General features: G+C 39.8%; 2 protein-coding genes and 1 pseudogene across 13 annotated transcripts; 1 reads left to right on the plus strand and 2 right to left on the minus strand.

Moving 5' to 3' along the window:
• Positions 1-3,939: 3,939 nt before the first annotated feature.
• MAK (male germ cell associated kinase) lies at positions 3,940-69,086 on the minus strand. Of its 12 annotated transcripts, none has more exons than XM_066268488.1 (15): positions 69,030-69,086; positions 65,186-65,286; positions 63,706-63,760; positions 62,495-62,616; positions 57,977-58,056; positions 53,545-53,677; positions 35,042-35,213; positions 33,700-33,867; positions 29,377-29,688; positions 23,870-24,042; positions 19,755-19,903; positions 15,402-15,533; positions 9,532-9,651; positions 8,228-8,257; positions 5,630-5,916 (listed from the first exon to the last, which is right to left on the minus strand). In XM_066268488.1, the coding sequence occupies exons 2-15, from the start codon at positions 65,284-65,286 to the stop codon at positions 5,762-5,764; spliced, it is 1,902 nt and encodes a 633-aa protein (XP_066124585.1). In that variant the 5' UTR covers positions 69,030-69,086; the 3' UTR covers positions 5,630-5,761. The 12 variants fall into 12 exon arrangements, 10 of the variants coding, with proteins under 10 accessions (XP_066124583.1, XP_066124589.1, XP_066124585.1 ...); XM_066268487.1 differs by having other exon boundaries at positions 65,186-65,330; positions 69,030-69,082; XM_066268490.1 differs by lacking the exon at positions 69,030-69,086 and adding an exon at positions 68,991-69,013.
• Positions 69,087-107,339: 38,253 nt separating this feature from the next.
• On the minus strand, positions 107,340-114,790 carry GCM2 (glial cells missing transcription factor 2). The gene is made up of 5 exons (XM_066264927.1): positions 114,701-114,790; positions 109,983-110,235; positions 109,737-109,849; positions 109,200-109,325; positions 107,340-108,275 (listed from the first exon to the last, which is right to left on the minus strand). Exons 1-5 carry the CDS (start codon positions 114,788-114,790, stop codon positions 107,340-107,342), a joined length of 1,518 nt encoding a protein of 505 aa, XP_066121024.1.
• LOC136328694 (large ribosomal subunit protein P1 pseudogene) lies at positions 110,369-111,250 on the plus strand (annotated as a pseudogene).
• Positions 114,791-144,179: the final 29,389 nt, after the last annotated feature.

Consider the following 144,179-nt stretch of genomic DNA (forward strand, 5'->3'; position numbering starts at 1 on the left):
ATTTCATGCCCTGCTGAATTGCATTATGATCTTCTAAATATTAGTCCTGTATAGTCTAAGGGAAAATGGACAAAGCAAATTGGCCAAACATTTTGTTATCTTCTTGATATTTTAAACATTGATTTTTAGGGAAATGTATTTGGGAAGAAAACAAATGGTGTAGTCAGAGTATTACAAATGTCACAGCGCACAGGTCACCTAGGTGTCCTCATGAGTAATGAGCTGAATATAGTGTATATTACAGAGCTAACCGTCACTATGCTGTTGTGGGAGGCCCACGTAGAAGTTAACATAATTTATAACTTGTTATTCCCCAAATGCTTGAATCAAATGAATTGTAAGGGCTGAGGCACAGCAAAAGATTGTTCTAAATAAAGCAATGCTCATTCTATATTAATTCATCAGAAATACTTATTTTTGGTTCTCAAGTAACCCTTCAGTGATTGTCATGGTAGCTACTTAAAATATAGTTAAATGTATTTAATAATCCTTGTCAATATTTTATATCCTCCACACCCACACATGCATGTGACATGTGCGTGCACATATGCACACAATAATACAGTACCTGGTTGTTTACTTATGTTGTGCTAGTGTAAGCATCACTTGGCCGTGGACCATCTAAGCTACCATTTTCCAGGCTCCCATAGATATTTTGATGTTGGCTTTGGTTTTTAATCTGTCGAGTGTTTCCAAAGGGCATCAGTTTTGGCCTTCGAGGGACTCTAACATTAGAGTGACAAGGTTCCCTGCAGGTGGGAATTAGTTTAAAGTAGATCACTAGTGGTCAGACAGTTCTAAGGCTGCCCACAGCTGTGGGGCAGCCCTGACAGTGCTGTTGCCAAGTTCCTCGTCCCCAGTGAAGTTTCCAGAGTACTTACTGTCGTAAGGTTGTGCTGGTTCCTAGAAGGAAATGAACAAACCATAGCTTGCCCTCATGGAAATCTAGTGGAGAGACATCTAAACAAAGGCAATATAGAAATAAGATGCAGTCTGACAAAAGTAGCTAAAATTTTGGTCCATTCACATTGGATAGCTATTGTGTTGGCTATCTTTTTTTAAAATTTGACAATCTAAGGGAAAATACATCAGTGCCCCCTGATTAAATAGTCAAGTACTGCATGCTTTAAAAATTCTTGCAGCACACCAGTGTGCCTGCAACAGGTTACTGGTTGAAAATCTCTGGTTTATCAAAATAACCTAGAGATGTTTGCTCTGAACATATGTACCCCAATTTATCAATGTCACCCCATTAAAATTAATTAAAATCTCTGGTTTAGGGAGTCTAGAAGGGCTTCACAGAGGAAGCAATGATTGAGGTAAGCTTTGAAGAGTGAAGAATTCATAGACAAGGATGGACAAATGTTGCAGGTAGAGAAGGAACAGTATGCCTAGTGCCTCAGAGGCATAGCATCTGGCACAACTGGGTAACTACAAGTTGTTTGGTGTAACTGGCTATGATGTTGGCCACAGGAGATGAGGTTGAAAGGCAAGGTCAAGTCAGGGTGGCTTTGGTATCCTAGCCTAAAGACTTTGAACTTAATCCATTTTTTTTTTCTTTTTTTGTTTCTTGTTGATTTGTGGAAGCACTCTGTGTATTTTGGGTACAAATCCTTTGTTACATATTGCATTTTCTCACAGTCTATGTCACGTCTTTTAACTTTGTTTACAGGTCTGTACATTTTTGCATAGTGATACCTATTACTTTGCTTTATATAGTCTTTTCTCACTACAAAATTATAAAAAATACCTGGTTAACAAGGTTGTTTAAAATTGAGACAAAATATACTAGGGATAAAGAATGCACACAAGGCTGTGGCCAGTGGCTCAGTGGATAGAGCATCAGCCTGGTGTATGGACATCCTGAGTTTGCTTCCTGGTCAGGGCACACAGGAGAAGTGACCATCTGCCCCCCACCCCCACCCCTCCTTCTCTCTCTCCTTCCACAGCCTTGGCTCAACTGGTTCGAGCATGGCCCCGGATGCTGAGGATAGCTCAGCTGGTCCAAGTGTGTTAGCCTCATGCACTAAAAATAGCTCAGTACTCAAGCATCAGCCCCAGATGGGTTGCTGGGTGGATCCCAGTTGGGGCGCATGTGGGAATCTATCTCCACTCTCACTTAAAGAAGATAGTCCATGTACATGATAGGAAGATTTAATATTGTCAAGATGTCAGTCTTCCCAATGATCTAGATTCAGCACAACCCCAATCAAAATCCCAGTAAGTTATTTTGTGGATACTGACAAACTGATTCTAGAGTTTATATGGAGGAGTCTAGTGAAGGAGAGAAACAGAGTTAGAGGGCTGACATTACCTGACTTCAATACTTTTATAAAGCTATAGTAATCAAGATAGTGTGGTACTGGCGAAAGGTAAACACATAAATCAATGGGACAGAATGGAGAGCCCAGAAATAGACCCATGCAAATACAGTCAACTGATCTTTAACAAAGTAGCAAAGGCATATCAACAATCTTTTCAACAAATGATGCTGGAACATCAACACACACAAAACGTATCTAGACATAGACCTTAAATCTTTTATAGAATTTAACTCAAAATGGATCATATATACAAATGCAAAATACAAAACTATAAAACTCCTAGAAGATAATAGAGGAAGTCACAGATGTCCTTGGGTTTGGTGATGACTTTCTATAATACTGAAAGCATGATTCATGAAATAAATTGTTAAGACTTCATTAAATTAAAACTTTCTGCTCTGGAAAAGACAGTGTTAAGGGAGCAGACAAGTCACAGACTGGGAGGAAATATTTGCAAAAGATATATCTGATAAAGATCTGTTATCCAAAATATACAAAGAACTGTTAAAACTCAACAATAAGAAAACCATCCAATTTAAAAATGGGCAAAATATCTGAACAGTTTACCAAAGGAGATATACAGATGGAAAAAAAGCATATGAAAGGATGCTCCACTCTATATGTCATTAGGGAAATGCAAACTGAAACATGATACCACTACATACTTAACAATAATAGCCAAAATCTAAAACCGACAACTCTAAATGCTGACGAAGAACTCTCATTCATTACTAGTGGGAATGCAAAAACGGTAGTCACTTTGGAAGACAGTTTATTTTTTTCTTAACAAAACTAAACATACTCCTACCACATGATCCAGCAATTATGTTCCTTGGAACTTACCCAAATGAGGTGAAAACGATGTCCACACAAAACATGCATATGAATGTTTATAGCAGCTTTATTCATAATTGCCAAAACTTGGAAACAACCAAGACTTCCTTTAGCAGGTAAATAGATAAACTGATATATATAGATAATATGTACATATGTGTGTGTGTGTGTGTGTGTGTGTGTGTATATATATATAAATATAGAATATTATTTAGTGATAAACAAATGAGCTATCAAGCCAAGAAAAGACATGGAGGAAATTTAAATGTATATTTGTAGGTGAAAGAAGCCAATATAAAAGGCTACATAGTGCCTTATTCCAACTCTATGACATTATTGAAAAGGAGAAACTAGGGAGACAAAATGATCAGTTGTTGCCAGAGGTTTGAGGCAGGTAGGGAAGGATGAATAGGTAGAGCACAGGGGATTCTTAGGGTGGTGAAATTATTATGTATAGTTGTTAATGACATATATTTTTGTCAAAACCCACAGAATGTATGATATAAAGTGTGAACCCTAATGTAAACTATGGACTTTAGTTAATGTATCAATATTGGTTCATCAGTTATAAAAAATGTCACACAGTAACACAAGATGTTAATAGAGGAAATTCGAGGTAATGAGGGAATATGTATGGAAACTCTAAACTTTCTAATCAATTTTTCCATAAACATAAAACTGCTAAAGAAAAAACAACTCAAAGCTAACTAATGAAAAAAAACAGATAGGTAGGCCTCAGAGTGTAAGTATAAAGTTTAAAGACATAAAGAAAAGACACTAGTTAACCATATTAACTTTAATATCTATTCAGAATTTAAACAGTCCCAGCAACATAAAAGAATTTTTTAGCTTTTTTTATGACAGAGAGCGTGAGTCAATGAGAGGGACAGATAGGGACAGACAGGCAGAAAGGGAGGGAGGGAGAGATGAGAAGCATCAATTCTTCATTGCAGCTCCTTAGTTGTTTACTGATTGCTTTCTCATATGTGCTTTGATGGGGGGGGGGGGCTACAGAAGAGCAAGTGCCCCTTGCTCAAGCCAGCGACCTTGGGTTCAAGCTAGTGACCTTGGGCTTCAAGTCAGCGACCTCTGGGCTCAAGCCAGCAACCATGGGGTCATGTCCATGATCCCACACTCAAGCCAATGACCCCTCACTCAAGCTGGTGAGCCTCCACTCAAGCCAGATGAGACTGCACTCAAGCTGGTGACCTCGGGGTTCTGAACCTGGGTCCTCTGCATCCCAGTCCAACACTCTATCCACTGTGCCACTGCCTGGTCAGGCAGAATTTTTTAGCTTTGAGACAGTAATTAAAACTGTACAAATATATATAGCCATTACCACCAACATAAATTATTCAGATTTTACATTTTTCAACAAGGAGAGCTGAATCTTCTGTACAAAAATATCGTATTATGATGATGTGTCTTTGGGATAATCATAAGGTGATACCAATTATATTAGCATTTATTACAAAGTCATAAAATATATAAAATTATCAGCTGTTAATATTATTTTCTAAAAAGAATTTACAGTACTAATGTCCAGTCCATAAAATGGTAGGTTTAAATAGAGTTGTCATAAGTTCAAAATGTCTATTTTAAATACCAATTTAGAAATAAAACTAAGACAAAAAAATGTACTAAGTGAAATCACTGCTGTAGCAGCTCAATGCACTTGCTCTTCAGAGCAAACATGACGGTCACCTGTGTCAGTCAGTGATCAGCAGCAAGAGTCTGCTTTGGGGAACCAGCTGACATCTCTCATCCTTATGCCCAGTAGGAACATGGAAATGTATTTTGAAAGTCTGATGAACACACATCACAGTTTTAAGAACTTTTTTTATGTGAACATGGAAGATCCTTGACTTGGTTCATTGTGTCATTAAGCCATTGGGTTTGATCATCACCATGGATTCATAGCAGTTGTATTGGTCAAAATTAAGCAGTAGGCCCACTTTCCACTAAAATAAGGTGGTATAATTTTGACATCTCTATGTTAAAGAAAAATTTATTTCTAAGAAAGACATACTGCTCAGGATTGGCAATATGATTGCTTCTGTAAGTTCAAAGTAGAAGAATGATGTAGTACCATTTTTCTGCCATTGCCAAAGTGGCAGAGGAGAGCCTTGGCCAAATAAGAACTGTACCTGACAGCCTACCATACCGGTGGTCTACCTAAACTGGTATAAAAAATTGTGAAAACACAATAAGCCTCTGAGGCCAAACGATGAATTATTAAGTAGTTTAGGTAAATATATACAACACATGAAAACTAAAAGACTAAACATTTCTGGAGGCATTTCTTTTTAAAAAGCTTCTTGTACTTAATATCTATTAATTTGTATATCAAATACTTAATACTTTGGCAAATAGTTTATTCAATACTTTGTAAAGTCTTACCCATATATCAGTCTCACTCATATAGGGGCAACAAAGCCAAGAAAATGCATTTCACTTCTAGGAAAGAAAATAGGAGATGAGTTTTGTCTTCAGAGTACCCACTATTCCACAGTTCTTCCTGCACATAGTAGAAGTAGACATCTGTAGACGTTTCCGAGGCTTAGAGGACTCTGTGGGCAATGACACAGGGCTGCACACCAGACCTACCGGCGGCCTCCATACTTGGCCATCCAGTCTGTCCTCCCGTGCACTGAGGGAACTGGCTGTGCACGATTCACAATATTTATATTCTTGGCTGTAGAACTGTAAGTGGGTCCTGAATATTGCCCTCGACCAGTTTTTGTGTTCATGGTATATTCTGAAAGAAAACAGAATCAAATATTAGAATTTTTTAGTTTGATAATTAAATTCAAAATAAAGTGATTCACCCTCTCATTCTATGGGGAAATTTTGAATTTTCTCCTTTAAAAGATTAATTCAGTGGTCTATAAGGGTTTTCTAAAGATTAAAACTAAAAATTCCAGTGTAGTATTCTGTTGACACCAATGAGAACTTTCAGTAGCTTCAGAGGCATTATTTCTGGTTTACAGCTGACACTGCTGCTCTTTCTTATTTGGGTTCGGGAGCTGCCGCCACGTTTAGATAGGTAACAGCCAACTAAGATGACCATGTTCAGTAGTCAATACCCACAGTCTTAGTGACTTCATAAAGTTACACTTGTGGTAACATCTAAATAATATTCAAACACAGATAACTACAAAAAGTGTATTCAGAATTATGAATCCTATAAAGCTCTGGCTTCATGGAGCTACCTATTGGGAATCTTTTTAAACATTAAAATGCAGTTTTTTAGACTCAAGAAAACTTAGTTTTTTATTGGGAAAAGGATGGATGATAACAGAATCGCTCTAATAGGTGAGCCATTCCTAGGACCCCAAACCTTTCATCATAAGGTTTTATTCATACATTAGGTTGAGTAAAATTTAGCAAAATTTTAAATTCTTAAACTTTTTTTTTTTTTTTACAGAGACAGAGAGAGTCAGAGAGAGGGACAGACAGACAGGAACGGAAAGATGAGAAGCATCAATCATTAGTTTTTTGTTGCGCATTGCGATACCTTAGTTGTTCATTGATTGCTTTCTCATATGTGCCTTGACCGTGGGTCTTCAGCAAACCGAGTAACCCCTTGCTCAAGCCAGCGACCTTGGGTCCAAGCTGGTGAGCTTTTGCTCAAACCAGATGAGCCTGTGCTCAAGCTGGCGACCTTGGGGTCTCGAACCTGGGTCCTCGGCATCCCAGTCCGACACTCTATCCACTGTGCCACCGCCTGGTCAGGCTCATCCTACTCTTAACTTGTTTTAAATTCTCAAAGGTAAAAAGCCAATAAAAAGCTACCTAACAAAGGCAGGAACAACATATCTAGAAGGGCCAGTTAATGCACGTTTTGCAGGAACAGTGGAACACAGATGAGCATCAGTCTGCTCAATTAGTGAGCTCACATGAGGTCTACAGGTCAAAATGGCACTGTGGGCAGATGGGAGAGCATGTGAAAAGATGGGAGTGGAAAGAGGAAGGAAAAGAGGCAATAAGTCCAGGTGATTCACAGAAGGGGGAAGGGGACACATTCTTAAGTTATTACTGGGTAGAAAGTGAGGGGTTGGGGAGTGAAAAACAGGCAAGTTACTTTCCAGGTCACAACAGCCTAAGTTGAGGCCTAAATGCATCTGAAGGAAACTGAGTCCAGGCCAAGAGTTGTAAAACCAAGGAGACAAAATGTTGACATTTAGGATTCTCTCTGAAAAATAATAGTGTTAGGATTCAAAACCCTTGGTCAAGAGCTTGGTCGCTGACAAAGGAGCCCAGATCTCATGCGGGGCAAAATGGCTTTTTGTGACTCAACTGGAGCATGCCCTGCACCGCAGCAGGCCCAGGGTGGGGCCGTCAGCCCTCTAGCCCTTATTGTGCATTTATTTTAAAAACTACATGTGTTCTATCAAGGGCACTTAATTTCTTGTAGAAAAGGTTTGCTAAAGGAAAGGGTGTTTGCCTCTAGGGAAGAATTTAGTCAGTGCCACTACTATATAATTTTAGCAAGACTGAAAAAAATGCCTTTGTACAATGGATATCAAATACTGGGTGGGGCAAGACTAGGTTTATAGCTGTTCATATGGAAAAAAATAATGAGTAAACAGTAATATATGAATAAACTCTAGGTTATGCGTACTCACACTGTAAGCCTATTTTTGCCCTATCCTGTAGTAGATTCTGGAATAGTGGTTGGAGGATTAAATATGTTAATGTACGCAGAACTCTCAGAACTGGGCCCTAAAGGGCAGCTGTATGGGAGAGAAGTCACTCCTCAAAGTCCTTGTCACTGTTAAAGCAGGGGATAGGAGGTATTAGACAGTTTGAAATGAGAGATTACATGGAGAGGAAGGAAGAAATTAATTTGACTTTTTTTCTCAAAATTTGAGAGTGAGGAAGAACAGCAGCAGACATGAAGACTGTGAGGAGGGGAACTAGCTGAGTAAATGGTAATGACCTAGTTCTGTTTTGTTGTGGGAAACTGCCACACAAATGGGAGAGCTGGAAAATACTTCTACAGAACAGTGTTCCTAAGGCTCAGCAGTAACCACTTGAGAATGATTAATATTTACTTCTTTTTTTACCTTTCCTCCTATCACCATCGGTGGGGAAATCTGATGAGCAGAGTAAATGAAGAGATGAAAAGTTATGAGAAAGCATTTACTTTAAAAAATGAAAACAGGAATATGCATGCTCATCTGACAGAATAATATATGAGTCTTCAATATCTTATAAACACCCTCTAAGAGCAGTTACTCAGGTAACAAAATGATGTGTAATATAATGATTTTCAGCTTTTACATTAAAAACTGCTACTAAGCCATGGCTAATAACTCATTATAAGGCTGGCTTAAAATATCTGAGACTTCATAAAAATGATTGCTGTACATGGTTTATATATTTTGTTTCAGCAGAGAGAAAATAAAGCAATCTTTTTTCACAGATAAGGTAACTGATTACTGTTTAAGCAGTTCTACTGTGGTAAGAAAAAATTACAAAAATTCAGTGCTTTTTAGAATTTTAGCTCCAATAATGGGAACTTTAAGATTGGCAACTCTAATCAGGAGTTTTAATATAAGATCCTGGTTAGGACAGGCTGTCAGAAAACTTTTGGAGTCAACTTTTAAACGATATTGTAATTAGGTATCTTATCAAACTTCTGATTATCTGCCTTAGTGTTTATTTTAGGTGCTTTCATGAGGATATCTGTTTTAGATTACAATAACTTAGAGTTCATAGTCCAATCTGGTCAGCTGAAGTACAAAACCATCACCCTCAGTTTCAAGAGCATAGCCCTGAATGTGGCTGTCATAAGCCACACCACTGCAAAGTAGGTGACTTTGGAGGGTGGAGGAATAAATCCTGTCACCAGCAGCACAGCAAAAGCCAATGGAAGTTCTGCCACAGTTCAGTTCTGTACTCTAAACGGAGCCCTAGAGGAATGGCCTGTCACTAATAGAGAAGAACCTCAACATTTACTGAGCTTGCACTCTGGGCCAGGTGCTAGGCAAAAGCTCTGAGAAATACATCTTCTCACATCTGATGTAGCACAGTGTCTATCTGGCTTCATCACTTATGAGCTGTGTGACATTAGGTAATGTCAACTCCCTCATCTATAAAAGAGAACTGTGTCATCAGGTTGAGGATTAAACAGCACAGCCTGTGTAATCTAGCAGAGTAACAACTTAATTAGAAGTAGCTCTTGTAATTATTGCATGCTAGAATCACATCTTTGGGAGAAAAACATGACATTTTGCCAAAAACAATGAAAACTTGCTAATAAGGTGAGATCAACTTAAAAATCTTACTTGGGAAAAGTGACTATAGAAGCTTTCATAAGCTTCTTTCTGATCATACTTCCCAAAAATGTATCCAAAGTCATTCTTACCTGAAGCTGCTGCACCTAGAGGTGCTAAGTGTATTCTTTGGCCAGCTGATCCCACTTCTTTTTTGAGAAAGGAAGGAATATATCCTGCCTGATTGTAAGTAGCATACCGTCCAAGATTTCCTAGTGATGTATCATAAAGTTTCATCGTCAGAAGGTGAATATTTTAAAGTACCAGAGAGGAACTTTGAATACTACCACTACCAATTCTAAGTTCTATTTTTTGAGCATCTACTATATTTCACGCATGGCACTATATAGTTTAACAGATAATCCTATTCAGTCCATATAACAACCCTCTTAGGTTTATATTATTATTAAAACCTATGGCTTAGAACTTGCCTAAATTCTTATAGTTAATAAGCGACTGAGTTCAAATCTGAATGCAAGGCTGAGTTCTCCCTGAACATGCCAGGCTTGTATGCTCCAATTCCTAACATGGGGTATTTCCTGCCAGGAAGCCGCATTGCTGTGGTGCCCTCTGGGCTTTTCTTCATTTTGTAAAATCACGATAAATGCACCTATTCATGTAAGGTTGTTATAGGAATTGAACCAGATGTATGCAAAGCACTTAGCACAGAACCTTGTATTCCGCAAACATGAGCTTTCATCCTCCTCCTCCTCATCATCACTATTTGTGAATGATCAGTCTAGGGGCAACATAGGGATGGGTGGGAAGGGGAAAATCTAAGGCAGGAGAGCAGTCAAGAGGTCACTGCTAGAGCTGAAATGACAGATTATGAAGGTCTGAACTAACGCAGTCACTGAGGCAATGGAGAAGAGGGGAACTGAGTGAGTACGTGAGGGAAAGGCATAGGGCAAGACAGAAATGAAAAACCCAAGGTTGACCTTTAGGTGACTAAGAACAACAACATGAAGTGAATCGGGTTTGGGGGAAGATACGGTGCATGTGGAATATTCAAGTCCCAGAGACAGAGCAGCCTGGGAGACTGGAATGATCAGGTATGGCAGTCATGGAGCCATGGGCTTGGGGGAGGCATCTCAGAAAGACTGCAGGATGAGCTGAGCCCAGGAACACCAGCATTAATGGAATGGAAAGGAAAGGACCCAGTGGAAGAGAGAGAAAAGAAAAGAAGATGGTAGAAAGGGCGGGGTCTGAGAATTCGAGAGAAACAGTGTGTGAAGACAGAAGGAATAAGAAAGGAGGCACAGGTCTTGGAGGGATTAGCATGCCCACTGGATCTAGCCACTAGGATAATGACAGGACCTAGCAGGACCTGTTTCAGTAGCCTGAGGATAAACTACAGGGAGTTGAGCAACCTGGAAATATGAGGAGAAATGAATACAAATGCTCTTTCAAGGAGCCTAGTTACGCCAGAAAGGAAGTAAGTTTGTCAGAGAAAAAATGAGTGTCCTGATAGCTTTGGTGCCTTCAAAGAACTGTTCATTTGGTAGCTACAACTGAAGCTTTTTTATATAGTGTATTTGTTCACAAGTCTGGACCCTGAGCTTCTGGGTCCCTTATGTCTGTCACGGTGCCGTGCATAGTAGCCTCTTAGTGAGTGTTTGCTCTTAAACCAGCAAATGTCTAACAGCATTATTTACCAGACCCTAAAAGATTTTACACAGTAAACATGTTATCAGTTTATACAACTTTTAACACTACTGAATTTTGCATAAACACAGCTGCCTAATTTGACTTTTCTTTTCCCTCCAGTATTCATTTAAAATCATGAATCAGTCCTTCATTTCAAAAGACTTTTTGAAAGGAAGTTCAAGGCAGTGATCACATTTCAGTAGCAATTTCAAAACATCTCTCTTGCTCTCACCCTCATCATCAGAGCAAACACTTACTGAATGTTTACTGTTTGACAAAAATCTTAGGTATGGTTATATAATAATACCTAGGTAAATATTATTTCCTGAATTTTTATACAGGGAAACTGACCTCAGGAGTATACATAACTTGTCTACAATCATAAGGCTAGTGAGTAACGGAATGAAAATATATCAGACTCTGAAAGCCAGGCACTAAACAGTTCTGGAGGGCTTCTCCCTGTTAAAGGAAGAAGTTGCTAAGAAAAAATGTGTAGAAATAAAGTCTTCTTAAATTATTTTGGCTCATCATTTGAAATACCTTGTGAACTGCAAATTCAGGTTGGAGCCAACAGTCAGCAATGTTTAAAGCAGAAACACAATCTCTAGGAAATCCACCATCTCTATTAATCTGGGTAACTTTTTTTTTTATATGACTGTTAATGTTTAATAAATAAGTTTCAGAACTTTAAAGAAAAATTCCAGGAAAATTTATTACAAAATTAGAATATGTCCTTTTAAGTAGATTTACTTGATTTGTATAAATTATCATAATTAAGTTAAGAATACACACATATAGCTTTTTGAGAACAAATTAGTCTTAGAATCTGAACTGCTGAAGATGTGCTTGACAGGGCATGTGTCTCTTTCTCCTAGACGGGATCTGACTCAAAAACAGGAGACCTTGGCCTTCAGAGGGTGGCCTTTCATGACAAGATTTGAGGTAAATGTTGAGAAGAAAATTGAACAAGAGATTCAAAGAACAAGATGTACTCATCTATAATGCCCCAAAATTACCTTGTGTGTCCTCTAATTTTTCAGGAAAACTTTCACTGCATGATAGTGAAATTGGTTTAATTATGCTTTCTTCAAAGGAGAAGGCAGATGGAAAGGAAGAATAATAAGGAGAATATTTTGCCCTGGCCGGTTGGCTCAGCGGTAGAGCGTCGGCCTGGCGTGCGGGGGACCCGGGTTTGATTCCCGGCCAGGGCACATAGGAGAAGCACCCATTTGCTTCTCCATCCCCCCTTCCTCTCTCTCTCTCTCTCTCTCTCTCTCTCTCTCTCTCTCTCTCTCTCTCTTCCCCTCCCGCAGCCAAGGCTCGCTCCATTGGAGCAAAGATGGCCCGGGCGCTGGGGATGGCTCCTTGGCCTCTGCCCCAGGCGCTAGAGTGGCTCTGGTTGAGGCAAAAGCGACGCCCCGGAGGGGGCAGAGCATCGCCCCCTGGTGGGCATGCCGGGTGGATCCCGGTCAGGCACATGCGGGAGCCTGTCTGACTGTCTCTCCCCATTTCCAGCTTCAGAAAAAAAATAAATAAATAAGGAGAATATTTTAAGAAAAGCAGAGAAAAATGGGTTAGATGATTAATGAAAAGATCCAGAAAGAACCTGTAATGTGAAAAAATTTCCTTGTGTGTTGCGACAGCTTTCATTTGATGCTAATCTTTCATCATCCTAAAGCACCAGCTGTGGTACTATTCTTTAAACTGGTTTGTATTTAACCAGTTGGCTCAGTAATATTATTTTTTTAAAAAAGAAAAAATAAGTAAATTACAGTGCTGCAGCGTTTGACACCTCAGCACTTATAAAATGGGTAAGTTGAATCTTCAAAGTATCTGGAAAACCTATAAAATGGCTGATGTATGTTGATGTCACAACAGAACTACTTAATTGCTAAACAATAATCCTCATACTTTTTTGATCCAAAACTACCTATATTAAAAAAAAACCCCAAAAAACTCTTTACTTTTTCACATACTTTATTTAACCTGATACCTAAAATTTTCCATCCTAAGTTTTACTGTTCCAAAAGATGTAATTATGGAATATTATAATTATAGACATTGGCCTGACCAGGTGGTGGCACAGTGGATAGAGTGTCAGACTGGGATGCAGAGAACCCAAGTTCGAAACCCCGAGGTCACTGGCTTGAGCCCAAAAGTCACTGGCTTGAAGCCCAAGGTTGCTGGCTTGAGCAAGGGGTCACTTGCTCTGTTGTAGCCCCCTGGTCAAGGCACATAATAGAAAGCAATCAATGAACAACTAAGGAGCTGGAATGAAGAATTGATGCTTTTCATCTCTCTCCCTTCCTGTCTATCTGTTTGTCTCTGTCTCTCTGTTTCTCTGTCTTTGTCATAAACACACAAAAAAGAATAATTATAGACATTGAACTATCACATACATACATAAAACTATTATACCTTTTAAAATATAACCAATAGAGTTTAAACACCACAGTGATTTTATGCCTACCAATATTGACTTAAGAAATACAGGAAACAGGTTTTATTTTTAACAGTTGGAAATTTCACAATAATCCCTTTTCTTTCTAGAGTTTTACTTTCATTTATAACTTAACTCCAAAATTTTACCCAAGTAATAATTTTAGGCCTAAAAGTCTTTAAACTGATCACTCAAAAGTGTAAACTGACACCTTTAAAACAATTTCTTGTAACCATAAGCATTATTAAAATACTCTTTTCTTGATTAAGTTAGTTTTAATTACAATGATTCCTTATATATAATTAATCAAAAAAGATGAATATCTAAATTTTTATTACTACACATGAAAAGTAATTTGGGGGGGAGTCATATCAATGAGAAAGATGGGACCTTTTTCAAGTAGCTCAAGTATCCACAAATGAATATTACTTATTGCTAAAATCAGCATTCAACATTAATTCTATTGCTTTTTTTTTCATTTTTGAAAATGGAAGCCATGAAAATCCTTAACATAAACAGTTGGAAATGAAAGGTGTTTTGTTACAGCTGTATCACTATACTCTTTGAACTCTATTAAAGTTATAAACAAAAGCCATAGAGTGACCTCATAAGAACTGACTTAATTACCCGTCAGCTAACTGAAGGTTCCCGCCAATCTTTTGAAAGTTAAAAACTGGAAACCACTTGATTTAAGGATTTGTTCCCCAATCACTTTTTCAACACTTATACTAGCATATCAAATTACCCCTTTGTAGGTACCCCAGGTATTTGTACACTTTGGGGAAATAGGAAGCACACCAGAATAAACAGTGAGAAGCCTTCCTTTCTTTTGTAAAGTAGAACAAAAACACTTGTTCAGGTAGATTCATTTTAAGAAAGAATAGGTGTAGAAACTGAGACCTGGCAAATGATTCCCTTAAAATGATCTGTGCTACCCCCATGTTTATGGCAGTATTGTTCACAATAGTGAAGATCTGGAAACAGCCCAAGTGTCCGTCAGAGGACGAGTGGATTAAAAAGCTTTGGTACATATATACTATGGAATACTCCTCAGCCATAAGAAATGATGACATCGGATCATTTACAATAACATCGATGGACCTTGATAACATTATACGGAGTGAAATAAGTAAATCAGAAAAAAAACTAAGAACTATATGAATCCATACATAGAAGGGACATAAAAATGAGACTCACAGACATGAACAAGAATGTGATGGCAACAGGGGTGGAGGGTGGGGGGAGGGGAGATGGGGTGAAGAAGGAGCGAGGGGTTGGGGGAGGGGAGGGGCACAAAGAAAACTAGATAGAAGGTGACAGAAGACAATTTAGCTTTGGGGGAGGGGTATACAGCACAATCAAATGTCAAAATAATCTAGAGATGTTTTCTCTCAACATATGTACCCTGATTTATCAATGTCACTGCATTAAATTTAATAAATAAATTAAAAAAAATGATCTGTGCTAAAGTACCAGTTGGAAAACCTCCGTGTTCCCCCAAGGGCATCCCAGTTGGAAGGAGGCAGCTGCAATGTATGTGTGTGTGTGTGTGTGTGTTTTCTTTTTTTGAAAGAGGAAGGGAGAGAGCGAGAGAAGCATCAACTGGTATTCCACTTAGTTGTGTACCCACTGATCGCTTCTCCTACTGCCCTGATTGGGGCTGGCACTAGAAGTCTTGGGGTCAAGCCAGGCACCCTCAGAAACAAGCTGGCACCCTTGGGATTGAGCTGGTAACCCTGGAATGGAACCAGCGACCTCTGTGCTCCAGGACAATGCTCTTGCCACTGTGCCAGCAGCCAGGGCTGCAATATATTAAAAAGTAGAAATCTACAGAAGACAATAAAAATTTATACACTAAATGTATTCTTGCTTTACCTGCATTACTCCTTTTGAAAGCAAATTCTGCCCCAATGGATCCCAGTGACTTAGGAAATAACTGATTACTCCAAGTATATGAATTTAGATCTGCTCCACTGGCTATCAAGGACACGTTCTTAGGATTTACACCTTAGAAAAACAAAGTAGTCATTTCAAAGTTTAGAGTGTAATAATAAACGTGGAGGAAAAAACATACATTCAAACATAGATTAGAAATAACTTGGGGGCCCTGGCCAGTTGGCTCAGTGGATAGAGCATCGGCCTGGTGTGCGAATGTCCTGGGTTCAATCCCAGGTCAGGGCACACAGGGAGGTGACCATCTGCTACTCTTCCCCTCCCTCCCTCTCTTCTCTCTCTTCCTCTCTCCTGCAGCCAGTGGCTGGACTGGGTCTGAGCGTCAGCCTGGGTGCTGAGGATAGGTTAGTTGATTGGAGCATCGGCCCCAGATGGGGGATTACTGGGTGGTTCCCAGTCAGGGCGCATGCGGGAGTCTCTCTATCTCCCCTCCTCTCACTTAAAAAAAGAAAGAAATAACTTGGGAGAGAAGGACTGAAATAACTTTTGGTTACAGTGTAGCAAATACTTGCTATACTTCCACACCTAATCCTGTTCCTCCTAAATCTCCCCCATCTCAGATCATCACTTATCCACCCAGGATTCATGTTCCAAGCTTACTTTTCCCTTATTTTTCATCAACATCCATCAGCTAGTCCATTTCCAAAATATATCATGAGCCCATCTCCCTCTAAATCATCATCATCTTTTCCCTGGAGGACTACAGTAGCTTCCCAACCAGCCTCCCATGTAATCTAGTCTTGTCCTCATGTAATCCATTCTGTACACAAAGAGTTTTTTTAAACATACAAATCACATGTCACTCACCTCCTGAAGTCCTCTCAAAGGCCTCCGTTGGACTCAGAATAAGACCCAGTTTCTTCCCCTGCCTTCAAGGTGCTGTAGCATCTGAACCCTGCCAGATTTGCCCCTCACTTCACACCATTAACTCCAAAGGTGAAGCCTTTTTCTTTCCCACCTCTACCCGAAACATCTTTTCTCAGCTCTTCACAAATGCCTTTCTCATCTTTCTGGTATCTGCTCAAATGTTACATAATCAAGGAGTTCCCCCCCCCCACACACACACACCTCCATCAGTCATAACCTCGGTCATCTCCCTGTTTTCACAGCAGCACTTAGTTCTACCTGCTAATTTCCTTTTTCTTTCGCCATGAGAATGTAAGCTCCAGGAGAGCAGGACTTTGGCTGTCTTGCTCAATGCTATATATATGCTATATAAACACAGGGTGGGCAAAAGTAGTTTACACTTGTATGACAAAGGTTTTCTTGTCTTATTATTATTTTATTTTTTATTTTTTTTTGTATTTTTCTGAAGCTGGAAACGGGGAGGCAGTCAGACAGACTCCCGCATGTGCCCAACCGGGATCCACCCAGCATGCCCACCAGGGGGCGATGCTCGGCCCCTCTAGGGCATTGCTCTGTTGCAACCAGAGCCATTCTAGCACCTGGGGCAGAGGCCAAGGAGCCATCCCCAGCACCCGGGCCATCTTTTGCTCCAATGGAGCCTCGGCTGCAGGAGGGGAAGAGAGAGATAGAGAGGAAAGAGAGGGTTAGGGGTGGAGAAGCAGATGGGCGCCTCTCCTGTGTGCCCTGGCCAGGAATTGAACCCAGGACTTCCGCACGCCAGGCCGATGCTTTACCACTGAGCCAACCGGCCAGGGCCTCTTGTCTCATTATTAATATTGTAGTATTTTCCATATGAACTGTAAATCTACTTTGGCCACACCTTGTATATCAATGCCAGAATAGTAAATACCTGACACATATAAAGTACATAACATACTACACTGCTCACAAAAACTAGGGGATCAGGGAATGTGCAGATACTCCAGTACTTTCAGCCTTTTGTATAGTGCATTTTCACCAATGAAATAAAAGTGAGTTTTGCATCTCATTTGCATAATCAAACAACTTTCTTTGAGTTGTCAATTTGCTTTTCTGATATTCTTGTTTAAAAAAAATCAAATGCTTCTTTTTTTTATCACTTCATATTCATTTTGAAATATCCCCTAATTTTTGTAAGCAGTATATATTTTATCACTGAGTGAATGAGTAAAATATATGAATGAATCAACAGAATTAACAAATGAATGCTCATGCTACTACAAGTCCTAGAATGTTTTCCCTCTTCCTCTGCATGGAGAAATGCTGCTATTCCATTAAGGGCCAGCTGACTCGCCTCCTCTATAAAGGTTTAAAACAAAACAAAACAAACATTTACCCCACTGAGATCTCCAAATATGCCAGGATTATCGTTTTAGCTCTGTCCTTGATAACTTCATGGCAGTCTTCAACTTCTTTTAGGAAGTATCTTCCTCTGTACTAGTCAGCAGAGAAGTGTATCCTTAAAGCCTTGATTAGTTTTTCATAAGGTTTTTTTTAACTTATTCAACACCTATGCCTAAAACTGTATATCCACCATGCTTTCTGTTTTCTATCCCATTCATTTCTAAACCCTTTCCTCGGTTTCATTCTTTTCCCTCCTCAATTACTGACAACAGGAGTGGATCCCTATTAGATTTCTAGAAATGAAATTTATATGGTTGCCTAAAAGGTAAACAGAAAAATATGTTATGCATCAATCTCTTTCTACCAGTTCAGTCTCAACCTCTTCTCTTTTCTTTCTTAGCCCTCTTTCCCAAACAAGCTTCTGGGAAGTAAGACTAGGGCTTACTTCTGGAGGCTTAGATGTGAAAAGCAAATCTTCCTCAGGTGAGCCAATGGCCTGCTTACTACTTTCAGAAGCTGTAAATGACCATGCCCACAAAATCACAAAAGGAAAAGGTCATCTCTTCCTCTTCCTGGACTAAAGAAGTATCTGTATAGGTAGTGATTTATACATTGATTTCCTTTTGATCAAATTGAATTTTAAACCTCTTTTTATGTGAGAGGAGGGGAGATAGAGAGATAGACTCCCACATGCACCCCGACCGGGATCCACTCAGCAACCCTGTCTGGGGCTGATGCTTGGACCAACTGAACTATCCTCAGGGTCTGGTGCTGACACCTGAACCAGTCAAGCCACTGGCTGTGGGAAAGGAAGAGAGAGAGGAGGGGGAGGGGAAGAGAAGCAAACATTTACCTCACTTATAATTGCTTAGGTCACTTCTCATTTGTGCCCTGACTGGCAATCAGACCCAGGACATCTGTATGATGGGCTGATGCTCTATCTCTGAGTTGGCCAGGGCCAAACTGTAAACTTTTTAAAGTGGATTTTGAGACAAACATTCTATACTGCTCACAAAAATTAGGGGATATTTCAAATGAATATGAAGCAATAAAAAAAAGAAGCATTTGATTGTTTTTATTAAAAAGAACATCAGAAAAGCAAGTGACAAGTCAAAAAAAGTTAGTTGTTCAATTATGCAAATGAGATGCAAAACCAACTTTTATTTCATTGGTGAAAATGCACTATACAAAGGCTGAAAGTACTGGAGTAGCTGCATGTTCCCTGATCCCCTAATTTTTGTGAGCAGTGTTGTACATGCAGATGCAACACAAACTTCTTACCATCTGTCTAGACCTTTCTCCTAAGCTCCAGATTCATATATCCAATTGTCCATTAGACACATCAACTCAGTTGTTTAACAGGCATCCCAACCTCAACCCCTGTCCTCTCCTAAATCTCCCCTTTCTCGTCTAGCCAGTTGCCAAGTCAAAAACCCAAAACTAATTCCTCTGTTCTTTACCATTACCCATGCTAATCTGGAAGCAAGTCCTCTCAGTTCCACTACTGAAATACATCTGGATTTCATCCATTTCTCTGTTTTTATCACTCTGAAACAAGCCATTATCCTCTCTGTCCAGACATACACAGTGGCTTCAGACCAGTCTTCTTGCCTATCTTAAGCCCTAGCACGTTCTACTCAGCAGCCCAAATGATCTTTCAAAACATATATCAAATCCTTTAGAAAATAGTATAAAATTCTACATTTTATAAAAAGTTGTGATGGGGATGTAGAATTGTTTTAATAAAATTTAGCATTTCCTAAAGGCAAAGGGAGGGTGCTACCTTTCTGGGTCATATTCTTTATCTTGATTTTTGGTTGCTAGGCATTTCTTGAGAAGACTTCATAGAGGCAGGAGGCAGGAAAAGTATTTGGTAACAAGTACTGGCAATGTCAGTGTACCGGTATGATGCTCTACCTACTGAAACACCCGGTCAGGGCTATACTTTTTATTTAATGGATGCCCTTTCTACAAAGATTCCAAGACACTTGAGCCTGACTTATCTATATTGTTGTTAGCAGTAAGCATTTTATTTTCTCTACTTACCGGGAAGGTATCTTGATTGTTTTAAGTAGTAGTGTTTAGCTGTTGAAGCAGTTGACAATTCAGAATCAGATTTTAGGGAAATGGCAGCAGGTAAGCTCTTGATTTCCCCTGCTGAGTGGTAGGAACTTGAGGGTACTGACTCTGGAAGACTTGAAAGTCAACGTAAGGTAGCATTACAGTGTGAAGAATGAGAAGATGACACTACTATGTTCTCACGTACCCTTTCCACATCTTTTCAAAATAGTGAAGGTTACTTCACTTAAATGGTTTCCATCAGAGTCCTTTTGCTGATAGGAACACCGATTGTTGACCTTTTTCCCCCAATAAATATTGGGCAGTGTATAGAACCTTTTTTTTTACAGAGAGAGAGAGTCAGAGAGAGGGATAAACAGGGACAGACAGACAGGAACGGAGAAATGAGAAGCATCAATCATTAGTTTTTCATTGCGCATTGCGATACCTTAGTTTGTTCATTGATTGCTCTCTCATATGTGCCTTGACCGCGGGCCTTCAGCAGACCGAGTAACCCCTTCTTGCTTGAGCCAGCGACCTTGGGTCCAAGGTGGTGAGCTTTTGCTCAAACCAGATGAGCCCGCACTCAAGCTGGCAACCTTGGGGGTCTCGAACCTGGGTCCTCAGCATCCCAGTCCCTATCCATTGCGCCAACACCTGGTCAGGCTAGAATCATTTCTAATACTAGCCATTAGGTGACAGAGAGCTTTCTAACTGAGCAGCAAACTGCCTGTGTATATGTTTCTATCTTCCCTACAACTGCTGCAGTTGTGATTTATAATGTGGGAAGGCAGCATGTAGAAAGGGAAGACAATCATAACCATCGCCACCTATCTACCAGAGTAATGTATAATCAGTGAGGTTGTTTGGGACTCTCTTGGAGACTGACACCACCTTGGATGGCCCTTTGAATCGGGGGATAGCCCTAGACACAGGTAGGCCCCTTTCATTAAAAGCAGTCCCACCCATTCCTGACTCCTTTCCTTTCCCTTCAGCCCACTGTAGTTCCACAAATGGCTGAAAATCTACTCATTTTTAAAACCACTTACTCTAAAGAGACTTTCTTCTCCTCCTCAAAGTGGTCTACCCATAAACAGAATTCTTAGTGCTCCCCACAGCTCTGTCATTAGTGTGGCACAGCATATACTCTGTCTTGTGCTATAGTTACTTGAAGGTATATATTTCTGCTGCTATACTTTGATGGATAGAAGACAGACTATGTAATTTCATTACTCTGCTTAACACTAACTAGGTATTAAGTAAATGTCTACCAAGTGTGAATTCAAGTAGAAGTATAAATTAGTATAAATGTTTTAAAAGACAACCATTAAGTAAAAGCTGTACACTTCAGTGCCCAGTACTTTGTATTCTTCATGGGGCAGACCCAGCTGCCTGAGAAGCTGAGCAGAGAAGAGCAGAGCCCATTCAGTTCACCAAGGGTTCGAGCTCCTGTTGCCTAAGGTGCAGTGGGGTACAGAAGAGACAGATCTCGACTTGAATTAAGCTTCATCTGAACTTGGTCAACCTAATTTTTTAACTATATGAGGCTCAGTGTCCTATTCTGCAGATATTTTTAATAAAGTATGAAAATTATAAATAAAATTTAGCTAGGTGCTTAATAAATGGTAATATATTAATAACTATTATATGTCTAAAGTGTATAAGGCCAGTAAAGATATCAAAAAAACACAATACACCTGAGGAAATACCTTATTAAAAAGTCATTGTTATATTGTTATATAGTGTCTCTTTCTCTAAAGAATTTCAAGATAAAAGGAATATTTGGTGTTGAAGACATTGACCAATTTTCCCTTTGCCAGAATCAAGTATACAGACAACAAACTTGATTTTTACTATAGGTTTTGATTCAAACATCTACTACTAAAAGTACAGGGGTGAAGAAAAGTAGGTTTATAGTTGTGAGCATGCACAGTTTATTCTTCCATTATTTATTTATTAATTGTATTATTTATTATTGTTATTAACAACCCACTTTTTCCCACTCTTATATATTGATAAGGTTCAGCTTGAATTAGAATAATATGGGTTTAAAGAAATGTTTTCAAGTCATCTACATAATACACCAGAGGTCTTCAAACTCTTTTGCTCCCAGATACAAAGAATTGTTTTAAAAAAAACCAAAAAAACTATGCAGCAACCTGCACATTTAAGGTTTCAATTTTTCATCCTAAATTAAAAATTTTATTTCTTGTTACTTACTAATAGCAGATAAAATCAGTAAATATTCCATAAGATGAAATATTATGAGGATTTGTTACTTCATAACCTTAAAAATGTCCCTGTCTTAGAAGTGGTATTACACTTAAAAAAGAAGAAAAAATATTATGAAGATTGATTATAATTAGAATATTTCATGGTATAACTTGATAAAATGTTTTTAACTACCTTATTCCATAAAATACTCTGAATTTTCAAAAATTATGTATAATTTATATCAGTAGGTATTGAAAACTCAGATAGTTTCACAAAATACTCCAGTGTATTTTTTTTTTTTTTTTTTTTTTTGGTGGTAGAGACAGAGAGAGGGACAGATAGGGACAGACAGACAGGAAGGGAGAGAGTTGAGAAACTATCAATTCTTTGTTGCGGTTCCTTAGTTGTTCATTGTTTGATTTCTTATATGTGCCTTGAACAGGGGGCTAGAGCAGACAGTGACCCCTTGCTCGAGCCAGCGACTTCGGGCTGGTGAGCCTTGCCCAAACCAGATGAGCCTGCGCCCAAGCTGGCGACCTCGGGGTCTTGAACCTGGGTCTTCCACATCCCAGTCCAATGCTCTACCCACTGCGCCATTGCCTGGTCAGGCTCCAGTGCTTTTTTTTTTTACAGGGACAAAGAGAGAGTCAGAGAGAGGGATAGACAGGAAGGGAGAGAGATGAGAAGCATCAATCATCAGTTTTTCGTTGGGACACCTTAGTTGTTCATTGATTGCTTTCTCATATGTGCCTTGACCGCGGGCCTTCAGCAGACCGAGTAACCACTTGCTCGAGCCAGCTACCTTGGGTCCAAGCTGGTGAGCTTTGCTCAAGCCAGATGAGCCCGGGCCCAAGCTGGTGACCTCGGGGTCTCGAACCTGAGTCCTTCTGCATCCCAGTCCGACGCTCTATCCACTATGCCACCACCTGGTCAGGCTCCAGTGCATTTTTAAAGAGAAAGCATCACTAGGCTCTGGTTCTTCAAATGGTTCTGAATTTCCATGCTTTCCAACACATACTAAAATACCCTATGTCTAATTCAGGGTTTCCTCCTTAGGAGAAATATGCATAAGATGAGAAAGGAAGCCTTTTGAGTTGAAGGTGGCAGTCTTCTGAGTTTTCCCTTTGCTTGCACTTCACAAGTATGACACCCTTATGCCATGCAAAATATGAAATGGCTGAGAGGTGTGACTCTGACAAAGCGGGAGATGGATTAAGCAGGTTTTAGAGAAGAGTACTGTGGAATTCGAGGATCCAGAAATTGAGAATTATCCAATGTCCCCCTGAGAGAGTCTTCATGTACTCCCAAATGAAAACTTCTGCACTATGGAATGCTAAATCACCACTAGATAAACAACCCCGACTCATGCCACATCCTTTCTCCCTATTCCTCTTCTGATCCAAACAAGAAAGAAAGGAAGGAAAATATTTTCCCAAGACATTCTCCAAAATTTAACCCATCCTCATTTCCAAGTTGAATAATGCACTCAGGATGATTCAACTTATAAAAATAAAAAGGACTGCCGGAAATACTAAAACCCCAGAAAAAGTTCAGGAAATGATAAAAAAAAAAAAAAGTAGAATCTTGACACCATCAGAGTGCTTTGCTCTCTGCAAATAGATATGTGAATTTCAAATGGGAATAATGGTGATAATAATTCAAGAGGGCACACTAAAAACTGAACAAGAACCCCTTCCTTCACACACTGTCAACACTCAGCCATTAACACTGAGAATCATTACTGTGAGAAGTCAGGACTCTTACCTTTCAGAAGTAAGTCAGCTTTAAGCTACTTATTGTCTTTGAATATCTATAGTCATTTCTATTAACGAGTAAAATAAGGTCAATGCATGACACAAATATACTACTGGATGAATTTGAAATCTTACCGAAATGGAGAATCTTTTCTCCTCTTTTCTTTGAAAACATTCATGCTTGACTTCTTGGAATGGGAGGATCCGAAATCACAGTCCTCAAGCTCTTCCCAACTATCTCCAGTCTTGAACACAGTCTGACCCCAGCGCCTCCTAGCGCTTTTATGCCCCAGCATGCCATTTGGCTTCTGTGGTGGAAAATCAGTCATCATCATCTTTAATCCATTTGCTGAATGTCTTTTATACACAAGCTATTGTATTTGATACTAAGAGTGCCCATTTTCAAGGAGCCTTCCATATAGTTAAGGTAACATACATACATATTTATGTATATATACTGCTCACAAAAATTGGGAGATATTTTATTGCTTCCTATTCATTTTGAAATATCCCCTAATTCTGATCACAAAAATTAGGGGGTATTTTCTCTTCCTATTCATTTTGAAATATCCCCTAATTTTTGTGAGCAGTACATAGAACAAAGTGTATATATGCACATTTAACTATATAAAAAATATGACAGGAATTGAGAGAAGGGAAGGATCTCTGTGAACCTGGTTTGGAGGGAGAATTGAATACTTACGATCAAAACTGACTCCTCATTGATGTGTAATTTGGAAAACTGCCTAGTGTGGCTGTATCTCTTGGGCAAGTGACTCAAACCGTCAAAGCCTTTGTTTTTTCCTCCTTAATTGGGAACATATAGTATTTATCTAATTTGGTGCTGATGAATTCAATAATAAAATACAATGAAAATCCTTAGGATAGGGCCTAGCACATAAGACTCACTACAGATTAGATATTACTATTGCTGTTGTTGTTTTCTATATGGAAGAGAAAATGTATAAAGTGTGGCCTTTTAAAAAAATTTTTATTTTATTATCTTCTGGACTTATCGTTATTATTTATTTATTTATTTTCTGTGACACAGATAGAGAGAAGAAATGACAGGGCCAGACAGACAGGAAGGGAGAGAGATGTGGCTTTTTAATAGGAAAGTGCCAGTCTGCTCCAGGAGAAAAGGACAGACTAAGTTTACAGGAGAAGCAGGTGGTTTGTGCTGAAGCTGTGGAGGACAACGTTGCAAAGACAGACTGAAGCTACATCATGTAGGGCCTTCAGTGTCTGTCTAAGAAACTACAGCTATTTTATGGGCAATGAAGAACAAGGAACGTGTTTGAGCTACAAAAGAAAAAAGTGATGACAGAGGCAGTGTGCTGGAAAGGTCAGGCTTCAAATAGGAGGCCTTTTTGGACTTTGTTTATCTGAACAGAAGTCAAAGAAGAGCATGGCAGACTCTGCTAGTTGCCCACCTGCTAGCCATTCTTCCTTTCTTCCTAGTAATATTTTGTTTGGTGCAGCAATACGCCCAGTTACAATTCCAGAATCCCAGCCTCCTTTCAGCTACATGTAGCCATGTGGCATGATCTAGCTAGGGAGTCGTAAGTATAAATCTCTTGGCAGGGACTTGCAGGAGACATATTTTTAGACCTTGCTTGCATGTGCCAGTGTCTTTTACTCTTCCCCTTCTAGAAGGCAGATGCAATCCCACAGAAGCAGTGATCACCTTATGTGCACAGGAATAAAAGCTGCTTGCTGCAAAGGGTGTTAGAGCAGGCAGACAGAAACAGTCTGGTTCATTTCACAAGTAGAGTCAGCCCTGCCTTGCCCATCACCCGACTTCTTATGAGACAAAAAAACAACCCTATTATTTAAGCCACAGCGGTCAGGTTTCTGTCGTAAGTTATACATGTAATTCTAGTGGACACAGAGAAAGGCCAGGACATTAAAAGTTTGAACCCAATCATCTCAGAATGGTTCTTTTAATAAAAATAAGAATGAGGAAAAAGACCTGGAAGATTATGAGTTGGTTTTATTCAAATTTACATGGGGTGGTTTTGAGACATGTAAATTGAAAAACCCAAAAGGCAATAAAAGGAAATTTAGAAGCCAGGTCATCAAAGACAGCTGTGTTGAGAGCAAGAAGATGCTTAACGAAGGGCTGTGCTTGAAGCTGGTGAGGTCACATTGATGATGACAGGAAGTGTTATTTGCCAAATTCTATTACACTGTTGTTGTTTTTTCAGGGACCATGAGCTCCAGACTAAGGAGAATAAAAAAATTTAAAGCCCCAGATGAGTAGAGTTAATCAAAAGTTATGCTTAGCTAAGTCCAAGACTCTTATTTCGGTTGAATTGTATTTTAGGGAGCTGATGCTATATGCCGCTAAACAATGTCAGTAACACCAAGTAGTCTTGTATGCCTGAGAACACTGGAAAGGGGCAAATACAAGTAATTTTTATAAAGGGTCTTTCATGCTGTCAACAAAATAACAAAAGGACAACAAAGGTGGGTCAGTACTTTTATGGACTGAATGTTAATGCCCCCCAAACTTATTTGTTGCTTATATGTCCCCCCAAATTTATACTCCATTGTGATAGTATTTGGAGATGGGGCCTTTAGGATGTAATTGGGTATTATATGAGGCCATGAGCTTGGGGCCCTCATAAGGGTATTAGTAAAGAGACTTTGGAGAGCTTGTTTTCATTCTCTGCCATGTAAAGGCAAAGCAAGAAGGTGCTGTCTACAAACTGGGAAGAGGGCTCTTACCAGGAATCAGATTGGTTAGCACCTCGATAGTGAACTTCCTAGCCTCCAGAACTGTGAGACAATAAAATTCTGTTGTTTAAGCCACCTGGTCTATGATATTTTTTTATGGCAGCCCTTGCAGACAAGACAAGTACTTAATTCAATAATCTAACCAAGAGCCCTGGTTAATGGAGCAGTGTCAATCTAGAGAAAGGTCTGAGTGGCCTGTCCAAGGGCTCATTGCTCATCATGAGGGTACCGGAGAAAAAAAGACAAATGAACAACTAAATGAATCCATAGCTGGTGACAAGCTGGCAGAGGACTAAACTCAGAAGATGAAATTAGTTTTAAAAATACTTATTAGAAATTTGAGAGATAAAAGTAGGTCTTGCAATATTTTGAATCCTAGAGATTAAATACACAAACAAAGGTACATAATAGGGGATTTAGCAGAGGAATTTGTGTAAAACAGACTTAGGCATTTTGACAAAATGCTCAATCCCAACTCTGGAACTTATTAGCTATCTAAAAATTTAGAGCTAGGTTATCAGCTACTTTAACTTAGCAAATGCATACTGGGGGCCTGGCAAAGTGCATGGCATGTAGTCACTACTCAACAAATACCAACTTCCTTTCCTTCCCTCTCAGTATAAGTCAACATTTGATGTGCCTTCCAATAAAAATAAAAATAAAAACAGAAACAGAAACAATCCTCGGTGGCACAAGTGAAATGGTTCTGGAATGTGGGAGGTGATTCATCCTATTTTTCACTCCCTGCCTGCTGTCTGCCTCTAGATCTGGCAGCCTCATTCTAAGTGGGAAGCAGGATGGTGAGAGGACCCAATGGTTCCTTCCTACACAGGAACCAAGGGTCGCTTGGTCACCGGTAAACAATGTCACATGTGGGGCACATGAGGAAACGGAGGATGTTCCCCTAGAGAAAAGGGCAGATGATACAAAGGGCTATTTTCAAATATCTGAAAAGCTGCCTTTCTAGAATAGTGATTGACTTTTATTTTATTTATTTATTTATTTATTTATTTATTTATTTATTTATTTTGGTGACAGAGACAGAGGGAAACAGAGAGGGACTGTTAGGGATAAACAGGAAGGGAGAGAGATGAGATGCATCAATTCTTCATTGCAGCTCCTTAGTTGTTCATTGATTGCTTTCTCATGTGTGCCTTGACCGGGTGGCTGCAGCAGAGCAAGTGACCCCTTGCTCAAGCCAGCGACCCTGGGCTCAAACCAGCAACCTTGGGCTTCAAGCCAGCGACCTTTGGGCTCAAGCCAGCGACCATGGGGTCACGTCTACGATCCCACACTCAAGCTAGTGACCCTGTGCTCTAGCCGGCAACCTCAGGGTTTTGAACCTGAGTCGTCCGCATCCCAGTCTGACGTTCTATTCATTGTGCCCTGCCTAGTCAGTCAGACTAGCAAATAACTTTTGTTAAAAGCTACAGAAGGCCCTGGCCGGTTGGCTCAGTGGTAGAGCGTCGGCCTGGCGTGCAGAAGTCCCGGGTTCGATTCCCAGCCAGGGCACACAGGAGAAGCGCCCATCTGCTTCTCCGCCCCTCCCCCTCTCCTTCCTCTCTGTCTCTCTTTTCCCCTCCTGCAGCGAGGCTCCATTGGAGCAGAGATGGCCCGGGCGCTGGGGATGGCTCCTTGGCCTCTGCCCCAGGTGCTGGAGTGGCTCTGGTCGCAACAGAGCGCCCCCCCTCCCCAGAGGGGCAGAGCATCGCCCCCTGGTGGGCGTGCCAGGTGGATCCCGGTGGGGTGCATGCAGGAGTCTGTCTGACTGTCTCTCCCCATTTCCAGCTTCAGAAAAATACAAAAAAAAAAAAAAAGAAAAAAAAGAGAAAAAAAAAGCTACAGAAGACCAGATTTTAGCGCAGTATAAAAAAGAAGCTTCTAATAGTCAGAAAGTGTGGATTCCTCAAGACCCTAGAGATTGTTCAAAAATAGTGTGGACAGTTACTCATCCAGTATTTGAGATATTTGTTGAGCATGTACCATGTGCCAGGCCCCATTCTGGGTTCTGGGTGTATACTGATAAACACAACAGACAAATATCCTTGACTTCATGTAGTTTACATTCTAGTAGGAAGGGCCAAATAATAGACAATACACACAAGAAACAAGTGATTAATAATATGTGAAATATACTGCTCACAAACATTAGGGGATATTTCAAAATGAATATGAAGTGATAAGAAAAAGCAGCATTTAATTTTTTTTTATTAAACAAGAACATCAGAAAAGCAAAGAAGTCAAAGAAAGTTGTTTGATTATGCAAATGAGATGCAAAACTAACTTTTATTTCATTGGTGAAAGTGCACTATACAAAAGGCTGAAAGTACTGGAGTATCTGCACGTTCCCTGGTCCCCTAATTTTTGTGAGCAGTAATAGAATATGTTCGCTGTACTGGTGACATGTCAGGACAGCAGGGCTGGATAAGCAATTAGACAGTGTTCTTTAAGCTCTTTCAGTTCTAAAACGCCCACAGTGCAAATGCATTTGAGAGTATAGTGTACATCCTGAGAAGATAAAATATATGGCATCTGACAAGCTCTCTGAACTGAACAAAAGTGGGAAGAGGAAGTTTGATATTATTCCTGACACTTAAAACATTCTGTTAATGTTTATTAACATTTAAAAACAGTATAAAATTACTATTAAAATCCTTATCAGCTCTTTTGTCCCAGATTTATTTCAGTTCTGAGTTCTGTCATATACAAGTAACTGTTAAAGTCCCCAGCATGCAAACTTTATTATGTTTATTCCAAGTTTTTCTTTTTAGAATTTTAAGTTATCTCATGTCAAGTTCCTGACAGGGGAAGCAGAGGCTATGACATAGAATAATCTTTTATGTCTTCCCGGATATTTTTAGGAATGCCTAGAAACAAAGTTGTAATTGAACTAGGCTACTTACGGCTGGCATGTTTTTGATGATACTTGGAAATGGTGTTTGAAGCGGTTTCTGTTGGCTCTGCTGCTTCGGCACTTGCTGTACACCCATGTTCTGCGGCAGCTGGATGGGCTGCAATGGCTGGTGGCTGTGTTTGGGCTGGGGCTGTCCGGCAGTCTGATCATTTACCTCTGGCAGAGGCTTAGGTTCTAGATCAATTAAAGGTGGCTTTGATTCTAGCGGTTGCACTTGTTTATTTAAAGACTGTTTCGATTTCAGATGATGTGAGGAAGGGCCTAATACTTGACCAACTTGAAAATATGGATGTTTCAATGCCTATAAAAAGCAATGAAATAATAAATAGAAAATAGCTTCATCTAAATTTATTGTACCTGAACTACTGTTTGACACTGGGCTAAGCATATATCACTAGCCTAGATAAGGTTAAAAGATTTAGAGAGCACCCAGTTTCTCTCATGTGGTGACTTTAAAAAGATAACCAGGAAAAAATGATATAAAGAAATAAATTTCTCAAGGGAAATAAAGTACGTATTAGTAGGAAGAATGTAAAACTTACTTGTAATTTTAACATCCAGGCAAAGCAACTATTCATTTTAAGATTTTTTTATGAAAACAAAATCTAGCTTATAAGCATTGGCTAAATTTGAGTGTGCAATCCAAACTAAAATGCTGGATACTGATAATGGTTTAGGGTCTTTCCAAAGGCATTAAGAAATTAGTGAGGAAAACCTTCTACATAGTTTATTTAAAATGATTTACTATAATGTTATGTCAAATTCAGGGATACTCTTGGCCCAAGTATAACAACATACCTACTAGCAATAAAAAAAAATTTAAGAAAGATTATTAATGCATACATGTTAATTAATAGATCAATACACTGGCAAAGAGAAGATATTTATGGGAAGAAAATATAAACACATTAATAGACGTGATCACTGTTTGGGTTTTAACCAGACCAGTTACCAAGTTGCTGCTACTGCATGTGACTGGAGTGGGGGCCCTGATGACTGTTGTGAAGTAGCCTAGAGCAGTGGTTCTCAGCTGGTCATGATTTTGTCCCTTGGGAGATATTTTTTATTGTTATGACTTGGGGAGTAGGAAATACTACTGCATCTAGGTATGTTGCCAGGAATGCTGCCAGGAACCCTACAGCGGCCAAAACAGTCCTCACAACAAAGAATATCTGGTCAAAACTGCCAGTGATGCCTGGATGAAGGAGGGACGTGCCCAGTTCTGCTGAGTTTATGTTTGGGTGGGGAGATATGGGCCTCTTTCAGATAGCCAGGCCCGGTTTTCCTGCACCTTCTTCCCTGTGTGAGAAGAACCCTGACCCACAGTCAACTTCTCTGGTGTGTAAGGGAAAGAGGCAGCTCTGTATCCTATAACTTAACCCCTCTCTAACTATAGTAGTTCTCTCTATACTTCCACTAAAAAGTAGGGTTATGAAACAGTGAACAAGAAAAAAGGCTAAGGGTAGGGAGGTATGTTTTGGCACAGGTGAAAAGAGTCATTAAGATGTCCCCTACCACAACTGACATATCTGTTAATTAGACGAGATCGGACGCGTTCAGGGTGGTATGGCCGTAGACATATGTGTTAATTATACTGACGTTGCTAAGTAGAAGGTAACACATATAGACAATTTAAATACATCAATACCGCCTGACCTGTGGTGGCGCAGTGGATAAAGCTTCAACCTGGAAATGATGAGGTCGCCGGTTCGAGGCCCTGCGCTTGCCTGGTCAGGGCACATATGGGAGTTGATGCTTCCAGCTCCTCCCCCCTGTCTCTCTCTCTCCTCTCTCTCTGTCTCTCTCTCTCCCTCTCTCTCTCCTCTCTAAAATGAATAAATAAAAAAAAAAATACATCAATACCTAAGGCACAGAAGGCACTCAGGTTCTGAATTAATTAAGTCACATTACAGAGTATGTCAATATTTCTAAATTAATGGTGCATATTTTGGAGCTAGAAACTTCAAGCATCACTTCGTTTGTTCATTGATTGCTTCTCATATGTGCCTTGACAGGGGGAGAGAGAGCTCCAGCTGACCCAATGATGCCTTGCTCAAGCTAGCGACCTTGGGATTTTCAACCTGGATCCTCAGCGTCCCAGGTTGACATTCTATCCAATGTGCCACCACCTACCTGGTCAGGTGGAGCTAAAAATTAAATGAATATGTTCTGTAATTTAAAAGCTTCATCTTTAACAACTTTTTGTCTTTCAGATACCAGCTACCATCCTTCAAAGAATTTAAAAAAAATATTTAGTTTTTCCTGTTAATTAAGGGAATATTTGATCATTGCACAGATTCAGGTATGTATAGAAAGTTGTTAAGAAGGAATTACAACCATCTCTAATGCCAACTCACATTTGGATGTTATTCTGAGCAGTATTTTTTCTAGTTATATAATGTATATTTTTAAAATAAAATCATATTACACATATAATATAGCTTACACTTACACTTGAGCTTGAGAATTCTCTAAAATGGTTACTTTATTTTTAAAATTTCATTTTTAATAGTGGGATAATAGTCCATATTAGGGATATATATATGTTAAATGTTCCCTTGAAAACAATTAGATTTACTCTTCCAATGGACAGTTTTTAATTAGCTTGGAATAACTAAGGAAATCTTTACCTAACTTTCTGATTGTTTTTTAAGGTTCTTTATATATGTTGAAAAACTTCTTTCCATTAGTATTAGAAAACTAGCCTTGAAACTATTTTCATCTTTTTGCTAATTTGATAGGTAAAAAAAATAGTATTTCATTTTCTTTTTTTAAATGTAATTTTTAGAGAGGAGAATGGGGAGGGCAGAGAAAGAGAGAGAAACATCAATTTGTTGTCCCACTTATTCAAGCTGTCATTTGTTACCTCCTGTATGTGTCCTGACTGGGGATCGAACCTGTGTCCTCGGCATGTTGGAACAAGCTACCTGACCAGGGCTAACAGTATTTCATTTTCATTTGCAGTATGACAGTGAGCAAGGGTTGAGTATTTAAAAGGTTTTTGGTAATTTTATTTTCTTTTTATGTGATTTTCCCCCCATGTCTCACGCCTATTTTTTAAGATAAATTTTACAGAATTTTATTATGTTTTTATTACAAAAGTAATAAATTTTTAGAAACATTAGAAAGTATACTGTTGTTTTTATTAAAAGTAATTATATTTGAATGTTAAGATTTTTATATAAGAGGATATTTATTTTTATAATCGTTTTCTGAGTTTTCCCTTTGTGTTTTCTTCTGTTCCTTTCATACCCATCTTTTTCTAACCTTGAGATCAAATAGTCACCCATACTTTCTTTAGTTCATAATAGTTTAGTAACCACTCTCAAAATTTAAATCACTGATTTACTTGTAAAGTATGGTAAAAAGTAAAACATAAACTTACTTTACCCCCAAGAGTTAACTAATTGTTCCAATAATATTCACTGAACATTTCCCCGCCCTCCAATTTGTGATGCCCTGTTTGCCATATACTGACGTACAGCCTTTGAAACTGAGCTATCTGTCCATTCGTATGCTAGGACCTTCACTGTTGTTGTTACAATCACTTTACAGACCACTATATATTTGACAGGGCAAGCTGTCTGCCCCTCCCACCATCTTCCAGTTACTTATATTTGTTCAAACCTGTCTTGACTATTTTTTCCCATTTGTTCTTCCTGATGACCTTTAGAAAACATTTTTCTCAAGTTAAATTTTTAAAAAGCCAAATAATTTTTTGGTAATTTTAATACTAAATTTATATTTAGAGGATAATAAGAATATAATAATCTTAATGTGACATTTTAATGTAAGCCTTTTTAAATTAAAGCCCATGTTTTTAATTTAAAACCATGGTGTTCTGAAGACCATGAGACTTGAGGTATAATATCAGCTGTGGTCACAAAGGAGCTGAAGATGAGTGTCAGGTGCTGCCCTCTGTGGGAGAGTGAGCAAGAATCCACCTCTAAGAAAAGCATGGCAAAGTCAACTATATTGGGTCTCACTGGAGAAATACCTTTTAACTATAATGACAAGTTTCTTCCTAACTACCCTGTCACAGGCATGTGTTTTTATCTTTACAGATTTATTCCTTTCAGCCTCAACTTCATAGAGCTGTTCATTTGAACCACAAAACACATAAAATCACTGGTGTGACTATTTTTAAAATTTCCCAAGGTGCCCAGACATTAATTAATTATATACACTGGCTGCCTTAAGGCTTAACTCTCTTGGTAAACCCTGGTTGAGACTTGTCTGTGCAAATGAAAATAACCCAGATGTTATAAATCCTCAAAACTTAACAAACATAAAATAGGGAGATTCATTTTACCTGGCTTGCTGTTGGTCGTTTTTTTGGATCCCAATTCAACATTTCAGTCATAAGCTGAATAGCTTCATTACTGGCATTGGGGATAAGAGTTTTTAAGTTTATAGGAACACACTGGGGAAAACGAAAATTCATTGAGGATGCAAGCTGGTAACCTTCTGGCCAGTCACTCTGTTTAGTGCAAGTGGGGGGAGAGCAAGAAGAAAACTGTAATCAATTTAAAAACATAGTAATAATATACAAATCACTCTCATGGAAAACATTAATGCTGATTTATATAAATAAATGTGAGAATGAAATATGAGGCCATATAAACAATTCAGTGCTACAAATAGTATAGAAAGAACATTGAACTGAGAAAAATAATGAGAAAGCACTTCTCTAAATTTCAAAATATTAAACTTTTGTCTACTATTTGGATGATGATAATGATACCCAAAGGTGATTATCAACACATAAGGACACCTGCTTTATAAATAGCCTGATTATGACAGAGATCCTCACTAAATGTTGTACATTGCATCCAATGTTAAAAATTACACATAGCTGGGAAATGACAATTATCTTAAAGCTTTAATAGCTACTGTTAAACCAAAAGGCACATACTAATTTAATTAGAATGTAATTATATATACTTAAACTTATCAAGTACATCCCAGAAAGTGAGACCTAGATAAATGAAATAGTTAATTGAAAAGTATTCAAGAAATCAAATGTCCTTGGCAGAGGTATAAAAAGGAAACAAGAAAAGGATAAGAGAAAATAAGACTGAGGACACTGGGGTCAAGAGTTGATGCCAGTGGACATTCATAGATCAAGTAGGAAAGAGTCTAAGTAAGTATGTCTATGTAGCTGTCAGTTGGTCAACAACCCCAAGTTAAGGTTGGCTCAGTGATAAGAGCATCAGCCTGGCACGTGGAAGTCCTGGGTTCAATTCCCAGTCAGGGCTCACAGGAGAAGTGACCATTTGCTTCTCCACCCCTCTCCCTTCCACCCTCTCTTCCTTTCCCACAGCCATGGCTCCAGTAGTTTGAGCAAGTTGGCCCCAGGCGCTGAGAATGGCTCCACAACCTTGCCTCAGGTGCTAAAATAGCTCAGTTGCTGAGCAACAAGGCAGTGTTTCTGGATGGGCAGAGCATTGCCCGGTAGGGGGCTTGCCAGGTAGATCCCAGTTGGGGTGCATGAAGGAGTCTGTCTCTCTGCTTCCCCACCTCTCAATAATAATAAAAAAAGAATTATATGAAAATTAACCATTTAATCATAAACTTATTTGAAAATGAAAATATCAGATAGCCAGGCAAATTTATCAATAACTCAGTTATAATTTAAGGACAAGAATACTTACTTTTTGGGGGGTACCTAAAACTTGGCAAATTTTAAAGATTTCATCAACCTCACTTGTCCCTGGGAAAAGTGGTCTTAATGTATATAGTTCAGCCATTATACTGCCAACAGCCCACACATCAATAGGAGAGCTATAAACCGAAGATCTTAATAAAACTTCAGGAGCACGATACCTATGAAAATAAAATACAAAACAAAATGAAAAAGACTATTTTGATTATGATTTATTTATTTATTTTTATTAAGTGAGAGGCAAAGGCAGAGGCATGCGTCCAATTGGGATCCACCTGGCAATCCCCCTATTAGGTGATCCTCTGCCAGCTGGAATTGTTGCTCTGTTGCTCAGCAACCCAGCTATTTTAGTGCCTGAAGTGAGGACATGGAGCCATCCTCAGTGCTCGGGGCCAACTTGCTCAAACCATTTCAGCCATGGCTGCAGGAGGAGAAGAGAGAGAGAGAGAGAGAGAGAGAGAGAGAGAGAGAGAGAAAGGGGAGGGATGGAGAAGCAGATGGTCTCTTCTGTGTAGCCTTACTTGGAATTGAACCTGGGACTTTTACATGCTAGGCTGACACTCTAATGCTTAGCTAGCTGGCAAGGGCCTTTGTTGTGGTTTTGAGGATGCAGTACCAGTAGGAATCTGCTCTGTTTGGTCAAGCATTTTTTTTTCTTTTTAGGTGAGAGGAGGGGAGATAGTCTTGACTCTTTTATACACCCACAGGAACTCATGTTTGCTCTACTTGAAAACATCCTACACTTCTTACCACCTCCAAACACTATATCCAAATCACTATCATTTCCTACAGAATTAGTAGAACAGCTTCTTACCTGGTCTCCCTGATTCTTCTCTTCCTACTCTAGAATCTGTTTTCAACACAACAACATGTTGAAAACATGTCAGATCATGTCACACCTCTTCCCAAAACCCTGTAAGGGCTCCCCATCTGCTCAGATTAAAAAGCCATTATGATCCTTTCTGGGGAACCTCTCTGGCACCATACTATGGATATTGGGCCCAGCTGAGAATTAAGCAGCCTTGGCCAGGACCAGAGGACTAAACAGATTCAGGGAGTGACAATGACTCAGTTGTATGGCTTTGAAGCCAGACCTAGTCCTCCCACCTTCCTGAGAGTATGGCTGATGCTTCACCCTTGCAGGAGATTCAGTAGAAACTGTCCAGGCTGTGGGCAGACCAAATCTCTGGGTTTCAGAGGCCCTACACACCTCTGACTCCTAGTGGCCACACCCTACTGAGGTCTGAGAAAAATTCAGGACACCTGGGGTTCTGGAGTGGGAGCCACATCCACCACTTTCCTGACACCCACAGGAGAGAGTATTAGCCCCAGCCTCTCTACTCCACTAGAAGATTTTTTTTCAGGGACAAAATAGAAACAGAGTCAGGGTCACAGGAAACAGAAGGAGAGCTGTCAGAGGGAAGGGGGAAGAGGGAAGAGGGGATGAGATCAAAGGTGAAGGGATTAGCCAAATTATATATACATAACACATAGATACAGACAACAGGGTAGCAATAGTCAGAGGGAAAGTGGGTAGAGTACAGGTAGGAGGAAGGGAGAGGAAGGGGAAGAAATGAGGCTGGAGGGAGACCTTGCATTGGCAAGGTGGGGGCACAATGTGGTGTGCAGATAGTGTTGTATTAGTGGAACACTTGAAACCACATCAACACAATAAATTCAAAAATGAAGGGGTTAAAAAAAAAAGCCATTACAGCCTGACCAGGCAGTGGCGCAGTGGATAGAGCATAGAAGGGAGGATCCAGGTTCCAGACCCCGAGGTCGCCAGCTTGAGTGCGGGCTCATCTGATTTGAGCAAAAGCTTACCAGCTTGGACCCAAGGTCACTGGCTCGAGCAAGGGATTACTTGGTCTGCTGAAGGCCCACGGTCAAGGCACATATGAGAAAGCAATCAATGAACAACTAAGGTGTCGCAATGAAAAACTGATGATTGATGCTTCTCATCTCTCTCCGTTCCTGTCTGTCTGTCCCTGTCTATCCCTCTCTCTGACTCTCTCTCTGTCCCTGTAAAAAAAAAAAGCCACCACAATTCTTTCAATGACCTATGTGATCTGGATCTGGCTGCTCCTAAACATTCTGACCTCATCTCCTACTACCACTGCCCTCCTCATCATTCTGCACCCTGCGTGGTGCTCTTGTGTCTTTACCCTCAGCATTTTTTCTCCCAGAAAAGCTCCTGTTTGCCCAGGCATATCCTCTTAGCTCTTCTCAGCAAGACACTATATTTACAAAAGCAACATTCTCTTTTCTGCCCTTATCTACTCTAACTCCCTGTCCGCTTCCATATTTAATTTTCTCCATAAGAATGTATTGCCATCTGATATACAAATAATCTTGTTTTTACTGGAGCATAATATACATACAGGAAAATGCATATATCATAAGAGTCTGATGACTTTACACAAACAAAACACACCTATGGACCCAGCCGATTAAGAAACTACATGTTATTGGCCCTGGCCAGTTGGCTCAGTAGTACAGCATTGGCCTGGCATGTGGATATCCTAGGTTTGATTCCTGGTCAGGGCACACAGGAGAAGCACCCATCTGATTCTCCACCCCCACCCCCCCCCTCTCAGTTGGCCCTGGGTCCTGAGGATAGCTCCAAGGTCTCCACCTCAGGTGCTAAGAAGAGCTTGGTTGTTGAGCAATGGAGCGATGCCCCAGATGGGCAGAGTATCACCCCTCAGTGGGCTTGCCAGGTAGATCCCAGTCAGGGCACATGTGGCAGTCTGTCTCTCTGCCTCCCCTCCTCTCGCTGAATAAACACAAAAATATTGGTACTGGGTTCATCCCTCATCCTGGTCCCCGCAATGTGGGGACTGGACAGTCAGGTGCGCCCCTTGCCCAAAAGGGCGAGGCAGCCCGTGAAAAGTTGGCTGAGACAATGCAGATGTTTTCACCGCCTCTAGGCACACAGCCCCCAACATTGCTGATCCACAGCTTCCAGGGTACATCTTTTCTGTTGAAAAAACCAGGACAGACTGAGATGGCGATGGAGTAGGCGGACGTTCCAACTCCCACCTCCCAGAATCAAGTAGATTACAACTTAATTTTAAGAACAGTCATCTTGAAAAACCAACTTTGGACTAAACTAAGAGGACTCTATAACCAAGGATCACTGAAGAAGGCACACTGAGACTGGTAGGAAGAGCTGAGACATGGAAAGGGCCAACCTGCTCTCAGGAGCAAGTGGCGGCCCGGAGGGACTCTCACAGTGGGGTGGGTTGCCAAGAGAGTTGTGGGCCCTTAGCCCCAGGACTGGAGCCCAACCTAGAGCCTCAGATACTAAAAGAGGCATAGAGACAGTATTTAGCTGAGAAAAGAGCCGGGATACTGTTTGTGAGAGACAGGACTCGCAGACCCAGGCTCTATCTTAAAGGGCTCACGCAGAAAACCTCAGTCACAGGCACTTACCCGGGGCTCTGGGACAGGGGAAAGCCGAGAGGCCTAGAGTTGTGAGAAGAGAGTGTAATCTCAGCAGTGCAGGGACACTGTGGGAGACAGATACCCTAATCCCTGTGCTAAGTCACTCCCCAAATCTAAAATGACCATTTTTCCTGAGAGCAGCAACACCAGCAAAGAGAAGCAATTACCCCACCCACTGAAAGATCTCCTGCTCCAGTCAGAGCAAAGAGTCGTTTAGAAAGAGGGGTGCTTCAGGGACACAGGTTTTGAGTGCTGAAATCTGAGCTACACTGCCCCCCCCCGCCACGCCTGCGGAGATGAGGGTCGAGGTCGCCCAAGCATGTGCACTCCCTTGGTAGCAGAGGTTGAGGTGGCCTGAGCACGTGCAGACCCACCCACAGCAGCAGAGGCCGGGGCATCCCGGACACCCACAGCAGCAGGCGAGCGGACAGACCACACCTTGGGAACACAGAGGCCACACTCACTGGATGCCTGTGGCCACACCCTTCTGAGGGCTGAAAAGAAAGGGAAAAAAAAGTCTAGATAGAATTACAGCTGAGGCTAAGGGGCAAGCCATACCCAATACTGTTACTAATTCCTGAATTACTGTGCTGAGCCCAACAAGCAGCCAGTAATACGTGATGGCAGAAAGCAGGTCTCAGGGGAACTTGAACTTTTAGGCCAAGAGTAGATAAAAGCTAGTCTAGGAGTGCAATAGATATTTACAATGGCACCTGGGCCCAGCAGAGGCAGTCATAAATTCTGGATTGCCTTTAGCTCCAAGAAGATTGCTAAGGGCCAGTCATAGGCAGTGAACCCCACTGGTCTGCACCAGGTTCTGGCCAGGGAGGTCCAGGGCTGGCACATTCAGCGGCCAGATATGAAGAGCATCAGTTCAGGACCTAACAACCCTAGTCAGAATGATATTTTAAGGACGGGCTCCTCACACCTGACCCAGCTAAGGCACAGAAAACACAGACACAAATAGCAAAAAAAAAACCCCAAACAGTAGCAGCAGACAAGTAGCCCACAGCAAATTAAAAACAACAGCTGAGGCCAACCCAAGAAGATTTAAAAACAACACAATTGGAAACTGGAGGTGGACAACACCAACCCTAGAATCAGCTGGTTTCACAAACAGCACACCTAAAGGAGGAGTCTAAACACAGACAAAATGGGAAGACAGAGAAATGCAGTCCAAATGAATCAACAAGAGAAATCCCCAGAAAAAGAACTGAATGAAATGGAAGTAACCAAATTACCAGATGCATAGTTTAAAATAATGATTGTAGGGATACTCAAAAATCTTAGAGCAACAATGAATGGACATAATGAGCACCTAAATAAAGAGATAGCAAGCATCAGAAAGGACACTGAAATCATAAGGAAGAACCAGTCAGAAATGACAAATACAATATCAGAAATGAAGACTACACTAGAAAGAATTAAGAGCAGGATAGATGAAGCAGAGGATTGAATCAGTGATTTAGAGGAAAAGATAAACGAAAGCACAGAAGCAGAGCAGCAAAAAAGGCTCAAAAAGTCTGAGGAAACTCTAAGAGAGCCCTGTGACAACATGGAGAGAAAAAACATCCACATCATAGGGGTTCCTGAAGTAGAAGAGAAAGAACAAAGGATAGAGAACCTGATTTAAAAAATCATAGCTGAAAACTTCCATAAGTTGATAAAGGAAAAAGTCACACAAGTTCAAGAAGCACAGAGAGTCACACTAAAGAGGAACCCAAAGAGGCTTACACCAAGATGCATCATAATTAAAATACCAAAATTGAAATAAAGAAAGAATACTAAAAGCTGCAAAAGAGAAAAGCAGTCAATTACCTACAGAGAAGCCCCCATAAGGATGACATCTGACTTTTCAACAGAAACACTAGAGGCTGGAAGGGAATGGCAGGAAATAGTCAAAGTAATGCAAAACAAGAGCCTCACCAAAACTTCTTTATCCAGCAAGTCTATCGTTTAAAATTGATGGAGAAACAAAAAGATTCCCAGACAAAAAAAAAAAAAAAAAAAAAAAACAACTCAAGGAACTCATTATAACCAAACCAATAAGAAATGTTAAGGAGCCTGCTGTAAACAGAACAAAGGGAAAAAAAAATCTAGAAAAAGAGGAATGTAGGAGTGACGTCACGGAAATGGCGCCGTGAGAAGTGCGACCGACAGCTCTCCCCTAAATCACAACAAATTTATCAACTAGAAACAGAAAAATTTATCCTCGGAGCATTCCGGAGTTCCACACAAACTGAAAGCAAAAGGACTGTTATCACTTGAATCTGAGAGACGAGGGTGTGGAGGAAGCTACCGCAGCGACGCTCATTCAAGCCGCCAGGGAGTGCGCCTGCGGTGAGTCAGCCCATATACTTGGGAACCACAAGCCGCCGCGAGCGGCCGACCGCGAGCCGCCGCGAGCCCCCGCGAACCGCCACCGCGAGCCACCGCGAGCTGCCGCGAGCCCCCGCGAACCGCCACCGCGAGCAGCCGCCACGAGCCGCGGCGCGCGCGCCCGGTCCGGTCCGGTTGAGCACCGCTGACGTTCCCAGCGGCCCGCACACTGCGAGTGGGGGTCACTGGCCACCAGTGCCCGGAGCGCCCCATTCGCGCGCGTGCCTTGGGCATTCCACGCGCCCAGGGCGCCCTACTGGCCCGCACACCCAGGGGGCTCCATTATCCTGCGCCTGGTGCGGTCCAGCCGCCAGCGGCGGGGCGAGCGGGAGAGGCTTGGGAGATTCTCTCCGTGGGCGGGGCACCTCACCCAGCCATTCAAGCTAACAATCAAGCGTTGGGGGAGGGGCGCGCGCAGGCAGCCTAAAATACCTTCGGAAACACAGCTGCGACCCAATCACTGAAATTAGCTTAACCCATAAAATCTGCGCACCCTCGGTTCTAATTGATAAGATCTCTCTCAGTTCAGCGATCCAAGACAAGAGGCGTGATATTTTTTAGTGCCTCTCGCTAAAGGGGCGGGGGCAACTTCTGATTGATAGAGCCTCCATATTCAGGGATAAACGCTAACAAGAAGGACTTGGCAGATAATAAGGTCTATACTACACTAGTCGTAAGCAGAGACTAGTGCCTCTTCTTCCCTGCAAAAACAGGCTACAAAGTGTGGAAAGCCTGGGTTGAGAGGTCCAACTAAATGATAGGCGCTGAACAGTCACCTTGACAACAATTGACTCCCACCCCCGCCTGATTACACTGGAGGCCCTGACTCTCAGAGCCTTTCCCAAAGCCTTGCACTGAGTGGGGATAGAGTGGGGATTTCCCAGCTCTTTGAGCCTCTTACTCCCCAGGCAGAAGCAGTTGCAGCCTTATAGCTGGATCACCAGGCTGCTAATTCAGAAAGGGGGGACTAGGAGAGAGAATCCAGGAAAGCAAACTCTCTCATCGTTGGACCCTGCAAACGCCAACAAGCCTTTACTTCCAGCAAGACTAAAGCCAATTATATGACATTGCCATAGAATCCCATCAACTGCAAATCCCTACCTAAGAGTGACACAGGGGCAGAGCCTGGCGTACAGAGTCACCGACTAGGAAGAGGGAGAGAAAAGAAAAAGGAAGAAGTTAACCTCTCAAAATCAAGAAAAACCCACAGACTTTACAACTTGATCCACTAATTTTTTGTTGTTGTTGTTTGTTTCTTCTATCTTTTTGCCTTTATTTCCTCCACCTCGGTCCTTCTATTCTCTGCCCATCTTATGCTTCCCCTTTCTTGAACTACACTACCCATGAGTGTTGCATTTTATTTTTCTTCTTCATCCTCACCCTCCTTTAAGGTTATACTCCAAAACACTTAACTCTCACTCTCTCCTCTTTTGTTTTTGTTTTTTGTCTTGCTTTATTTTGTTTTTTTCTCCTCCTATTTTATTTCTTCCTTCGTTTTTCTCTTTTTCTTATTTTTTCCTTTCTATTCGTTTTTTCTTTTCTCATTTTACTTTCCTCCCATATAATCCTCAATCACGAACAAATTAGTTAATTTGGGACTCAAGGCTTTTTTTTGGCTTTATTTCTCTTTTTTGCTTTTGTTTTTATTTTTTTTTTCTCTTGTTTGTTTATTTTTGTGGCATTTTGGGTCCTCCCAACCCAAGGTCTCCATTGTATTTAGTCTTCGCTCCACTTAATACAACAGATTTTTACTTATTAATTTTATTTTTTCTTCTTTATTATTCTTTTTTGGTCCTTTTTTCTGATTCCCTCTTATCCCTCTCATTATATCTCTTAGTTGACCATCACTTACAAGTAAATCATCTTATGCTTGTCTAAGATTTTCTTCTTTTTTTTTTTTTTTTTTTGCATTTAGTAGGTCCCTACTCCCTTTTTTGCCCCTTGAACTCTTCACCCCAAATCAGGCCCTCCATTATAGGCACGATATTTCCCTGAGGAGGGGAGAGGAGGGAAAGAGAAGAGAGAAAAAAAGGGGGAAATAATAAATTATTACTGTTTTTTTTTTGTGGGGTGTTTTACCCTTTTTTTTTTTTTCTTTTTACTCTTTATTAACTCTAATTAGTGCTATCAATAAGACCACCCTCAGATGCCGATAAGAAAGAGGAAATCGAATATTATGGATACAAAAGAAAGAGAGGTAACACAAATAGATGTGGAAAAATCTATGGAGAAAAGACTTAACATATTGGAAGCCTTGGAGCTAAATGACAGAGAATTTAAAATAGAAATCTTAAAACTACTCAGAGATATACAAGAAAACACAGAAAGGCAATATAGGGAGATCAGAAAACAGCTCAATGAACACAAAGAATATATTACCAAGGAAATTGAAACTATAAAAACAAATCAAACAGAAATGAAAAACTCAATTCACGAGCTGAAAAACGAGGTAACAAGCTTAGCTAACAGAACAGCCCAGATTGAAGATAGGATTAGTGAAATAGAAGACAAACAACTTGAGGCACAACAGAGAGAAGAAGAAAGAGACTCAAAAATCATAAAAAACGAGAAAGCCCTACAGAAATTGTCTGACTCCATCAGAAAGAATAACATAAGAATAATAGGTATATCAGAGGGAGAAGAGAAAGAAAATGGAATGGAGAATATACTCAAACAAATAATAGACGAGAACTTCCCAAGCCTGTGGAAGGAACTAAAGCCTCAAATTCAAGAAGCAAACAGAACACCAAGTTTTCTTAACCCCAACAAACCCACTCCAAGGCACATCATAATAAAGATGACACAAACCAATGACAAAGAAAAAATTCTCAAGGCAGCCAGGGAAAAGAAGAGTACAACATATAAAGGAAGGCCTATTAGATTATCATCAGATTTCTCAGCAGAAACTCTACAAGCTAGAAGAGAGTGGACCCCAATATTTAAAGCCCTGAAAGAGAGGAACTTTCAGCCAAGAATACTATACCCATCAAAGCTATCCTTCAAGTATGAAGGAGATATAAAAACATTCACAAATACAGAAAAGATGAGAGAATTTATCAACAGAAAGCCCCCACTCCAGGAAATACTAAAGGGGGTTTCCCAACCAGATTCAAAGAACAAAAGAAAACAACACCACAAGTAACAGCTCCACCAAGAACACAATAAAACCAAACTGTGACAACAAAGGAAAAAAAGGGGGAAGAGGATGGAGATTAACAGTAGCAAAGGATGAGGAAGTGCAGAAATACTTATAAGATAGGGTACTACAATGAATATGGTAGGTACCCTTTTCATTACTTAATGGTAACCACCCTTAAAAAAACCACCACAAAAACACTTGACTTAAAAAAGGTAGCAACAGAGGAAAGAAGTATGGAACACAAACAAACAAAAACAAATGATAGAAAAACAAAAGAGAAGAATCAAACTAGATACAAAACTAACAGAAAGCAATTTATAAAATGGCAGTAGGGAACCCACAAGTGTCAATAATTACACTAAATGTAAATGGATTAAACTTACCAATAAAAAGACACAGAGTAGCAGAATGGATTAAAAAAGAAAATCCAACTATATGCTGCCTACAAGAAACACATCTAAGCAACAAGGATAAAAACAAATTCAAAGTGAAAGGCTGGAAAACAATACTCCAAGCAAACAACACCCAAAAAAAAGCAGGTGTAGCAATACTCATATCTAATAATGCTGACTACAAGACAGAAAAAGTACTCAGAGACAAAAATGGTCATTTCATAATGATTAAGGGGAAGTTGAATCAAGAAGACATAACAATCCTTAATATATATGCACCAAACCAAGGAGCACCAAAATATATAAGACAGCTACTTATTGACCTTAAAACAAAAACTAACAAAAATACAATCATACTTGGAGACCTCAATACACCGCTGACGGCTCTAGATCGGTCATCCAAACAGAGAATCAATAAAGATATAGTGGCCTTAAACGAAATACTAGAACACCTGGATATGATAGACATCTACAGGACACTTCATCCCAAAGCGACAGAGTATACATTTTTCTCTAGTGTACATGGAACATTCTCAAGAATTGACCATATGTTGGGCCACAAAGACAATATCAGCAAATTTAGAAAAATTGAAATTGTACCAAGCATATTTTCTGATCATAAAGCCTCGAAACTAGAATTCAACTGCAAAAAAGAGGGGGAAAACCCCACAAAAATGTGGAAACTAAACAACATACTTCTAAAAAATGAATGGGTCAAAGAAGAAATAAGTGCAGAAATCAAAAGATTTATACAGACAAATGAAAATGAAAATACGACATATCAGAATCTCTGGGATGCAGCAAAAGCAGTAATAAGAGGAAAGTTCATATCACTTCAGGCCTATATGAACAAACAAGAGAGAGCCGAAGTAAACCACTTAACTTCACACCTTAAGGAACTAGAAAAAGAAGAACAAAGACAACCCAAAACCAGCCGAAGAAAGGAGATAATAAAAATCAGAGCAGAAATAAATGAAATAGAGAACAGAAAAACTATAGAAAAAATCAATAAAACAAGGAGCTGGTTCTTTGAAAAGATCAACAAAATTGACAAACCCTTGGCAAGACTCACCAAGGAAAAAAGACACAGGACTCAAATAAATAAAATCCAAAATGAAAGAGGAGAGATCACCACAGACATCATAGAAATACAAAGAATTATTGTAGAATACTATGAAAAATTATATGCCACCAAATACAACAATCTAGAAGAAATGGATAAATTCCTAGAACAATACAACCTTCCTAGACTGAGTCATGAAGAAGCAGAAAGCCTAAACAGACCAATCAGCAGGGAGGAAATAGAAAAAACTATTAAAAATCTCCCCAAAAATAAAAGTCCAGGCCCAGACGGTTATACTAGTGACTTCTATCAAACATTCAAAGAAGACTTGGTTCCTATTCTACTCAAAGTCTTCCAAAAAATTGAATAAGAAGCAATACTTCCAAACACATTTTATGAGGCCAACATAACCCTCATACCAAAACCTGGCAAGGATGGCACAAAGAAAGAAAACTACAGACCAATATCTCTAATGAATACAGATGCTAAAATACTAAACAAAATACTGGCAAACCGAATACAACAACATATTAAAAAAATAATACATCATGATCAAGTGGGATTCATCCCAGAATCTCAAGGATGGTTCAACATACGCAAAACAGTTAACGTAATACACCATATCAACAAAACAAAGAACAAAAACCACATGATCTTATCTATAGATGCAGAAAAGGCTTTTGATAAAATACAACACAATTTTATGTTTAAGACTCTCAACAAAATGGGTATAGAAGGAAAATATCTCAACATGATAAAGGCCATATATGATAAACCATCAGCCAACATCCTATTAAACGGCATAAAACTGAGGACTTTCTACCTTAAATCAGGAACAAGACAGGGTTGTCCACTCTCTCCACTCTTATTCAACGTGGTGCTAGAAGTTCTGGCCAGAGCAATCAGACAAGACAAAGAAATAAAAGGCATCCATATCGGAAAAGAAGAAGTAAAGCTATCACTTTTTGCTGATGATATGATCCTATACATCGAAAACCCGAAGGACTCCACAAAAAGATTATTAGAAACAATAAACCAATACAGTAAGGTCGCAGGATACAAAATTAACATACAAAAGTCCATAGCCTTTCTATATGCCAACAATGAAATATTAGAAAACGAACTCAAAAAAATAATCCCCTTCACGATTGCAACAAAAAAAATAAAATACCTAGGAATAAACATAAGTAAGAACGTAAAGGACCTATATAATGAAAATTACAAAGCATTGTTAAGGGAAATCGAAAAAGATACAATGAGATGGAAAAATATTCCTTGTTCTTGGATAGGAAGAATAAATATAATCAAAATGCCCATATTACCCAAAGCAATATACAAATTTAATGCAATTCCCATCAAAATCCCTATGAGATTTTTTAAAGAGATGGAACAAAAAATCATCAGATTTATATGGAACTATAAAAAACCCCGAATAGCCAAAACAATCCTAAGGAAAAAGAATGAAGCTGGGGGCATTACAATACCTGACTTTAAACTATATTATAGGGCCACGATAATCAAAACAGCATGGTATTGGCAGAAAAATAGACACTCAGACCAATGGAACAGAATAGAAAGCCCAGAAATAAAACCACATATATACGGTCAAATAATCTTTGATAAAGGGGCCAACAACACACAATGGAGAAAAGAAAGCCTCTTCAACAAATGGTGTTGGGAAAACTGGAAAGCCACATGCAAAAGAATGAAACTCGACTACAGCCTGTCCCCGTGTACTAAAATTAATTCAAAATGGATCAAAGACCTAAATATAAGACCTGAAACAATAAAGTACATAGAAGAAGACATAGGTACTAAAATCATGGACCTGGGTTTTAAAGAACATTTTATGAACTTGACTCCAATGGCAAGAGAAGTGAAGGCAAAGATAAATGAATGGGACTACATCAGAATTAAAAGTTTTTGCTCAGCAAGAGAAACTGATATCAAAATAAACAGACAGCCAACTATATGGGAATTGATATTTTCAAACGACAGCTCAGATAAGGGCCTAATATCCAAAATTTACAAAGAACTCATAAAACTCAACAACAAACAAACAAACAATCCAATAAAAAAATGGGAAGAGGACATGAACAGACACTTCTCCCAGGAAGAGATACAAATGGCCAACAGATATATGAAAAGATGCTCAGCTTCATTAGTTATTAGAGAAATGCAAATCAAAACTACAATGAGATACCACCTCACTCCTGTTAGATTAGCTATTATCAACAAGACGGGTAATAGCAAATGTTGGAGAGGCTGTGGAGAAAAAGGAACCCTCATTCACTGTTGGTGGGACTGTAAAGTAGTACAACCATTATGGAGGAAAGTATGGTGGTTCCTCAAAAAACTGCAAATAGAACTACCTTATGACCCAGCAATCCCTCTACTGGGTATATACCCCAAAACCTCAGAAACATTGATACGTGAAGACACATGTAGCCCCATGTTCATTGCAGCACTGTTCACAGTGGCCAAGACATGGAAACAACCAAAAAGCCCTTCAATAGAAGACTGGATAAAGAAGATGTGGCACATATACACTATGGAATACTACTCAGCCATAAGAAATGATGACATCAGATCATTTACAGCAAAATGGTGGGATCTTGATAACATTATAAGGAGTGAAATAAGCAAATCAGAAAAAAAACAAGAACTACATGATTCCATACGTTGGTGGAACATAAAAATGAGACTAAGAGACATGGACAAGAGTGTGGTGGTTACCAAGGGTGGGGGGGGAGGGAGGACATGGGAGGGAGGGAGGGAGAGAGTTAGGGGGAGGGGGAGGGGCACAGAGAACTAGATAGAGGGTGACGGAGGACAATCTGACTTTGGGCGAGGGGTTTGCAACATAATTTGATGACAAAATAACCTAGACATGTTTTCTTTGAATATATGTACCCTGATTTATTAATGTCATCCCATTACCATTAATAAAAATTTATTTAAAAAAAAAAAAATCTTGTTATAAAAAAAAAAAAAAGAGGAATGTAGATTTAAAGAATAAAATGGCAATTAATAACTACATATCAATAATAACCTTAAATGTTAATAGATTAAATGCTCCAATCAAGAGACATAGAGTAGCTTCATGGGTAAGAAAACAGGACCCATACATATGCTGTCTATAAGAGACCCACCTCAAAACAAAAGATACACATAGACTGAAAGTGAATAAATGGAAAAAAATATTCCATGCAAATGGAAATGAAGAAAAAGCTGGGGTAGCAATACTTATATTAGACAAAACAGACTTTAAAACAAAGGCTATAGTAAGGGAAAAAGAAGATCACTGCATAATGATAAAGGGGGTAATCCAACAGCAAGATATAAATACCTATGCGCCTAATATAGAAGCACCTAAATATATAAAATAGATTTTGATGGACATAAAGGACAAGATCAACAGCAATACTATAATTGTAGGGGATTTTAATACCCCACTAACATCAATGGATAGATCCTCAAGAAAGAAAATTAACAAAGAAACGGCGGCCTTAAAGGACACACTAGATCAATTGGATTTAATAGATATCTTCAGAACCTTTCACCCTAAAGCAGCAGAATATATATTCTTTTCAAGTGCTCTAGGATAGACCACATGTTAGGACACAAATTGAGTCCAGTAAATTTAAGAAGACTGAAATCGTATCAAGCATCTTCTCTCATCACAATGGCATGAAACTAGAAATCAACTACAATAGAAAAAGTGAAAAACATTCAAACACTTGGAGACTAAACAGCATGTTATTAAATAACAAATGGGTTAACAATGAGATCAAAGAAGAAATAAAAAAATTTCCTTGAAACAAATGAAAATGAACATACAACAACTCAAAATTTATAGGACACAGCAAAAGCAGTCCCGAGAGGGAAGTTAGTAGCATTGCAGGCATACCTTAAGAAGCAAGAAAAAGCTCAAGCAAACAACTTAACCCTGCGTCTAAAAGAACTAGAAAAAGAACAATATATAAAGCCCAGAGGAAGTAGAATGAAGGGAATAATAAAAGATAAGAGTGGAAATAAATGACATAGAGGCTAAAAAACAATACAAAAGATCAATGAAACCAAGAGCTGGTTCTTTGAAAAGGTAAATAAGATTGATAAACCTTTAACTAGACTCACTAAAAAAAAAAGAGGACTCAAATAAATAAAATTTGAAATGAGAGTGGAGAAGTAACAATTAACATAGCAGGAATACAAAGGATTGTAAGAAAATACTATAAAGAACTGAATGCTAAAAAATTAGACAACCTAGGTGAACTGGACAAATTCCTTGAAACATATAATCTTCCAAAAATCGATCTGGAAGAATCAGAAAACCTAAACAGACTGATTTCAACAAATGAGATTGAAACAGTTATCAAAAAACTCCCAACAAACAAAAGTCCTGTGCCAGATGGCTTCACAAGCAAATTTTACCAAATATTCAAAAAAGAACTAACTCTTATCCTTCTCAAGTTATTTCAAAATATTCAAGAGGAAGAAAAACTTTCAAGCTCCTTTTATGAGGCAAGCATGATCCTCATTCCAAAACCAGGCAAAGACACTACACAGAAAGAAAACTACAGGCCAATATCCCTGATGAATTTAGATGCTAAAATTCTCAATGAAATATTAGCAAACTGGATCCAGCAATACATGAAAAAAATCATACATCATGATCAAGTGGAATTTATTCTGAGGAGGCAAGGCTGGTACAATATTTGCAAATCAATCAATGTGATTCATCACATAAATAAAAGGAAGGAGAAAAATCACACGATAATATCAATAGACACAGAAAGAGCATTTGATAAAATCCAGCACACATTTATGACCAAAACTCTCAGCAAAGTGGGAATACAGGGATCATACCTCAACATGATAAAGGTCATCTATGACAAACCCATAGCCAACATCATACTCAATGGACAAAAATTAAAAGCAATCCCTTTAAGATCAGGAAGAAGGCAGGGGTGCCCCCTTTCACCACTCTTATTCAACATAGTTCTTGAAGTCCTAGCCACAGCAATCAGACAAGAAGAAAAATAAAAAGCATCCAAATTGGAAAAGAAGAAGTAAAACTATCATTATTTGCTGACGATATCATACTGTACATCGAAAATCCTAAAGTCACAGTCAAAAAACTACTGGACCTGATAAAAGAATTCAGCAAGATGTCAGAATATAAAATTAATACACAGAAATCAGAGGTATTTTTATACACAAACAATGAACTGTCAGAAAGAGAAATTAAGGAAACAATCCCCTTCATTATAGCAACAAAAAAAAATAAAGTATGTAGGAGTAAATTTAACCAAGGAGGTTAAAGACTTGTACTCGGAAAATTATAAAACATTGATAAAAGAAACCAAGGAAGATACAAAGAAGTGGAAGCATATACCATGTTCATGGATAGGAAAAATAAACATCATTGAAATGTCTACATTACCCAAAGCAATCTATAAATTCAAAGCAATACTGATTAAAATACCAATGACATACTTCAAAGATATAGAACAAATATTCCAAAAATTTATATGGAACCAAAAAAGAACATGAATAGCCTCAACAATCTTGAAAAAGAAGAATAAAGTGGGTGATATCACACTTCCTGATATCAAGTTATACTACCAGGCCATTGTACTCTAAACAGCTTGGTACTGGCATAAGAACAGGCATGCAGATCAATGTAAGAAGATACAATGGAGTAAAGACAGTCTCTTTAACAAATGGTGCTGGGAAAACTGGACAAGTACTTGCAAAAAAAATACAACTAGACCATCAACTTACACCATACACAAAAATATATTCAAAATGGATAAAAGAATTAAATATAAGTCATAAAACCATAATTATCTTGGAAGAAAACATAGGCAGTAAGCTCTCCGACATCTCTCGCAGCAATATATTTGCTGATTTATCTCCATGGGCAAGTTAAATAAGGGACAGGATGAACAAATGGGACTATATCAAACTAAAAAGCTTTTGCACAGCTAAAGACAATATGAATAGAATAAAAAGAGAAACCACACAATGGGAGAACATAATCACCAATACGTCTGATAAGGGGTTAATAACCAAAATTTATAAAGAACTTGTAAAACTCAACACCAGGAAGATAAACAATCCAATCAAAAATGGGCAAAAGCAATGAACAGACACTTCTCCAAAGAGGACATACAGATGGCCAATAGACAGATGAAAAGATGTTCAACATCACTAATCATGAGAGAAATGCAAATTAAAACCACAATGAGATACCATCTCACATCAGTCAGAATGGCACTCATTAACAAAGCAACACATAATAAGTGCTGGTGAGGATGTGGAGAAAGGGGAACCCTCCTGCACTGCTGGTGGGAATGCAGACTGGTGCAGTCACTGTGGAAAACAGTATGGAGATTACTCAAAAAATTAAAAATGGATCTGCCTTTTGACCCACTTATTTCACTTTTAGGAATATATCCTAAGAATACCAAATCACTGATTCAAAAGAAGAAATGCACCTCCATATTTGTGGCAGCATTGTTTACAATAGCCAAGATCTGGAAACAGCCCAAGTGTCCTTCAGGGGACGAGTGGATTAAAAAGCTGTGGTACATATATACTATGGAATACTATGCAGTCGTGATAAAGAAGGAAATCTTACCTTTTGCAACAACATGAATGGACCTGGACTATTATTCTAAGTGAAATAAGCCAGGCAGAGAAAGAAAAATATCATATGACCTCACTCATTTGAGGAATCCAATAACAATATGAACTGAGGAACAGAATAGAGACAGAGGTGGAATCAAAGGGACCAGAGGGAAAGCGGTCAGAGAAAAAGGGGATGAGAGGATGGGATCAGAGAAAAGAAAGAGATTAGTGAAATTATATACACATAACACAGTGTTATAGAGAGCAGGACAGCAAATCCTGGAGGGAAGGGTGGGAGGCTTTGGGAGGTAGGGGCAAAGTGGGTATCAAGGGGAACATGGCGGTGGGGTGGGGGGAAATATATTCAAATATATTCGGCGGGACACTTGAATCTATGTAAACACAATAAACTAAAATCAATTAAAAAAATTTTTTTGAGCACATCCTATTTCCCAGGCACTGTGCTAGGGCAGGGGAATATACTGATAAATAAGACGGATGCTCTCCCTAGGTATATGTCCCACCCAAGCTTTGAATTCATCAGGAAAAATATCATAATCATCAAATCAAATAGCTGCATGGAACCCAGGGCTTAGTTAGTTGAAGCTTTTACACAAATAAGGAAACTGAGGCCCAAAATGTCATATAAGTGAAACCGGCTATGTTGTTGGCCTCTCTGTTTTTGCAAGTATTTATAGGTTCTTTTTAAATTCTCAGATTGTATGCCATTAATTCATTTCAAAAATACTCTTTATAGATTTTCAATATTCCTAAGAATTTCTGGAAATAAAACAGAAAATCAAGTGAAAATAAACCCCCCCACCATGTTATCTGCATCGCAGAAAGTTCCTCTCCTGCACTCTTCCAGTCACTACTACCCCTCACCCTTCATAACTGCTACCCTGGCTTTTAACAGCATAGATTATTGTCTTATGCAGGTATAGGTTTTTCATTTTCATTGCTGTAAAGCAGCATTTTGTTTCGTGAACATATCATGCCACACTGGTTATGGACATTTGGGTAGTTTCCAGTTTGGGACTATTATATGTTTTCTGATGAATACATGTTATGTCTTTCTGTTAGAAATTCATATTTGTAACTTGTTTGTGTATTGGTTGTTGCTACAAGTAGCATGCAGCAGTTTTTTTTCTGTTTAGTTCACTTCTGTGTTCCCAGTGCCTAAGAAAATATCTGGCACATAGTAGGTGTTCAATAAATATTTGTTAAATAAATGAAGGATTGAAGTTAAAAACCTTTTTCTTTTTCTTATTTCATAAATTAGTCTGAACCAACCCTTTTCCTCCAAAGAATACAAAGTCATTTCTATGCTTTCTTTTTAATACTCTACATGGAACCTCCAGAATAATATGTAACAGTTTATTGGAGGAAAACTTCATCAGACATATGCCTCTGAAGAGTTGCATAAAACTACTCACCATCGTGTAGCTACATAATCAGTGTACGGTGGCTGTGACCTTAATTCTCTTGCAAGTCCAAAATCAGCAATTTTCACAAGTTCTGGACCCATACAAAGCAAGTTTTCTGGTTTCATATCCCTATGAAAAAAACCTGGTGATACAGAGAAGAAAAAGAATAAATTATCATGTTTAAACATATTTGACTTATACACAAAATAGAACTAAGCCTCTCTGTTATAACTATGTGAATTTAGGAAAAAAAAAATAAACCACTTTTATTGCCTAAAAATTGATAGAAGATAGACTGCTTTCAAAATAATTTTTATTTATTTATTTTTTAATTCAGTGAGAGGAGGGGAGGCAGTGAGACAGATTCCTGCATGTGTCCCAGTGGGGATCCACCTGGCAAGCCCAGTAGGGGGGCGATGCTGTGCCCAACTGAGCATTGCTCTGTTGCTCAGCAACTGAGCTCTTCTTAGAGCCTAAGGTAGAGGCCATGGAGTCATCCTCAGTGCCATGGGACCATCTCGCTTCAATTGAGCCATGGCTACAGAAGGAGGAAAGAGAGAGAGGGAGAGAGAGAGAGAGAGAGAGAGAAGTGAGAGGGGGAGGGGTGGAGAAGCAGGTGGGCACTTTTCCTGTGTGCCCTGACCAGTAATAGAACCCAAGACATCCACCTGCCAGGTTGATGCTCTACCACTGAGTCAACCAGTTAGAGCCTGCTTTCAAAATAATTTGGCAAGAAAGTTCACATAGCATATGTGGACATTAAAAATAACATGCATTTCTATTTGTGAATCTAATAATTTCAGGCACTGGGCTAGATATTGCCATATTACGATAATCTCCGTTAATTTACAAAACTATTTTAAGAAGATATTATGATCAGGCCCAGAGAGAAGTAGCCTAATTAAAGCTGGATGAGGGCTAATTAGGGTATGTCAACACAGCTATCACATTTAAAACAAGATTACCTGAGTATAAGCACTTATTTGAAAAGTCTATTAAACAAAAATGGAGCTCCATACATTTTAACTAATTTCTTCATTTAAAATTATGTTAACAGCTCAGTTCTCCCCTGGTAGCTGCTTAATTGAAAAATTCAATAAGTATAATGCTTATTTACCAATCAATATGTAAAATAAGTGGTTAGTTATGGAAACTACAAGGCAGTCCAATGAAGATGAGGCAGAAAACCCAGGAGGAAGAAAACCATGAAAGCTGTCCTTGCAGACTCCTATGTGAGATCTAAAGCACACTGCTGGTGCACAGATGGCTCATATTCCAACTGACCTGCAGGGTGGAAATAAAGACCAACCCTGGCCATCAGTTGCAGTGACCATCGTGAGAGGGTTTTCATGTAGCTCTGGGCTATGAAGACTGTCTAAGCCTAAACTCTCTTAATTCCTTCAGAGCCAATGTGGGCCCCACACTTGTGACATCTACAACAGTTCTGAACTTAGTTTATTTGGTACTTCTTATTCTTCTTCAAAATAGCTCTTAGGATCCATTTCCAACACCTTCCAAGAGAAATACATTGCACTTTTATATATAAACACAGGAATGGGAACATGTGTGATGATAAAATGACATTAATCCACAAAATCTTAGAATTTTTGTCCAGTTGAGATTTTCTCCATCCTCACTAATATAAATATATTGGGAGATTGGACCTATTTTAACTAATATATATATATATATATATTTTTTTTTTCTTATTTTTGTGGGGTTTTTTTGTATTTTTTCTGAAGTGAGAAGAAGTAGGGAGGCAGAGAAACTCCCACATGTGCCTGACCGGGATCTACCCGGCATGCCCACCAGGGGGTGATGCCCTGCCCATCTGGGGCATTGCTCCATTGCAACCAGAGCCATTCTAGCACCTGAGATGGAGGCCATGGAGCCGTCCTCAGCACCTGGGCCGACTTTGCTCCAATGGAACCTTGGCTGTAGGAGGGGAAGAGAGAGATAGAAAGGAGAGGGGGAAGGGTGAAGAAGCAGATGGATGCTTCTTCTGTGTGCCCTGGCTGGGAATCAAACCCAGGACTTCCACACACTGGGCCGATGCTCTACTACTGAGCCAACCTGCCAGGGCTTAACTAAAATATTAGTTTAGTTTTTTGATAGTTATTTTTAAAATGTTTCCTCAAAATATTACATTGGGGATGCTTATCAATTACAGCAAAAATAAACTTTTGTTAAGATGTGTATTGTTCTTAGTGTCTGGTTTCCCAAATCATTGAGTAGTCAATTATGTATCTCACATAGATTATCTATGTTATTTATTTTCAGCAGAAAATTTTAAATCCCATGCTAACTTCCTTCAATTCTTTGTGCTCTGAGGTTGCTGATAGTTGATATATATCTAAGGAAATGGAAACAATTTTATTACTAGCCTGAAAATTATCAATAAAACACAAAGCTCTTCCCAAAAATCAAATAATTCATAAGGATTTTGATTTTCCACATCACACTTACTTTATTAGCATAAAGTAACTCAGGCAAATATCAAGGGTTACCATGCTGACCAAAATTTCAATGACATGACATATTCACCCAGTTCTATATTTTGGGCTGAAGGTCAGGAATCTATCATGAACAATTAAAATAGCATACATTTTTTATTTTCATGGAATTAATAAAGGACTTTTACCAATGGATGATAGTATGTTACCATGGTTTTAGACTTTTAAAAACCTTAATAGTTTATGTGATAAAAAACTGGCAATTCAGTTTTGTCTTAAAATGCTTCTATGGAATTCTGGATAGCATTGTTAGAAATAAATTATTTCCTGCAGCAGTTACAGGAGAAAAGAAAATATAAAATATGGGATGAAGCATGAAAGGAGACTAATGATGTGTTTTGAATGCCTATGTTCAGAATTCAGCAATGGTATAATAGAAATTTTTCTAATGTTTTAAAATTGACCTTAGAGAGAAAGAGGGATAGAGATGGAGAGGGAGGGAGAGAGGGAGAGGGAGAGGGAGAGGGAGAGGGAGAGGGAGAGGGAGAGGGAGAGGGAGAGGGAGAGGTAGAAGGGAGGCAGAGGGAGGGAGAAGGGAGGGAGGGAGGGAGGGAGGGAGGGAAGGAGGGAGGGAGAAAGATGGAGGGAGAAAGTGAAACACCAATTTGCTGTTCCACTGATTTATGCATTCATTTGTTGATTCTTTTTATTTATTCATTTTAGAGAGGAGAAAGAGAGAGAGAGTGAGAGAGAATAGAGAGAAAGGGGAAGAAGCAGGAAGCATCAACTCCCATATGTGCCTTGAACAGGCAAGCCCAGGGTTTTGAACCAGCGACCTCAGCATTCCAGGTTGACGCTTTATCCACTGCGCCACCACAGGTCAGGCCATTTGTTGATTCTTGTATGTGCTTTGACTGGGGATTCAACACACAACACCTTGGCGTATCTGGATGATGTTCCAATCAAGTGAGCTACCTAGGCAGGGATGAAATATTTCTAATTTAGCATCTAAACATCTACTGATGCTAGAAAAATATTTGCTAAAAATATTTTATAATAATAATACTAACTTTTTGGACTAATTATTTTGGTTTGATAGACATGCAAAAAACTAAATTAAGATTACATAAGAAATCAATAAAAGTATGAACAATCCCTTGCTTTAATTTCACTCAGAGAATAAAAACGACCAGGCGGTGGCGCTGTGGATAAAACATCAGACTGGGACACGGAGGACCCAGGTTCGAAACTCCAGGTCATTGGCTTGAGCGTGGGCTCATCTGGTTTGAGCAAAGCTCACCAGCTTGGACCCAAGGTCGCGGGCTTGAGTAAGGGGTTTAGCCCCCCCAGCCAAGGTACATATGAGAAAGCAATCAATAAACAACTAAGGTGCTGCAATGAAGAATTGATGCTCCTCTCATCTCTCTCCCTTCCTGTCTATCCCTATCTGTCCCTCTCTCTCTCTCTCTCTGTCACAAAACAACAATAACAACAAAAGCTAAATATAAATACCAAAGGAAACTATAAAATATCACAGCACGAGTGACTTAAACTACTTAAATATTAATAATTGGTCTTGGAAAAAAAAATAATTGGTCTTGGTACATCAAAGCATTCCCATCTTTTCCAAAACAGGGATCTTATACTTTTTCATATTCATATTAAAAAATATTATTTTTTTCATTTCCATGGTAAAATTAGGGGGAATGAGGTTGCAGGATGGGTTTATGATATCTGAGACTAAAGGCTGATGGTGATCAAACTGTAAAAAAAATATGTTGTAGAGAAAGACAGAGATTATAGAAATTTTATTTTATATAGAATGATAAAAGTTCCAAATTTTTAAACAAAAATATCAGTGTGTAGGCACATACTCCAAACTTGTAGTTATCCAAACACCACATTACTTAACATTTTATATACAATTCTTGTACATAATCTTGACAATAATCAAAAGATGCAGGAAAATGAACTTAGAAGAAACTTACCATGTTTATGAATAAATGCCAACCCTTGCAATATTTGATACATAATATTTCTGATGACTGACTCAGGGAACAACTTGTTTCTGTTAAGAAATGGACAGTCATGTAACTCTGCTAACCAACCAACCAAACAAATAAGAAGGATCTCATAATAAAAAAAAAGAAAGAAAAAACAAATAAGAATGATCTTCCTCCCGTGGAGCCCCTGTTGGCCTTATGATACTAAAGTTATGATTTATAGTTTCATAGTGTTAAAGGCTGTAAAGTGAAAATTAGTCCTGGCCAGTTATTAGCTCAATGGTAGAGCATCGGCCTGGCATGTGGAAGTCCGGGTTTGATTACTGGTCAGGGCACACAGGAGAGGTGCCCATCTGCTTGTCCACCCCTCCCTCTCTCGCTTCTATCTCTCTTTCTCTTTCTCTCTCCCTCCTGTAGCCATGACTCAATTAGAGCAAGTTGGCCTCAGGTGCTGAGGATGGCTCCAGGGCCTCTGCCTCAGGCACTAAGGGTCAAAGAAAAATTAATTTTGGGTCAAAGAATTAATAGACTAAACTAAGGTTGCTGAGCAATGGAGCAATGCTCAGATGGGCAGAGCATCACCCTCTAGTGCAGCGGTTCTCAACCTGCGGGTCGCGACCCCGGCAGGGTCGCCTAAAGCCATCGGAAAATACATAATGCATATCAGGTATTTACATTCCGAATCATAACTGTAGCAAAATTACAGTTATGAAGTAGCCACCAAAATTACTTTTTGGTTTGGGGTCACCACAACATGAGGAACTGTACTGCGGGGTCACGGCATTAGAAAGGTTGGGAACCACTGCTCTAGTGGGCTTGCCAGATGGATCCTAGTCGGGCACATGTGGGAGTCTGTCTCTGCTTCCTCTCCTTTCACTGAATAAAAAAAGTAAAAAATTTAAAAAAGTGAAAATTAAAATTGATTTTGTTTTGCTGGGAGGTAAAAACTCAAATAGCTATATTCTAAACTGTCTCAAGAGGAAGAAAGTAATTTGGAAAACTATTAATTATCAGATAAGTGAAGTGTGCAAATGTATATACTATGTATGGGGACTTTAAAAGTTTTAAGGGCATAACTGCTTCAGTTCTACCTACAGTGTACATTGGGTACTGCTAAATTAAAATATAACAAGAGCCATAAATGAGAACCACTTACATGTTTAACAATATACCATATTTCCCCATGTATAAGATGCATCTTCATTTGGGGGCCCGAAATTTGGAAAATGTATTACATAGTTATTGAACTCAAGTTTTATTCATCATAAAATTCATACAACTCCTCATCACTGTCAAAACTCCCATCCATTAGCTTGTCCTCATCTGTGTCTGATGAGAAATCACTGTCTTCAACAATGAGCGTAAAAACAAGCGCAAAAAAGTGGGAAATGCAAGTAAAAAAATCTACAACTACTGTGTAAGATGCACCCAGTTTTTAGACCCCAAATATTTGGAAAATGGTTTGTCTTATACATGGGGAAATATGGGTATTTAACCTAATAATTACCAAATATTTTAATGTGCAATCAATATAAGAAATTAATGAATTTACATTTGTTTTTCTAACAATTCTCCAAAATCTGATGTGTAATTTATTTTACATTTATACCTCAATCCAGACTAGCTACGCTTTAAAATAGCCACATGTGACTAGCAGCTGCTGCACTGGACAGTGCAGCCATCTATGCTATTACACAGGCCTAAAGCAAAATCCAAATAAGGACTAAATTAGGGTTGACAAATACTGATTAATAGCATGACACAAATTAACGTGACCAACATTAATTCTTTGCCCCAAAATTAATTTGTCTTTAACCCTGAAGCCATGCTATGTTTTAGAAGTAATCATTTTAAGCTTTTCAACGTTATCGCAATTTCAACATTTTCTAACATCTTTAGTTTAGCATGATTGATTGGATTAATTTAGAGTGTTCAAGTGTGAGCATATGAGAAAAGGTCTATTTTTTAACATACTGTTAACTATATATATATATTTTATCAGATGAAAGTATATTTCATGTATTAATATGTACTTAATTTTTTCTTCAACAATTACATTTCAATATATCATGCATATGTTCATCATTTCATACATTTTAAACAGTATAAATTATTAGAGGTAAAAAAGTTAAGATTACACCTGACCAGGTGGTGGCGCAGTGGAAAGAGTGTTGAACTGGAACCTAGAGGACCCAGGTTCAAAGCCCCAAGTTCGCCAGGTTGAGTGGGGGCTCATCTAGTTTGAGCAAGGCTCACCAGGTTGGACCCAGGGGCACTGGCTTGAGCAAGGGGTCACTTGGTCTACTGTAGCTCCCCCCCACCCCCCGTCAAAGCACATATGAGAGAGCAATCAATGAACAACTAAGGTGTCACAACTACACAACTAAGAATTGATGCTTCTCATCTCTCTCCCTTCCTGTCTGTCTCTATCTGTTCCTTTCTCTGTCTGTCTCTCTCTCTCTCTCTCACACACACACACACACAAGTTTAGATTACCTATTATAACCTTATTTAAGAAACTATTTTGATTTTTCAGTATCCTAATCTAATCCTAATCTATTTGCATGTGTAACTTTTTTTTGTGGCAGAGACAGGGAGAGTCAGAGAGAGGGACAGATAAGGATAGACAGACAGGAAGGGAGAGAGATGAGAAACATCAATTCTTCGTTGTGGTTCCTTAGTTGTTCATTGATTGATTTCTCATATGTGCCTTGACCGTCGGGGGGGGTGGGTTACAGCAGCCCAAGGGACCTTGGGCTCAAGCTGGTGAGCCTTGCTCAAACCAGATGAGCCCTCACTCAAGCTGGCGACCTCGGGGTCTCAAACCTGGGTCCTCTACATCCCAGTCCGACGCTCTATCCACTGCGCCACCGCCTGGTCAGGTGTAACTTTTATATTAGGTATCAATGTTTTATAAATACAATTTTGCTTTGTTTTTTATCTACTTCTAAGCATTTTCTTAATCTTTGTAATTACCAACTTTAATGGTTACAAAGTAATTGTATCAATATTTGTACTATAATTACCAACCTATTCTCCCAATTATAGTTATTTCTTTAAAAATAGTGTGGAGCTAAGTGAAGCTTGGTATAGTTATTTAACAGAACATACTATGGTAATTATAAAGATCATTTATCAGCATTAAAGAATACCTGTAGGTAAATAAATCAAATAAAATAATGTATCTCCACTAAAATTACAATCATGCAGAAAGCACACATGCCTGTACAGAACACTAGACAGAACTCTAGAAAATAAATACTGATTTTGGAGACACAAATCTTCTTTACTTTTATTTTAACTACTAATAATGTTATAATGATATCAGCCTGGAACATCACAGGTATTCAATAAGTATTTTTTTGAAAGAAGGAAAAATATGATTTAAGAAAAACTGACTCGCCCTGGCCGGTTGGCTCAGCGGTAGAGCGTCGGCCTAGCGTGCGGAGGACCCGGGTTCGATTCCCGGCCAGGGCACACAGGAGAAGCGCCCATTTGCTTCTCCACCCCTCCGCCGCACTTTCCTCTCTGTCTCTCTCTTCCCCTCCCGCTCCATTGGAGCAAAGATGGCCTCTGCCTCAGGCGCTAGAGTGGCTCTGGTCGCAACATGGCGACGCCCAGGATGGGCAGAGCATCGCCCCCTGGTGGGCAGAGCTTCGCCCCTGGTGGGCGTGCCGGGTGGATCCCAGTCGGGCGCATGTGGGAGTCTGTCTGACTGTCTCTCCCTGTTTCCAGCTTCAGAAAAATGAAAAAAAAAAAAAAAGAAAAGAAAAATTGACTCGATATCCTAAGGTCTTGAGTATGTGTGTGTATGAAAAACTACAGTGAGAAATAAACATCATTCTACAGGAAAATTTATTTCTAAAGTATTTGAAGATCTTTTATTCAACTCTGGTTTTAAAAGCAAGCAAAATTTTGGACATTAATCTCCCAGATGTGACCTGTAGCTACCTATAAGATATCCTCCCCAAGCTCATGGCAGATGACTGAAGCTCTCCCTCTTTAGATTCTGTTCACAGGTTTAGAAATTAAAATGAGAACTTCCTTGGCTGAGTAACACACGGTGTTCATCACTCATTTAAACATTCTAGCTGAAGAGTTTACTAGGTCCTGTTTAGAAAGCTCCTCCACTCTTTCACTAACCTTTCACAAGGTGCTTGGGAGAGCAATGAAGATAACTTTCTTAATTTTTCCCAAGAACAGCTTTATTACTGAGTATTAAATGATAAATAGGCTTTTTTTTTTCAAAAATATAGATAGTATGTGAATTTATATGAAATATTTGACTTCTAAAAGATTTCAGCAGAAAAACGGTGACTATGTGACAGCTAGTTCTTCAATGTTAGATATTATCCTCTGATGAAGATACAACTAATTAATTTAAATCCACCTCTTAAAGAGATAAATCTGTATGTTGTAAAGTGTGAAGTATTGAAGGGATCCAAGGAACCCATGGAGGACATAATAGGGGGAAAAGATAATTTTCTTATAATATAGACATACCTGTCTTTCATTAATTGATAGAGGTTTTCTTTCATATATTCAAATACAAAATAAAGATGGTCATTTTCTCTGATAACTTCTTTCAGTTTAATCACGTTGGCATGGTTAAGTTTCTTCAGAGACTGCAGCACAGCAAAAAGCATTAAAATTCCTACAGCCAAGTTACAGAAGCTGGAACAATCTCATCAATGCTAGTAGGATAATTATCTTAAGTAATATTCCAACCAGTGAATGCATAAATAGGTGGAACAACAAAATGATGTTTCTCTCTTTCTCTCTCTAAAATCAATAAAAAATTTAAGAAATAAAGAAATATTCCATTTCTTCTGAATTCATTAATGAATTAGGTTTTAATATCTATAATGTTTACAAGTCTAAAAATATCACTGACCACCACCAGCCTGACCAGGCAGTGGCACAGTGGACAGAGAGTAGGCCTGGGTGCTGACGACTCAGGTTTGAAACCCTGGTGAGTGTTGGCTCATCAGCTTGAGCACAGGGTCGCCAGCTTGAGCATAGGATCAGAGACAGACCCCATCCATGGCTGCTATCATGAGCCCAAAGGTCGCTGGCTTGAGCAAGGGGTCACTGGTTCAGCTGGAGCCCCCTGGTCAAGGCACGTATGAGAAAGTAATCAATAAACAACTAAGGTGCTGCAACTATGAGTAGATGCTTCTCATCTTTCTTCCTTCCTGTCTTTTTGTCCCTGTCTGTTCTTCTCTCCCTCAAAACAACAACAACAAAAAAAAACCTTAGAACACCTAAAGTAAGCATTAAATTGAATGTAAGTACAAAAATAAACCAAGTTAATAATAGCTACTTTTTCTCTTGCTCTATTAAACAGGTCTAACTTTTTGATTTAATCATGTAAAATTCCATGCAAAGGTCTCCAACAATTTATCCACATCATACAGCATAAAATAGAAAGCAATGGTATGCAGTAACTTAAAAACGTTGTCTTTCCTGTAATAACATAAATTAAAATTCTCTTTTAAAAGAAGTGTATTTTCAAATATGAGGGTATAGTTTTTCCTGTTCTCTACTGACATTAGAATGAGAAATTACTTTAGGAAGATAAAGGCAAAAGTAAGAAATATAATTTATCTTAGTACTGGTTCCTACAGAGAAAAGAATAATCTCCTTAGCCACCATCCTCAGCAATGAGATGGGCATGAGGCCTTCTCCAGTTCTCGTTGTCTCCAGGATTTTACCTTAACTTCTCTCAAGTTCATACATTCATCCCAAGAATAGAACTTTCTCTTCATCCTAAAATTAAAAAAATATAAGTTTCATGTACAGGGACTGAGGATTTGAATACATAAATTACACCATTGGCTTTCTTACCCTGTTATTAGTTCACTTTGGGCAAGCTATGATATCTCTCTTTCCACCCCCTAAAAGCAAATCACCTCCCTTCTATATATGTATCTCAAGGCTATCATTAATTTTCCTTTCTGGATGAATTCTTACATTTCTCTAATCAGTTTTACTGTGCTTTTCTATAAGGGCTCCTTCCAAAAGTCCCCTCTTTCTAGAATTTAAAAGATATAGATGAAATACTATAATTAGGTGGAGTGAAGAAAGATTAGAAATTTTAGTAGCAAATTTTGTAAAATGTTTCATCTGACAACTTGTATATCATTACCTTATGGGCTGTTTAAACAAGAGACAATAATTTAAATGAGCAATAATTCAGAAGTATCCAAACTAAAAATAGCTTTCTTCAATTTTGTTCTTGACTCCCCCCCACTTCCATGCTAATATTGGTTATCATTACAGATAAATATATAGAAAGTGAATTTAGGGTAAAAAATTAATTCCACTATATATACCATAGATAGAGATTAAATTATTTATATGAATGGATTTTTAGTCACCATACAAAATGGGAGACAAGAAAAAACAGAATTCACATAAAAAAAAATCTTTCTTCAGGTATATAAATTACAAAGCTGGATTATGAAAAATAAAAACACTATATGCCCTACTGCTTTCATTAAGTAGTATAATTTCCTATTGAGATGTTCTAGAAGAAGAGCCTCAGGAAGCTTAGAGTATCCTTATTTATTAAACTAATACCTATAGGAATTATTCTGAGCCTCTACAAAAGTGTAATGCACAGAGATAGGGAAATAAAGAAAGGCAGCGTAAAGAATTAGCAACACATCATGGTAGTCAAGAATGTAGCCGAGAACTGCACTGCCTGGATTCAAATCCTCACTCCGCAGCTCACTGATTTTATATGACCTTGGACAAATTACTTAATGACCTCTTTGTGTCTAACATTCTGTAGCAACAAAAAAGAAACACTATAAGAAAAGCTTATTGTTAGCCCTGGCCGGTTAGCTCAGCTTGAATGAGCATTATCCTACTTGTCAATACGCCAAGGTTTTGGGTTAGATCTCAGGTAAGGGCACATATAAGAATCAACCAATGAGTACATAAATAAGTGGAACAACAAATCACTGTTTCTCTCTCTCTCCCTCCCCCTTCTCCAAAATCAATAAAATTTAAAAAGATTATTGGAAACTGCTTAGTTCAGTACTCAATAAATACTAGATATATCAAAATTTATGATCATCTATAATAAGGCATGAAAGGCATCACTACTTGTATGTATTCTGAGGCAAACAAAAGAAAAGAATCAATGATCAACATCAAAGGTAAACTTTGCAGTGCTGTATATGGTACCTTTTGATGGCCACCAGCTCCCCAGATTCATTGCTCTTGCCCATCAGCACACTCCCATAGGTGCCATCCCCCAATTGTCGCATGGTTGTGTACCGGTTCATCTTGGAAAAATAATGCAGGAGAAGCTGTTGATTGCAATGGCTTCCTTGTTGAATATAAATTTAAATGCTTATTTATTTATTTATTGCTGTTAAGACTGTTATGGCTACACTGGTGACAGGTTTGCCATCATTAAACATAGGTTCTTCTCCAAGATTAGTAGGTTCATGAGTTACAGCAATAAGGAATCTGGTAAGGAAACAGTCCACCCATTCTTATAAACACCCTATAAAAAGTAATTAAAGGAATTTTCACTAAAGAATCTCTCTGAAATATTTGCTGGTAATCTATAGCACAGGGAAACTTTATAAATGATATAAATACTGCCTGACCAGGCGGTGGCGCAGTGGATAGAGCGTCAGACTGGGATGCGGAAGACCCAGGTTCGAGACCCCGAGGTCGCCAGCTTGAGCGTGGGCTCATCTGGTTTGAGCAAAAATTCACCAGCTTGGACCCAAGGTCGCTGGCTCCAGCAAGGGGTTGCTTGGTCTGCTGAAGGCCCGCGGTCAAGGCACATATGAGAAAGCAATCAATGAACAACTAAGGTGTCGCAATGCGCAACGAAAAAACTAATGATTGATGCTTCTCATCTCTCCGTTCCTGTCTGTCTGTCCCTGTCTATCCCTCACTCTGACTCTCTCTCTGTCTCTGTAAAAAAATAAAATAAAATAAGATATAAATACCAATGTGTACACATTTGTCAGTAAGTCCTTTGTGGTTTTTTTGGAATGAAATTCATATATAACAGATTGATAATACTCATTTGATGAATGCTTTATTTACATGGTACTGTGTTATTTATCCCATGAATGTTTAATAAATACTGGCTTAATAGTATGTGTGATTCCTTTTTTACTGAATATAATCTGTATTATTCCACACAAGACCTTGGAAAATCAGACATCTACCTATATTATATCAATTCTGCATCCTATTTAATTTGGCCCAGAATCCCTACATGAAACTTCTAGGCCAGATCTGTTTAAAATCCAGGACTTTCCATATTTTAGGAAAGTAATATGGTCCATATACCATGTGTTATGTAATGCTGCCCATTAGTCTCTTAATGTAGCTACAAAAAAAATGTATGAAAAGTATGCTAAGTAAAATAATTGGCCTGACCTGTGGTGGCGCAGTGGATAAAGCATCAACCTGGAATGCTGAGGTTGCCGGTTCAATACCCTGCACTTGCCTGGTCTAAGACACATATGGGAGTTGATGCTTCCTGCTCCTCCCCCCTCTCCCCCCTCCTCTCTCTCATTCTCTCTCTCCTCTTAAAATGAATTTAAAAAAATTAAAAATAAAATAAAATAAGTAAAGACTATGAATGGCCTGGCATCATTCAGGTCATATTTTGTTGTTGCAAATGAGTTTGTACAGATTTTTAGAATTTCTTCTTTCAGCCCTGGCTGGGTAGCTTGGTTGGAGCATCCTCCTCATAGGCCAAACTCAGGGCACAAATAAGAATCAATCAATGAATGCATAAATAAGTACAACAACAAATTGATGTTTCTCTAGCTCTCTTCCATCCTCTAATAAAATTTAAAATAACTTGAATCCTTCAGAGCTTTGTAGATTTCAAAACTACAAATAAGCGATTGTGGATCTGTATATATTTGAAGGGTACAGGTTTCAATAGGTTCTGAATGTATTACTATGATTATGGGAGAACAAAGCACTAGCCTTAGTTAGTGTCTACTTCATTACATTTGTTTCCTCCCATTGTTCTTAGTTCCACATTTCAAAGGAACTATTTCTCAATTCATACCTATTTTTCATCCTTATGTTGCTCTTAAAAAATCTCTATTCTTTTGTTACAAGGCTTTATGCTTAGTTGCAGAATGTTTGGAAAGGCCTCTTTTGAGTCATATTATTTACAAAATAAATATAGCTCTCCAGGGTGAGAGGTTAACCACTTCAGCTGACCCTTTACAACGGCCTGATGTGAAGAGACATAAATATAAAGGTTTTCTTTTTTTCCCATGTACCTACTCACAGAAACAACTACTTTTCTCAGTAGTCAAAAACAGTATATGTAACTTAAGAAACATACACTATTTCTGGGTTCCCAGTTCACACACAGTATTTCCCTACAAGTTATGTATATTCTTCTCTGTTGACCAATAGAAAGCTAATTCTGCAAAATAGGAATATATTAACATGAGTTCTTACGTACATGAATATTTCCATATATACTATATATTTTTCCACATATATATGCAACTAGGCAAAACACAAGTGAGTACATGTAATATGACTAAGACCCTCAATTTAACAGAACTGTTAGAACTTGGAATTTTCTACAATACAATCAAGCTACAATATTTACTTACTTTTCTATGAGTCAAACAAACCTTATATTGATTTCTTTTTAAAAAAAGACATAAATTTAGAGGCTTAATTATAGACACATTAAAAAATACCCATATAATTTCTCTCCCATTCTAGTTTTCATATTTTTATCTAAATGCACAATTACTGTAAACTTAAGCTTTATTCTTAACAGCTTCTGCCAGTTAAGTAGGGATTTAGATAGGATTCAAGACGATTAACTTGGAGGGCAAAGAGAGGGTAAAACTTGTGTCTGCGAGTCCCTGAACAGATGTCTTTCAAGGCTGGCATTAACGTTTGTTTTTTTCAAAAAGTAACATCTTAAAAATCATTAAGTTGTTTAAAAATCAAAACAGAGAAAACATTTCAAACTAAGCCATATATTTAAAGAAATTAAAAGGGGAGCTTTTACAATGGGAGAAGATTCCGTGTTAAAATATAAAAGCATTACTGTTTTGTGCTAATATTAACAAATAATTTCAAAGCTAAAAACCTCCATCGCAACGAAGATATCAAACATTCTGCCCAAAGACCAACATTGGCATTAAGCGGCCGCCCTCAGAGAAATCACCTCCCTACCCTGTCTCGCATTGGTAAACTAGGGAATGGAGCGATGAAGGAAGGCTAAAAAAAGTAACTTTTGTCTTCACCACTATTTTGTCTCAATGGGTTCTTTCTTTGTCTGATTAAAATAAATCCCATAACTTTGAATCTATAAGAATTCCGTTATTTATTAAAACAAATGCCTGCTCATTAAAAAAAATTATGTAAGCACAATTACCTAAATCTCTTTCCTTTTAGAATTGGGATTTCAGACCACTAAAACCCAGTTTTATCGCTCCCCTCCCCCACCTTCCGGCCCCTCTTACTTGCAGTAAATAGTTTGCGATAACCCGTGCTGATCCTTCCCCCGCAAACCTGGGCCCTTGAGAGAATCCTCCCCGCTGATTTCTATGAAGCAGTTCTGAATCCACTTCGGTCCCTTCCCGACACCGAGGCCGACCCGCCCGCCCCACACTCCTAAAAGTAGTTTCCCCCAGCCCCATCAGTAGAGGGAGGGACGGAGATACGAGTGTGGTTAGAGGCTCGGAACAGGGGTCCTCAGATTATGGGTGTCCCGCTGTCATCCTCCCAACCGAACCCAAGCCCCGCAGTCTAGGAGCGCAGGAAGGTGGTCCGGGGTGCCCCGGGAAGAACTTACAGCAGCAGGGGCTGGCCGACTCCGGCCGCCCGCCCCCACCCCGCCCCCGGTCTCCTCCCCCGCGCCCTCCACCTAACAGTGTCCAGGCCTCCTCTCTAGAGGTTGACCCTAGTAGGACTGGGTGCCGAGGGGACACGTCGGGTCGGTCTCGCACGACAGGTTCAGAATGGGTACCGCGGAGGATGGAGGCCCCCGCAGCCAGCTCGAGATTACCCTATCCTGCCGGCCGCTAGCTCCTTTACTCCGGGGTGAAGCTCCGCGTCTTGTGTATTTCATCTCCTAGGAAACGGCCGGGCGTTCCCGCTTCCGCGCAACCCTGAAGCTAGCACCCGCCTGCAGAGGGGCGTGGTCCAGGAAGCTAAGCTTCGCCCCACCCCACCACGCTCTGTCTCCTTGAGGGGCGGGGCTTCCGGGAGCACCTGGGCATCTATGGAGCCCATTGAGATTTCTACGGTTTAAATTTGGAATTTGAGAGAGTCTTGATTACCTTTTCACTTCTCTGTAGGAAGTCAGTTGATTTGCCCTTTATTTTGTTTGGTTTTGCTCTAATTCATTTTACCAAGTCTTGCTTGGTTCACTAAACCTGGTTCCCAGACTCAGGAAGGACAAGAGAAAGGTGTATGTTTGCCTTATGCATATACCACCTGGAAAAAAAAAAAACTCTCCTTTTTTTTTGTAATTTATTGTGTTGACATGGTTTCAAGTGCCCTGCTCAATATAACACCCTCTACGCACAGCATTATGCCCCTCCATGCCCCAAGTAAAGTCTCCCTCTTTTTTTATTTTACAGAGACAGAGAGTCAGAAAGAGGGACAGATAGGGACAGACAGGAACGGAGAGAGATGAGAAGCATCAGTCATCAGTTTTTCGTTGCAATACCTTAGTTGTTCACTGATTGCTTTCTTATATGTCCCTTGACGGCGGGCCTTCAGCAGACCGGGTAACCCCTTGCTTGAGCCAGTGACCTTGGGTCCAAGCTGGTTAGCTTTGCTCAAACCAGATAAGCCTGCACTCAAGCTGGCTGTCTCAAACCTGGGTCCTCCGCATTCCAGTCCAAAGCTCTATCCACTGTGCCACCACATGGTCAGGCGTAAAGTCTCTTTCTATCCCCATCCCCTGATGTGAGGGCGATCTGGCTGCGACATCTGTCACCCCATTGATCGCCAGGTTTGATTCGGCTGATCTGGCTGGCTAGGCGGCTGTCCCCTTCCTCCCTCACTGCTCCATGTGCTCCCTCCCGAAGCTGCGCGCTCTCGGTCGAAGAGGATGACCTTCTCCGCTAGAGGAGAGGACTGTTCTTCGGTCAAGGGTATACGAGTAGCTGCGCTCCCCTGCTAGAACCTCCAAACAAGTCTCAAGCTCCATCCCCATACCCTTCACCATTGCTCCCTATTCCCCGCTCCCACCACCCCTCATTGTCCCTCTGGGTATTGCTAACTTGCTGTCTGTATATATATATATGTGTGCTATGTATATATGATTTTGGCTAATCCCTTCACCGTCTTTGATACCATCTCCTCTTCCCCCTTCCCTCTGACAGCTGTCCATCTGTTCCCTGTGACCCTGCCTCTGTTACTATTTTATTCCTCAGTTTATTGTGTTCATTAGATTACACATGTAAATGAGATTGTATGGCCAGGAGCCGCCATTGTGGCCATTCACATTCAGGTTCCCATTGGATTCAGGCAGACAGTAAAAAAATGGCTGGCGGAGTTGGAGGATGGTGGGCCATTCTGTTTATTGGTGTCTCACCAAGACAGGTAAGCCACAAGAGAAGACAAGGGAAAAGCAGAAAACCTGCAAGAGATCAGGGAGGCCCCTGCAATGGTGATAGCAGGAACGGAGAGAGAGCAAGCTCCCGGTCTGCCCCACTTTATAGTATAGAAATCAAAACCATTTAATCCAATATACACACAAGGAAGTCTCTGATACAAAGTCACTTATCTGAGGCATAATGGGATTCCTCATAAAAGTGCACCACCCACATCATGCAACAGTCAAGGGTGTGGGGAAAAGTTTAGTCTTAAAACTAAGCCTCAGGCTATAACGACCCGGCCTGCTTACAGCCTGTCCCCTGCACACAATGCAAACTATAAGTGAGCAAACATATATATCAATTTACAAACTTATTTGACCAACAGAGATCATATGGTATTTGTCTTTCTCTGTCTGGCTTATTTCACAATAATCTCCAGGTCCATCAATGCTGTTGCAAAAGGTAAGATTTCCTTCTTTTTTATGGCCATGTAGTATTCCATTGTATAAATGTGCTACAGCTTTTTTATCCACTCATCTACTGATGGGCATTTGGGTGTTTCCAAATCTTGGCTATTGCAAGCAACAGTGCAATGAACATGGGAGTGTATATCTTCTTATGAATTAGTGTTTGAGAGTCTTAGGATATATTCCTAAAAGTGAACTAGCTGGATCTTAGGCAGTTTCATTTTTAATTTTTTAAGGAAACACCACACTGTTTTCCACAGAGACTACATGAGTCTGCATTCCCACCACCAGTGCAAGAAAGGTTCCCTTTTCTCCACACCCTCACCACCTCTTGTTTGTTGATTTGTTAATGAAAGCCATTCAGGCAGTTGTAAGGTGGTTTTAATTTGCATCTTCTGACGATTACTGGTGTTGAGCATTTTCTCATCTGCCTATTGACCATTAGTATGTTCTCTTTGAAGAACTGTCTATTTAGGTCCTTTGCCCATTTTTTTTTTAATATTAAAAGATTTTTATGTATTGATTCTATAGAGAGGTGGGGAAGGAGAAGTATCAACTCATAGTTGCTTCACTTTAGTTGTTCATTGAATGCTTGTTATATGTGCCTTGACTGGGCAAGCCCAGGGTTTTGAACTGGCGACATCAGCATTCCAGATTGATGCTTTATCCACTGCACTACCACAAGTAAAATATTAGTCCATTTTTAAATAGGATTGTTTTTCTTTCTGATGTTCAGTTTTATAAGTTCTTTATAAGTTTTAGTTATTAACCCCTTATCAGATGTATTGGTAAATATGTTTTCCCATGGAGTGGGTTGTCTTTTTATTTTAATGGTGTCTTTTGCTGTGCAAAAGCTTTTAGTCTGATGTACTCCCATTTGTTTATTTTTCCTTTATTTCACTTGCCTGAAAAGGTATATCAGCAAAAATATTGCTATGAGAGATGTATGAGATTCTACTGCCTATATTTTCTTCCAACATTTTTATGATTTTTATAACCTACACTTCAATCTTTTATTCATTTTGAGTTTATTTTTGTAAATGGTGTTAAGTTGGTGGTCTGGTTTTATTTTTTTGCATGTGCCTGTCCAATTTTCCCAACACCACTTATTAAAGAGACTGTCCTTACTCCGTTGTATACTCTTGCCTGCTTTCTCAAGTATTAATTGACTATAAAGCATGGGTTTATTTCTGGGTTCTCTGTTGTGTTCCGTTGAACTGTATGCCTGTTCTTTTCTAGTACCAGGTTGTTTGATTATGATGATCTTGTAGCATAGCTTTATATCAGGAAGTGTGATACTTTCCACTTTGTTCTTCATTTTCAGGATTTCTAAAGCTATTTGGGTTTTTTGTATCCATATAATTTTTTGGAATATTTGTTCTAGATCTGTGAAGAATGCTATTGGTATTTTAACAGGAATTGCATTGAATCTATAGATTGCTTTGAGTGGATGATGTTAATTCTTCCTTTCCATGAACATGGTATCTTCTCAATTTTTTTTTTTGCAATGTCTTGTAGTTTCTTGAGTACAAGTTCTTGGTTAAATTTATTTCTAGGTACTTTTCTTTTTGTTGTTGCAATAGTAAATGGGATTGTTTGTTTAAATTCTCTTTCTGACAGTTCATTGTTGGTGTATAAAAATGCCACTGATTTCCGAATATTAATTTTATATCCTACCACTTTGCTGAATTTATTTATCAGGTCTATTCATTGTTTGGTAGAGATTTTAGGTTTTTTCTGTGTACAGTATCATGTCATGAGCAAATAAGGACAGTTTTACTTCTTCCTTTCCAATTTGGATGCCTTTTACTGGTATATATTTTTCTTTCTGATCGCTGTTAGTAGGACTTCCAGAGCTATATTGAATAAGAGTGGTGAAAGGGGACAACCCTGTCTTATTCCTAATCTTAAGGGGATTGCTTTTAGTTTTTACCCAATGAGTATGATGTTGGCTATCGATCTGTCATATATGACCTTTCTTATGTTGAGGTATTTTCCCTCTATTCCTACTTTGCTGAGAGTTTATAAAATAAATGGGTGCTGGATTTTCTCAAATGCTTTATTTGCATTTTTTGATATGATCTTTTGATTTTTATCCTTCATTTTGTTTATGTGATGAATCACGTTTATTGATTTGTGGATGTTGTACCAGCCTTGCCTCCCCAGAATAAATCCCACTTGATCATGGGGTATGATCTTTTTGATGTATTGCTGGATCTGGTCTGCTAATATTTTGTTGAGAATTTTAGCATCTCTGTTCATCAGAGATACTGGCCTATAGTTTTCTTTCTTTGTAGTGTCTTTACCTGGTTTTGGAATTGGGATAATGCATGCATCATAAAATGAACTTGGAAGTTTTTCCTCCTCTTGAATATTTTGGAATAACTTGAGAAAGATAGGTGTTAGTTGTTTGAATGTTTGGTAAAATTTGCTTGTGAAGCCATCTGGTGTAGGACTTTTGTTTCCTGGGAGTTTGATTACTGTTTCAATTTTATTTGTTATAATTGGTCAGCTCAGGTTTTCTGATTCTTCCAGATTGAGTTTTGGAATGGAATTTATCCATTTTACCCAGAGTGTTCAATTTTTTTGGCATATAGTCTTTCATAGTATTTTCTTATAATCCCTTTTATTTCTGTGATGTCAGTTGTTACTTCTCTGCTTACAAATATAATTTTATTTCTTCGGGCCCTCTTTCTTTTTTCTTTGTTTTTCTTTTTTTTTTTTATTATGTGAGAGGCAAGGAGGCAGAGACAGACTCCCGCATGTTCCCCAACCTAGCAAGCCCACTGGGGGGCGATACTCTGCCCATCAGGGGTCATTGCTTCATTGCTCAGGAACTGAACCATTTTAGTGCCTAAGGCAGAGGCCACTGAGATATCCTCAGTGACTGGGGCTAACTTACTCAAACTGCTTGAGCCATGTCTGTGAGAGGGGAAGAGGGGGGGAAGAAGCAGATGATCGCTTCTCCTGTGTGCCCTGATTGGGAATTGAACCTGAGATTTTGCACTCTAAGCCAATGCTCTACCACTGAGCTAACAGGCCAGGGCCTCTCTTTTCTCTTATTGAGTCCGGTTAAAGGTTCCTCAATCTTATTTACCTTTTCAAGACACCAGCTTTTGCATTCATTGGTCTTTTCTACTTTTTTTTTTATTTATATAATTTTATTTTTTTAATGGGGCGACATCAATAAATCAGGTTACATATATTCAAAGATCAATAAGTCCAGGTTATCTTGTCTTTCAATTATGTTGCATACCCATCACCCAAAGTCAGATTGTCCTCTGTCACCTTCTATCTAGTTTTCTTTGTGCCCCTCCCCCTCCCCCTTTCCCTCTCCCTTTCTCCCCTCCCCCCCGTAACCACCACACTCTTATCAATGTCTCTTAGTTTCACTTTTATGTCCCAGCTACGTATGGAATAATGCAGTTCCTGGTTTTTTCTGATTTACTTATTTCGCTTCGTATCATGTTATCAAGATCCCACCATTTTGCTGTAAATGATCCGATGTCACCATTTCTCATGACTGAGTAGTATTCGATAGTGTATATGTGCCACATCTTCTTTATCCAGTCATCTATTGACGGGCTTTTTGGTTGTTTCCATGTCCTGGCCACTGTGAACAATGCTGCAATGAACATGGGGCTGCATGTGTCTTTACGTATCAATGTTTCTGAGTTTTTGGGGTATATACCCAGTAGAGGGATTGCTCGGTCATAAGGTAGTTCTATTTTCAGTTTTTTGAGGAACCACCATACTTTCTTCCATAATGGTTGTACTACTTTACATTCCCACCAACAGTGGATGAGGGTTCCTTTTTCGCCACAACCTCTCCAACATTTGCTATTACCTGTCTTGTTAATAATAGCTAATCTAACAGGTGTGAGGTGGTATCTCATTGCAGTTTTGATGTGCATTTCTCTAATAACTAATGAAGCTGAGCATCTTTTCATATATCTGTTGGCCATTTGTACTTCTTCCTGGGAGAAGTGTCTGTTCATGTCCTCTTCCCATTTTTTTATTGGATTGTTTGTTTGTTTGTTGTTGAGTTTGATGAGTTCTTTGTATATTTTGGATATTAGGCCCTTATCTGAGCTGTTGTTTGAAAATATCATTTCCCATTTAGTTGGTTTTCTGTTTATTTTGTTATCAGTTTCTCCTGCTGAGCAAAAACTTCTTAGTCTGATGTAGTCCCATTCATTAATTTTTGCCTTCACTTCTCTTGCCTTTGGAGTCAAATTCATAAAATGCTCTTTAAAACCCAGGTCCATGAGTTGAGTACCTATGTCTTCTTCTCTGTACTTTATTGTATCAGGTCTTATGTTTAGATCTTTGATCCATTTTGAGTTAATTTTAGTACAGGGGGACAGACTGTAGTCCAGTTTCATTCTTTTGCATGTGGCTTTCCAGTTTTCCCAGCACCATTTATTGAAGAGGCATTCTTTTCTCCATTGTATGTTCTTGGCCCCATTATCAAAAATTATTTGACTATATATATGTGGTTTTATTTCTGGACTTTCTATTCTGTTCCATTGGTCTGAGTGTCTATTTTTCTGCCAATACCATGCTGTTTTGATTGTCGTGGCCCTATAATAGAGTTTGAAGTCAGGTATTGTTATGCCCCCAGCTTCATTCTTTTTCTTTAGGATTGCTTTGGCTATTCGGGGTTTTTTATAGTTCCATATAAATCTGATGATTTTTTGCTCTATTTCTTTAAAAAATGTCATTGAAAGTTTGATGGGAATTGCATTAAATTTGTATATTGCTTTGGGTAATATAGCCATCTTGATTATATTTATCCTTCCTAACCAAGAACAAGGTATATTCTTCCATCTCATTATATCTTTTTTGATTTCCCTTAACAATGGTTTATAGTTTTCATTATATAAGTCCTTTACATTCTTTGTTATGTTTATTCCTAAGTATTTTATTTTTTTGTTGCAATTGTGAAGGAGATTATTCTTTTGAGTTCGTTCTCAAATGTTTCATTGTTGGCATATAGAAAGGCTATTGACTTCTGTATGTTAATTTTGTATCCTGCGACCTTACTGTATTGGCTTATTGTTTCTAGTAGTCTTTTTGTGGATTCTTTGGGGTTTTCAATGTATAGGATCATATCATCTGCAAAAAGTGATACCTTTATTTCTTCTTTTCTGATATGGATGCTTTTATTTCTTTGTCTTGTCTGATTGCTCTGGCTAGAACCTCTAGTACCACATTAAATAAGAGTGGAGAGAGTGGACAACCCTGTCTTGTTCCTGATTTAAGGGGGAAAGCCTTCAGTTTAGTGCCATTTAATATGATGTTAGCTGATGGTTTATCATATATGGCCTTTATCATGTTGAGATATTTTCCTTCTATACCCATTTTGTTGAGAGTCTTAAACATAAAATTGTGTTGTATTTTATCGAAAGCCTTTTCTACATCTATTGATAAGATCATGTGGTTTTTGTTCTTTGTTTTGTTGATATGGTGTATTACGTTAACCGTTTTACGTATGTTGAACCAGCCTTGAGATTCTGGGATGAATCCCACTTGATCATGATGTATTATTTTTTTAATATGTTGTTGTATTCGATTTGCTAGTATTTTGATTAGTATTTTAGCTCTGTATTCATTAGAGATATTGGTCTGTAGTTTTCTTTTTCTGTGCAGTCCTTGCCTGGTTTTGGTATGAGGGTTATGTTGGCCTCATAAAATGTGTTTGGAAGTATTGCTTCTTCTTCAAATTTTTGGAAGACTTTGAGTAGAATAGGAACCAAGTCTTCTTTGAATGTTTGATAAAATTTGCTGGTATAGCTGTCAGGGCCTGGACTTTTATTTTTGGGGAGGTTTTTAATGTTTTTTTCTATTTCTTCTCTACTGATAGGTCTGTTTAGGCTTTCTGCTTCTTCTTGACTCAGTCTAGGAAGGTTGTATTGTTCTAGGAATTTATCCATTTCTTCTAGGTTGTTGAATTTAGTGGCATAAAGTTTTTCATAGTATTCTACAATAATTCTTTGTATATCTACAGTGTCCGTGGTGATTTCTCCTCTTTCATTTTGGATTTTGTTTATATGAGTTCTTTCTCTTTTTTACTTGGTAAGTCCTACCAAGGGTTCGTCAATTTTGTTAATCTTTTCAAAGAACCAGCTCTTTGTTCTATTAATTTTTTCTATAGTTTTACTGTTTTCTATTTTATTTATTTCTGCTCTGATTTTTATTATCTCCTTTCTTCGGCTGGTTTTGGGTTTTCTTTGTTCTTCTTTTTCTAGTTCCTTAAGGTGTGAAGTTAAGTGGTTCACTTGGGCTCTCTCTTGTTTGTTCATATATGCCTGAAGTGATATGAACTTCCCTCTTATCACTGCTTTTGCTGCATCCCATAGATTCTGATATGTCTGTCATTTTCATTAGTCTGTATATATCTTTTGATCTCTGCACTTATTTCTTCTTTGACCCATTCATTTTTTAAAAGTATGTTGTTTAGTTTCAACATTTTTGTGAGATTTTTTCCCTCCTTTTTGCAGTTGAATTCTAGTTTCAAGGCTTTATGATCAGAAAATATGCTTGGTAAAACTTCAATTTTTCTGAATTTGCTGATGTTGTTTTTGTGGCCCAACATATGGTCAATTCTTGAGAATGATCCATGTACACTGGAGAAAAATGTATACTCAGTCACTTTGGGATGAAATGTCCTGTAGATGTCTATCATATCCAGGTGCTCTAGTGTTTTGTTTAAGGCCACTATGTCTTTGTTGATTCTCTGTTTGGATGACTGATCTAGAGCCATCAGCGGTGTATTGAGGTCTCCAAGTATGATTGTATTTTTGTCAGTTTTTGTTTTAAGGTCAATAAGTAGCTGTCTTATATATTTTGGTGCTCCTTGGTTTGGTGCATATATATATTAATAATTGTTATGTCTTCTTGATTCAGGGTCCCCTTAGCCATTATGAAATGGCCATTTTTGTCTCTGAGTACTTTTGTTGTCTTGTAGTCAGCATTATCAGATATGAGTATTGCTACGCCTGCTTTTTTTTTGGATGTTATTTGCTTGGAGTATTGTTTTCCAGCCTTTCACTTTGAATTTGTTTTTATCCTTGTTACTTAGATGAGTTTCCTGTAGGCAGCATACATTTGGATTTTCTTTTTTAATCCATTCTGCTACTCTGTGTCTTTTTATTGGTGAGTTTAATCCGTTTACATTTAGTGTAATTATTGACACTTGTGAGTTCCCTATTGCCACTTTATATCTTGCTTTCTTTTAGTTTTGTGTCTTGTTTGATCCTTCTCTTTCATTTTTTTATCTTTTGTTTTTATTTGGTTGTATTCCATACATCTTTCCACTGTTGCTAACTTTTTTATCTCATGTGCTTCTGTGGTGGTTTTTTCAATGGTGGTTACCTTTAAGTAATGAAAAGTGTTCCTACCCTGTTCATTGTAGTGCACTATTTTTGCACTCCATTGTCCTTTGTTACTGTTAATCTCCATCCTCTCTCCCCTTTCTTTTTGTTGTTGTCACAGTTTAAATTTGGTTTTATTGTGTTCTTCTTGGAGCTTTTACTTGTGGCTCTGTTTTTTTTTTGTTGTTGTTCTTTGTATCTGATTAGAGAACCCCCTTTAGTAATTCCTGGAGTGGGGGTTTTCTGATGATAAATTCCCTCATCTTTTCTGTATCTGTGAATGTTTTTATTTCTCCTTCATATTTGAAGGATAGCTTTGATGGGTATAGTATTCGTGGCTGAAAGTTCCTCTCTTTCAGGACTTTAAATATTGGGGTCCACTCTCTTCTAGCTTGTAGAGTTTCTGCTGAGAAATCTGATGATAATCTAATGGGCCTTCCTTTATATGTTGTATTCTTCTTTTCCCTGGCTGCCTTGAGAATTTTTGCTTTGCCATTGATTTGTGCCAATTTCATTATGATGTGCCTTGGAGTAGGTTTGTTGCGGTTAAGAAAACTCAGAGTTCTGTTTGCTTCATGAATTTGAGGCTTTAGTTCTTTCCACAGGCTTGGGAAGTTCTCATCTATTATTTGTTTGAGTATGTTCTCCATTCCATTTTCTCTCTCTTCTCCCTCTGATATACCTATTATTCTTATGTTATTCTTTCTGATGGAGTGAGATAATTCTTGTAGGGCTATCTCATTTTTTTTAATTTTTGAGTCTCTTTCTTCTTCTCTCTGTTGTGCCTCAAGTTGCCTGTCTTCTATTTCACTAATCCTCTGTTCTCTCTGGGCTGTTATATTAGCCAAGCTTGTTACCTCGTTTTTCAGCTCGTGAATTGAGTTTTTCATTTCTGTTTGATCTGTTTTTATAGTTTCAATTTCCTTGGACATATATTCTTTGTGTTCATTGAGTTGTTTTCTGAGCTCCCTAAATTGCCTTTCTGTGTTTTCTTGTATATCTCTGAGTATTTTTAAGATTTCTATCTTGAATTTTTTTGTATTTTTCTGAAGCTGAAAACGGGGAGAGACAGTCAGACAGACTCCCGCATGCGCCCTATCGGGATCCACCCGGCACGCCCACCAGAGGCAACGCTCTGCCCACCAGGAGGCGATGCTCTGCCCCATCCACGGCGTCACTCTGCCGTGACCAGAGCCACTCTAGTGCCTGGGGCAGAGGCCAAGGAGCCATCCCCAGTACCCGGGCCATCTCTGCTCCAATGGAGCCCGGCTGCGGGAGGGGAAGAGAGAGCCAGAGAGGAAGGAGGGGGGGTGGGGGTGGAGAAGCAAATGGGAGCTTCTCCTATGTGGGAGAAGAACCGGGAATCGAACCTGGGTTCCCCGCACGCCAGGCCGACGCTCTACCACTGAGCCAACCAGCCAGGGCCACCTCTCTTTCTTTTGTATCCATGATATTTGATTTTCTCTTCCTTAATGGCATCTGAGGGTGGTTTTGTTAATAGTACTAATGAGATTTAATAAAAAATAAAAAGTTAAAAAAATAAAAAATCGAAAAAAGTTGTGTTTTTTTAAAATTAATAATGAAATAAAGAAAAATAAAATAAAATAAAAATTAAAAAAGGAAATTATTCCCCTCCTCCTTTTTTCCTCTCCTCTCCTCTCCCCTCTTTCTTGAGAAAATCTTGTGGTGAACTGTGAATTATATTGTATTTAATAGAACAAACAATGCTTGTAATGGAGGGCCTAAATTGGGGAAAAGTAATAAAGGGGCAAGAAAAAAAATAATAAAAATAATATAAAAAGGGGGGTATGGACCCACAAAAGGCAAATAATGAAAAAATTTGGATCAAGAATAAAATGATTTGCGTTTAGGTGTTGGTTGACTAAGAGTTATGATGAGAGGAGTAAGGGGGAAACAGGAAAATGGGGGGACAAATTAAAAAATTACTATTGTATTTAGTGGAACAAGAGCTTGATAAAATGGAGAGCCAGGGATGGGAGCACTGCTAGTGAGTTAAAAAGGTGAACTAAAACCCCCCCAAAATGCCACAAACATAAGTTTGAGTCCCAGATAAAATAATTTGTTCGTTATTGAGGTTTCAATGAGAGGAGATGTAAAGGAGAAAGGAAGAAACTAATATAGCGGGAGAAAAGAAAGAGAGAGAGAGAAAAAAAGAGGGAACCACTAAAAGAAGAAAAAAGAAAAAAGAGGAGAGAGAGAGAGAGTTAAGGGTTTTGGAGTGCAACCCTCATAGAGAGAAAGGAAGAGGAAAGAAAAGATAATGGGAGATGTAACACTTATGGGTAGTGTAGTTCAAGGAGAGGAGAGAGTCAGACCGGTAGAGAGTTAAACGACCAAATTGGAGGAGGAAAAAAAAAATCAAGGATGAAGATAAGAGAAACAAACGAACAAATATAATAAAATGGGATAGGTTATAAAGTCTGCAGATTATTCTTGATTTTGAGAGGTTATCTTCTTGCTTTTTCTTTTCTCTCCCTATTCCTGGTTGGTGACTCTGTACCCCGGGTTCTGCCCCTTTGGCACGCTCAGGTAGAGATTTGGAGTTGATAAGTCTCTATGGCAATGTCATGTATTGTGCTTTAATCTCATTGGCAGTCGAGGCTCATTAGCATTTATAGGCTCCGACAGTGAGAGAGTCCGTGTTCCTGTAGCCTTTCTCCTAGTCTTTCCTTCCTCAATTAGTAGCCTGATAATCCAGCTATGGGGTTGCTGCTTCCTCTACCTGGATAGTAAGAGGCTCAAAGAGCTGACAGCTCCCCACTCTATTACCACTCAGCACACGGCTCTGGGTAAGGCTCAGTCAGTCAGAGCCGCTAGCATAATCAGCTGGGGCTTTCGCCCACTCAAAGACCTCTGGCTCTGCCACTCTGTCTGGTAACACGGGCGGGTGCCCACTCCCGGGGTGCTTGGAGGAAACTCTCGTTCACTATCTGCGCGCGCAGACCAGGATGTTAGACCGGAAGTCTTGCCCTCTGAGTGAAACCCCCCGCCCGCACTGAAAAGTTCCAGCGTTGGAATTGGCTCTTGCTCCGTCCCCGTGTGCGGCTTTTTCAAGGTGCTGGGGTGGCCTGAGACTCCGCCCTCAGCCCACACAAAGGCCCCCGACTCTGCCCCTCCATGGGACAATACGGGCTCCCACTCCCAAGATGCTGGGAGGAGTCTCCTGACCACTCTCCGTGTGCGCAGACCAGGACGTTAGGCCGGAGTCTTACCCTCTGAGTGAAACCTCCCGCCCGCACTGAAAAGTTCCAGTTTTGGAATTAGCTCTCGCTCCCTCCCCGTGTGCAGCTCTCCCAGGGTGCTGGGGCAGCCCGGAGGCTTTCGGCCCACACAAAGGCCTCTGACTCTGCCTCTCTCTGGAGTAACACGGGAGCATCCTCCCGGGGCTTTGGAAGGAGTCTCTCGCCCACTATCTGTGCGCGCCGACCAGGAGATCAGGTAAAATGGCTGCCCCCTTTGTCTTTCTTTGTCTGGGTTTGGAGCGAGTGTTAGCTTGTGTTGCCTGGGTTGCCACAGGAACAGTTTTTCCTCGGCTTGGATCTCCGTGCCACAGCCTGGTTCGGCCGTTTGTGACGCGGCCTGGATCTATTCACCCCCTTTGCCTGCCTTAGTTTCTATATTCTCAGTTTCCAGTGAAAACCGCCCAGTTTAGGTTAGTGAGGAAGGCTGAGCATTTCTTACTCCCTATTTCCTTCAGGGTTTGGTTATATATTTAGCCAATTTTTCACGCGATCATACCTTTGGGTGTATTGTGAAACATCTGGAGGCTCCAAGTATAGGTTTTTCTGTTTCTGGTTGAAGATCTTTTTGAGTTTTGGGGGAGATTTATCGGTATCGCTTCCTACTCCGCCATTACTCTGATGTCATTTCTGTCTACTTTTTAAGTTTTTCTATATCTTTTATTCCACTCTGGTCATTATTATTTCCTTCCTTCTAGTTTCTCTGGGCTTTATTTGTTCTTCTTTTTCTAGTACTTTTAGGTATAGGGTTACATCGTTTAGTTGAGATTTTTCTTGCTTCTTGAGTTATGTCTGTAATGCCATGAACTTCCCTCTCAGAACTGCTTTTGCTGTGTTCCATAGATTTTGGGTTGTTGTATGTTCATTATCATTTGTTTCCAAGAAAGTTTTGATCTCCTCCTTTTTCATTGCTAACCCATTTGTTATTTAATAACATGCTATTTAGCCTCCAAGTGTTTGAATATTTTTCATTTTTTCTATTGCAGTTGATTTCTAGTTTCATGCCATTGTAGTCAGAGAAGATGCTTGATATGATTTCAATCTTCTTAAATTTATTGAGACTTGTTTTGTGTTTTAACATGTGGTCTATCCTACAAAATGAACCATGTGCACATGAAAAGAATGTATATTCTGCTGCTTTAGGGTGAAATATTCTAAAGATATCACTTAAATCTAGTTCATGTAGTGTGTTATTTAAGGCTGGTGTTTCTTTGTGATTTTCTGTCTGGAGGATTTATCCATTGCCATCAGTGTGGTATTAAAATCCCCTTCTATTATTGTTTTAATGTTGATCTCTCCCTCAATGTCTATCAAAATCTGCTCTATATATTTAGGTGATCCTATATTGGTGCATAAATGCTCCCTTTATGTAGTGATCTTCAAGTGAGAATTAGCAGAAAAAACAACAATATGTCCAGACTTTCAAGGGGTTTGGAAGTTGGAAATATTAACTTGAATATAAAATAACTATGTATGAAAAGCATACAGAAAAGTATACAGAATCATACAAATAAATGAAGTTTACCAAGAATATTATAAAAATAATTAAATAAATTATTAAAAAGAAACACCATAATTATTATTTTTTTAAAAGAATGAGTTAAATTGCATATTAGAACCAAAGGAAGAATTAGGGAACTGACCCAAAATCTGCAGAAATCACTCAGAATGTAGCATAAAGAAACAAGAAAATAGAAGATATTAATGAGAGATTAAAAGATATGATGGATAGGCCCTGGCCGGTTGGCTCAGTGGTAGAGCGTCGGCCTGGCGTGCAGAAGTCCCCGGTTCGATTCCCGGCCAGGGCACACAGGAGAAGTGCCCATCTGCTTCTCCACGCCTCCCCTCTCCTTCCTCTCTGTCTCTCTCTTCCCCTCCCACAGTGAGGCTCCATTGGAGCAAAGATGGCCCGGGTGCTGGGGATGGCTCATTGGCCTCTGCCCCAGGTGCTGGAGTGGCTCTGGTCGCAACAGAGTGCCCCCCCCCCGGAGGGGCAGAGCGTTGTCCCCTGGTGGGCGTGCCAGGTGGATCCCGGTCAGGCGCATGCGGGAGTCTGTCTGACTGTCTCTCCCCATTTCCAGCTTCAGAAAAATACAAAAAAAAAAAAAGATATGATGGATAGAACAAGTATAATATATGTCTAACTAAAGTCTAAAAAGTAGAAAATAGAGAGACTAGAGGAGAGGCAAGTTTTGCAAAATTGTGGCCAAGTATTTTCTGCATCTAACTGAAGATATAGATATACAGATAAAGGAATTATAAAGGATACCAAGCTGGGCATGAAAAAGAAATATTATAAAACTGCAAGGTACCAAAGAGAAAGCAAACTTAAATGCAGCCAGGGAGAAAGGAGACATGACCTATAAAAAGAAGACAATCAGATGCCAATGGACTTTTCAATAGTAGACCTGGAAGCCAGGAGATGAAATGAAGATTTCCACTCAAGTGAAAATGAAAATAATGAAAACTTCCTCAAAGTACTGAGAAGAAACAATTATCACTAGCATTGTACTTAAGAAAACTGTGTTTCAAGAGCAAAGGCAAATAGACACATTTTCATATTTAAAAAAAAAACAAAGCAAAACTGAAATATTTTACAACCATCAAACTTACTCTAAAAACCTTCTAAAGCAGTGTTTCCCAACCTTTTTTGTGCCATGCCCCACCTTAACCTTTCTAAAATTTTTATGTCCCCCCTATGTAACATACATAATTTTTAACATTAAAAAATTAATTTGTTCACTTAATAAACATAAATGATAGGTTCTAGGAAGAAATCACTATGAAATTGTTAACAAAACACAGTAAGTAAAACTTCAAAACATATAATGAAAAACAGAAATTTAAATTCCAAATAATTTTAATACAGATTTTTCTATATTAATTTATTATTTTAATTTAGTGTGATCCTTGCGCTTGATGCTTGCTGCACAGAGATTTTATATTAGGTTCCAATTTGGTTAGCTTTAGTCTCAAGTCTCCACGTTGTGTTATATCCAGCCGATTTCTTTTTTTTTTACCAGTAAATCATTTACAGCACTAAATCCACATTCAGCTAAAAATGAAGATGGAAACGGTAGCAATAGTTTTCTTGCACATTTGGTTGAATTTGGGTATTTGATTTCTGTTTCCTCACAAAGCCATGCCATCGCTCCTTTGATATTAAATAAAGCTTTAACTGACTCATCATTTTGCAATTCTGCGAGTTCTTCTTGATACTGCATATTTGATATATCAGACAAATCCACTAACATTGGCTGCATCATCCATGTTGGGAAATCAATTTGTTTTTTTTTTTGTTTTTGTTTTTTTTTCATTTTTCTGAAGCTGGAAACAGGGAGAGACAGTCAGACAGACTCTCGCATGCGCCCGACCGGGATCCACCCGGCACGCCCACCAGAGGCGACGCTCTGCCCACCAGGGGGTGATGCTCTGCCCATCCTGGGTGTCGCCATGTTGCGACCAGAGCCACTCTAGCGCCTGAGGCAGAGACCACAGAGCCATCCCCAGCGCCCGGGCCATCTTTGCTCCAATGGAGCCTTGGCTGTGGGAGGGGAAGAGAGAGACAGAGAGGAAAGCGTGGCGGAGGGGTGGAGAAGCAAATGGGCGCTTCTCCTGTGTGCCCTGGCTGGGAATCGAACCCAGGTCCTCCGCACGCTAGGCCGACGCTCTACCACTGAGCCAACCGGCCAGGGCGGGAAATCAATTTGTTTTAAATCAGAAAATCTTTCTTTTAAATCAGCCGATAGAATATTCAAATGATTGACAATAACAAGTAAAGTGGTATCAGTTACTTTACATTTTTGGAGCCAATGAAACTGTTTAAAGTTTTTGTTGTTAATATGTTTCTGACATAACTCAATATTGGTAATGAAACCAAATATCTTTGCTTTTGCATCGACAAGAGTTTTATTTGTTCCTTGAAGTTGCTTATTTAATATATTTAGTTTTTCAAAGATATCGGCTAAATAACTCACAAATGCTTTACCATCTATTGTGAACAGATACTTCATTTCAGGTTTGTCGCTTAAAAAATCACTGAGAGTATCAAACAGTTTCATAAATCTTTTCAAACAGTTTCCTTTAGATAGCCATCTTACTTCAGTATGAAGTAAAAGTCTCCCATGGTCTTCATTTTGTTCTTCACAAAATAGCTTGAAAAGACGCTCACATTTGGCACTAGCTTTAATAGCATTAACACACTTTATTACTGTATGTAATACTTCATTCAGAACAGGCGAGATGTTTTTAGCTACCAAGTTTTCCCTATGAATAACACAATGCACAAGAATCATTTCTGGATTCGCATCTTTCATCAATTTTAAGCAGCCATTTTTCTTGCCCATCATATTGGGAGCACCATCTGCAGCACAAGATGTTATATTTTTCATTGGTATATCATTGACATCTAAGTAGTTTTTTTAGCTGATTATATATATATTTGGAGGTAGTGGTGCTTTCTAATCATTTACAGAACATTTCTTCAGCAAAATGTCCTTTATCAATATATCTTACATAAGTTATCAATACTGCCTCACTGTCTCTCAAAGTTGATTCATCCATTTGCAAGGAGAATTTTCTTGTTTTCAGCTTTTCAATAAGTTGTTTTTCAATATCCTCACTCATTTCGTCTATTCTTCTGCTAACAGTATTGTCACTGAGTGGCATAGGTTTTACATCTTTGTCATCTTTTTCAAGAACCGTTTTAAGAAATGCTGATATTGACGGTTATATTAAATTCTCTCCTATAGTGTGATTTTCTCCAGTTTTAGTGATGAATAAAGAAATTTGATAACTAGCCTCAAGAACACGATTATTAGTTGAAGTATGAGCAGTAAATAGAGACTTTAATGTTGTTCTTTATTCAAAATTTTTCTTTAAAGTTTTAAAGTAACTCAAATCTGAATTAATATGAGCACTATGTTTCGCCTTCAAATGCGCCTCAAGACGACCTCGTTTCATTGATTCATTGGTCAAGCATTGCTGGCATAAAAGACAAAAAGGAATCTGCTCATCGTGAACAGCGGCTTTGAACCCAAATTTTAAATATTCCTCTTAATATTGATGAGTTTTTTTCTTGCTTGCACCACTCATTTTACTATGGGCTATAAGAAATAAAAATAAGATCAATTAAAAACTAATATTAAAATATGTGTTAAAATATATTCAATATGACATAGAGTAAACATATACTAAAAATTTATATTTATTTAAATGTATATAACACATTTACTACACTACCACAGCAAATCAAAAGGTATCTATATTTTTTCCACTTGACAAAATTTTCTGGAAAGTTATGCTTCTAAAATTAAAATTGTCGTGCATGCACTATTATAGCCCCAATAATATTTATAAAATATTAGTGCTTTCTAGCCCCGATGCAAGAAGTACTTAATAAAGAGTTTAATATTGATAAAAATAAAATCAAATACTTACCAATTATATATTTATTAAATCAATGAGCTTTTACAACAGTTTTGACTGACACTTATTTCAAATTAACACCAACTGAATGATGTGAAACACTACAGAAGTTGCGATGGGCCAATTAGGTGAGAATAACTGTGTTGTTTAGCGAGTTCTTAAAAAATCCAGGGTTCCTCGCGGCAGACGGCACGCTCCTCGGGGAACCCAGGACGAAGTTTACTTGACGACGCCAATCACCCAGTTGATATTTTGGTCTTGTCAAACAAAATTATACTTAATAATTATTTACCGCAATTATTTAAGAATTGCATTTTTTGTTAAATTTGGCACCGATATCTAGCATTGCATTTGAATGGCCAGGAGTGAAAGAGTTAAAGTCGTGTCGGGTCCATTTTCAAATTGCCCCCCTTAACTATCGAATTGCCCCCCTGTGGGGTGTGAGCCCCACATTGGGAAACACCGTTCTAAAGACTGGACTTTAAGAGGAAGGAATGTAATCCCGGGAGGAAGGTCTGAGGTGCAAAAAGATAAGATGAGCATGTATAAATGTATAAATATTCTCAATGTGAAATAGTAATAGTTTAATTTGTGGAGTTAAAAATATGAACCAAAGGCCCTGGTCAGTTGGTTCAGTGGTAGAATGTCAAGTGGGCGTGTGATATGTCCTGGGTTCTATTCCTGGCCAGGGCACACAGGAGAAACACCCATCTGCTTCTCCACCCTTTCCTCTTTCCTTTCTCTCTATCTCTCTCTTTTCCTCCCACAGCTAAGGTTCCATTGAAACAAAGTTGGCTCCGGGCACTAAGGATGGCTCCATGGCCTCCACCTCAGGTGCTAGAATGGCTCCAGTTACAACAGAGCAATGCTCCACATGTGCAGAACATCGCCCCCTAGTGGGCTTTCTGGGTGGATCCGGTTGGGTGCATGTGGGAGTCTCTCAACCTCCTACTTCTCACTTCAGAAAAATGCAAAAATAAATAAATAAATAAATAAATAAATAAATAAATAAATAAACCAAAATTATATATGATATTAACACATAATTAAAGAATTATAAGATCTTTGTACTGTTCAGTGGACTATTAAAATAGAAACTTTAGCCTTTATTCATTTTTAGTATATTCTTTTGGCTGTCAAGTGATCTTGTTAAAACACAAGATAGATTTTGTCACTCTGTTTAAAACCCTGCAATAGGCTTCCATCACCCTCCCAAGGTCCTTATGATGACCTACAAGCCTACAAAGGTCATCTGGCCACCTTTTATCTATATGACCTCATCTCCTACTAGCTTCCTGTAGTTGCTCTGCTTCAACCACACTGGTCTTCTCACTGTCACTTGAGATGCTACTGCCTCTGGCTTTCCTTCTACTTGGAATTTTACCCCCCCCCCCCCCCCCAGATCTCTGTGTGGCTCACTCCCTTCTTGTCTTTATTGAAAAAGCACTTTTTCAGTGAAGCTTACCCTGGCTCTACCCTACTGCTAATACTTTATGACATCCTGATGCTCTATTTTTTCTTTTTAGCATTAATCACCATTAAACATCTCATATATTTTACCACTATGTGTTGTTTATTTTCTGTCTCCCTTGGTGGAACAGAAGCTCTCTGAAGACAGGGATTTATGTGGTGACAAATGTATCTGTCTCTTAAACTGTACCTGGAACATATCAGGTGCTCAAGAAATATTTGTTGAATATTTCCCCTGGATACTCTCTGCATAATGAATCGTAGAGAGGCAAGTGGAAACTAGAGAGACTAGTTAGGAGACATTTGCAGCTGCACAGTTAAGATAGGATGGTAGAATGGAGAAGTGTGACAGCAACGGAGAGAGAGGGAAGTGTTGTGGTGTCCCATCACTAGTCAATCCTTAAACTGATTCAGTTGATTGATTGAAACCTTAGAAACCTTTGAAGTGCAAGTTTTGGATGGAGCCTCCTATGACAGAACTCATTACCTCCTCTCATTTCAATTTGGAATGGTTCTCATTGTTTAAATTGCCCTTTTATTGAATGGCAACATGTTCCTTTGTGGTTCCTGACCATTACTCTGAATTTTACCCTGTATGATCTTCAGTGGACCTCTTGTTTTTGCCTTCCCAGCATTTATTTACTCCTTCCTATCAGGTATCCCCCAGTTGTCTTTTGGGGAGACATGCCTGACCCATTTGTCTTTGTTGTTCAGCTTCCGAGACAAACATGTGAGCTATTCAGAGTCTCAGTGGCTGGCTTCCATAGATAGCCACATGATTCTGAGATACTAGGAAAAAGACATTCCCTTTCTGTTAGGGAAACTTAATAAAACCAGGACCCAGAGCAGCTGGATGCAATCTTTGCTGCGCATCTTTGCTGAGTATGAACACAGAAGAATGCAGGCTGTGAAGGAATGGGATTATTTCTGGACGACTGCAGTTGAACACCTGCATAGAATCATGCCTGAGTCTATTCTTGGTGTTTACAACTGCAAGAGCCAGAAAGTCCTTCTTGTTGCTTAGTAATTTGATTTTCCTTTCCACTCAAATTGAAAGCGTTCCTCACAATATAATATACAGATGATGTATCGTAGAGTTGTACACTTAAAACCCATGTAATTTTATTAAGTAATGTCACCCCAATAAATTCAATGAAAAAGAAAAATATTCAAGTGTTCCTGATTTACATGGGACCAACAAGAAGACATACTTTTTCTCTCACATATTACCCCTTTCAGTATTCTTTAATTTTATTGGGGTGACAATGGTTAATAACCCCTTCCAGTATTTAAAGTTAGCTGTCCTGTCTCCCCATGCTCTCCCCTCGGGCCCCAGAATTGCAGTGTAAAGGGTCATCCAGTCAGCCCAGCTCCCATATTGAATTTCTGCCATGGTCTCAATGCCTAGTATGGGACCCTGACGTTCAGTGAATGTCTAAGGATCAGAACATTCTAGGTTTAATACGATGCTTTAACTATGATGGCATTTTTTACTTTTTTTCTCAACTCTCAGCTCTGATCCAGTTAGCATTAATGATGTGTTTGTGAGTTATTCCTCACCCCTAGGATTTAAATTACTTCCTAAAAAAATGTATCAACTATATAAGATTATGATCAAAATTTAACTCTAAACAACTTTTACATGTTTATAATTTAAAGAATGCTTTATTTCTCTTCACAGCATATATTAGCTTTTAATATACTATGCAACTAATTATTTATTTTATTTATTGTTTATTTTCCCTTCCACCCTCACTGTATTATAACCTTCACAGGGCAAGGATTTCATGTGATTTGTTCACCACTGTTACCTCTATAGCACAGGGAAGAGTGCCTGGCACCTAGAAGGTATTGAATATACCTCTGTTAAATGAATGGTACAGATTCTGCCCTCTGGCAGTTCATGTTTTAGAATAGGAATTTGCACTTTACAGTCTGATAGGGTCTATGGGTTAGGCTTGATTCATTTTTGTTTTTATAGAGATATTCTTATCAAATTATTTCTTGGATTTGTTTTTCTGAGCTTTGCATTAGGAACATTTAAAATTTTATTTTAAAAATGGAACAATTTATTTTCAATATAAATTAATTGGAAAAAATGGAAACCCACCAAAGTTTAAAAGAAAAAAAAATCTCCCTCTGTTTACTTTTTAAAATATTTTGCTGTATTTTTCCCCACTTTATTTTTTTTTCATTCTTTTTTTCTTTTTTCTTTTTTTACAGAGACATAGAGAGAGTCAGAGAGAGGGAGAGACAGGGACAGACAGACAGGAACGAAGAGATGAGAAGCATCAATCATTAGTTTTTCATTGCGCATTGCGACACCTTAGTTGTTCATTGATTGCTTTCTCATATGAGCCTTGACCGCGGGCCTTCGGCAGACCAAGTAACCTTTTGCTCGAGCCAGCAACCTTGGGTGAGCTTTTGCTCAAACCAGATGAGCCCACACTCAAGCTGGCGACCTCGAGATCTCAAACCTGGGTCCTCGGCATCCCAGTCCGACGTTCTATCCACAGCGCCACCGCCTGGTCAGGCCCCACTTTATTTTTAAATAAAAAATTTTATTAAACATAAAATCTGGTATCACTGAAGAAGCCAATTCCCTAAACAAAAAAACAAATGATTTTTACAGTAAAGAAGGGAAACTACTTATCATCATGTATACAGATTTTTCCACTAAAACAATAATATGTGTGAATGTGTTGGTTTTTACCAATGTTCACAGCTTGTAGTGTTTTACCAGAGCAAGGATGTTGGTGCCATTCAATGATACACGACAGCTCCTTGTTTTGTCTAAGTGCCACCCCAGTACCCTGCACCTACTTCAGAGATATACCAGAGATTGCAGGCAGAAGCCAGGGAGGAGCTCCACATCTAGGAGATTGAAAGACATGGAACTTTAGGCACAAAGCACCTCCATGGTGAACGATGCCATGTTGAAGGGGCAGGGCTGGGAAACCTGAGATCTGGCTTATCTGTCAAGAAATAGCTACTTTTCACTGCATTATGTTTAAACAGACTGTTCAGTTGACTTCATTCTTCTCACAAATAAGTCTAAAGCCTGTCCTGCTGAGGAGGAAGTAATAAATTATATCACCTCAAGTATGTTAGCTTCTGTCAAATGAATTCATGGAATTGATCTTTATCAATATGTTTCTAGGTCCAGCAATTTTCTGTTTTACTCACTGACTTAGAAGATGCTATAACACGATGTATCATCAAGTTCCTGCCCAAAATGAAGCTCAAAAGCTGAAAATAATTTTTTAAATACTAGAGAGACATCATAAAGACAAATGACTATTGAAATTCCAATTTCCATTACCAACTTTTTTTGATTTCTTAAAATGCATACTTTTTGATTGTGGTCACAATGAAACATTTGGGGGAAGTTATGTAAAAAAACAAACAAAAATCCCAGGAAATCAATGAAGCTTTTTAAGCATAGGAGGTACATATTTTTAAAACACCATACAAGTCTTTAATAAGTGTGGTTTTTAATTGGCTTCATACAGAGATTTTACAGATATGTCTTTAGATGTGATTTTATTTTAATATCAAGATGTATGTTATTTTATTTTATTTCATTTCATTTCATTTTATTTTTTAGTGAGAGGAGGGGAGGCAGAGACAGACTCCTGCATGAGCCCTGACTGGGATCCACCTGACTAGCCCATTAGGGGGTGATGTTCTGCCCATCTGGGGCCATTGCTCAGTTGCAACTGGAGCCATTTCTTAGCACCTGAGGCAGAAACCATGAAGCCATTCTCAGTGCCCAAGGCCAATTGAGCCATGGCTGTAAGAGGAGAGGAGAGGAGAGGAGAGGAGAGAGAGAGAGAGAGAGAGAGAGAGAGAGAGAGAGAGAGAGAAATGAGAGTGGGAGGGGTAGAATAGCAAATGGGCACTTCTCCTGTGTGCCCTGACTGGGTATCAAACCCAGGACATCCACACACTGGGCTAATGCTCTACCACTGAGCCAACTGGCCAGGGCTTAGGATTTCATATTTAAAAGTTTTTTTTTCTGTTAAGTTTGTTCAGTTATAAACTAAAATTAGACTTAGCCTTATCTGCTAAGTATTTTAACAACACTCATGTTTGTTTTTTATTTGTGAACAGTCTCACAAAGCCTAAATCTTGGATGAATTAGGAAAAGTAAAGTTTTTTTTCCCTGAAACTAAATTATTATCCTTTTGAAAGTAAAACATAATTGCAGATACTAAATGGTAAAGGGGAGGGAAGTTGATTCATACTGCCAAACTCAGATGAAGCTCAGCAGTTGGATATTTTGACAGAACCCAGAAAGTGGTTGGGGCAGGGCCAAAGAAAAGAGGATTGGCTGAAAGTCTGTAGAAGAAACAGTTAGACCCTATCCTCTAGCCCACCCAACTAGGCAGCTGTTACTCCCAGCTCAGTAGAAGGCCAGACAAGATGCAAGCTGAAAACAGAAAGAATAAGAGAGCTATTATATTTTGACCCTGGCTGGCTAGTTCAGTTGGTTACACTGTCATTCTGAAATACCAAGGTTGCGGGTTCGATCCCCAGTCAGGGCAGGTACAGGAAGCAACCAATCAGTGCAAACTAAGTGGAATAACAAGTGAATGCTTCTTTCTCCTTTCCTCTCTGTCTCTCTAAAATCAATCAATAAATCAACAATAATTAAAAAATAGAAAAAGAGAGCAATCTTAGAGTATTAGGATGATGCTCTAACCAACTTAGCTACCAGGCCAGGGTCTGAGAGTTACTGCATTTTGAATGGTGAGACCCTAGGCCACTTTCTCTGCTTCCAGAAAGATGGCAACTGGCTTGTGCCATAGGTAACAGATTAGAACATTAACCTCTGGGAAAGTGGGTTGAAACCAACAAACAAAAATCCTGTGGATACTGACATCTGAGTCTCCAAGTTTACAGGTCCTGTCCAAATAAGAAATCTGAGACACAGGAGGAAATTCTGTGGTACAGAGGAAACAAAAGCAATTCAGGGAACATTAAAAAAAAAAGGCAAAGCATGCCTCAAACTATTAATTAATATTCTTCAAGACATAAAGAGAAAATATTGTATCCATAAAGCAAAAAAGGGATTCTATAAAAGGAAAAAATATTAGAGAACAGGAAAAAGAAGTAATATTAGAGAATAATAAAGAACTCTTAGAAAATAAAACCAAGGTCCTGGCTGGTTGGCTCAGTGATAGAGCGTTGGCCCTGCATATGGAAGTCCCAGGTTTGATTCCTGGTCAGAGCACACAGGAGAAGTGACCATCTGCTTCTCCATTGCTCCCCCTCTTTCTTCTCTCTCTCTATTTCTCTCTTCCCCTCCACAGCCATGGCTCAGTTGGAGCAAGTTGGCCCTGGATGCTGAGGATGGCTCGATGGCCTCTGCCTCAGGCTCTAAAATAGCTTGGTTGCTGAGCAACAGAGCAGCAGCTCCAGATGGGTAGAGCATTGCCCCACAGGGGGGTTGTCGAGTGAATCATGGTTGGGGTGCATGGAGGAATCTGTCTCTCTGCCTCTCTGCTTCTCACTTAATAAAAATAAAATAATGATAATAATAAAAGAAAAGAAAATCAGAATAGCAGAAATCTAAAATAAATTAATAGAATAGTTGAAGATAAATTTAAGAAAAACTCCCTGGAAATTGGAACAAAACAACATATACTATAGTTTAAAAGTAAACAGGAGAGAATTAATTAGAAAATAATAGAATCAAGCCTTTTGCTTAACTAATGAATGTGCAGGAGAAAGAAAACAGGAAATGGGATTAAAAATCAAATAAATTATGCAAGAATAATACAGAATTGAAGGATACTTTTTTTCAGATTGAAAGTGCCCTCAAAATGCCCAGTAAAAGAAAGGGAGTGGGGGAGATCAAAACATATCACAGTGAAAATTTTAAAACTGAGTGATAAATAGAAAATTCTAAGTTTTCAAAAAGAGCAAAACAGGTCACACATGTATGATTAGGAATTGCTGGACTGGCAAAATAACCCACTAAACAAAAAGCAGAGCAATCCCTTCAAAATCTGAGGGATATTATTTTCACCTTGAATTTGACACCAAGCTACCTCTCAAGTTTAAGACATGAACCCTCCTTCCATGAACCCTCCCATGCATCTTTCTCAGCATGTTTCTAAAAAATGTGATCCATTAAAAGAAGAGATAAAATCTAGAAAGAAGATATAGATTCTGGATAAAGAAGACCTAACATAGGTGGGGTGGGGAAACCCCAGGAGAATGGTAGAAGGAAGAAATAACAGTCTAAACCTGTGGTTTAGAAATGTGAAGATAAATACCTGCAGAAATACTCAACAGATCGAAAGTGGTTTCTTAGGGTAGTGGGAATTAGATATAGGAAGAGTAGTCCATTAATATGAAGTAGTCTTAGAAAAAAAAATTAGTATGCAATGTTTCCCTGGTTGTATGTATTACCTACTGCAATGAGGATTCTGTTATTACAAAATGCTGATTCTAAGGAATTCTTTATTGTTGTAAGGTACCAAAGGCTAAAGAATTAATATTTTAGGAAGCTTAAAGAACATTTTATTAATTTGGGCTAGGCATGCAGAAAGATTTTGTAAGTGTGATTTCTATGCTTGTGTGATTAGCATCAAAACTAAGATGGCCAATAGCATTGTATTGTAAATGCAGAGGGGAAGGAGAGTTGGATTTTCTGATCTCCCCCTCTCCCCCCTCCCCCACACACACTTGTAATGAAGCAAGTGAATAACTAGCCAGGTGCAGGAAGAAAAAAATTAAATTAAACCTTTCTTATACTAATGGACCATTTACAGGCATTTGTTCCCATGGAAACTACCTCTCCCCTCCTGAAAGCATGTAGTTAATGTATGTATCTCTAGACAAAAGGTATAGGCTTACTCTGTGATGTCAGGTTATTTCCCTGGCCATGTATAATTAATGGTATATAACCAACCCCTAGAATATTAATAAGACACATGATTTGGGACTTTAGAACTGCCCCATGTAAGATATGTACAGCTGGCATATTTAATAAATTGCCTCCTTTAATAAAACTTTTCAAAAACTTATTTGGTCTATGTGCCTCTACGAAAACCTGCAGAATTGTGGATTGAGTACTTTACAACATTATGTTGTCTGGCTTTTTAGTAAATCATGTTAGAGTCAGCTGAAATATGTTTAGAATTTGAAGACAAGAAATATTTGCCACTGAGATGAGTTATGCTTAAACTGCTTCTGCTAACTAAGGATGATAAGGAGAGTAAAACTGGTCCTTTTTTTTTTATATAAACAATAAGTTATGAAAAATTACAGTTCTAAAAATGTGTTGTTGTTTTTATTAGAAATGAAGAGACTAGAAAATTCAACAGCTCCCCCTTTCCCCACCTCAACAAACACAATCCCAGATTTTTAATTTTAAAGCAACATGAATTGCCTCAATTTCTACATTCGTTTTGTATGTATGGATTTAATTCACACTTGAAGCTAAATGATAAATGCAGGGGAGGACTGTCATTGAATTTGATCAGCAGCTTTCACTTTGTTGCTGATCATCTTAGGAGAAAGCTGCAGCATCAACAAGTGCCTGATTGCTACATACCTTCCTGCTTTTGCCTCACTAGATGCCCTGGATGCTGAGTGATCCATAGTGTGGAATCCTGGTTAATGCTCCTTCCACAAGCCTGAACATTTTTTTTTTTTGTATTTTTCTGAAGTTGGAAACGGCGAGGCAGTCAGACAGATTCCTGCATGCACCCAACCGGGATCCACCCGGCATGCCCACCAGGGGGCGATGCTCTGCCCATCTGGGGCATTGCTCTGCTGCAACCAGAGCCATTCTAGTGCCTGAGGCAGAGGCCACAGAGCCATCCTCAGCACCGGGGCCAACTGCTCCAATGGAGCCTTGGCTGCGGGAGGGAGGGGAAGAGAGAGACAAAGAGGAAGGAGAGGGGGAGGAGTGGAGAAGCAGATGGGTGCTTCTCCTGTGTGCCCTGGCCAGGAATCAAACCCAGGACTCCTGCACGCCAGGCCGATGCTCTACCACTGAGCCAACCAGCCAGGGCCAAGCCTGAACATTTTTTAAGTGTCTTGAAGTAACCCCAGAGTGCATTCACATTTTCAAGAACATAGCAGTTACTCACCAAAACATTTACAGTAGGAATAAAAGACTTCCTTGAGACTATTCTCTCTCTCAAGTTATTTCTTTTTGAGAATTATTCATACAGAGGCTTCTATTTTAATTTTGGGAATGCAAAGAATTCACTTTTTTTTTTTTTAATTTTTTTCTATTTCTTTATTTCCGAAGCTGGAAACGGGGGAGAGACAGTCAGACAGACTCCCGCATGCGCCCCACCGGGATCCACCCGGCATGCCCACCAGGGACGATGCTCTGCCCAACCGGGGGGGGGGGCGATGCTCTGCCCCTCTGGGGCGTCGCTTTGCCGTGACCAGAGCCACTCCAGCGCCTGGGGCAGAGGTCAAGGAGCCATCCCCAGCGCCTGGGCCATCTTTGCTCCAATGGAGCCTTGGCTGCGGGAGGGGAAGAGAGAGACAGAGAGGAAGGGGGGGGGGTGGAGAAGCAAATGGGCGCTTCTCCTATGTGCCCTGGGCCGGGAATCGAACCCGGGTCCCCCACATGCTCTACCGCTAAGCCAACCAGCCAGGGCCAAGAATTCACTTTTTAAAAATTTGAGGTAAAATTTACATATACTTAAATGCCAGATATTAAGTGTACAGTTTATTGGGTTTCTATAAATGTTTACACATGTGTTATCACCACCCTGATTAAGACGTGAAACATTCTCTCCCCTCCAGAAAGATACTTCATGTCCTTGATGAGCCTATTTCTACTCCTCTTCCCGATAGGCAATCTTTATTGATTTTCATTATTGTAGATTAGTTTTGTCTGTACTTGAACTTCATGTAAATGGAATCATAGAGGATGTACTCTTTTGTGTCCTACTGCTTTTGCTAAACATGTTTTGAAATTCATCTGTGTTATGTTTACCTGTAGTTCATTTTTGAAATTATAAAATAACTTTCCATTGTATGAATTTACCATAAATTGTTTATTTATCTTCTTGCTTATTGACATTTGGTTAATATAAATAAAAATGTTATAATAATTCTCCTTTAAAACTTATTTATTGGGTTTTTTAGAGAGAGAGGAAGGGAAAGAGAGAGATATAAACATGCTCCTGTATATGTTCTGATTGGGGACCGAACCTGCGACCCTTGTGAATCAGGACGATGCTCTAACCAACTGGGCTATCCACCCAGGGCAAAAATGCTATACTAATTCTTGTATAAATGTTTTTTGTGGAAATATGTTTTCATTTATTTGGGGTAAATATCTACGAGTGAAATTGATGGATCCTAAGGGAGGTGCACATTAATCTTTAGAAGAAATTTCCAGTATTTTTCATGTATACATTAGCTATTCATACATTTTCTTTTGTGAAGTAACTGATAAGTTTTTTGGCAATTTTTTATTGGATGGTTGTCTTCTTGTTACTGAGTAGCTTGAATTCTTTATATATTCTGCATATAAGTTCTAGATACATGTTTTGCAAACATTTTCTATTCGTGAGTTGCTTTTACTTTTCTTAGTGAGCTCATTGGATTAGCAGAAGTTTTACATTTGCTAATGTCCTACTTAGCAGTTTTTTCTTAAAGTTAGTGCTAAACTAGAGAGGGGTTGGGGAAGGGTAGTAAAGAGGGACAAATACACAGTGATGGAAAATAATCTGACTTCGGGTGATGGGCACACAACACAATCAACAGTTCAAATGCTATAAAAGTGTTTATTTGAAACTTATGTACTATTATTGATCAGTATCACCCTATTACATTTAATTTTCTAAATAAAAAGAAATTTTAAAAACGTTAGTGCTTTTTGTGTTCTAAGAAATCTTTGCCTCCCACAAGGTTGCAAAGATATTCTCCTATATTTTCTTATTGAAGCTTTATACTTTTAGCTTTTACATTTAGCTATATGATCTCAGGGTTGAGGTTCATTTTTTCCTCCAGGCAGAAATCTAGGGTAGTATGTTAACTTTTTAAATGTTAAATCAAACTTAACCTGGGATAAACTCCACATAAAAGTGATGTATCTTGTTTTGTATGTAGTGTTTAAATTAATTTAATAATATTTTGGTAGAGATTTTCCAATTGTGTTTATTAGTCTGAAAAGTTTTTATTATGTTTTGTCTAATTCTCATATTAGGGAATTTCTTTCATGTGCTAGACTCATGAAAACTGCTAAAAAATGTACCCTCCTCTTTTACCTCCTGAAACAATTTGGGCAGACTGATATTTTTTCTTCTTTTTTAAAAAAATGCTTTTACATCGATTTGAGGGGGGGTGGAAGAGGGAGAAAGAGGGGGGAGAAATAATTGACTTGTTGTTCCACTTAGTTGTGCACTCACTCATTAGTTGCTTCTCCTTTGTGCCTGGACTGAGGATGAAACCGGAACCCGTGAACTCGAGCATGGGAACAATGCTCTACCCACGAAACCACCAGCCCAAAGCCCCTAGAACAGTTTTTAATTATAGATTCATCTTCTTTAATAATCATAGAATTATTCATAATTCTAAATTTATTTTGGGTCAGTTTGGGTAAGTTTTTTTTCGAAGAATTTTCTCATTTTATCTCAGTTGTCTAATTTACTGGCTTCCAGCTATTCATAATATTTCCTTATTATATTTTCAATAACTAGAGGATGTGTCTTAATTGTGCCTTCATTTCTGAAAAACAGTTCTGTTGGATCTAGTTCTCTGGATAGACATGTTTTATTTTCTTTCAGAAGTTTGAAGATGCTATTTGGTCCTCCATTATTTCTAATGAGATGTCAGAAGTTATTCATATCATATTTCCTAGTTTTATCTGAAGATTTTAAGTTTTTCTTTTTATTTTTCATCTGACAATGATGAACCTAAGCGTAATTCCCTTTGTATTTCTCTCTTTGAGATGTACTGAGCATTTTGAATCTGTCTGTTGTTATTTTTCACCTGTTTTTGGAAATTTAAGAGTGTTGACTTTGTTTTAAGTAGTCAATTATCAACTAATACTTGGAGATTGGTATTATAATTTTAAAGATGGGGAATTTTTTTTGGCCCTGGCCATGTAGCTCAGTTGGTTAGAGTGTTGTTCCAACATGCTGATGTTGTAGGTTCAAATGATACCATGAAAGAATGGAACAACAAATCTCTTTCACTCTCCTTCCTCATATATAAAAATCAATACTAAAAAGTTTTTAAAAAGATGGGCAATCAATGCAATCAACAGTTCAAATGCTATGGAGATGTTCACCTGAAACCTATGTACTCTTATTGATCAATGTCACCTCATTAAATTTAATTTCTAAATTAAAAAATAGATTTATTTCATTTTGCCATTAGTTTTAGGGTAAATTATTTTAGATCTAATATATAACTTTCATTCCCTATGGCTCCATTAGGGTTTAGATGGAAAGCCTATGGTGTTTCCCAGCCCCATATAACTGGGTGAGATGCACACTCCCAATTCTGCCCCTAGCAGCAGAGGAGACTGTTGCTCTGTGTCTGCAGCTTTGCAGCCCTGGCTTTGCACTGGTCCCCCTGGATTGTTGTCTATGCATGCAGAGTTACAGGTCAAGCAAAAATTTAAACTAAACTTAAACACAGACTTGGGGGCTTCCTATCTATGGCTCCCTCTATTCCAAGATTCCACCTCAGTTTCCAGCTGTTTTGACAGCCCCAAATGTCATCCTCTGACAAGACAAAAAACTGCAGTGGTTGGCTTCTATCCTAACTGCTCCATGTTGTGTGGACTAGGCATGCTTTCAGGAGACATGTTGTATAAACATGAACTGAACTTAGTGTGGTTCTCTTCGCTCAAGGGACTAAGCACCTCTAATGTCTACCTAACTTGGTAATTTTTCCAGGGACTTCAAATAGTTAAACTTTATATTTGTCTAGAGTTTATAACTGTTATTTGAAGGCAAGTTAGTCCAATATAAACCACTACACCATTTCTAGAATCAGAAATTCAGGAACTTACTTTTAAGTATTGATATTCAAATATTTTAGAACAATATTATATTTTATGAACCCAAACATTTCTATTTGTATTTTATGGACTGCTGTGTAGATATGTAACAGCCAAATGACAAAACATGTATTCTGATTCTCAGTGTAGCATTAAGATTTGAAGAAGTTTAATGTAATCATTATTCTTGGGATTCCTCCCTATACACCCTTATCCTTGTGTTTCCCACAAATTGTTTCATCCTCAAATAATGCATTTCTCAGTGGTTAATCTTAGTCGAGATTTCTTTAAATTCTCTTTACAGGATAGTGTTCAAAAATGTGTATGTTTTAAACTACCAGCATATTTCTTATCAAAGATTGGCCAGATGTCCTTCAGTACATGATTGTTATCAGGATGATGGCTGACCTAGCAGCTTCATGCTCCTTTCAACTATGCATTTCACATTCAAGCTTTTCTGTTTGTAGGAAGATAAGTGTTCTTGAAGAAGATGTCATTACAGGACCTTCTCAGAACTTCCAATTGACAATACTTTGCAAGCCTATAAAATCAACTAAGAAACTCTGAACTTCTTAGTATTTAAGATCAGCAATAAAATAGTTGAGAAGTAGAATAAGAAAAATTTAACACTTGCATATCTTTTATCTCCCAAAACAATTGTGTTATATTAAAAATATATACATTTTAAAATATTTTTTAAAAGTATCTTTGGTGTGCTTTACCTGTGGTGGTGCAGTAGATAAAGTGTCAACCTGGAATGCCGAGGTCGCCAGTTTTAAACCCTGGGCTTGCCTGGTCAAGGTACATGTGGGAGTTGATGCTTCCTGCTCCTCCCCCCTTCCACCTCTCTCTCCCACCTCTCTCTAAAATGATAAATAAAATCTAAAAAAAGAAAGTATCTTTGGTGTTCCAGAGGTGTTGGTCAGCCAATGATTGCTGCTGTGTTATATTCATGAGTAATTGCTAGGTAAGATTCTTTATAATGGAATAGCATCTTACAATCTACAAATGCCAAGTATTATTACATGCTGATAATTCCCAAATTTGTATATCCAAGTCTGTGCCTCTATCCTAAAATTCAGGTTCATACATCCAACTGCCTACTCAACACTTCACTTAGAAATCTAGTGGTTTGAACTTAACATGTTCAAAACTGAGCCCTTAATGCTCTTCCCTTCCCTTGCTTCCCAAAGTGCTCCTCCTTCAGCCTTTCCCATCTGAGCTGATGGCCACTCCATGACTTCAGCTGTCATATCCAATATTGGGTGTGTCATTCTTGAATTTTCTCTCTCTCATATTCTCCACAATAACAGAACCCATATATTGTCTCCATAATGTCCTGCATTTGACCGTATCTCACCACAAGCCTGGTTTAAGCTGCCATCATATCTCATGTGCATATCATGCAATGACCTTCTAAGCAGCCCCACTCCACCCCGTTTCTACATTTAACCTTCTTTAGTCTGTTTCCAACACATCAGCCAGAATGATTCTGTTATAACACACACACATCAGATCAAAATCTTCTGCTCAACACTCTCCAATGTTTTCCTGGGTCACTCCAATAAAAGTCACAGTTGTTAAGACTTACAGACCTTACCTTTTGTCCACTATTCTCCCCTCACTTTACCCAGCTATAGCAAACTGGAGGTTCCAAACATACTGAATGTCAGATATTCCTTCTGCCTGGAATACCCATAGGCCATGTACCTACATGGCCAGCTTTCTCATTTTCTTTAAATTGTTACCCAAAGGTCATATTCTTAGTGAGGCATTCCCTGGACTTTCTTAAATTTGTATACCTTCTCACAACATATGCTTTCTAATTTCTCTTGTCTGATTTATTTTCTTCCTTTGCACTTATCACTATAGGCCATACTTATATTTTCTTATTGAGCTCTCTGTGTTATCAGTCTCCATAACTAGAATGTAAGGTCAGTGAGAGCAGGAATTTGAGCTGGTTGTCCTCTGCTCTATCTCCAGTGCCTACACAGTTTCTAACACATAGTAGAAGCTCTAAATATTGTTCTGATAATTTGGCTTATTTAAAAATAGAATGAGCTACCTGCATCATTATCTATTAATTGTACAAATACTTATTTAATGCCTATTATATACCAGACACTGCTTTTGATGTGAATAAGTAATGACTGAGATAGTTATGGACCTGCTGTAATAGAGGTAATTGTGAGAGTTCAAATTAGATCTGTCTATTCTTTGCTGGATTATTTGAAGTAGACATATTTATATTTTTGAAAACAGCTTTTATACATACAGTCTAGGGAATACTCTAGAAATTCAAGTGGCACACATGATGTTATGAGCTAGCAACCATGTTTGATTTATGATCTATTATAAATACCTATGAAATTACCTTGAAATTATTTTCCTGGTATTTGCACAACTGATACAGGTCACTGATAACATTTGTTATTCTGTCACCATGTTCTACTACCTTCAAATTCAGCAAATGCCTGGTATAACATTTCACAGGCTTAAGGCAACTTGTCCTTGTCAGAGAATTGAATGTCCCGGTCTTGTAGCCATAGCTGACAATTATGAGATAACTTTAATATTTTCTACCAGCAGTGCAAAGTGTAGAAGAATGTCATTAGCTAGCAAATAGTTAGTAGCAGAATAAGAATACAGATTACTATGGTAAACACAAAGTCTTATATTAACTCAACATGTTATTAGTTCTCTTTTCTTCTCTATACAAAATACATTTTTTATACATAATCTTGTATAATCTTAAATTGTACTAACTAAATTTTCAAAATTAAGCTTTCAAATTGTCAATATTTTAAGCTGTGTTTTTTGTATGGATAGGCAGTTTGTAAGTGTGATGGAAATTGGTGTTTGAAGTGTTGGAGTATCACCTTTTATCTTCCTCCGTTTGAGAAGACTTAGCTTGATTTATAAATTCCAAAGTCCAGAGAAAATGTTCTATAATAACAAAATGCTTTAGCTTAGCCCTGGCTGGGTGGCTCAGTTGGCTAGAACATCATCCCCATGTACCAAGGTCACAGGTTTGATCCCTGGTCAGCACTCATATAAGAATCAATCAATGAATGCATAAATGAGTCTCTCAATCTCTCTCTCTCTCCCCCTCTCTCCTATCCTCCTTTCTCTCTCTCTAAATCAATAAATAAAAAATTTTTTTTAAATGTTTATAAAATGCTTTTGCTTAACCAGATGTCCATCCCCCCCCCCCCGACAGTTCTTTTCCTTTATCCTTTAAAGGGGTTGATTCTAAGCCAACTTCTAGACTGCATCCTGTTTTCTGTCTTGTCTTCATTCTTAAATATTTCAGGTTGTAAAGTATATATTTCCCATGTTTCCATACAAATCTTCCAAGTAATTTAGAACCTCTGTCTCTGCATAAGAACGAGAAATTTCAGGTATTCTAAGGTGAAGGAACTGCAGCTCTTAAACCTCTTAAACCATCCTAAAAAGGAACTGCTTACCTGATCTTCACAGCACACAAAATCTCTTTTGAGTCCAAATCCCCACTCTCACTAGATAGCTGCGTGAGCTCTGGCAAAATCCATTCTCATGCTCACTATTTTCAGTTTTGTTTAAAGATCATGTTCCTAAACTCAAAACTATACTACTTAATTCCATCTGTACACAAGGTTGCTGCAAATATTTCTAGACTTTATCATGTCCCATCTTTGTCTTTTCTTCTAGCTAAATAACCCCTGGTCCCTTTAGTCTACCTTTATGAAGTGTAATGGTTAGTTTTATGAAGTCCTATGGCTAGGCTATGGTGCCCAATTGTTTGGTCAAGCATTACTCTAGACCAGTGGTAGTCAACCTGGACCCTACTGCCCACTAGTGGGCGTACCAGCTTTCATGGTGGGCGGGAGTAGAGCAACCAAAGTATAAATAAAAAGATAGATTTAACTATAGTAAGTTGTTTTATAAAGATTTATTCTGCCAAACTTAGCAAAAATCCAACATAAAGCACTTGGTAAGTAATTATTATTATATGCTTTAACTTGCTGTAACTCTGCTTTATAAATCTTATAAAGCAAAGTTACTTCCCTACTTTATAAATCACCATTACTGTGGAACCGGTGGGCAGTTAGAAAATTTTACTACTAACAGAGATAAAAAAGTGGGCAGTAGGTATAAAAAGGTTGATTACCCCTGCTCTAGATGTTTGTGAAGGTTTTACAGATGGGAAGCAGCATTTAAATCAGTAGACTTTGAGTAGAGCAGATTACCCTCTATTCTTCCTCTGTGTGGATGGGCCTCATTCAATCAGTTGAAGGCCTTAAGAGAAAAGACAGGTTGTCAGGGAATAAAAAGCACAATTTTATCTCAAGACTGTGACAAAGAAACCCTGCCTGAGTTGTCAGCCTGCTCCTCTGTGAACTTTGGACTCAAGACTGCAAATCAACTTTTGCCACAATTGGGCCTGCCCTACAGATTTCTGACTCAACAGATTTCACAATTGTGTGAGCCAATTCCTTAAAATTCTCCCCCTCTTTCTGTATATATATATACATGTATATACACATATATACACCTATATATCTCTTTTTATGGAGAACCCTAACTAAAACATCAAGCAACAAATTTTTTAAATTTTTTCATCCTCTTTATTATTTTCTGAATATATTCCAGGTTACTAGTACATAATGGAATATCCACAAGATGATAAGTACAAGGTGGGGCAATATTATTCCCATCTTATCTTAGCTCCAGTATAATTTAGTGCTTGAGAATGAAGTCTGGCATAGTAAGAGAGCCAGATTTAAGCCCCCACTGGTTTTGAGACTTAAACCAATTACTTAATTAAATCTGTTCCTTTAAATCTTTATGTGAAGGTAATGATAGGATCTACAGTATAGTATTTCCTGATGTGAAAATAAAAAGATACTCTACTTCAAGGAAAAAACCAGTTCTTTGGTTTCAGCAACAAGAAATCATCAGAATAAGTTTTAACCCTATCTGGATTGATCAATGACACCTGGCCACAGTAACCAGTAAGTAACCAGTGACAGCTCACACCTAACACCAGTCTATTAGCAATAGCTTTGTTAAATGACTGTACCTCTGAAGGGCAGCCTGTCAACACTGCCTTACTCAAATAACTATGTTTCCAGAGCTAAATATCAACCAATCCACCCCTAATAACTCTACTTCAGAAAATGTACATGTATACACACACACACACACACACACATACATAAAGTATATATAACTATATGTAATGGAATATTATTCAGCTATAGAAAAGAATGAAACTTTGCTATATGTGACATCATGGATGGACCTTGAGGACATTATGCTAAGTGAAGTCAGACAGAGAAAGGCAAATACCGAATGCTCTTGCCTATAAGTGCAATCTTAGTCGAAAACCAGATTGGTAATTGCCAAAGATTGGGGGTGAGTTGTGGGTAAAATGGGTGAAGGGATTGTAAACCAAAATTAATTTCAGACTGTAATAGAGAATAACAAGCAGTTATTTGAGCAGAGGAGCAGCAGCCCAGAAGACAGATTTAGGCAGCAACCTAAACTGTGCTCCAGAGAGAACAAACAAAGGCAGGATTTAAAAAGGCAAATCCCAGAAAATGTAATTCTTTCATGCAAAGGAAGGATTGCAGGCTATGTTAACATCAGTTCTAATGTGAAAAGTAGGGAGGTAAAAACTACAGGAAGGAGGTCAAGTCCATCTGTGTCCTGTGAGCAGTGGTTCCAGGATGTTTATGGTCAGCCTGGAGCTGAGTTTAGCAACAGGGTTAGCAACTTATTAGCAAGTCTGAGAGCTGAGGCACCAGATATGCAAAGGACTCACTGACTAATAGTCTCCTCACTCTAATTGAAGTGACTCTCTTAGTAATGCTCATTCCACTTTAATTTTCCTCTTATGGGGTCAAATGTACAAAATATAAATAAATTACAAAGCTGTTAAATAAGCTAATATATTTTAATCGATTATAACAACTGATTCTCAGGTCATAGTAGGAAAAATATTTTTCTCCTATGTTTTTACATAACTTAAGCTTCAGCTACATAACTTTAAAACTTCTTTATTACACTTAATTGAACAACATTATCAATTACATTTATGAGACGTAACAATGGAACAGTAAAGTTTATTTGAATAAAACATCTCAATTCCAGTTTTGAAACCTAATCAGAAAAAAATATGTCTTAGTACAATAATAATCAATTAAATACATCATCATTAGGCCATCTGTTATGAAAACATTCATCCATGTTAATAATAGCTATTCAACTGAAAATGAAAAATAAAATTCTCTTGGAAACAACTGTATTTTATCATTGCAATACTGTAAGTTTTTTTAAAAAGCTGTAGATAATATACTTCAGAGACAAAATGATCAAAATTATTTCCTGAAACTATTCTAACAGATTTTAAATGTAAATAAAAAAAGTCTTAAGAAATAACTCAGGAGATAAGATTGTAAAGATTTCTTCCTGAAGCTATTTGACCACCTCCAAGAGCCAAGTAAAGAGTGTACAATCCCTAATATGGTCTAATGGGAAAAGGCTTAGGATGAGAACCTGGTTTTCTAACTCCTACTCAAGCTAACAAGCTAAGTGAACTTAGCTTATTAATCTTCATGGTCTCCAGTTTGCTCATTTGTCTATTTAGGAGAGTCACAACCCAAACCTAATTCTGTGTAGTGTGGGTTTAAAAACATCATACTACATAAATCTCCCAGTTCAACAAGAGATTTTCATATTCCATTGCCGGCATGGACACCAATATTATATTGTGCCCAGTGTTTGTTGTTTAAAAGTCCTCGTTGTCATAGCTAAAGAATGGACTAACTCTATCTGGATAACTAATTGTTGACTCCAGTCCAGTGGCACACACATCCCAGGTCTCTGTTCTGTCTGTCCTGGAGGGAGCTGACTCTGGAGGAAAAGCCACAGTGGGTCTGATAGCCCTACAATCTCCTGGAATTTTCAAAGATACTGACACTGATGGAGAGGCTGCCCTGGTGACTGTAGCAGGAAGGTCCAAGCCTGCTGGATATATGGACATCGGGGTGTTTTCAGGAGCATAGGTGCATCCTGAAAGACTCTTAGCTTCCTGCACTTCATCACAGTATTTCAGAACTGGTGGCTGGCAGGCCTGGTAGGACACTTTGGTGGTGGTGGTAATCACAGTCTGCAGGGCTTGGGCACCTGGTGGGGGAGTTGTGAGGTACCCACAGGGAAGCTCTGAGTTATAATAAGGGCAATTGGCCGTGGCTTGGAATAGTCTGGGGTCAGTCCTCTCCTCAAGGCCAGGTTTTCCAAGAGCTGGTTTCCAGGCATGTTTACTGGTGAAATCACAGGTTCTCTGGAAGCTGCTATATGACTTGATGTTATATTGTAGTGCATTCAGATGAACCCAGTCTGTGTCATTAGCATTATTGGTGGCATCTTTATACAGGGTGCAATATGGGCTCGAATTTGTATAACTAGGACCTGCCAATTCATAGCTGCAAGGTGGCCTGGGCAAATAGATTATTGGGTTTGGATATTTCTGAAAGATTGGCATTACGTCACCTTGACAGGTGGCTAGGTCACAGGTAGCCTTGCAAGCATCAGAGTTTGGGAAGGAAAAGCAAGGCTGCCCTAGAGTAGGAAAGGCAGTGTCAGTAATTATATCAAGTTCTTCCGGAGTTTCCAGGGGAGATATGCTGTTGAAATGTTTACTGTTGCCTTGATCCTCTCCTGCCTAAAAAAATGATATAAATTTTATTAGCAAATAAAATTGAAATTGCATTGGACAATCTCACCTGTAATGGTAGCCAACCAACTAAATAAAAATAAACATTCAATTGGTGAGTTCTGTGTTGCAAGCTCAGGTATATGATTTGGGCATGTGGTCCAGGGCTTGCTCAGGCATGAATACCACACTGCTACATGGTGGGCAGGGGGAGGGGATCCTCAGTAGCCAGGCAGGGTAGGTCTGAGTGGAAGATGGTCCTGTTCTCCCCTATACTATGTTCATAAAAGAGGAGACTCCAGAGCCTGACATAGATCAGGGTTCAAATTCTGATTGTTCCTGTTAATTGAACAAGTTAGTTAACCTTTCTGAGTCTCAGATTTCTAATTTTAAAAAATGGGGCTCGATAATAGTAACCTTCTCTTAAAGCTTTTATGAACAATCCATAAATGAAACTTTAGACCTTATGTGTCTAGCACATAGAAAATGCTAAAACTATGTCAGTTTCTCTTATCCTCAGAATAACACTCTGCCTGCTTGGCATGATTTGGTTGAAAAGCCAAACTGGATCTAGTTGTCCAAACAAATTTCATCTGTTCTATGTAAATAATGTAAAAAACTCTTAAGGATTCATGTCAACTCACTGTTGGTATGTACATGTTGCTTTCCTTAGTACCTTTGGATAACTGCCCTTGTATCAGAATGTCAGCACACATCCTCACTATAATATCGACTCTAGAGACTGCTTGCTGTTTTATTTTGAAGAGAAGTTAGAAACAGTATTCAAAATGTTGAGTCACTGACATTTTGTTAGAGATATATAATTTTCACAGATGATCAAACCTTTCTAATAGATGACATTTTACATAATTACAAGTGTATGTTGTGATGAAAATAGACACGGACTGCAGTCTAAGGTGAGCGCACCATTACCTCCAGCTCTCGAATTCTCTTTTTCTGGGTTTGGGAAAAAGAGGCCATTTGTCTCTTGACGGCACTTCTTCTAGCTTCTGTCTCCGATTTACTCTCTGGTCTCGGATGATCATGAACTCCCTTGGCCTGCATTCACAAGGAAGGAAGCTGGCCATGTTGGTCAAAAATTATGTCTTTCCTAAGATCCCAAGCTGGGGTTATTTGGTTTTTAATTTTTCAAACTGAGGGGAGAAAATTCTTAAACTAATAAAACAGCATCAACAATAGACATCTTAAAAGATTCTCCAACAGTCCTTTTACATTATTAAATCAACTATAACTACAACATGGGTCACTATCTCTTGCCCTTGAAAAGCACAGAGTAGGACCACACTAAGTACCTAGGAGCCTGGGAAGGCCCTGGGAGGCCCAGCACCTATTTCTAAGCACAGTAGCTGTATTTGGTTTGGTCCAGAGTTCCTAAGGCACATGGCAGGTGGTTCGGTCCCTAATGCACAATGAAAATATATATCACAAGTGGTGGTGTCCCCCAACCACCTGAAAAAATATGGCGTTGCCATCAAGCCTCCAGAAGTTGGTGACAGGGTACCCGCTGTGCCCTCGACAGGGAATCAGTTCCAAAGTAGAATGACAGTTGGGGCATGCTTTCTCTGCAAAGCCAGAGGGGAGAAATATTAATAGCATCCGGACCCCAGACCCTTCTGAAGGAAGAAAAGGGAAATGAGTTGGATAGAGGGAACTCATGACTGCAAGGCCACCCCCAGCCCTGGCCCACTGCCTCACTCTGCTGCTTCAGGCGTGCCTTGTCGCAGATGGCAGGCCGCAGCTGCAGGTGGGAGCCGTTGGGCAGGGTGCAGGCTCGCGCACACACCACCACGCCCAGGCACGACTTCTTGAGGATGTGGCTGTTGTGGTTGTTGGTGTTGCGCATGGCCCAGCCGCTCAGGTGGCGCTGTGCCTTCTTCTCGTCGCTGTGGTAGATGAAGCGCACGTAACCGTCTGGCCACTCACAGAAGTGGTCGAAGTGGGCTGGTTCCTGGACAGGGCACAGAAGGAAGGGGGTCAAGTTTATCTAGACCAAACCTAACACATCGCGCTTTTAACTTTCTCCAAGCACATTGAAATAAAAATTAGATTTAGATCTGGACATGTTGTAGAACTCAGAAACTATGCCATCACAAAATGCTACTCATCCTATCTGTAATACCTTTCTGACAGTTAGATAATTGTTGTTAATGTTTATCTTCTAAATGCTGTTCATGTATCAGTTCATCTACACTTCATAATACACAGGAAATAGGTAATATTATTATCTCCACTTTACATAATAAGAAATGGGGGCCAGGGAGGTAAACTGACTTGCCCAAAGCCACATAGCTGGTAGTACCTGGCTGTAGGCTTTGAGCCCTAGCATTTGATTCCAGAGCCTGTTATATCACTTCTTGTGTGTTTAAATGTTGAAAACATTTTTCATGTTAAGTATCTAAGTGCCAGGGCAAAAGAAATGATTGGGTTGCTCTCTCACTGACATGCAACTGAACATGTAAATAGCATTATTTCAACCAGTGCTTTTTCCAACCTGTCAGTCACACCAGCAATGACACCCAGAGCAACATCAGAGAGGCAACAACAGCTTCAGTTGCTCATCCCAACTTAGCTCTCCAAATTTATGAGGGCATCGGTCCTCCTAGGGAGCTAAGGAGCTAAGGCAGAGTTGGGGTGAGGCCCTCACTTCATCTGGTGGTCTGGGAACTTGCCTGCATCTACTCAGCCCTTATCCTGCAAGACAAAGAATAAGTGCCCTCATTAAAGCACCTGGGGTAAATGCTGAACCTTTCTGGGCAGGCTTGCTTGCAAAGGTTCTGGCCAGTGTCAACACTGGGAGCCTCCTGTGCAATGCAGAGGTGGTGGCCCTACCCCAGCAGCAGGTGCTGCACCAGCAGGAGGGCCTCTCCCCAACAGAGTAGAAAAAAGTGGAAGCAAAGACAGAAGAATATAAGGAGTCTGATGATGACATGGGCCCTAGCCTTTTTGACTCAACCTCTTTGTAGCACATTCAGTCAAAAGCTGAACTCTGAAAAACAATAACAACAACAACAAATTTTTAATGGCCTAACCATGACATAACCGCCCTCCTCCTGTATTTACATTTGATGGTCTTTGTCCATATTATGCATTACTTATACTGCAATGTCTTTCTTACATGTAAGTTTAATATAAAATTGCCCTTTAATTAGCACTTACTGACCCCTGCCCTAAAGCATACAGGGGTCAGTAAACAAGGGACCCTGGGCCAGGTCCAGCCTGCCACAGGTTTTAGTATGGTCCACAAGCTAAGAATGATTTTTATATTCTTTAATGCTTGGGGAATTTTTTTTTTTTTTACAGAGACAGAGAGAGAGTCAGAGAGAGGGATAGACAGGGACAGACAGACAGGAACAGAGAGATGAGAAGCATCAATCATTAGTTTTTTGTTGCACATTGCAACACCTTAGTTGTTCATTGATTGCTTTCTCATATGTGCCTTGGCCGCGGGCCTTCAGCAGACCGAATAACCCCTTGCTCGAGCCAGCAACCTTGGGTCCAAGCTGGTGAGCTTTTGCTCAAACCAGATGAGCCCGTGCTCCAGCTGGCGACCTCGGGGTCTTGAACCTGGATCCTCGACATCCCAGTCCGACGCTCTATCCACTGCACCACTGCCTGGTCAGGCTGGGGAAATCTTTTTAAATTATGGTTTTTGACACATAAAAATTATATGAAATTCAAATTTCAGTATTCACAAGTAAAGTTGTACCGGAATATGTCCCTTCATCTAGGTATTATCTAAGGCTGTTTTCATACCATAATGCAGAATTGAGTATTTGGGACAGGGATAGTATGCCCTACAATACCACACTATGCAGCATTTATTATCCTTATAGCAATGTTGCATGACAGGCATTGTTACTCTTAATTAGTAGATGAGGAAGTGGAAGTTAAAGAAGAAACCTTCTATAGTGGCATAGCTGGGGTTTAAACAGAAGATTATGGCAGCCAGGCCCCCTGGCTTTATTGGTATGACTGAAGCTCAGAAAAGTATTGTCACAGTAATAAGATATTTGTAACTTCTTTCCCTCCCAACACTCCAGGAAAATTAGGTCCAATATTAGCAAAGCAAAAGAATTCTCAGTTGGATAATTTGGACTTGTGTACATTGTTAGCACTGTACATTCCAGCAATAATAGGTAATGGGCCATTTTGTTTCCAAAACCACAGGGATAGTGTTGAAATAATTATTATTACTAATAGGCATTATTATTTTTCTAGAAATATTATAATTGATATCAATTAATAGATTGACTTAAGGTCACTCATAAATGAAATACACAGTGATGTGCTATTAACTCTAAGTTTATATATACTAAATGCTGATATCTTTGTTGTTAAAAATGAATGTTTTTTGTTTTTTTTGACAGACACAGAGAAAGAGTCAGAGAGAGGGATAGATAGGGACACACAGACAGGAAGGGAGAGAGATGAGAAGCATCAATTCTTCGTTGTGGCACCTTAGTTATTCATTGATTGCTTTCTCATATGTGCCTTGACTACATCAGACCAAGTAACACCTTGCTCAAGCCAGCAACCTTGGGTCCAAGGTGATGAGCTTTGCTCAAACCAGATGAACTAGCATTCAAGCTGGCGACCTTGGGGTTTAGAACCTGGGTCCTCCAAGTCCTAGTCTGACACTTTATCCACTGTGCCACTGCCTGGTCAGGCAAAATGAATGTATCAATTGAAGAATCTTAGCAGCAAACTGAAAATTTTCCAGAACAGAGTATTTTTTTAGCATTGCCCTGTAAGGGTACACTAAGCCCCCATGTCTTACCTCAGCTACCAAAGTAGTGACACGGAAAATGAAGTCACAGAGACTGCATTTTTAAGTAAAAACAACAATGGAGTACTCCTGGATTGGGTTTCATTTCCTCTAATGTGTTGGCATGTGTAAATGCATGCATTCACACACAGATAAGCATTCACATAATGAATGACAGTGGACCTGGCTGGGACCTTAAGATTGTTATCTAGTTTTGCTCCTTGATGACAGGTGAGTAGCCTGAGACTGAGGCAAATTCAGTAACTATGTCAAGGTCATACATCCAGTTTAACGCTTTCTCCTTCAAATAGCCAAAACAGAGCTAGAAGCCTAAGTTTCTCCAGTTCTCTCTGTATAGCCCAGTGCACCTGCCCCCCCTTCGGATGTCGCACACACTCCCTGCTTAAGAACCAGTCTCCAAAAGAAAAAGCTCCTCGAATTTACATAAGAAGTCTAGAAAATGCTTGAGAGAAGAGCCATCTTTTCATTATTTGGATGTGACCCTTTTCTAAAATGCAAGAGTAGCTTTTTTCCTATGAAGATTTATGTCTGTGAGAATGAGATGCCCTTGTGGTACTGTGGTCTACTTTCACAACAGTAGCACAGAGTGACTGTAAGGTAGGCAGACTTTCAAACAACAAATAAACTTTCTACAAAAATGACTTCCAAAAAAACCACTGATCTCTTTGAGATATATACAAAGATGTATACATCTTTGCTAATGAATTGTTATCCATCTGAACACCTATATGGCACATAGTAGATGCTAAATGAATAACAAATCTGTCATTCCTGTGCCGCAACATGGTGGGAAGTTCACCTTTGCAAGTGCTTGGGAGGCCACTTCCACTCCCCCTCCATTGACACTCAGGACTTTACAGTCATTCCTCAGTTTTTGCTCCAAACCAGTATGACAAAGCATAATTTCCCTGGATTTGGCTCCAAATCACTTTGTTCTTTTGAAACAAAATAAATCCAATCTAAAAGGACAGAAAATTTCTTATCATTAAAGAATAAGCTCAGAAATTATGTCCAAAATCCAGGTTCCAGAGGCCTCTGAGCACCCCTAGCCTGGTTAGCATGACAGTAGAGTTTCCTAGGAGCCTTGCTTTATGCATCTGAATTAATCACTTACCTTGTGCTATTTGTTCAACATTCCCATCACTGCAATTACAGTTCTCTCTCACCATTCTGCTGCATGAGATGCAGCAGTGTTATCTACTGGTGCTGAGATTCTCTCCTATCTTTCTCATGGATTTTGGAGAACAGATGAGAGAATCACCTGATTTCTCTCTTGGTTAAGGAAAAGTGAGGGACGAGGCATTCCCCTTCCAGAGTTTAAACATGGACGAGGATTGACAGTTTCTGCTGCTTTCAATGTTTTTGTTTTTGTTTTTTGTTTGTTTTGGGTTTTTTTTTTTTTGACAAGCACAAGGAGAGAGCTGGGTGAAGGTACATCTTTAAACCCAATTCTGCCCTTGGTAGAGCTCAGAGAACTCTTGCCATTTGTAGAGTCCATCTACATTTAAAGACTCTCGTGTTGGTCGGCGTGTGTGTGCTCTGTCTACAGTATCTGCAAGGACTTAAATGTCACCCCCTTCTTTGGAAGGACAGCACCACGTGTGCGCTCACGCAGGGTGTCACGCACCTGAGGCATCTGCGGATCGTTGATGTCCCAAGTGAGCTTCATCCCACTGAAGAGCACACAGTCCGCCTTCTGCCCGGCTTCCCTCGGCATCCGCCCACCTTGCTAGCGGTCTCCGCTAAGGATCCTGAAAGAAGAGGAAAACAAACCTAGAGGTATGCCAGGCGACTTTCCTCTCTTTAAAAAGAAAATTGACTTGGAGTGGTAAGCACACAATGCAGTGTACAGATAATGTGTTGTAAAATTGTGCACCTGAAACCTCTATAATTTTAACCAGTGTCAATCAATAAATTCAATAAAAAGGGGGGAAAAGCGGATAAAGGGAGAGAGAGGGAGGGAAGGAGGCAGGGAGAGAGAGAGAGAGAGAGAGAGAGAGAGAGAGAGAGAGAGAGAGAGAGAGAGAGGAATTTGGAACTGGGGTGGGGGGAGGGATTTAAGGACTCGGGCAGTTCCCTATTCTGGGCCGTGGTCCTAAAGGCCTTGGCAGCTGCCGAAACATTTATAGAGTCACCTCCCCCTGCTCCGCCTTTCCTAGCTCTCTCTCCAGCTCTCACGCCCCAGGCACAAGCAAGGCGGGTCACCCCCTACCCGACAGAACTAGGAAAAAGAGGAAGGTGACCTGAGCCCTTGGGGTGAAAGGAAACTGAGGTCAAGATGTTATGGGGCCAGGGTGGGGTGTGGAGGTTGAAATGCCTCATTTAAATTAAAATTCTTTTTTTTTTTTTTTTTTTTCCTAACCTCATCCCTTCTCTGGGGTTTCCAATTGGGCTTAGATGGAAGCTTTTGAGACAGAGGCTAGAGTTACCCCCTGAGAGCCAAAACTGAATTCGCCGTTGGGAACCGTGGGTCTCTGTGCACCACTGTCTGAGTAACGGTGCCCACGCCCGCTATGGTGGGGCCTGCCCTCTTTGGACCTCTACTCCGGGCTTTTGCTGTAACTGTTGTGGGCATCCAGGAATCTGTGCTCATTTGTTTGTCTGTTTTTGGTGAGGGGTGAGGCTGACGTCCAAGGGTCTCTGTATGCTCGCGGGCCTAGGTGCAACCATGCTCCCTGGTGATAGGGAGGGATCCGGCCCAGTGGAAAGTGAACTTGGAGAAGCTGGGGTAAGGTTAGCTCGGGGTAGGTGGAGGAGGACGGAGAAAGTGAGCTTTGCGGCCCCGGGCGCAGGGGGCTCTCTTAGAACCCTTAGCTTTTTTGTCGCGTCTGCTCCCTCTTAGCCAGTTTTCTTATCTGCTTAAACAGGGATTGCGGCTGGGTGAGTTTTCAGTCACCATCCACCTGACACAGCCCTTTAAAAATCATCTTTATTGGTATTGTCGTGGAAATACTGTACTAAGTCGTATTTACTCCCATTCCATATGGGGAAGTTTTTCTGGAGACAGCAGTAGACAGGTGAAGGGGACGTAGGACGCAGTGGGCTCCCTAAACTTGAGACCAAGACTCCTTCATCTGTTTGTCCGCCTTATTAGAGTGATTTCAGTACCTGACGGCGTCCAAAAATAACAACAACAAAACAGATTGAAACGACTGAAGTCTCATTATTCACGCTGAGCGGAGAGAGAAGATGGGAGTTTATTTTGTTTTGCAGGAGGCTTGCTTCGGTTCCCAACCCTAGCTAGAAAAGAGCCGGCCTCTGAAGGCGATCACAGTTAGAGGAAGATACTCAGAGCCCACATCCCTTTAAACCTGGAGACTGGCAGGTCCTAAACCTTGGCATCTCGGAGCGCGCGCGGTGCGTAAGAACTCATAATGCCTCCTGCGACCCGGCTAGGAGGGCGCCCAGGCTTTAGTCTTTTCCTTTGTCAAAGGCGGAAAAACGCAGATGAAATTTAAACCCACCATCTGAACAGCCGTCCGTGCTCCCGATCCTCCCACTTCCCCGTCACGGGCACAGTCAGGCTGAAAAGTCAATCCAGTAGTTAAGTGCGTTTCAGAGCCGATAGGCATTGGCAGCTGATCAGTGGAGAATCCCCTTGAGGAAAAATGTCATCTTTGGGGAGTTCCACGAATTATCTTCTTTCTTTAGATACAAGCTGGGATACTCCTCCTAAGCAGAGCTCAAACGTCCACGCAAAAGAAAGTGACTTGTTCCTTCGCCTAGCATTCCCTGCCCCAAAGTTCCTGGCTCCTGAAAACTCGTATCTGGGTTTGCGATTAAAATCACTCCCAACACAGTCGTCAGGAAGGTTTGGGAGGACATGGAGAGAGTGTCCACTCTTTGGGGGGCGATGGGCACATGATACAGTATGCAGATGATGTTTTATTGAGTTGCACACCTGAAACCTATACCCCAATAAATTCAATAAAAAATAAAATATCACCCCTCCCACACACACACAAAAGAGTGTCCAGTCTTCATCCACTGGTTTTATCCTCAGACTTTCATCATATTAACTGATTGCCAAACGTCATTGCAATTCCTGTCATTTAGTTGCTTTATCTTTCAGAGGTTAAAATAATTGACACTCGATTTTTGTACAAATAGATATTTCGTTAATTTGATAGTTTAATATAATTAGACGTTAAAATGCTTTTAATTAACTTAAAAATAATTTAAAATCACGTCTGAGAAAGCATAAAAATTAATTTCTAGTCTTCTTGTAAACACTGAGAGTAATTCTTGTCTCTATGGTTTTGGAATATCCCTAAGAAGTTCATATTCTTCCAAAACATAAATAAAAATTTTCATTTTAAAGCCAAATCATATACTTTTTTAAAAAATGGATTCTAGTGGTCAAAAAAATGTCAGAGTCTTCACCATATTTAGTTTGAGAAAAATTAAAATATACATATTCCAAACTGCCTTAAAAATGTGTCTGGGTAAAACATGTTATTACAATGAATCAAAGTGAAAATATAACAAAATAAAAATAAATAAGTTGAGGTGTTCTCTATGATATTATCTTTCATTTCTCCTGAAAATTTGAATGCATTAACAACCATATAGTTTGGAAGGATATATAAATATATTTTCCTGAAAAGTCTGAGAATAATGAATTATAAAGTTTAAAATCTAATATGAATAATTTTTATATTATTATATTATAGTGTTTATATTTTGTTATATTATTATATTGTTTTATTTCCTAAAGTAAAATGTATTTAAACTATATTTTGATTATTTTTATTACTCTTCAATTTTTTTTTTGCTGATTCAGAACACTTCATATTCAAAGCCGGCTCTTCCTTAAATACTATTTTGATATTGTAAAAGCTGATTAATTCAAAAGCAAGGAAGAAAACTTTGAATTTGCTAGGTTGGAATTAAAATAGGTAAATTAACATAAGTATATTTGTATCATATTTGCTAGGAAACATATGATGAGCTTTGAAATAAGTATCATTTCAAATGAACTGGAGGTGCAAGCCCTGTCTTGGACTGAGGAGCTGAGATTCTGGTTACGTTTTGCTTAGAGGTAAACAAATATATCCTGTAAATGTCATGATCCAAAATGCCGTTAGCAGCTAGTTATAATTCAAGTTGGCTTTTACACGGAATTTTTGGATTTGAGGAGGTCTTTTTTTTTTTTTTTTTTTTTTTTTAAGAAAGCACCAATCCCACTTCTTTTTGCCACAGATCTGCATACCAGGCCAACTACTGGGCCAAAGGAAGTGGGCAGAGAACAAACGGGATGAAATTATTTAATTTTTTGTTTAGTTTTATTTTAACTGAGTACACCAAGTTTTGTTTTGTTTTTAATCTTCTTTTGTGACATTAGGAATACACTCATTTCAGGTACAATCTGGTTCTTATGGGGAAAGTTCAGCTTTAGTTTATGTCAATATTAATGAACCAAAAACAGCTCAACAGCTGTTAAAAATGGAGAGAAAACTGTCCGCTGACGCAAAGGGGACACCTATCAGTGTAGAATTTTGCTCCTACAGACTGTTTAAATGATGTTGTTTACATCCTTTGAGTCATCTCTTAAGGTATATGTGCGTGCGCCCAGGTGGCCTGCCCAGGATTGCTAGTTGCTTGCAACGTACCTCCCGTCTCAAATACTGAATTCTAGCGGATTTCAGGGGCGGGTTCAGCAATTAGACTTCTTGACAAATACCGGAATCCAACAGTCGCGGTCTACCCTGGCACTGGGTGCAGCGCCTCATGACCCGCGCGGGTCTCAGGGAGGCACAATCCTGGTAAGTTGAGCCCGATTTTCATATAAAAAAATTTGAGATCATGAGCTTCAAACAAATGAGTTAACGCTCTTTCTGGCTCACGTTTAGCAATGGTTCTTTTCCCACTGCCTACTCTTCTAAATGGAACCACTCGGGTTGCTGATAAAAATATTGAAGTCTGGATCCTTTCCCCCAATGACTCTGACTTAACTGGTCCAGGGTAAAGCCGAGGCATTGGGATTTGGTTTCTAAAGCTCCATCCTGGTGATTCTAATATGCAACCAACTCTAAAAACAACTGCTCTTTTTTTTGCTTGTTAGTTCTTTCATTCATTAGACTCATACATAAAGTGTAGGCTGGCAGCTGTGTGTGGGGCACTCACTGGGTGAGGGGAGTGGAAGGACTGAGCAAAAATGGACAAAAAAAGAAAAGAAAAGAAAACAATTCATGACAAAGACAACAGTGTGGTGATTATCAGGGGGGCAAGTGAAAGAAGGTATGGGGGTTAAATGGTGATGGATGAAGATTTGACTTGGGGGCGGTGAACACACAATATGGTACACTGAGATGTTTGTAGAACAGGCACCTGAAACCTGTATAATTATGTTAATCAATAAATTATGTAATCTGTAAGGTATTTTCCCCTCCGAGGAAGAAAGAAGTGTGTAGCCATGAAGTGTGGAATAGCAAAAACTTTATTTAGTAGAGCACATCCTGGACCAGGTTCTTCGGTCTGCAAGATGGGCCAGAGAAGTGGTGCAGATTCTTCTGCTGGGGGGTAATTTATAGGGTAGGTAGGGTGATGGTGAGTTGATATGACATGGCAAAATTTCACTGGTTGACAGACAGTCGTTCTTTTTCAAAGGGCTCCTGGGAAGTTTCTTTTGGCAGGCATGGGTGTGGGCAGTTCCAGCCAAAGTTCCAGGGCCTGGTTTCTCACATGACCTTCCCCCATTGCCAACTGACCTCACATTCTGACCTTTTATGTTAGATAGGGGCACCACTATTTGGCTACTTCCTTCTGGTTAGGGGCATCGTGGGGAAGGGGAGGTCGGAAGGTGGTGGCTCTGAGGAGAGTCACGTATTTGGATATAGGAGCATCTGTTTGTAACTCGAGAAACTTCGTGGATGCGGCCCTTTAAGAATCTAAAAAAGAATAACAAATATGAGTAATATGCTGACAATTAGAAGAGGACCTAGGATAGGAATAGTCCAGGTGAGGATGGGTGGCTGCCATCAGGGGTTAAGTGGATTGTAGGAGGAGAGACTCTTGTGCAATTTCTCTTGCAGATGGTTGAGGACATTGATGTTTTCTTCCATTGGGCTGGTCTCATTGAATAGCATTGCTCCCTGCTTTAGCTCACTCTGGTGGCAGGTTTCCAGTGGGAGGGACAGGAGCAACAGGGGGATCTGCAGGGCCCCTGGTAAGCCGGAGATGGGTAGGGCCCAGTGGTTCTGACTGCCAGTGGTCCTGCATGGGGGCAAGCTTGAGGCAAGCGACATGGTACCAAGGTGTTTGCCTGAGGAGATTGGCTGCAGTAGGAGTAGTCAATATTACTATATGGGGTCCCATCCAAACTGCATGTCAGGGGTGGCATGTGAAGGAGAAAAAAAGGGGTCTCATCCACTCCCATAACCGAGACCTATGAGGGAACTAGAGGTCCAGAGTGTGATGGCAAAACAGAGAAGGTAGCCCTCGTGTCCACAAGAAATAAGATGGACTTACCCTCTCCTGTAGCATTAACCTGGGCTCGACAAGGGTGATGGGGGTCTCTGAGTCTGGGCCATGTCAGTTGTCCATGAGGTCTAGGAGTTCAAGCGGTGGGCCTGCCTGGCTGGTTTGGCCTCCCATTTGGGAGGCTTGTCTTCCGCATAGAGGTGCTGAGGAAGAGCCTGTTGCCCAAAAGGGGCAATCGCTCCACGAGTGACCGGGCTGCTTGCAGTCAGGGCAGGGTTTAGTGGGTGGCCTCGGGCAGGGCACTGCCAGGACCAGTGACCCTCCTTGCTACATTTAAAGCAAGCTCCTGATGGGGTTCCCCTTTGCGGCCCAAACTTGGGTCGGGCACTTTCTATGCCTTGGCCCTGTTGCTCTGCCAGCCTCAGGGCTGCCACAAGAGCCTGAGTTTGGAGTGTTACCTTTTGCTGCATGTTGGCTTGGTGAGCAACCTCAGTCTGTTCCTCCCACCCAACCATTAAAAACCTAAAATGTCATGTTTACCAGGTCTCGGATAGGGGTTTGGGGGTTGAGAATAAGAGGAAGAGGGCTCCTGGGAAGCCCAGCACCCAGATCCAGCCAGAAACGCTGGAGCCAGAGGCAGGACAAGGCCAGGCCTTCCTGTAAGAAGACTGGGTTTGGGCCATGGGGTCAGGAACCCTGCAAACCCACGTGAGGGCCAATGGCTGGCGGAGGAGGGCCTGATGGGGGAGAGGCTTAAGAACACAGCGGAGAAGGGAGGGGCTCCTGGCCAGCAGGGGAGGGGGCTTCCTGAAGGGAAGAGCCCCCAGCAAAAGAGGTCCACAGAGGGACCAGAGAGGGGTCCTGAGAGAGGGGCACCCCCAGGTGTTGGGCAGGAAGGGGAGAGAGTTGGAAGTCAGCGAAGGAAGAAAGATCAGGAGTGGAGGGTTTAGGTGAGCTTTCTCTGGCCAATAAGGATCTGCGCTGTTGAGCAGGCGGCACAGAGATTAGGATAGGAGTGCAAATACTAGAAGCCCTGAATGTGAGGGACCTCTGACCATTTCCCAGATTTTGGCAATAGTTAAATTGGTGAGGATGTTAAAATCGAAAGTCCCTTCAGGAGGCCACCTGGTTCGATTATCCAGTGGGTATAGTGGCACAGCCACAGCAGAGAAGATCAGTTTCTTTGTCTTTAGGGAGGGAGAGATTTTGGATAAGGCAACTCCAGGAGTGTTTTTGAGTCAGGTTTAGATTCCTGTGCCTCTATGGCCACCCTCAGCCCTCGGAGTGATCAAAGATGAGAATTGGCATCTCGCAACTCAACCTCTGGTCACCAGATGGTTAGGTACAGTGGGTGTGTCTAGGACGTCTCCATGGGCACACACGCATTTGGAATGGATAAGAGGTCCCTGATGCAGCTGCGATTATGGACAAGGAGTCTCCGCAGAAAGAACTGAGGGGAGGCTGGAGGCAGGGAACTTACCGCACCGTGTGCCCAAGTGGGTGGGAGGTCGGAGCTCCTGGTTCTTCCTTGGAAGGGAAGGGGAGAAGAGCTGCCCAGCAGGCTTCAAACTCCTCCCAGGTTTCAGCACCAAATGTAAGGTATTTTCCCCACCAAGGAAGAAAAAAGGGCATAGACACGAAGTGTGGAATAGCAAAAGCTTTATTTAGTAGAGCGCATCCCAGACGATGTCACGCAGATTCTTCCGCTGGGGGGTAATTTATAGGGTCAATATGGTGATGGTGAGTTGATATGACATGGCAAAATTTCATTGGCTGACAGATGGTTGTTCTTTTTCAAAGGGCTCCAGGCCATTTTTTGTTTTGTTTTGCTTTTTACAGAGACAGAGAGAGAGTCAGAGAGAGGGATAGATAGGGAGAGACAGACAGGAACGAAGAGAGATGAGAAGCATCAATCATCAGTTTTTCGTTGAGACATCTTAGTTGTTCACACATGCTTTCTCATATGTGCCTTGACCATGGGCCTTCAGCAGACCGAGTAACCCCTGGTTAGCTTTGCTCAAACCAGATGACCCCGCACTCAAGCTGGCAACCTCGGGGTCTCGAACCTGGGTCCTCTGCATCTCAGTCCAACGCTTTATCCACTGTGTCACCGCTTGGTCAGGCCGGGCCGTTTCTTTTTGGCAGACATGGGTGTGGGCGGTTCCAGCCAAAGTTCCCAGGCCTGGTTCCTCACGTGACATTTCCCCATTGCCAACTGACCTCACATAACCTAATCAATTCAATTGAAAAAAAAGAAAAAAGAGAATGGTTAAAACAAAACAAAACAAACAAAAACTCTGAATACTTGTATGTTTGTAAAGAACTTTCAGCACCTTTTTATATAAACCTAAAGAAATTAGGAAAGCCTTGGTGTGTAGTTTTTTAATTGGGTGCATTTAGTGATGTGATGCTTGCTCTTTACAAGACACTGGGCTGAGGAACTCTGGAACAAATATGGGAGTTCCACCAACCTTTCTTATTTTTCTCATAAGAGTAAGATGCAGATAGGCCTGGCTCAGCATTCCTTTCAGAAATGAGCTCCTCTACAAAAAATGTTGAATACTACACATTTTAAATTGGGTCTTCAAAAAACAAATTCATTTGAAAAATAGGTAGTTCAGCATCACCTACCCTAAAAGTTGTGGCTTGTGTTGTCATAAATAAGGTTCTCAACCTAAACTGATTCTACGCTTTGCCACTTCAGGCACAGGGTAGATCCTCCAGCTGGTTATGTGTCAGTTTGAGAACATGTAAGGTACTGTCACCACATCATACCTTTAACTTCATGAGGATCCTCCTGGCCTGAAATGAGAATGAATTGTTATGAATGAATGGTGGAGCCTCTGTAAAGTTATGGCGGTTTAAGGACTAGGTCCCCAGAGGGGCATAGCATACAACAGGGGTCCCAAAACTACAGCCCGTGGGCCACATGCGCCCCCCTGAGGCCATTTATCTAGCCCCCGCCACACTTCCGGAAGGGGCACCTCTTTCATTGGTGGTCAGTGAGAGGAGCACAGGATGCAGATGCAAAGCATGGCGTCGCTTACGTACAGTACTACTTCCAGTGATGTGGGATGCTCGCATCACGGCTCCGGAAGCGCGTCATATCACTTGTTACAGCTAGCAGTGACAAATATGGAATCGGATTTTGGCCATCTCATTAGCCAAAAGCAGGCCCATAGTTCCCATTGAAATACTGGTCAGTTTGTTGATTTAAATTTACTTGTTCTTTATTTTAAATATTGTATTTGTTCCCGTTTTTTTTTTTTTTACTTTAAAATAAGATATATGCAGTGTGAATAGGGATTTGTTCATAGTTTTTTTTATAGTCCAGCCCTCCAATGGTCTGAGGGACAGTGAACTGGCCCCCTGTGTAAAAAGTTTGGGGACCCCTGGCATACAGGCTCAAATACAGATGTGTTTTGTCAAAGTCAAAACATATTTCATATCAAAATTAAGCATAAACATTTATTTGTTACAGCACTTATAAAATGAGTCCAAAAACAGAAAAATATTTAAAAATATAGAAATATTAATGTAAATTTGAATAATCCACCAGAACAGATAAAATTTGCCCTAACTCTCTAAACTTTATAGTCCAGGCTCAATTTCAAAAGGCTTTTAAGGTTTAAATAGAAATGATTCTCTTATTTTTATTTTAGTTCCTCTAAAATATAGACAAGCATATCGTTGCAAAAATTACTTGTATATCTTTGCTGTTTAGGTTAGTATTTTGAAGTTATAGTGTTGACACAATATTGAGGTGCATGTGATTAAAGAGGATTTTGCCATTCTTTACAACAGGGGCTCGGTTGAGAGTTGGCTGATGAAATAATCTGTTTCTTCTTCTTACCCTCCTTACATCTGTACCTTTTTATTTTGTAAGAGTCCCTGTTATTCCTCTTTTGTCTAACTTTGTAGTTATATGTTTAATTGTACATAAAGCATACAAACACCCCATTAGTAGTGCTCATTTACTATCCTGTGTTTGCAGTTCAAGTATGAGAAACATCTCTTCTCAAAAAGAGATTGAGATTCAAGTTCTAGTACCACTGCATTATCTTGGGCCAATAACCAAGACAGGAAATCCCTAAAACCATATCCTGGTAGAAAAATAACAACTAGAAGTAGCTTAAGCCTGACCTGTGGTGGCGCAGTGGATAAAGCGTCGACCTGGTACGCTGAGGTTGCCAGTTCGAAACCCTGGGTTTGCCTGATCAAGGCACATACGGGAGTTGATGCTTCCTGCTCCTCCCCCTGTTCTCTCTCTCGCTTTACTCTCTCTCTTTCACCAATAAAAATGAATAAATAAAATCTTAAAAAAAAAAAAGAAGTAGCTTAAAAAGTAAATTTGGTGCATGTCTTTTTTCAAGTCATTTTTCAAATAAATCAGCAGGTATTGGTCAGTATGATGAGAGAGGGTGACAAAGAAATGTATGATCATGTGATTCTCCTTCCCTGCTACAGTTACATTGAAAAGGCAAAATGTACCATATTTCCCCATGTATAAAACGCACCTTAATTTTGGGGCCCAAAATTTGAAAAAAAAAAGTGCTATGTAAAGTTATTGAACTCAAGTTTTATTCATAATAAAATTTATACAACTCCTCTTCACTGTCAAAACTCCCATCCATGAGCTTGTCCTCATCTGTGTCTGATGATGAATCACTGTCTTCATAGATTGCCTCATTCTCAGTTCCATCTATAGCATTTGAAATGCGACAACCACTGTATAAGACACACCCAGATTTTAGACCACACATTTTTCACAAAAGGGTGTGTTTTATATATGGGGAAATATGGTATATACATGATATGGTACAATGATATGGAAATGGCCAGTAACTGTTCAATATGAGCTGTAGATAAATGGAGTAGGAGTTCAGGTAAGAGAAATCTGACATGAGCTGGAATCATCAGGAAAAGCTGCAAGGGAGAGACGGGTGGGATTTTGAGTTCATTGTTGGAAGAAGATAGTTGTGGAGAAGAGGATGCATTCTAAGTTAGGTAAAACTACAAGGACAAACTGAGAACAGGAGGAGAGCGTTCAAGAATATGATTCAGAGCCAAGAATTTGTGCTGGGTGGTGAAGAACAATCTTGAATCATTAGGAAAGAATCTTAAGAGCCGGACATTTGAGCTTCTTGCTTGGCCATGTATAATTGGGAGAGGAATAAATTAATTTCTCATAAATAAAATTATCCATTGTACACTTTTTCCTTTCATTCAGTTCCGCCACTTTCCCCTCCCAGTCTTGCCAGTGACTATGAAAAAGACCAAGTGAATAAATTTTATCTGGGTTGCCTTGTGCCCTTATGGTATTGGTATGGCGCAGGCCAATCTGTTTAGGCTTAAACTGCATTTATTTCTTAAAAAACAAAACAAAACCAAAAATCCTGCTTTCAGGAATATAAGAGTAACAAAACAGTGGTATGTAAACTACTGTCAGTAGAAACTGCAAGGACTTCTAAACATGTAGTATGAATCTTGGGTGAGTATTTAGGATCTTTTTAATTGTTCCCAAATGTTGTTGAAAGATATTTATTGTAACTGCTTAACATGTAGGCTGTTCTGAATTACTGCAAATCTGTGCTCTTTTGAATTTACTTTTTAAAATAAACTTCTTGGTTTAATTCTTTCCCTAGTGTTCAGTATGTTGATATGTTACTTCCAAAGCTTTTAATGTTTTAAACATTTAAATCTTTGTTTTGCATGTAGTTGAAATGTCTTCAGAGTTATACAAATATTGCATAAACTCTCAAAGTTTCTTAATTCCCTTCAATTATCCTTGTTTTATGGCAAAGTAGTTAAGAATAGGAACACCAGTGTCCTCCAGATCAACTCAAGGCCTAGTTTCTCTTGTGGTTAGCTGAATTACCTTTCTCTCTCTCTTTTTAAAAGACTATTCATTTTAAAGAGAGAGAGACAGAGAGAGAAAAAGAGGAAGAGGAGCAGGAAACATCAACTTCCATATGTGCCTTGACTGGGCAAGCCTGGGGTTTTGAACCAGCAACCTCAGCGTTCCAGGTCGACATTTTATCTACTGTGCCACCACAGGTCAGGTGACCTTTCTCCATAGTTGGTTTTTGTTTCTTGATAAGTGAGACTTATCCTGTCTGCCTGCTGGGACTCCGAGGGCGCTGCTAACAACGTGGTGGGTACTCTAATCATAGCTGGTTATCTGCCCCCACCTGCCTTTCCTCCTTCAGCTGGGGTTGTTGCACTCTGTGAATCTTAGGGGCTCTGAGGTTTTATAATGACAGAGGCAGTTTACAAGTCAAACCTGTGAGCCAGAGTAAGTACCCAAATATTTGTTCAACCTGGAATAATGAGTTACCAGGTAGAAATAGACCGAAAGAACAATTTTTAGTAAATACACCTTTTGTTTTAAATAAGCACCAAACAAACTGCAAAGCTTTGAGAATCTGTAAATTTAAGCTGTGCAAGTGATAAGAAGCCTATGCTGATTTCCACTGGTCATTGCTGACTTTGTACAAATATTGGTATTCAAAATTCACTTCTCTGTGTTGAAGTATAAGAATAATTTAGAGCAGGGGTGGCAAACTATTTCTGTAAAGGTCCAGAGAGTAGATATTTTTGAAATTCTGTGGACCATAGGGTTTCTGTGGTGACTATTCAACTCTGTCATTGTAGAATGAAGGCTGCCGTGGACAATACCGAAACAAATGAGTGTGTTGTATTTCAATAAAATTTTACTTACCAGAACCTAATTTAGAGCAATGGTTTATTTCAGCAGTCACCAGAATGACCAGGATGGCTTAAAAACACAGGTTGCGCCCTGGCCGGTTGGCTCAGTGGTAGAGCGTCGGCCTGGCATGCAGGAGTCCTGGGTTCGATTCCTGGTCAGGGCACACAGGAGAAGCGCCCATCTGCTTCTCCACCCCTCCCCCTCTCCTTCCTCTCTGTCTCTCTCTTCACCTCCCGCAGCCAAGGCTCCATTGGAGCAAGGTTGGCCTGGGCGCTGAGGATGGCTCCATGGCCTCTGCCTCAGGCTCTAGAATGGCCCTGGTTGCAACAGAGCAACGCCCTAGATGGGCAGAGCATCGCCCCCTGGTGGGCATGCCGGGTGGATCCCGGTCAGGCACATGTGGGAGTCTGTCTGACTGCCTCCCTGTTTCCAACTTCAGAAAAATACAAAAAACCAAAACAAAACAAAACAAAAAAAACCCCACAGGTTGCTAGGTCCTGTCACCAGTTTCTCACTGAGTAGATCAGAGGTGAGGCTTGAGAGTTTGCGTTCCATCAGGTTCCCCAGGTTGCTGATGTTCTGGTCTGGGACCACACTTTGAGAACTTTGATTTGCAGTTATTTTTATTTAGAATTATCAATTGACATATGACCTAATGTGCTCCAATTCTGGGATTCTGAAGTCATAGTGTTTAGTTTCAAATGGAGCAAATCCAGTACTTAACCTTCTTAAAAGGATATTGAAAATATTTTACAACTTTTTGATAACTTGTCTTGAATGGTTATGGGTGCTAACACTTCTAAAAAAACACTACTTTTGTACTAAACTTCTAACACCATTATTGAAAGATACCTCTAGGCAAGATAATGCTATACCTCCAAAAATTTCTGGAACAAAATTTCAGGGTTGTTCTGCCCTTTAACCCCTTAAGTTTTTGTCCAGAAACAGGCACCTTATTTCTGTTGATACACATAGAAAAAAAATTAATGAGCATGGTTGTGTTTCCACAAAACTTTTTTTTAAATTTCATTTATTTATTTATTTATTTATTTATTTATTTATTTATTTATTTATTTATTTTTACAGAGACAGAGAGAGTCAAAGAGAGGGATAGACAGGGACAGACAGACAGAAATGGAGAGATAAGAAGCATCAATCATTAGTTTTTCGTTGTGCATTGCAACACCTTAGTTGTTCATTGATTGCTCTTTCATATGTGCATTGACCGCGGGCCTTGAGCAGACCGAGTAACTCCTTGCTCAAACCAGCAACCTTGGGTCCAAGCTGGTGAGCTTTTGCTCAAACCAGATGAGCCCACGCTCAAGCTGCCGACCTCGGAGTCTCGAACTTGGGTCCTCGGCATCCCAGTTCAATGCTCTATCCACTGCACCACCGCCTGGTCAGGCTCCACAAAACTTTATTTATAAAACCAGGTGGCAGAGGGGGCCCGAGGGGCCAGAGTTTGCCAACCCTTGACCTCTAGGGTTTATCTTAACCCCCACTATATTTTAAAACTATTTGCACCTTTTAAACTTGTAAGAGTAAGGGTTTGGTTTTGTTCACCTTTGTCATTCTGCAGCTCAATGCCACTGCCACACGGAAAGACAGAAAATGGCACTAAGTAAGTGCATACCAGAAAACCTCTTAGCTTGACTACTATGGGCAGAAAAGAAGTAAGGAAAAGAAATGAGGATAGGAAAATTAGCATTAGAGAATAATAGGAAATAATGGAGTGGAACTAAGAGAGCAGAAAAAGAGAGGTCACAAGCTTGGAGCAGTAGAATCCTTGCCCATGAATTTGGGGCCAGGCGGGCAGCTATTAAAGGTGCTGATCTAATTAAATGAACTGACTATTCATTTTATCTAATAACTATACATGCCATGAAAGACACAAAGCTTGGGTTATTTTTGTTTCAATGAATACTGCCTTCCATTTTTTTATGATGATATTTAATATATAGAGGGATAGTGAAATGTTAGTGCCTGAAGTTGCATCTTAGTGTATTTATTTTCTTGAAACAGTTCTCTTTAATACTCAGAACTTAAAAGTTCCCACCCACTGAGCAGCCTCTCTTCATTGAAGCACTCAGAAGTTGAAGAAAATGTATACAAGGTCCTATTTAATTGGGTTTCCCAGAATTAATGTTATATTTGCATGATGTACTGGCTTACTCCTTCTTAAGGGATAATGTAACATCCTTGTTTTTTATTTTGACACAAATACACATATCTGTGGCTCGCTTGCATTGATGAAAGTGCTAACCTCAAACATAAACTGGAAAACCTGGAATACAAAGGTGAGAGAATTCTCAACTCTTAGAGAATAAAGCAAAATTAATCTGATTTTGCAGGCTGGGCTGTTACCCAAATTGCAGCTGATAAAATCACTTCATGGAGTGACAACTGCCAGGCCTTGGAGAGAGCAGTGTGACCTGCTTACCGGCTCTAAATGTACATGAAGGTCAAGGGGACGGCAAGAGGCTTCACTCAGGATAAGAATGTCTTGTGACAAGAAGCATATACCTTGGGGACCCAAATCCCATCCACTAGCACACCTCCTTTTCAGCCTCACAGAAGGGCTTAGTGAGGACACTTAGAGTTTATCAGCAATGTTTCAAAAAGTTGTGTGGGCAAAGTATTAAAACTTCTGAATTTATTTTTCAGTGATATGAAAGTTTCTGGGCCAGTTCACAATGTGGTCAATTAGTTTAGCACCTAACCCCTCTTTAGGGTGTTAGTAATTTTGTGGGTTTTTTCTTTACATTTTAAATTAAATATTAGGAAGATCCAAATAGTTATGAATTTTTGCATTATATTTAGTATATTAACACAACAAACATCTGCGATCCACCATCCAGTTTAAGAAACAGAATATTACTATTTCTGAATCTTGATACGCCCCACCCTAAACCATTCCTACCCTTTCCACCCTCACAGGGACTCATTAAGCTTAGTTTTGTGTTTGATTCCACTGCTTTTATTTATTTTTTCCCACTTCTACATTGTGAAGAATACAGTGCATTCAGAAAGGAATAAAGAATGATTATAAGGCGAACACATGTAACCACAACTGAGAGTGAGAACTAGAAAACTACCATCGACTTAGCATCCTTCCATACAGGGTCATATCCAGTTTGTTCCCTCCATCCCTCACAGAGGTAACGACAATCTTGACTTGTGGAAATACTGTTGCTTTTCTTTATAATTTTACTTTCTTTGTGTGCATCCCTAAAAATAGGTAGCTTATATATACATATATATGTGTATATATGTGTGTGTGTGTGTATTATTATTATTTTTTTTTTTTAGGTGAGAGGAAGGGAAATAGGTTCCCTACATGTGCCCAAATCGAGATCCACCTGGCAACACTTGTCTGGGGCCGATGCTCAAATCAACTGAGCTATCCTCAGCACCCAGGGCCAATGCTTGAACTAATCCAGCCACTGGCTGCGAGATGGGAAGAGAGAGAATGGGAGAGGGAGGGGGAGAAAAGCAAATGGTTACTTCTTATGTGTGCCCTGACCAGGGATTGAACCCAGGATGTCCACACGCCAGGCTAATGCTCTATCCACTGAGCCACCGACCAGGGCCTATTTTTTTTTTTTTGAAGAAAAAAATAGTATGTCTCAGTTTTCAATGGTATGGTATTTTCTAGCTCTTTTTGTTATTGTTTCCTTGTGGCTAGAGAACAGCCTGTATGATTATATCCTTTGAAATTTTAGGATGTACTTTATGATCCAATATATCATTATGCCAAAAATTTTAAGGGTTAATTTGTGGTTAAGAGGATATTCCACAATTATTGGGTATACTGTCTCTACATATGTGTATCTATTAGGTCATTTTTCTTAACTATCTTTTCAATTATTTTATATTCCTTTTTTAAAAAATAATTTTATTTTTTTAATGGGGCGACATCAATAAATCAGGATACATATATTCAAAGATAACAAGTCCAGGTTATCTTGTCGTTCACTTATGTTGCATACCCATCACCCAAAGTCAGATTGTCCTCTGTCACCTTCTATCTAGTTTTCTTTGTGCCCCTCCCCCTCCCCCTTCCCCTCTCCCTCTCCCCCCTCCCCTCCATAACCACCACACTCATATCAATGTCTCTTAGTTTCACTTTTAAGTCCCACCTACGTATGGAATAATGCAGTTCCTGGTTTTTTCTGATTTACTTATTTCGCTTCGTATCATGTTATCAAGATCCCACCATTTTGCTGTAAATGATCCGATGTCATCATTTCTTATGGCTGAGTAGTATTCCATAGTGTATATGTGCCACATCTTCTTTGTCCAGTCATCTATTGACGGGCTTTTTGGTTGTTTCCATGTCCTGGCCACTGTGAACAATGCTGCAATAAACATGGGGCTGCATGTGTCTTTACATATCAATGTTTCTGAGTTTTGGGGGTATATACCCAGTAGAGGGATTGCTGGGTCATAAGGTAGTTCTATTTTCAGTTTTTTGAGGAACCACCATACTTTCTTCCATAATGGTTGTACTACTTTACATTCCCACCAACAGTGTATGAGGGTTCCTTTTTCTCCACAGCCTCTCCAACATTTGCTATTACCTGTCTTGCTAATAATAGCTAATCGAGCAGGTGTGAGGTGGTATCTCATTGCAGTTTTGATTTGCATTTCTCTAATAGCTAAAGAAGATGAGCATCTTTTCATATATCTCTTGGCCATTTGTATTTCTTCCTGGGAGAAGTGTCTGTTCATATCCTCTTCCCATTTTTTTATTGGATTGTTTGTTTGTTTGTTGTTGAGTTTTATGAGTTCTTTGTATATTTTGGATATTAGGCCCTTATCTGAGCTGTTGTTTGAAAATATCATTTCCCATTTAGTTGGTTTTCTGTTTATTTTGTAATCAGTTCCTCTTGCTGAGCAAAAACTTCTTAGTCTGATGTAGTCCCATTCATTAATTTTTGCCTTCACTTCTCTTGCTATTGGAGTCAAATTCATAAAATGCTCTTTAAAACCCAGGTCCATGAGTTTAGTACCTATGTCTTCTTCTATGCACTTAATTGTATCAGGTCTTATGTTTAGATCTTTGAACCATTTTGAGTTAATTTTAGTACAGGGGGACAGACTGTAGTCCAGTTTCATTCTTTTGCATGTGGCTTTCCAGTTTTCCCAGCACCATTTATTGAAGAGGCTTTCTTTTCTCCATTGTGTGTTGTTGGCCCCTTTATCAAAAATTATTTGACTCTATATATGTGGTTTTATTTCTGGACTTTCTATTCTGTTCCATTGGTCTGACTGTCTATTTTTCCAATACCATGCTGTTTTGATTGTCGTGACCCTATAATAGAGTTTGAAGTCAAGTATTGTAATGTCCCCAGCTTCATTTTTTTTCTTTAGGATTGCTTTGGCTATTCGGGGTTTTTTATAGTTCCATATAAATCTGATGATTTTTTGCTCTATTTCTTTAAAAAATGTCATTGGAAGTTTGATGGGAATTGCATTAAATTTGTATATTGCTTTGGGTAATATAGCCATCTTGATTATATTTATTCTTCCTAACCAAGAACAAGGTATATTCTTCCATCTCATTATATCTTTTTTGATTTCCCTTAACAATGGTTTATAGTTTTCATTATATAAGTCCTTTACATTCTTTGTTATGTTTATTCCTAAGTATTTTATTTTTTTTGTTGTTGCAATCGTGAAGGGGATTATTCTTTTGAGTTCCTTCTCAATTGTTTCATTGTTGGCATATAGAAAGGCTATTGACTTCTGTATGTTAATTTTGTATCCTGCGACCTTACTGTATTGGCTTATTGTTTCTAGTAGTCTTTTTGTGGATTCTTTGGGGTTTTCGATGTATAGGATCATATCATCTGCAAAAAGTGATACCTTTATTTCTTCTTTTCTGATATGGATGCTTTTATTTCTTTGTCTTGTCTGATTGCTCTGGCTAGAACCTCTAGTACCACATTAAATAAGAGTGGAGAGAGTGGACAACCCTGTCTTGTTCCTGATTTAAGGGGGAAAGCCTTCAGTTTAGTGCCATTTAATATGATGTTAGCTGATGGTTTATCATATATGGCCTTTATCATGTTGAGATATTTTCCTTCTATACCCATTTTGTTGAGAGTCTTAAACATAAAATTGTGTTGTATTTTATCAAAAGCCTTTTCTGCGTCTATTGATAAGATCATGTGGCTTTTGTTCTTTGTTTTGTTTATATGGTGTATTACGTTAACCGTTTTACGTATGTTGAACCATCCTTGAGATTCTGGGATGAATCCCACTTGATCATGATGTATTATTTTTTTAATATGTTGTTGTATTTGATTTGCTAGTATTTTGATTCGTATTTTAGCATCTGTATTCATTAGAGATATTGGTCTGTAGTTTTCTTTTTTTGTGCAGTCCTTGCCTGGTTTTGGTATGAGGGTTATGTTGGCCTCATAAAATGTGTTTGGAAGTATTGCTTCTTCTTCAATTTTTTGGAAGACTTTGAGTAGAATAGGAACCAAGTCTTCTTTGAATGTTTGATAAAATTCGCTGGTATAGCCGTCAGGGCCTGGACTTTTATTTTTGGGGAGGTTTTTAATGGTTTTTTCTATTTCTTCTCTACTAATAGGTCTGTTTAGGCTTTCTGCTTCTTCTTGACTCAGTCTAGGAAGGTTGTATTGTTCTAGGAATTTATCCATTTCTTCTAGGTTGTTGAATTTAGTGGCATAAAGTTTTTCATAGTATTCTACAATAATTCTTTGTATATCTACTGTGTCCGTGGTGATTTCTCCTGTTTCATTTTGGATTTTGTTTATATGAGTTCTTTCTCTTTGTTCCTTGGTAAGTCCTGCCAAGGGTTTGTCAATTTTGTTGATCTTTTCAAAGAACCAGCTCCTTGTTCTATTAATTTTTTTATAGTTTTTCTGTTCTCTATTTCATTTATTTCTGCTCTGATTTTTATTATCTCCTTTCTTCGGCTGGTTTTGGGTTGTCTTTGTTCTTCTTTTTCTAGTTCCTTAAGGTGTGAAGTTAAGTGGTTCACTTGGGCTCTCTCTTGTTTGTTCATATATGCCTGAAGTGATATGAACTTCCCTCTTATCACTGCTTTTGCTGCATCCCATAGATTCTGATATGTCGTATTGTCATTTTCATTAGTCTGTATATATCTTTTGATCTCTGTACTTATTTCTTCTTTGACCCATTCATTTTTTAAAAGTATGTTGTTTAGTTTCCACATTTTTGTGGGATTTTTTCCTCTTTTTTGCAGTTGAATTCTAGTTTCAAGGCTTTATGATCAGAAAATATGCTTGGTACAACTTCAATTTTTCTGAATTTGCTGATGTTGTTTTTGTGGCCCAACATATGGTCAATTCTTGAGAATGATCCATGTACACTGAAAAAAAATGTATACTCAGTCACTTTGGGATGAAATGTCCTGTAGATGTCTATCATATCCAGGTGCTCTAGTGTTTTGTTTAAGGCCACTATGTCTTTGTTGATTCTCTGTTTGGATGACCAATCTAGAGCCGTCAGCGGTGTATTGAGTTCTCCAAGTATGATTGTATTTTTGTCAGTTTTTGTTTTAAGATCAATAAGTAGCTGTCTTATATATTTTGGTGCTCCTTGGTTTGGTGCATATATATTAAGAATTGTTATGTCTTCTTGATTCAGTGTCCCCTTAGCCATTATGAAATGGCCATTTTTATCTCTGAGTACTTTTCCTGTCTTGTAGTCAGCATTATCCGATATGAGTATTGCTACTCCTGCTTTTTTTTGGATGTTATTTGCTTGGAGTATTGTTTTCCAGCCTTTCACTTTGAATTTGTTTTTATCCTTGTTACTTAGATGAGTTTCCTGTAGGCAGCATACATTTGGATTTTCTTTTTTAATCCATTCTGCTACTCTGTGCCTTTTTATTGGTGAGTTTAATCCGTTTACATTTAGTGTAATTATTGATACTTGTGAGTTCCCTATTGCCATTTTATATCTTGCTTTCTGTTAGTTTTGTGTCTTGTTTGATCCTTCTCTTTCGTTTTTCTATCTTTTGTTTTTATTTGGTTGTATTCCATACATCTTTCCTCTGTTGCTATCTTTTTTATCTCATGTGCTTCTGTGGTGGTTTTTTCCGACCTGGGCCGGTTCACCCCTCCTTAGGCAACCTGGTGGTCCCCCGCTCCCGGGAGGTCACCATATTGATGCCGAACTTAGTGCGGACACCCGATCGGCATAGTGCACTACAGCCCAGAACTCCTGGGCTCAAGCGATCCTCCCGCCTCAGCCTCCCGAGTAGCTGGGACTACAGGCGCGCGCCACCACGCCCGGCTGTGGTGGTTTTTTCAATGGTGGTTACCTTTGAGTAATGAAAAGGGTCCCTACCCTGTTCATTGTAGCAAACTATTTTGTGAGTACTTTTGCACTCCATCATCCTTTGCTACTGTTAATCTCCATCTTCTCCCCCTCTTTCTTTTTGTTGTTGTCACAGTTTAAATTTGGTTTTATTGTGTTCTTCTTGGAGCTTTTACTTGTGGCTCTGTTTTTTTTTTGTTCTTTGTATCTGATTGGAGAACCCCCTTTAGTAATTCCTGGAGTGGGGGTTTTCTGATGATAAATTCCCTCATCTTTTCTGTATCTGTGAATGTTTTTATTTCTCCTTCATATTTGAAGGATAGCTTTGATGGGTATAGTATTCGTGGCTGAAAGTTTCTCTCTTTCAGGACTTTAAATATTGGGGTCCACTCTCTTCTAGCTTGTAGAGTTTCTGCTGAGAAATCTGATGATAATCTAATGGGCCTTCCTTTATATGTTGTATTCTTCTTTTCCCTGGCTGCCTTGAGAATTTTTTCTTTGCCGTTGGTTTGTGTCAATTTCATTATGATATGCCTTGGAGTAGGTTTGTTGGGGTTAAGAGAACTCAGAGTTCTGTTTGTTTCTTGAACTTGAGGCTTTAGTTCTTTCCACAAGCTTGGGAAGTTCTCATCTATTATTTGTTTATGTTCTCCATTCCATTTTCTCTCTTTTCTCCCTCTGATATACCTATTATTCTTATGTTATTCTTTTTGATGGAGTCAGATAATTCTTGTAGGGCTATCTCATTTTTTTTAATTTTTGAGTCTCTTTCTTCTCTCTGTTGTGCCTCAAATGGCTTGTCTTCTATTTCACTAGTCCTCTCTTCTATCTGACCTGTTCTATTAGCTAAGCTTGTCAATTCGTTTTTCAGCTCGTGAATTGAGTTTTTCTTCTCTGTTTGATTTGTTTTTATAGTTTCAATTTCCTTGGACATATATTCTTTGTGTTCATTGAGTTGTTTTCTGAGCTCCCTAAATTGCCTTTCTGTGTTTTCTTGTATATCTCGGAGGATTTTTAGGATTTCTATCTTGAATTCTCTGTCATTTAGCTCCAAGGTTTCCAATATATTAAATTTTTTCTCCATAGATTTTTCCTCATCTAGCTGTGTTACCTCTCTTTCTTTTGTATCCATGATATTCTATTTTCTCTTCATTAATGGCATCAGAGGGTGGTTTTGTTGATAGTATTAATGAGATTTAATAAAGAATAGAAAGTTAAAAAATAAAATATCAAAAAGAGTTGTTTTTTTTAAAAAAATCAATAATGAAATAAAGAAAAATAAAATAAAATAAAAATTTTAAAAAAAGGAAATTATTCCCCCCCTCCTTTTTTCCTCTCCTCTCCTCTCCCCTCTTTCTTGAGAAAATCTTGTGGTGAACTGTGAATTATAACAAACAATGCCTGTAATGGAGGGCCTGAATTGGGGAAAAGTAATAAAGGGACAAAAAAAAAAAAGAAAAATAAAGAAGAAAGAAGGGGGTATGGACCCACAAAAAGCAAATAAGGAAAAAATTTGGGTCAAGAATAAAATGATTTGCTTTTAGGTGTTGGTTGTCTAAGAGTTATAATGAGAGGAATAAGAGGAAAACAGAAAAATGGGGGGACAAATTAAAAATTACTATTGTATTTAGTGGAACAAGAACTAGATAAAATGGAGAGCCAGGGATGGGAGCACTGCTAGTGAGTTAAAAAGGTGAAGTAAAAACCCCCCAAAATGCCACAAACATAAGTTTGAGTCCCAGATAAGATAAGTTGCTTGTTATTGAGGTTTGAATGAGAGGAGATGTAAAGGATAAAGGAAGAAACTAATATAGAGGGAGAAAAGAAAGAAAGAGAGAGAAAAAAAGAGGGAACCACTAAAAGAAGGAAAAAGAGGAGAGAGAGAAAGAGAGAGTGTGTGTGTTAAGGGTTTTGGAGTGCAACCCTCATAGAGAGAAAGGAAGAGGAGAGAAAAGATAATGGGAGATGTAACACTTATGGGTAGTGCAGTTCAAGGACAGGAGAGAGTAAGACCGGCAGAGAGTTAATCGTCCAAATTGGAGGAAGAAAAAAAATATGAAGAATGAAGATAAGAGAAACAAATGAACAAACATAATAAAATGGGATAGGTTATAAAGTCTGCAGATTATTCTTGATTTTGAGAGGTTATCTTCTTGCTTTTTCTTTTCTCTCCCTCTTCCTGGTCGGTGACTCTGTACCCCAGGTTCTGCCCCTTTGGCACGCTCAGGTAGAGGATTGCAGTTGATATGGCGATGTCATGTATTGTGCTTTAGTCTCGTTGGCAGTCGAAGCTCATTAGCATTTATAGGCTCTGCCAGTGAGAGAGTCCGTGTTCCTGGAGCCTCTCTCCTAGTCTTTCCTTCCTCAATTAGTAGCCTGATAATCCAGCTATGGGGTTGCTGCTGCCTCTGCCTGGATAGTAAGAGGCTCAAAGAGCTGGCAACTCCCCACTCTATTTCCACTCAGCACAGGGCTCTGGGTAAGGCTCAGTCAGTCAGAGCTGCTAGCATAATCAGGCGGGATTTCCTCCCACTCAAAGACCTCTGGCTCTGCCACTCTGTCTGGTAACACTGGTGGGCGCCCACTTTTGGGGTGCTTGGAGGAAACTCTCACTCACTATCTGTGTGCACAGACCAGGATATCCGGCCAGCAGTCTCACGCCCTGAGTGACACCCCCAACCGCATGGAAAAGTTACAGCATTGGAATTGGCTCTCGCTCTATCCCCGTGCACGGCTTTTGCAAGGCACTGGGGCGGCCCGAGATTCCGCTTTGGCCCACACAAAGGCCCCTGACTCTGCCCCTCTGTGCGATAACAAGGGCACGCACTGCCGAGGCACTCAGAGGAATCTCTCGCTCACTATCTGCGCTCGCAGACCAGGATATGAGGCCGGCCGCGTTTCCCTCTGAGTGAAACCCCCACCAGCATGGAAAATTTCCACCGTTGGAATTAGTTCTTGCTCCCTCCCGTGTGCGGCTTTCCCAGGGCACTGGGGCTGCCCAGAGATTCTGCTTTCGGCCCACAGAAAGGCCTCTGACTCTGCCTCTCTGTGTGGTAACATGGGCACCCACTCCCGGGGTTTTGGAAGAAATCTCTCGCCCACTAACTACGTGCCGACCAGGAGATCGGGTAAAATGGCTGCCCCGCTTGTCTTTCTTTGTTTGGGTTTGGCGCGAGTGTTAGCTTGTATTGCCCGGGTTGCCACAGGATCAGTTTTTCCTCAGCTTGGATCTCCGTGCCACAGCCTGGTTCGGCCGTTTGTGCCGTGGCCTGGATCTATTCACCTCCTTTGCCTGCCTCAGTTTCTATATTCACAGTTACCAGAGAAAGCCGCCCTGTTTAGGTTAGTGAGGAAGGCTGAGCATTTCTTACTCCCTATTTCCTTCGGGGTTTGGTTATATATTTAGCCAATTTTTCACTCGACCATACCTTCGGGTGTATTGCGTAGCATCTGGAGGCTCCAAGTATAGGTTTTTCTGTTTCTGGTTGAAGATCTTGTTGAGTTTTGGGGGAGATTTATCGGTATCGCTTCCTACCCCGCCATTACTCTGACGTCATCTGCCGGCTACTTTCTATTGTGTATCCACCTGCCCAGTTACCTTGTGGAGCTCCCAGCTCTACTGTCCTTGCTGACCTTCTCACCACACTAGAGAAGCTGGTTTGAAACAAACAGCAACACAAGAAGGAGTGGGGGGAGATGAAGGTATTAGACAAATGTCTGTGTAACCTGTCCCCTCACAGAGCTCGGGAAACCACTGCAGGCCGTCCAGGTCTATCGCTCTGGCCGTATTCCTCTCCACAGAGTCCCGTGAGGAGGTCATTTCCCTCAGTGATGCGCCCCTTCGCTGCTCTTGCAACCTGCCATGATTCAGTTCTGCTGCCCTTTCAGCAGGGTGACAAGAGCGTCCCCCACTGTGTGCTATCAGCCTGCATGAGTGTGCTAGGTCTGTCACAACACAGGAGCGCAGGTGAGGGCTGGGGGAGTCCCTGATGCTACTTGCTCAGTCCCCGGTTCCATCTTTGCAGAGCTCCCATGAGGACACATTGGAGAGTTGTTCCATGTGCCGGACCACTTTGTCTACTGGGTCAGGGTGCAGGTGCACCAGGCCAAGAGCACCATCCAGGGCCAGGCCGAGGTGAGAGCTGGCCTGGGGGGGGGTTCTCCACACGCAAGACACCAAGCGTGCCAGGAAGGGCCAAGAACCCAAATTCAAATCTGGGTTCTCCCCCGGGGGCCGTTCCAGGCTTTCCCCTTAGAGAGCACAGAGTCCCAAGCACACACAAACAGATGCAGACCTGACCCCTTCCTCTTGCTACGTGGGGCGATAGAAAGACACTCCTCACATTATTTGTAGGAATGTTAAAGACAACAGAAATAGGCTCTCTCACCTTCCAGTAGACCACGAGCACACTCATGCTTTCCTGCCTTTGTAGTTTTAACTACCTGGCCCAGGTGTCCTGAGGAGCAGTCAGGTCCACTGTCCTTGCAGACGTCCAAGGACGGAGGTTGTTTGCCATACCAATGCAGCCTCTGGGCACTGCTGGACGTTGGCCTAAGTTAGTTCAGGTGCCATGTCAGCCATACTGCCAGGGCTCTTTAAGTGTGCACGATGGAACGCACGTGTGTGCCTGGGTCACTATCACATAGAAGCAGGCTGGGAGGTATCAACTGCAGACGTGGATTTCCTCACAATTCCAGAGGCTACGCGTCAAAGAGGAGGGTGTCAGTGGGGCTGTTTCCTTCTGATGGGTCTCTTCTCGGCTCGTGGATGGTTGGCTTCTATCTGGTGTCTGGTGGACTCCTCTCTGTGCTTCCCCGTGTCCTCCCCTCCTCTTCTAAAACCACTGGTCATACTGGATTAAGACCCAAACCCCTGCATTCACTTCATCTCAACTCCTTGCTTAAAGACTAAAACTCAAGTAGAGGCACACTCTGATGTTCCAGGGCTTCCAGAGTCATGGAGTCTGGGTGACACCATTCACACCACAATACTTACACAGTCCCCAGCTGGTGGAAAGACAGGCACCTGTAAAAACTAAACAGCTGCATCCAGATCCCAAATGGAAAAGGTTGCCTCTGTGATGCTGACAACACCAGTTTTATGATGATGGCTGCTGCCTCATCCCAACCCAGCCCCAGGAGTCTCACTCAATGAAATTTCTACCAACACAAAGCAAGGTGTCCAAAGTAGTCACGGTGTTATATGGCATTCAATAGCCTCAGGGGACGCAGACTCACCAGTCGGCCTATCACTGGCCACATGCATTTGGTCCTTCCTGAGCCATCTGCTCAGATACCTGCCCAGTGGTCAGCTTTGTCCAGTCTGGAGCCTTCAGGCATTGCCCCCTTGGCTGCAACTGGGTTCTCCATTGTGAGGGTCTCAAACACCATTTCATGTAAAAAGAAGAAAGATAAGTGTCTTTCTGGAAGGCAGTGGTTTGCACGGGCCGTGTGTATTCCGCACACTGTCCCAAAACTATGGAGGGACAGTGTTCCCCAGAACCTCTCCATCCATGTCAGGAGAATATCAGGCTCTGGTAGCTAAAAGGCAGGGCCATGCAGTCCCAGCTTTGGACAGGCGTTAGTTCTGACCTGCATGCGCTTGAGCAGCCATGCAACATCTCTAAGCAGCCTGTGTTCTCATCTTTAGAATGGGGATATTTCTTAAGGACTCATGGGGACAATGCTCTCCATATAGACTATTAATACCAGGAAATCTGTTGTTCCTCAGCTAAAAAGCTATGCCTAGATTACCGTGATGGTGAACCTTTTTATAAAAACCGCCCACTTTTGCAGTACTGGTCAACCTGGTCCCTCCCGCACACTAGTGGGCAGTCCAGCTTTCATGGCCAATCACGGCACCATTTGGTTGCTCCCCTACCAGCCCACCATGAAAACTGGACCGCCTACTAGTGGGCAGGAGGGACCAGGTTGACCAGCACTGCAAAAATGGGTGGTTTTTATAAAAAGGTTCACTATCACCGGCCTAAAAGGTAACATTTGTATAAACATCACCCCACCCACCCAGCCTGAAGGGTAGTTTTCAAACCAAGAACTTTGTTCAGTGTGGGCTCTCTTGTTACCCCCTGTTCCACACATCCCTGAGAAGTAGGGAGTTCATGAGAGAGTTCCAGACTTCAGTCTTCCTGGAAATCCATGGTGATGCCACTGATTGGATGTCCCTACTTGTCCCACCCAGTGTGCAGCTGAGTTAATGCTTCATCCCTGTAAGCCCTGCAGGATGCGGGCCCTCCAGGGAGGTGTGCTGGAGAAGGTGGCGGCCCCCATACTACCAGCTTTCCCGGCTGGAAACATCTCCCGCATCTCGACCTTCATGACCATCCACCCAGCCTTCTCCAGAGCCCAACAGTTCCTGGATCAGCTGTTTGCTAGGTGAGCACACATCCCCTTTTTTTATTTTTAAAATTTTTCTGATGTTAGAAGCGGGAAGGCAGTCAGACAGACTCTCATATGTGCCTGACCAGGATCCACCCGGCATGTCCACCAAGGGGCGATGCTCTGCCCATCTGGGGCATTGCTCCATTGCTGCTGGAGCCATTCTAGTGCCTGAGGCAAAGGCCATGGAGCCATCCTCAGCACCTGGGCCAACATTGCTCCAATGGAGCCTTGGCTATGGGAGGGGAAGAGAGAGAGAGAGAGAGGAAGGAGAAGGGGAGGGGTGGAGAGGCAAATGGGTGCTTCTCCTGTGTGCCCTGACCGGGAATTGAACCCGGGACTTCCACAGGTGGGGCCGACACTACCGCTAAGCAAACTGGCCAGGGCCCACATCCCCTATTTAGCACAGTGATCCCTCTGCCCAGTGCTAGCTGTTTCTACGAGTATGACCATATCGCTCTGAGGCTCTGTTTGCCAAGGCTCTGAAGAGTGGGGTGATGGAGGAGAAACCTCATCAGGTTCTTGCAGAGACTACTGTGCAGAGAAGCTGTGGCAGGTACTTACCTGGTGCCTGGTTCTACAGAAAAGGCTGCTAGATGGGAGGTGGTTGTATATATGTCTTCCCCAAGAAGATACCTGCCTTGCCATTCAGTGGCAGGTGGCATTTCTGAGGATGGAAAATCACATGGAAAACAACTTCTCAAGGAGCTTGGGAATCCACTTAGCTGACCTTGTCCTGGTCTTTGGTGTTGCTGCATTAGAGAAGTCTGGGCATAACCGGGGGGGGGAGGGGCTCAGGTGGGATGGTTCTGGTTGGAGTTCCTTCATTCAATGTGGTGTATTAAGCACCAACTACAAGTAGGTATTTTCAGAGACACTTAGGCTAACTCAGTGAATGAAGCAGATACAATCCCCGGCCTCAGTTCTACTCAGTGAATCAGACAGTCACAGTAGATGTCATTTGCAGGTCCTGGCCACCGTCCATTGTACACGATGCCATCAAGGTCTTTACCACATCTGGAGGCTTATCTCCTTATAATAACCAGGGTGACACACCAGAGGACAAAGTAAAAATGTGAGTGTGGTCTTTGTGTCCAGCACAAGGAGGGCTTCTTGTGTCAATGCAGTAGTAGTTGAGGGTGGGGAGAGCCCAGCAAGACCGTGACCTTATACATTTTCTGATTCCCAAAGAAGACTTGAGCTCTGGTGGCTTCTATTCCAAGAGATCGGCAGTGAAAGAGGACTGTGGTGGGGCCTCGGCCTCACAGAACCGGGAGGATGGGTGGGCTGAATTGTCTCCTGGAGTTCCTAACCCACCACAGTCCCATCTGGCTCTGCCTGCACCTCACCACAGCCATCTCCCCTGACCACCAGCACCAGGCCGAAGGCAGGAGATGTGGTGAGCAGTCTGCTCACAATTCTGTCTCCATCCTCAGGCCCGATCACCTGGTGCATAGAGGACTGGGATGGGCAGAGTCCAGGACTTCTGGAGAATTGTCAGTGGCAAATAAACAGTCACACAGAGCTTGTATTAAGCCTTTCACTCTAAGGACAGCCACATTTGGGTCGGTGGAGACCTGGGGCTGTCCCCTGCATACGCAGGAGCAGGCACCCAGGCACGGTCTCAAACAAAGGTGCCAGGGGAGGTCAGTGTGGAAGAAAAAGACCAGCGCTCTGACTCTGTCGCCCCACTGCCTCTCCCAGGGCCACTGCTTCTACCATGGGAACATGGCCACACCGGGTGAAGGGTTTCAGTCAGCCCCTCATTCTCCCCTGGTTCTGGCTGAAGCTGGTCTCAGTGCTGGTTAACTCCCTTGTCTTACCCCATGTGGGCCACCCCCAACTCGTCTGCGTTGAGCTGGAGCATCTACAACCTACCTTGTTGATGTCAGAAGGTGAGGGGTCAGCAGTCTGGGAAGATGATCTGGGTAGGGGCGGTTCATGGGCCAGACTTCCCTGAAAGGCAGCGGCATCCTTCCTGTTTGGAAAGCCACGGGAGGGTCAGGTGTGTGCGTAAAGCTCTCTTCCTCCTGCCGCAGGTCCACCTTCAGTTCCAGAGCAGGGGACTGCTCAGGGGCCAGCGCCTGGTCCAGCCAGAGGCCCTGCCCTGGTCTAGCCAGGCCTGGAACTGTACCAGAAGCCAAGATGGAGGTGTCTTTTTGAGCCTTTTAGCTTATTATCTCATAAGTTCTAAGCAATGATCCTAAATAAATGGTGTAAGGGGAATACACCCCAATACTATAATAGCAAAACAAAATAA

The sequence above is a fragment of the Saccopteryx bilineata genome, chromosome 3 (genome assembly GCF_036850765.1).
Source record: "Saccopteryx bilineata isolate mSacBil1 chromosome 3, mSacBil1_pri_phased_curated, whole genome shotgun sequence".
NCBI lineage: Eukaryota > Metazoa > Chordata > Mammalia > Chiroptera > Emballonuridae > Saccopteryx > Saccopteryx bilineata.

Bases quoted from the DNA above. Each gene is read 5' to 3' on its own strand.
- GCM2 (XM_066264927.1), bottom strand. From the start codon at position 114,790: ATGCCGAGGGAAGCCGGGCAGAAGGCGGACTGTGTGCTCTTCAGTGGG. The intron at 109,850-109,982 runs GTGAGGCAGTGG...CTGGCTTTGCAG, and splicing joins GGCACGCCTGAAGCAGCAGA to AGAAAGCATGCCCCAACTGT. The intron at 108,276-109,199 runs GTAATGGTGCGC...TCATTTTTTTAG, and splicing joins AGAGAATTCGAGAGCTGGAG to GCAGGAGAGGATCAAGGCAA.
- MAK (XM_066268483.1), bottom strand. From the start codon at position 68,661: ATGGGGCTGGGGGAAACTACTTTTAGGAGTGTGGGGCGGGCGGGTCGG. The intron at 8,258-9,531 runs GTAAGAATGACT...TCTGCTCATCAG, and splicing joins TCTAGGTGCAGCAGCTTCAG to ATTTCCCCACCGATGGTGAT. The intron at 5,917-8,227 runs GTAAAAAAAGAA...GTTTTCTTTCAG, and splicing joins CGATGGTGATAGGAGGAAAG to AATATACCATGAACACAAAA.